Raw genomic sequence first — 125,840 nt, 5'->3', positions numbered from 1 at the left:
CCCCTCCTCTCCCTGACTGATTCCTTTGTACAATAAGATGAGAAGATTCATAAGCTCTCTGCAATTTATGACTTTAGCTAAAGAATTCAGAATGCTAACATTAGCAAAATCAGAGCAGAACTTCGGGATAGATGTATAAATTGAATAAAAAAAATTGCTTCAACTAATTATTAGTTTACAAACAGTACAGTGGTCTATCTCTTGGCTTTTTCAGTTGATTTTGAAAACAAACTATTTGAAATTGTTCTTGGGGAAAAAAATAAAAAAATTGAAGCACCCTGGCTCTGGGCCCAAAATAGGACACACGAATAGAAACTATGTTGGTAATGTAGCCTGGATAAAGACTTTGCAAATAAAAACTGTTTTCATATAAATAAATGTAGCTGGCGTCGTAGCAATGACTAGCACTATTGTTTCACAGCAAGATAGAATCCAAATCCCAATTCCAATCTAAAGTCTTCATGTTCTGTGTGTGTGGGTTTTCATTGGTTTCTCTGGTTTCCTCCTCAAAATGGCTTGGAGTGTTTTTGTGCATCTAACACAAAAAAAAATAGACGGACGGCTTCAAACACTTCCAAACCGCTCAGGTGTTTGGTGGTTAAATGGCTGCTGGTGGGTTATCCGGTGGAAATTTTTCTGGAAACACAAAAACAAGTTAGAATTCTGAACTGGGAAAGTTGGAAAGCAGCATCCAATATGGCTGCCGTGTGTATGAAATGACGGAAAAGTTGCAGGTGTACACCATTAGCATGTCTGACAGGGTCTTATTAAACTAAAGGGACACGTATCAGGGAAATTCACGATATGTAATATAAAGATTAATTATACACTGAGGTGAATATATTTTTAATTTGTTTATTCTGTTCATTTAGATGATAATCGCATACATACAGTTAAAAATAATATTCATTTTCAGAGAAAATGAAGATCTTTTCTTCCCGTTTTCCTTAAAAAATAATTAATACTGAATTTAATGTTGCCATATCATGGCCTACATAATTAAGACAAAGACAGCTGACCTCACTCAAGTATGCTGGATGCAAATCTGACCTGAATTAGAGAAATAAACTTTATTTCATTTGGGTGAAACTACACAGCCTCTGTTTGTGAACATGTTCCTTTAATATTTGAACTGAACAATTGAGAGAAATCCATTGTTATCGTCTTATATTGCTAAAAGTAGCAAATCCCGCAGCTTTCCCAGATTGCAACCAGAAAATCCTAATATGAAAAATGTTCTTGGATTTTCTTTGAAAGTTGTGATCAAGTTTCAATCAAATCACATTTAATCCAGATAGAAAATATAAAAGTACTAAGAAATACACAGACTAAAGCAGAAGGCGTTCTTAAAATGATTTAAATACATCAAACATTGAAAGGTTCTCATTGTTTTAATATGCAATCTTAGTTTTCCATTCATCTAAAATACTCAAGATAGACAATGATTTACAATTTTTAAGAACAACCATCAACAACGTTAGCATCACAGCTCTGACCTTTTCAGCCAAATAGCAGACATGACCGTCCAACAACAATCACTAAACAACGATGAGAAAAATGCTTGCAGCTTTTAAACTTTAGTCGACTTTTCTCTTGTTCGACTCAAGCGTTTGTTCAGCTGTCACGAGTCCTTTAAGCAGCAGCAAACAAACACGGAGTCTTCCATCAACGCTAACACATTGTCAGCAAGCAAAAGACATGCCGAGCTCCGGTCAGTCTCTGGGTCTGTTCGTAGAGGGACGAACGGTTTGCGTTTGAACCCAGAGTCCGTGTATCTCGAAGGTGACAAACTGAACTCGTCCCTCCCTGGTAGAGCCTCGGTGACGCAGCGACCAACCAGAATGCCTCCACTTCACTTCACGACACATTATTTTGAATGCCACAATTATTTTGACTGTACACTTCTTTTTTCTACTGCCTGCAATGTTGAAGCTGTAAATAGTATGCGTACGATCAACCTTTTTATACTTGAAAGAAGAAAAAAAGATTTTCAATAAAGGAACTTTTGTCTATAAAAACCCCATGAGTAACTTGTCATTTTTTGCTTTGATTTGTTTCATTCTTAGACCTGTCTGAAATTGAAAATTTTTAAGGGGGATGGATTGTGAAAAATTCACATTCTGCTCTTTTTTTATACTTCCATTTCGGTTCCTACTGCTTCCAAAACAGTCTATGTACCCAGTTGGTTTTTGGCAGTCAGTAAATGTTTTTTGGTGTCTGGAAAATTAGCCATTTAAAAAAAAACTCCCGATTGTTGAGTCACAATGCAGCGTTACCTAACAACACAGCCCATCACCTAGCAACTCAACGGAAGCTCCAGCATTGGTCGGCTGGTTTTACCGCTGCACAATGGCTGCTGGAAAATGTTGAGTTCTTCATTTACCATCTAGAAACTACTTGCTGCATTCTTTTTGGTTGTGCAGGAGGCTCTACTAATACTTTTCAAAGCTGTACAATGTATGACTTGGGAAGTGTGGCCAGAAGAAGCTTATTTTGACTTAAAGAAGATGTTACTGGACAATAACTTCACCTCACTTCTAAAAATGTAAGCTTTCAGTGTACACTTCTAAAGGAGTGGTCCACCTCTTTGCTCTCCATTATCTAAATATTTTAGGTATTTATTTGCTTTGATTGTCTCTTTTCACACCAGCACAGAATTTAGATCACGTAAACCAGTGGTGCCCAAAGTGGGTCCTGGAGCGCCGGCAACCTGCGTGTTTTAGTTCTCTCCCTGGTTTAATGCACATGGATCAAATGATGGTTCATTAGAGGCCTAAAAAGAACACTGACTTGCTGAAAAGGTTGTTACTGTTGGAGAAGTAAAACATGCAGGATGCCGGCCCTCGAGGGCCCACTTTGGGCACCACTGACATAAACAGAAACTAATAGAGAAGAAAATGCTGGATTCAGGCTTCATTCTGTGCTGGGGAGGTAAACTAACTTCATTTAGTGGATTTGGGTTAGTCAGGCTTATTCACACTTCCTGAGGGGTTGTACGGTGTCCAGTAAGGTGTGAAAGCACTCGACTGAGATTCTCCTCAGAGGTGGTCCAGGAAAGTTGAGTCTCCATTAGCTTACCAGTCTGAACAGAATCTGTCCTGGGACAGGGGAGACCTGACCTGTCTTCTTCTTACCAAGTTAGCCAGACAGACTTAAAAAAAAAATTGTAAATATCTGTAGTAAGGGTGTTTTCACACCTCATAGTGTACTTGAGGTACATTAACATTACCCCATACTATGGTATGATGATGATGCAACTTTACCATACCGCGGTATGGTAACGTTTACCATGGTATGGAAAGTCACATCATTTTTTAGGTTTTCAGCTTGTGGTTCCAAACCATTTTAAAAACCTGTTTTCCTCCTCACCTGTGGTGGCGCTGCACTAAGAATTTCAGAAGAAGACAACATGAAAACCTCTGAGGAAGACACTGAGGCAATTTCCTTCTTCACCAAATGGTCTGGATTGGACCTCCATAGTAGTGTGGTTCATAACCTGACTAAACTGTGTTATTGACTGTCGTATATCATAATAATGAGTTCTTATAATGATGACTCTCATTAAATCCTATTTAGAAAACAAATCTGCTCACATCTGGATTTTATTCTACGAGATACTTTTAGTAATAAATTACATTATTGGGGATTGAAGTATAAAATTGGTGGCCAAACTGAAACTGTATTTTTGAGGGAATGTCATTAACAGTAGGATAAATACTGAGCAGAGAGTGAAAGATCATCCACCTCAACGTGTTTTCATGTGATACAGCTACATATTCTGGGAGTTTTTCCTTCATAATCATATACATTCAGTGGACTGTCTTCTGACCTTTACTGAGACAGTACTTTAGCTCTCTGTTCTTGCTTTACCCCTGGGTGTAGAAAAACAGAGTGTGACATGGCCCATGTCTGTGTCTAATTTCATTAATTTCCCAGCTTATCACCACTAATTACAAAAGCCGGTCAGATAATGAAAATAGTCCATCTGGCAGTTTGGGAGGTGAAGAAGCAGTCATGAGCGGATGAGAGGACAACAACACAAGCTGACACTTTTTGGGTTTTTTTCTCCTTCCTCACTCTCTCCTCTGGCTTCATCTCTCCACAAATAAAATATTCATGGGAGCCCTGGATTGTATCTGCTGCTTATCATCTCACCAGCTTCCTGCTCTGCTGCTGCTGCTGCTGCTGCTGTCGCTATGACAGCAGCCAAAGAGACAAGCCTGCATCCAGCCCAACCTGCAGGATCACACTGTTTATTTAAAGAGCTGTGGTGTGTGTGTTTCGGGGCAATCTGCAGTCGCCTCTCTGCTTCTGCGCCTGTCAGGAGACGAGAAGGGAGGGAAGGGCGAGTCTGTGAAATAAAAATAGTCTCAGGTGTGTCAGGATCCTCTCCTCCCTGCAGATGTTGCACCGATTACCGGGATGGAGATGAGGAGCAGATGAAGAGCGGGTGAATCCTTACAGCACAACTCCTTGTGTTTTTTTCTCTCTCTCTCTCTTCACACTGAAGGAACCTGGAGAAATGCTCATCAGCCTCCAGGGTGAATTTTATAAATATTTTTTTCGTTGTCATTCCTGCTCAGGAAGTTGGGGCTGAGTCAAAAAGTGCAGTTGCGCCACCTAGTGGAGCTCCTCTGTACAACCGTTTTATGGAGAAATTTAATTACTCCACCGCTGGAGTTGTGCAACACTTAAAAAAATAATGATCAAATCTGGTGTGGAGCGGATACTGCCAGTTTATTATTGTTATTATTGTTATTATTATTATTATTAATCTTTTTTTTCTTGAGACTCAGGTCCCTGTTACAAACATCAACAACAATAGCATAAAAACAACAATGAACATCCACTTAACACTGAATCAATGCCATACTCTGTCAACAGGTTCAAGTGCTAAAAAGAATTGGGGGTTTTTTCTGGCATTGTTTGAGAGACAATGCTTGTTTTATTCTTGTCTGTTTTGTTTTCTGTGTGTTTGTTCTTTGAGTTCAAAACTGCCATTTCTGACAGTTTTTACTTAAGATTTTCAACAAGGTGCTTAAAAGTTCAATTTTCATCTGTGGTGAAGCCAGATGTCCCAAAATCCACAGACACAGCAAGTGTGTGTTAAAAGTGAGAGCTATGGCAGCATGTTAGGGCCTTTATCAAGTACATTTCTGGCAGAAATGCTCAAGAAATTATCTAGAAAAAAGAATAAAGTTTGAAAAGTCAAAAATTTGCTTGGAAAAAACTCTAAAATTTTGGGATTAATCTCAGAAATAAAATAAAAAACAAAAACAAACATTACTGAGTTTGAAAAGTTGGGAAATTTTGTACGTTTTTAAAAGTTGTAAACTCTGAGGGTTCCACGTTTTTCTAGAATTTCCTTTGAGATGCGAATCAATCAGGAGATTCACATCATCGATATGCAGCCGACAAATCTGCAGAAAATGTCTGACAGTCTCCAACCTGAACAAACCAGAGAGTCATTTCTACGCTCAGTCCAGCTAAACAAAACCAGCTTAGAACTACAAATGTTATATTACCTTCAAAAAAGAAAACAACTTATTTTTTTGATAAATACATAGAAAAACAATTTTTTTAAGAACTCTCACTAAGTTAAACACATAGAGGACATGATGATTTTCCACTTACAGCTCAAGAAAACCTAATTAAAATTAATCTATTACATCAGAACTACATATATATATATATATATATATATATATATATATATATATATATATATATATATAGATATAGATATATATATATATATATATATATATATATATACACATATATATATATGTGTATATATATATATATATATATATATATACACACATATATATATATGTGTATATATATATATATATATATCTATATATATATATATATAGATATATATATATATATACACTGCTCAAAAAAATAAAGGGAACACTTAAACAACACAATATAACTCCAAGTAAATCAAACTTCTGTGAAATCAAACTGTCCACTTAGGAAGCAACACTGATTGACAATCAATTTCACCTGCTGTTGTGCAAATGGAATAGACAACAGGTGGAAATTATTGGCAATTAGCAAGACACACTCAATAAAGGAGTGGTTCTGCAGTTGGGACCACAGACCACTTCTCAGTACCTATGCTGTCTGGCTGATGTTTTGGTCAGTTTTGAATGTTGGTGGTGCTTTCACACTCGTGGTAGCATGAGACGGACTCCACAACCCACACAAGTGGCTCAGGTAGTGCAGCTCATCCAGGATGGCACATCAATGCGAGCTGTGGCAAGAAGGTTTGCTGTGTCTGTCAGGTAGTGTCCAGAGGCTGGAGGCGCTACCAGGAGACAGGCCAGTACACCAGGAGACGTGGAGGAGGCCGTAGGAGGGCAACAACCCAGCAGCAGGACCGCTACCTCCGCCTTTGTGCAAGAAGGAACAGGAGAAGCACTGCCAGAGCCCTGCAAAATGACCTCCAGCAGGCCACAAATGTGCATGTGTCTGCACAAACGGTTAGAAACCGACTCCATGAGGATGGTATGAGGGCCCGACGTCCACAGATGGGGGTTGTGCTCACAGCCCAACACCGTGCAGGATGCTTGGCATTTGCCAGAGAACACCAGGACTGGCAAATTCGCCACTGGCGCCTTGTGCTCTTCACAGATGAAAGCAGGTTCACACTGAGCACATGTGACAGACGTGACAGAGTCTGGAGACGCCGTGGAGAGCGGTCTGCTGCCTGCAACATCCTTCAGCATGACCGGTTTGGCAGTGGGTCAGTAATGGTGTGGAGTGGCATTTCTTTGGAGGGCCGCACAGCCCTCCATGTGCTCACCAGAGGTAGCCTGACTGCCATTAGGTACCGAGATGAGATCCTCAGACCCCTTGTGAGACCATATGCTGGTGCGGTTGGCCCTGGGTTCCTCCTAATGCAGGACAATGCTAGACCTCATGTGGCTGGAGTGTGTCAGCAGTTCCTGCAAGATGAAGGCATTGAAGCTATGGACTGGCCAGCCCGTTCCCCAGACCTGAATCCAATTGAGCACATCTGGGACATCATGTCTCGCTCCATCCACCAACGTCACGTTGCACCACAGACTGTCCAGGAGTTGGCGGATGCTTTAGTCCAGGTCTGGGAGGAGATCCCTCAGGAGACCATCCGCCACCTCATCAGGAGCATGCCCAGGCGTTGTAGGGAGGTCATACAGGCACGTGGAGGCCACACACAATACTGAACCTCATTTTGACTTGTTTTAAGGACATTACATTAAAGTTGGATCAGCGTGTAGTGTTATTTCACTTTAATTTTGTGTGTGGCTCCAAATCCAGGCCTCCATTGGTTAATAAATTTGATTTCCATTGATGATTTTTGTGTGATTTTGTTGTCAGCACATTCAACTTTGTACAGAACAAAGTATTCAATGAGAATATTTCTTTCATTCAGATCTAGGATGTGTTATTTGAGTGTTCCCTTTATTTTTTTGAGCAGTGTATATATATATATATATATATAGGGCTAGTCACCTTTCTGTTTAGGTTATTGGGCTAGGTTGTTATTTTCAAAACAGTACAAATTTTCAAACAAGACTTATTGAAACATATATTCTAATTTATTGAACACGACTGTATTAGTATTAGAAACCAGTTGTAATAATTAGGTAAATAATTATTTCTAATCTTAGAAATACTTACTTTTTTCCATGGGATAGTAGTGGAAAATTATGGGGGGGGGGGCGGACACCCACATAGTTTTAAATCTGTTTTAAAAAATATCTAAAAAAAAAAAACTAGTGCCATTCAGGTTGTAGAAATTAAATGCCGTTAATCCATGAAAACAGAAAAAAGGATCAAACTTGGATTTTTTTATTATATCTATATAATTATGTTATAATAAAATATTTATGCTCCTTATCATTATCAAATGTACAGTATTAAATGTACATTACAGCACATTTAATACTGTACAGAATTATTAGGTTGCTGCCCCCTGATCAGATAAGAGATAGAATCATTCTGAAATCTAACAATAACTAACTGCAGCATGGCCACTAGATGGCAGTACATACTTTGTTACCCATGCATGCCTTAGATTCAGGTTCTTTTGATAAATGTTTCTTTCTGTTTATGTTTTTGTTACTTTTCGTTCTACTTCCTTTCCTCCCTCTCTGCTTGCGTTCCTCCTGCCCTCAGCCTGTCTCTCATCACAGCTGTTTTCTGTTTCAGGTTTCCTCCCATTCACTCCCTCGACCCCCCCCCCCCCCCCCCCCACACACACACACACACACACACACACACACTTCTCTGCTCCCCGTTACCTTTGTTGGACTCTCGCTCATGTTACCTCTGGGTTCCACTTCACCTCACTTTCTCCCTAGAAACGTTTTGCTCTTAGTATTTTGTTGAACTCTTTATTAAATTGGACATCATGGGATTTTCACTTTCCTGTCTGCTGTTTGGTCCAATCCTAAATCCCAATCAAAATGATCAAAATAATAATAATCATAATAAACTAATAAATAATAAAAATAGGGATTTTAATCTTTATTTCACACTCTTGTTGAAATGTTTGAGTTTTATTTGAATTTTAACTGCAGTAAGCATCAACATCACAAGAAGGTCCATTCATGTGTTTTACAACTCAAAGAGAATTCATATGATATACCTCACAAATAGAACAGAATTGTTGATCCCAAAGGGAAATTAAATATGAAAGTTTAGGGTAAAAAATCATGGAATGTTTTTTTCTTTTTAATGTCCAAGTGTCACATTTGAAGTGTCACATAACACATTTGAAGAATAGATAAATCAGTCTGGATAAATCAGAGAAAAAACTTTCATATTGTTGATATTCTCCCTAACATTCACATTCAGTCATGTGTATCGGGAAACCGTCTCATTGGTTGCTTAGTGATTATTGTTTTCAAAACGTGATTGGTTGGGAGCAGAGCTTCATTTTAGGAGGGGAAACACACTCCAGCGTTACCTGGGGAGTTCCACAGGGCTCTGTGACGTTTTGGTTCTTATGGGGGTTGCTGAGTTTTGAACCATCTGAAGCTCATGGAGGGATGAGTGAGGAAGAACTGAGAGGAGAGAATCACAGTGATCAATGAGAGGTGATGAGGATGTGAACGAGGAGTTCTGACTTTGGACGATTTTCTCCACGATGTCGTCGGCATCGTTGCGGGTGTCGTTGACCCAGGTGGGGTGGCTCTCCACCGAGTCCTGCTTCCTCCTCAGGGGTCGGTTCGGGGGCAGAACGTGCCGTGGGGGTCGAGGCAATGATGTTTGGCTGGATGAGTGGCGGGTTGAAAACAGAGGGCAGAAATGGACCAAACGTTTAAGTTTTGTTTAGCGTTGGTCCCAATGAGGAGAATTTCTGCTTCATTAGACATAAATCAAGACAGCATGTCAGATGAACAAGTGAGGAATGAAGATTAAACAAAAAAAAGATGCACTTAGCAGGAGAGGTTGTTCATGATTAAGAACACGAAACGCTAAGAGAGGAGGAAACTTTTAAAAGCAAAAGTGAAAACGTTGATGAAAGACCCAGCAGGGTTACCCAGCATCCTCTCTGAGAGCAGCCTGAGGACACGCATCAACACACACACACATCAACAGGCTCTCTGTTCCCCCGAAATGATAAATCTGCCTTCGTCTCTCACAGCTTCAACCCCGAGGCTGACAGCTTATTACTTGCTGCAGCCTCAGTAAACAACTAATTCTACATTTTCTGTTCATGTAAACTTGCTGTGGGCTGAACAGTGATGCAGTTGGTTGCACTGTTGCCTTGCAGCAAGAAGGTCCTGGGTTCGATTCCTGGCCCGGGGTCTTTCTGAATGTTTGCATGTTCTCCTTGTGCATGAGTGGGCTCTCTCCAGGTACTCCGGCTTCCTCCCACAGTCCAAAAACAGGACTGTCATGTCAATTGGTCTCTCTAATTTCTCCGTAGGTGTGTGTGTGTGTGGGGGGTGGGGGTGCGTGTGGGTGTGTGTGTGTGTGTGTGCGTGTGCATGGCTGTGTGTCCTGTCTGTCTCTGTGTTGCCCTGCGTTGGACTGGCGACCTGTACAGGGTGCACCCCGAAATGTCTCGCTGGAGATAGGTACCAGCACCCCTCCTGACCCCACCAGGGACAAGGTTTTGCAGAAGATGGATGGATGAATAAACTTGTCAACTTAGAGATGCTTAAACTTCTGTTTCCACTCACTGATTGATGATGGATTGAGAAACCCCTCACCTACAAGTAAACCACCCTAACCCCAATAATAACCTGGTGTGTTGGGGGCCATTGCCTAGTTTAGGCCAAACTTGAACTTTAAGACAGACAACGTTACATCTGACTATAATACTTTGGCACCTTGGAGTTGTTGAATTGACCTTGACTTCCTTTGTATACCAAAATATGTTAAGTGCTCAACAAGCCATAAAAGTTGGGTTGAGATCATTGTGATGATATTAAACGCTTAATCCCCAGGAATCTTTTCCGTATGATGCATGAATTTCTTAGAATCTTCCTGGTTGGAAGCAAGGTGCAGACTTGCTGTTTTTATTGTCAGGATTGCACTGGGTGGTTGTAGAGCCTCTTCCAGTGGTCAGTGAACAAAAGGTAGTCCACATATGAAAATGTGTTTACCCCTGTGAGTGTAGTCATTACTTTAAACCTGCTTATTCCTGGTCAGAGTCATGGGAGCATCTGGTGCTCTATCTCCACCCATCAAATGGAAGAGAGGCAGGACCTTGGAATGTCTGCAGACACGGGGTCAGGATAGTCTTTATTTATTAGATCTTGCAATGAAAATAAACTAGATTCAGTTCAGATAAAGAGTTCTCTCTGTGGTGAATTCTTGTGACGCTTTAGAAAAACCTGAGATGAGCGATGTTTTAAACAACAGCTTAGATCAACTGGAACAACTGTGTATAAAGAAAAGACGAAGGTATAGATTAGAAAAGAAAACAATAGAAGTTAGAAAAAGAAAATGATATGCAATCATTAAGAGTAGATATTCCATACAATGTGCTGAGATTGAATCATTCTGGTGTGTTTGGTTGTTAGGTTTCTTTAGATAACATCGTTACCATTTACTCTCTGAAACCTTTCATGCTCCAGACCGTAATATGGAGAATCTCCCCACTGGACTAGAACCGAACCGAATCACACATTAACCTGATATAAAGAGCAACTTGCCACTGGAAAGTGTCTGTCCTTGCGGAGCTCGGGTAACTGTTGCTGTTCGTGGCTGTACTTTAATAATCAGACCAAGTTTAATTTGTGGCAGCAACAGGTGTGTCTTGTACATGCTCCCAAAACAAAAGCGGTTTGTTTTCATCGCCTACCGACAGATAAGGAAACAAAAAGAATTTGGCTAAAAATTCTAAACTTGAACAGAGAACCCAAAGTGCTTTATGTGCTCATTTCATTGTGTGGATAAAAAGCCAACGGAAGAAAACCTGCATCTGCATCCGAAGCAACCGAGTCAGTGAAGTAGCTAAATATGCTAGTGTGGGTTATTTGCGGCCATTTCTTCAAGTCGCCATCCCTCCCCGCATTAGCTGTAGGTAGCGATAAAACAATATTGCCACATATAAGCTGTGATAGCTGGAGTTCCTACATATTTTATAGCCTAACACCTCTGCGGAAAGCCGGTTAGCGAGTTGCTAACATGTAAACAAATGGCGGTTCTGGTTAGCGGCGGAAGTCGAGTCCATAAATCACGCGGAGCCTCATGGGGGCTTGGAATAAGGTGGATCAGAAGAGCTACTTCCTATGATAAAATAGCTTGACATGAACAAGTAGAAACCATGGCTGCACTGGAAGAAACTACTTGAGAAAACAATCAAGAGCTGTGATGATTCTGCATTGAACCAGGTCTTTAAATAAGCTTAAAGTCAATCTCCCTCGATGACAGATCAAAGCTCCTCTGTTCCAAAGAGACGTTTTCACAGACAGTGAAGCCGGAGCGCGTGATGTTTCATTTAGTTTTTGATTAGCTGGTGATGAAGACATCTTGAACAGGTCATCAACAGGACAGACAGACTCCCTCTCAAAGGTAAATCATTGCAGCAAAGGTTTATTAAGCCAAAGGCTCCGAGGTTATTGGATGTTAGTTGAATCACCTGAACAAATCTTACGACATGAAAAGTATTTTCCGGTTTAAACTGTATTTTGTTTTTCTGTTTTCATGGAAAGGAGGATTTTCATGACATGTAAACAGGAAGTTTTCTGCTGATGACTCTGAGGATAACCAAACAAATCATATTGAATTTTCAGTCACTGCACAAATTGATGTACACAAGACAGACGGTGCATTAATTACTGTCTATGCAAACAGCTTGAACCAAGTGTTTATGTCACATAGATGGAAAACAAATGTCTTACCCAGAGCAGCAATACATCATGTTACTAGTTATATTATAAAATGGCTGCTAGCCACAATTGTTAGATTCTATGAAAGGATAAAAACCATAAAGTTTGAGCTTTGATTATATCACAGGTGGGAGAATTTGTGTTGTTTTAAATTGTGTTTCTTGGTATTCCAAAGTATTAAATGTGAATCAATCGCCGCGGTAACGGTTAGATAAAAATCAAATGTCTAATACATCTTTTTGTCAGAGCTTCAAAATGAAAAAAAAAAAAAAAAAAGACTTCAGATGACCTTTGACCCCAAAACAAGGTTCCTCCCATCTGCAGCAAACTCACCGGGCACGCCCTAACACAAACTGTTACACACCTGGGATTTAGTGACATTGGAAAGCACAAGTTTGAATTTTAAAAAAGTGGTTTGCGATAAACATAGTCAGGAAGTGCAAGAGTAAGAATAACGGATTCACAGTAATGTGATATTTACTGCTTTACTATTAAAACTGAAAAATGAAAGTTCTCTCTAGCATAGTTTTAAATCTGTAGGTCTAATAAAGTTTCCCCTAAAGACACAAAGACCCAATCCATACGGCATTCATGAAGCCGAGATGGCTTTCCTTATGACCAACTAAATCAACACACATAAACACAGAGGAGGTTTAATGAGACACGTCACAGGACAATTATTATTGACAGAGTATTTGAATGCAGTTGGAAAGAGACGAAAACACAGAAGACAACAGAATCCAGAACATGTCCAGTAAGACAGCACTGCAGCAAAGCAACATTAGTAAGGCTAGTTTATATATATATGTATAAAAAATTTAAATACAAGTGATAGAAGATTGTGAAAATTACAAAGAAATTACGTTACGGTACAAAACTACAATACATCCTTCTGCTGCCATTGTGCAAAACTTTGCTCCATTTAAAGTGGTGTTTGTTCTCGATTTGGAAAGACTCAACAGCTGCTGGATCCGAAATGGCTCAGAGAATTAGCGTTCTGTTAGAAACGAGACGGAAATTTAAGCTTTACTTAAAGAGTCGTGATCCAGTTGAGCAGCATCTGAATGTCAAAAATGATCAACTTCAGTCTCTCTCTTTAAATCAATGAAAGCATATTATGAAAAAAGGAAAAATAAGAAGCTGTATTAACATACAGTAGATTAAACAGAACTAGAACTACATAGTCAGTAGGTGTGAGTGGCTCCAAAGTGGATTTTGTTCAGGCTGGATTGCTACGCAGTAGACCTGCCCTTATGTGTAAGTGTTGGCAAGATAAGTTGCAATTTATGCATATTTTGTAAAACTGCTGTGAACAGGATGGAAATATTTCAATTTAAACAACCTCTATAAGCTTATGCAGAAACACAAAACAGGACAGAGCAGATTATACAACATTAATACTCATTGTGACTGATGTAGAAATTGATATTAATTGTCTACCAATTGTCTAATTAGGAAGTTTACTTTGTAAAAGTTTAAAGGATCATCTTGATAGTTTGATTGTTGTGTTACCATGGCTACAATATGATGTAATCTTTGTGTTTGAATTGGGTTTGTTCACAAATACATCACAGCAAATAACCAATAATCAGTGATTGATTTTAAACTCAGCCAATAAACCTGGTCTCCCTCTCACAGACTCACCTTATCTATATTTAAACATGTTAGTGATGCTGAGGTTCTTAGTAGGACGGGTTCTGTCTAAGGCCCCATATTACCTTGGGCCGGCCCTGGAGGAACAGCCGCTGCGATGCGCATCTCTGGAATCTACCTGGAATCTACCTGGAATCCCCTGGTGGCCCCTGCCAGTTCCCCGATGCTTTGGAGACATTTTGATTCATTTAATTGTTGCATGTTTGGCTTTATGCTGCGGTTTTAATTATTGCTACAATATTTTCTCTGATGTTTATTTTGTGAACTCTAAATGGGTCGAATCTTCCTTTAACACTTGAGGTTCTGCAATAAATTCTATTTACAGCCCAGAACCTCCAGCCCAGATCCCGTCAGCAGCAGCTTTAACCCACGTGGTAGAAACGTTAAGGAGAAGCAGAGCGAACAGAGAGCAGGTGGTACCAGGTGGTACCGGGTGGTACCGGGTGGTACCAGGTGGTACCGGGTGGTACCGGGGCTTTGAGCTGCGTTGCGACTCGCGGTAACAGTCGGTACCGTGTCTTATATCAGGATGTCTGATATAAAGACAGATATTCTTTCTATCTGTCGGTGGACCGACTCAAGCTGCCTGTAGTGAACCGGGCTTTTAGCAGAATGATGAAGTTAAAGTCAGAAGTTTCTCTGCAGCTGAAGCATTTCTGTGTTTAGTGGTGAGGCGGGTTTTGTCCCGCTATTGCGAGGACGATTATAAAAATATAAATAGAAACAGTTTTTCTAACGTCAACATCAGACCTACGTTTTTATTCACAAACCAGTGTATGAAAAAATATTCTTGCCCATAATTTGATAGTTAGAGACACAGATCCTCCTCCTCCTCACCATGGACCCGGAGTCTGAACAACATGGAGGCTCTGAGAGTCAATATTAGACTGAGGGCAGCCAGACTAGTTTATTTTTACTAAATTATTATATTTAGCTAAATATTATTGCTGAGGGGCACAAACAGGCCTTCTGACATACAGATTAAAAAATATTTTTGAAAAAAAAAAACACTTAAAAAGGGCACTAGGGGCATCAAGGATAAAAGGGACAGAGGCTCAAGCCCCCATCGGCCCCCCTCCCCTCCATAGTGGACTAGAACAAATAGAAAATGGAAGGAAAAATCAAAGCCAGGATGTGTCTAAAGTGCTTCTAAAGTTGACTGGTTTTTTAAACACCTGTTGTGTTTGATGCTGGCTCATCACTGAGGTTGATGCTCAATCTATGTGTCGTGTATTAGCTTACTCTGTTATATGCTAGCCTTCCTGTAGCTCACCGTTTCACCTTAGCTTTCATTTACGTTCTCCTCAGCTTCCTGTCATTTTACTCCTTCCCTCAGTCTGCCTGCCTGGTCTCCGCTCACAGCCGTCACTCTTAGTAATCGAGCTCCTCGCCTTGTTTCTCTCTGCCGGCTTCTCCTGTTTACCCTTTTAGCTTACGTTGTTTGTTATCGAGTGTCACGTTTGCTTCATGGTCCTCTGTCTGTTGAATTCCTGTCTGTTCTGTTTAACTCCAGATGTGTGCTAGTTAATTTTCTTAGTTGTGTTCTCTGAAGCTACATCTCTGCCTCCAAATCTGCCTGAATTTTGGACTCAACCTTAACCAGCAGCTCTGAAAGGAGCCTCCACAAAGTGATCACAAGTTAAGCTGGAAATGTTTTGGATGCAGCAGCAACAGTGGCTGAGGCAGGAGTTCATTCTGTACATGGTGGGTTGCTAGTTCGAGCCCCACTTAAATGGTGACACATTTTTTAGTAAAAACCATCAGTGGGTTTAGCAGCAAAACTGTCAATGTTGGTCACTTTGCGTCACGTTGCCTCCACCAGAAGATGTTTGACATCACCAGAAACAGAGATCCGTTAACCATCTTGGACTAGAGTCCAAGATGGCAGCCGTTGTCCTCACAGAGTGGCGTTTGTTGCTAAATTTTATTCAAGTTGAACCAATAAATGCCACATGAGGAAAGGACGCCATCCCACAGCAGTGTGTGATCAAACCGGTGAGCGGAAAAGAGTTTCAGGAAGTACATCATTCACCATCCAGTCTAATAACAGACACAAAGAGTCAACAGCAGAACAAACTGTTTGGTTTTGGCAAAAATCCAAACATAACCAACATTGCTGCTCAACGCACAAATGTTCTTACATTACGAAGGTGAAACTATTTCAGAGGAAAAACAGGCTTTCCAACAGTTTAAGATTCATTACCAAAAAGGCAAAGTTACAACAAAGACCAACCCAAACGCATAACTTACTGTTTGTGCCAACACAGAAATGAACACATTGCTAAAGAAAGGAAAGGAACAACTTTTATTTCCAGTGGTAACCAAAACAAACAAAGAGAGAAGATATAGCAAAAATAAATATATTTTACTCATCCCTGAATTTACTGTAACTCTATTTCTAGAAATGTAGGTACTTGTAGAAATTAATGTATTTTTCTTTAAATTAATTGAACCCAATTTTGCAACAATCAACCAGATGTAAAACTGTTACAACATCTGGCGTCAGTGCATTCTGAATGGCTTGGAAAGTAAAGTGCACTCATCCTGTGTGTGTTTCCTTGGAAACCTATACCTCACAGAGTTAAAAGTCGTCTCTCTCTCTCTGCTGTTAACCAGGTGAGATAATCTGATCCAGTGCTTTATCCAGATTCTTACAAATTGTTTTTCATATACAACACAAGTGTAAAAGTACAAACACCAACAATCTGTACAAACAGCAGAAAACATCAACATGAATCTGTTTTGTTTTTTTTTTGCTTTGTTATTTTAAGTTGTAATTTCTAGTTCAGCTAAAAATGTCAAACAAACCAAATTTAGATAATTGTAACCATATTTTACACAAAAACATTATAGCTTAAGATCCGTCTTGACTTGGAAACCTCGCCGGTTCCCCAACCTGAGTCAATTAGTTTACTTTTTTTTTTTGAGAACTCTTGAATAATGGAGATGGAAAAATCAACACAACATTTTATCTGTACTTAGAAACCAGTGTACACTACAGAGATAGAATCATGTGCAGGTAGGAAGCTACCAGAAAGGTGGATATCCAGTGTAGGCAGGGAGCTGCAGCACGCAGGGAGCTGCAGCACGCAGGAATCGGCAACGAAGGTGAGCAGGTGATGACCTCATGGCAGGCTGGCAGCGTGTGATTGGTTAGCTGCTGGGCACACAGAGGGCATGGCGAAGGCGAAATGTCCGCGGTAGAAGAGACGAAAGGTCAGCAGTCTCAACAGTTTGCTTTACATCTCGATGTGAACGTCTTTGGCTGGTCCGCTGTTCTTTATTGAGCCGGAGATTGTGTAGAACCTGAAGGAACGTGGTGAAAAATGGAACAAGCAAAAATATTATTATTGTTTAGATGCAGGTGTTTGTCAGACACTTTCTCAGTTGGGCTGTGGTTGCCACTAAATACATCTTGTGTTACCTTGTACAGTGTATTTTTTTATATTGATGTTTTATTTGTTGTTATTATTATACATCCATATGTTGTGTGTTGCTATGGTTTCTCTTTCTCTCTTTCTTCAGGTTTAGGAGCAGACTTCTGCCATGTTGCCTTGTCTTCTCTCTATGCTTCTTTCTCTTTAAATCTTTCCTCCACCTTCTTCTATTTCTATTCTCTTTCCTCATCTTTCCATCAGTTACATTGGAAATAAACTCAAAACCATTTCTAATAAAGTTCATATTTACAGCTCTGGAAAAAAATGAAGAGACCACTTAAAATGAGCAGTTTCGCTGATTTTACTTTGTCTAGATATTTGTTTTAGTAAAATGAACATTGTTCTGTTATTCTATGAATTACTGACATGTCTCTGAAATTCCAAACAAAAAGTTTGTATTTAGTAAAGATGCAGTGCTTTCAGACCTCAAATAATGAAAAGAAAACAAGTTGATATTCATTTAGAAACAACAACACTAATGTTTGAACTCAGGAAGATTTCAGAAATCAATATTTGGTGGAGGAACCAGGAGGTTTTCAGTGCAGCGGGCTCTTCATTTTTTACAGAGCTGTATATAAAAAATATATATTTTATGGGGATTCCATGGGAACTTTGCAATGTGTATTCAGGGCAAAACTAACAACCAGCTTACACTAATATACAGTTTGGAAATTAAATCAATGTAAACAGGCAATTAAAGCTGCATCTGCTTGATATTGCAGGATAGTGCCTGCATAAAGACTTTACTGTCAAATACATGTGGGGATTGTATTCATTTCTACCAAATGAACACAAAAATACTTTTTGGTAGTTTTACTTTTACATTATTTTTAAAAGCATTATTAACTTAATAAAATTAAATACAACCAAGAAGAAACTGGTAGAAAGACGATCACCAGGATGAAAATTACATTTTCGTCAACAAAGAACAGCATTAAATATTGGGAAGAGATGAAATCCAATCAGCTCTAATTTTAGTCGTGCGAAAAAGTGGAGGAACACCGAGAGCTGACGTTGTTGTGCAACAGGAAGTGAAGGCGTCCAGCGTGAGGTCAAGGTCACCAGTTTCCGATGGACATTCTGCCAACAGCCTGCAGACAGACGTGAAGATCTGCATTTCCTATTTCCTTCTACATTATCAATATTTTCAGCATCATCTTGGTTATTTTTTTAAGCTGACAAAAATTGTTAAGGTTTTCTTAATGAAGGAATTCCTGGGAGTTTTAGGAACGACTTGCAACCTTTGAAATTGTGAAAGGAACACTGAAAGATAAAACTTGAAAATCGTTCTCTTAGAAGAAAAATTAGTGCAGATAGCAGAGCTGACTGTCTATTTATTACGATAATGGGAATAAAACCCATCTTGTATAAGAAAAAAACTGTTTCAAAGTAAGGAAGAAAATAATAATACAACCCTAAATGTTTTTTTAAGAGGGTCTACGGTATCAAGGAAGTGAAAACCAACAGATCCAGATCAGCACCACACAGTAAGAAACTTGTTTTACCTCGACTTCCTAAAATGATTCCGTTTCTTCGCGACCTTGGTGCAGCAGTTGGCGCAGGAGTTTTTCAGATCCACCAGCTGGTAGATGATTGGATTGTACATCGCTGACGACTTGGCGAGCAACGTGGGAATGACGGACACGGGGATGGGGACGGAGTCCGGATCGCCGAACGCCGACACCACAGAGACCACGGCGTACGGAATCCAGGCGATCAAGAAGCCCGCGCAGATCAGCATCGCCACCTAGGAGAGAGAAGAAAACAACATTCCGAGGTTTTTAAGTTTTGTTTTTTTTAGCAAGAGCAATTCTGAAAGTTTTTTTATCCTGCTTTGTTCTTGTAAGTCCCAGTTTTCTTGGTAATATTCACACGTTTCCTTTTGATGTAACCAGGGCTGGAATAGTTTAGGGTTTCTCTTTATGGTTTAGTTTTATTTCGATGTGACTTTTTGTTTGTCTAATTCACTCAGTTTTAATTTGTTTTAGAAGGCTTTTGGTAATTTCTATTAGTTTACCTTTGCTAAATCTTCAGGTGCAGAATTCAAAATGGTCAAAGTATTGTGCTGATATATACATTGATTGTGTAAGGAGTATTCAACAAAAGATTCCTTTTTCAAAAAATTTATTTAATTATTGTTGAACAGCAGCTGATCCTGATGTTTTCTCCCAAATTCTGCTGTCACCATTTTGTGCCTTAGCATACGAGCTACCAGAAGGATATGGACTGCTGTGATTTACCAACAGCTGACAAAAACTGCTTATGTGGGGGAAAAAATCAATTTAACATCAGTTCAAAAGGCTAATAATACATATATATATATATATATATATATATATATATATATATATATATATATATATATATGTATTTATATATAACTAAGACTTGTCACTCTTAGGTATATATATATGTTTTACAAACTTTTTATTTCTTACCGAAGATGGAGTAGCTTTCAACAAATTAGCAATTTCCCCTTGGGAATCAATAAAGTATATTCTATTCTATTCTATTATGTTCTATTCTATTAACACAAAAATCGAGTGATATTACATTTACCATTTCAGTGTTTTAGTTCGTTTTATAAATGAACAATGTAATTCCACGTAGCAATACTTTTCCCCCCATTGATTGTTTTTATTCATTTCAGTTAACAAAAATGTTTTTTGTAACTTCAATGTGTATTTTGCTTTTTTTTTTTAGTTAACTATAATAACCTCAGACCTAACTGACCTTTGTGAGCTTCATCTCCAGGTTGTGGTTGTTTCGTATGCGGGCATCGTAGTGTGAGATTTCCTTCGACGACGACTTCACTTTAAAAATGATCATGACGTAGGAGAAGACGATGATGCCTGCTGGGAGGACGAAGCAGAAGAAGAGTATGGCCAACACGAAGCTTTGGCCTGACACAGAGGCTTGAGCGAGCCACCAGTCCAGGGTGCACGAGGTTCCAAACGGCTCCGGGGCGTAGTGGCCCCAGCCAACCAGCGGCATGGTGGCCCAGAAGGCCGCATACACCCAGAGAAAGGCCAAGCAGATGAAGGTGTGGTGGCGTTTTAACCACGTGCCTAAGATAAATAAGAAACATATAATCTACGTTAGAAAAAACGTTTGACACAAACAAACCTGCAATTCCCTCCAAACCCGTCTATAAGAGTCATAAAAATTACAAACATATTTCTTGTAATTCTAAAAAAGAGACAAGCTTTGACACTGCTGGAGTGAGCAGCACAGTTCATGTTTCACTTTCATTCAGTCACCATTTGGCAAAATATATATTTAGACCTGCATTCGCTTTAAACTCAGAAACTTTAAAACAAAGAGATAAACCTTAACAGGATGCAGACTCGCCCATTTATATCTCGCCACTCCCCCAACATCTGCTAGTAAAGATCAGCCACTTATTGGACACTAAAGTCATTTTCTGTCATTAATGCCAGACTAACCCCCAATACACTGTTTGCATCTCCACTTCGCCAAGATGTGGCCTCCACAGTAAATACTCCACCCATTTCAGTCAATGAGGATGTTTACACTACCTCCACACCGCCGCATCAACAGCCGTCAAAATTAGAACCGGTCCTATTTTTGCAGGGCGCCAAAATCTTCAAAGATCACGGCGCTCTGGCAGGAAAATGCACGAACACCAAAATAATTCACCAAGACATACTAATACTGGCTATATTAAAGAAAATATGGGTGTATTCAGCAAATATCATTTGTGCATACACACAAAATACGTGGATTTAATTCTGAAACCTGTTAAGTTGAATTATCCTGTAGGTCCTTGAAGACAAAGTGAGGAGAGTATTGGTGGGTAAAATATCAACTTTGTAAGTTGAGAACTGCAGTACTTTCTAAGACACCAGTCAACTTTTTTTTTATCACTGACTTGATCGTGAGATCTCTCATTTCACACACATTCTTCTTGGATTACTTCTAGTGCAGTGCAGTGGGGCCGCATGTAGTGTAAATCCAGGAGGGTGAATCTGCTTTCAGACGATTTCCTATCTTTCTTTGTATGCTGTCACATTGACAAACACATGTTGCATTGAGTAAATGCAAGAACTTCAAGGGGATTTTGCAGGACATCAAGGCCCTGTCATGTCTTTGGAGTGCATGTCACTTGTAATATGCTGAAAACCGCATGTGTTCTGGGATCACGGTGTGAAACTTTAATTACGTTCGGACGGTGTATGCTACTTCTGCTATAAAATCAACGTCTCCTATTGACGTTGATTTTACATCCTGCCATTTAACCTGATTAATTTGACTGTAATGACCACTTGAGGGCGCTACAGTCCTCAAGGGCTGGTTTCCTGCTAGATGCTCCAACACACCTGAGCTAAATTATCAGCTCACTAGCAAGACTGGAGAAGCTAGTGCCGTTGATTCAGTGAGTTGAACCAGGAAAACATCTCAAATGTGGAACATCGACACTCGAGGACTGGAAATGAAGACTTTGTCATCTGCTGCTAAGCAAAATACCAGACGGATAATTACTCCTCCCATGGCTTTTTTTTTTCTGTGCTGCCAGAAAGTGCCAGCTGCTGCCAGCGGACTCACCGTATCGGAGGTGGCAGATCTTCAGGTAGCGGTCCAGGCTCACCACTGTCATGGTGATGAGGCTCCCGCAGCCAAAGAAGAAGCCTGCCCAGCCGTAGAACTGACAGCCCTCCCAGCCGAACAGCCAGCGGTGGGAGAAACTGGACACCACAAAAAACGGCTTTCCTGTCACTGGGGGAGGGGGATAAAAAAGAAAGTAGAAGAAAAGGAAAGAAAGGTGAAATAAAAGTAAGAGAACAATGACGGGTGGGACGGGAAGAGGAAGGGTCCAGGAAAAAAAAAAGTGAAAAAACTAGACTTTTAATTTAGTGGTAATAACAGGAAGGGGCATTCTGAGGGTCACAAAATTACAGTGAACAGTTTTATACATCTTTATTTGTGTTTTTTAATCATTGGGTAAAAAAGTTGAAAGTATGAAGCACCTTAACAATACATAAAAAAATAAACACACACACACACACACATATATATATGTATTTATATATATCAGAATGTTCGTACTAAAACTAGTAGCAGACATCCTACTTGTTTTAAGTAGGATGTTTTACTATTATATCCCAAAGATGCAGTGAAATCTCTGGAAAATATGGGAGAAAGCTGGTTTTGTTTTCCACACCAAAAATGTTATTCCTCTGGATGAGTGGTGCAACTCAGCCAAAATGATTTATTTGGCAAAATCTCTCAGTGGAATTAAGGACTTGAAGCCTTTTCACGTGACTTTCATGTGTGCGTGTGTGATTTTTTTTTTCTGGCACTCTAACTTTCTATCCACTGTCCAGAAACATGGAACAACAGGCCACTTAAAAAAAACCAAAAGTGTGAGTTTGTGTTTGCCTGTCCTGGTTCCCCATCCTGTAATTTGAACCATTTTTGTTTGTTTTGCCAACTTTAACTCTGTAAGTTGTTGGTTTCTTTAGTATGCTGTTTGGTAAAACTTGTCTAGAACTTAGCAACCAAGGCAAGATGGGAAGAGGACAATAAAGTGTACTTTAAAGTTTAATTCTGGGCATTCTTCAGAACCAAGAAAGTTATAGTTTTGTTAGTTTAGCCTTTATTTCACCAGGCAAAACATTAAGAGCAATGACCTACTTACAATATTAGCCTGGAAATGTTAAAACATTGAAAAGAGGAGAGAGAGGAAAAGGTCAACAACATTTTACATACATCTACTCTGGATTTACAAACCCCATTTTGTATTTCCAAACGAAACACTGGACTTTCTTACTTTATTTCTGATTTAATAGTTCCTAGACTGGATTTTTAAGCTTGGGTCGATATAAACCCTTTAGCTTTTGAATTTTCACCTCTAGTGGAGAAAATCATTTGAGGTTGCCATCTTAAAAATCCATATTGAGTTTCTCCCCTGTTACTGGACATCCTTCAACTGCATATTTCCCAGCTTTCATCGTGAATCAGCTCCTGTTAGAATCAGCCCGGACTTCTCTTTTCATGCTAGGCATTTGATAAATTGTTTCTCCAATTCATCACCAACAATTATATGTCGCCTGTTCAAGGACAACTGGATGTCGAGGGAGAAACCAACAATGATAGAAGATTTTCTTTAGGCAAAAAGCAACACTGTAGGAATTACATAAACATTCAAAACATTTCTTTGTTGCAGTAAATTTTGTCAAGAACGATGTACCACTCTTCATAGTGAACAACAACAGTAAGCCGCTGGATGTACTGAACATGCATGATGTTATTTTGTGACATTACAAATCTGAGATTCTCAGCCAATTTGCATACGTGGCCCATTCTGTTGGCTCGGAGTCGTTACCCCGCAGAGAATTTCATCAGGAAAGGAATCAGTGAAGCCATGAAGATCTGGGCAGCCTATTCAGATCAGAGCTCGTTACTTGTCCAGCATCAGATCGTATTATGACCAGAACAGAAGCACCGACGCCAGCAAGTCAGATTAGACATAGAAAAAGTTTTCAGGCTCTTGAAATGAAATTCACACCAGCAGTGTAAACATATTACGCAATCAAAACAAAAAAGTCCATAAATTATGGTCATTAATGTAGATAATAGATAATGTAGGGATACATAATAAAAATGAGATTTCAATATCATTCCTGTCTGAATCCAGCGGAGTTTCCCTCAGATGTTTGGTGTCTAAAAAAGTTCAACATCATTTCAGCTCCAGGTTCTTATCAGAAATGTTTCCGATTTTTTTTTTCTAACCATCCATCCTTCAACTATATTTGCCTTCCAGCTGCAAATCCTTAAAAACAAAAGCTTCGATATTACAACCACCAAGCCTTCCTCACGTCCAGAGGGTTGGGGTCAGGGGTTATTCCAGTGTGAGTTCTCCCTCCAACATGGTCTGTGTGGTAAGAGTTTCATTTTGGTCTTTCATTCTCACGTCGTGTTCAGTTCCCACTTTTTGCTGAAATCTTTTTTTTTTTTTCCTGTGTGTGGTCGTTCATTCAACTAATATATCCAGTCAATCAGACTTATGTGTAACTGGTATACAAATTTTTAGGACAGTAATAATGGACAGAGCCGTCAATGGATCAGTTTTAAAGTTATTCAGTAACGAGAGCCGACTTTGTCATCACAAATCATAACAGCATGAAGGAAGCTGAAAGCGATGGCCTTTGATGGAGCGCTGACTGCAACTCCTGTAGAGAAGTCTGTCTGGATGTGGTGGGTTTGTGATGTGCTTCACTGACAGACTTTTCATAAGTTCAAAATTAGAATTTTCAGCCATCTTCTACGTCTGGATTTTCTGCATCTGACTTCTTCTGGTGCAGAATTATGACCCATGTCTCACATCCGTGACGTAAACATCAGACTGCAGATGCCTTGAAAACTATCAAATATGTATCTGATTTGGTACCACATATAGAAGTGGCTCAAGTCGGTTTTTTGGGAGGTGAAATGATCGGAATTGGGCCGATCAGACTGGCGTAAAAGTCGCGTAAAGGATGAATAAGAGAAAACAAACAGAAAAAAGCCGATTTGAGTCGCATTTGACTGCTGTGTCAGTGTAGCCTTACTCTTCCAGTATTTCATTGGCTTCCCCAAAACTTCTGCAGAAAACAGAATCTCTCAACAATAAGTTGTTGACTTTTGTACAAGTCTAACTCCTCCATCGTAAATCTTCTGAGGATTTCCTGATTGGGCCCAAAAGTTCTCACTGGGACATCAGAACTGCATTTACTGAGAAACTTATGGACATGTTCAACACTTAAACAAGCACTTCAGTGTTGAGTTAAAATAATCGCAACCAGTGAAGTTTATTCTTCTTAAACTAAAAGTAAGAACAGAAGCAGAAACTAAAAAACATCCTAGAGTAAGTGAAACAGGACGCATGAACAAATGGCAAACTTTATGGCCTAGTTGTTGTTTTTCAGCACCATTGTTGCTTTTGACTAAGTCAAAGGCACAAAATTTCTTCTCCATGCCTTTTAGAACACTAACAGAAAGCCATTTACTTGTTTCCCAGAACTTCGATTCGCAGAACTGAAAAGCGGAAATGCATGTGACAACTCCTGTGGCAACTAATCAGAGTTCTTCTAGGAAGCAGCTAGAAGCACAGCACAAAAGGTATGTTGTAAAAAAAGAAAGGAAGACACAGACACGCCCACCCCCCCGTACACACACACAAAAAGAGAGTTGCCCTCAAGCTCTATGAAAGAATGACGTAAAAATAGATGATGGGAAAATCAAGCGACTAATGTGACTTGGCAATCTACGGTAGCATGGCGAAGTTGATTAGTTGCACGTAACCAGATGTTCATGCTGCAAGCAAATCGTCTAAAACGGTCAAAAAAACACAAAAAAAACCTGTTTTATCTGTATCTATTGCGAACTGTAATCCTGGAGAGCACAGGTGAGTGACACTACCGACGACTTTATTGTTGGGAAGTTTACTGGTATTACTGGTGTTTTTTTCTCACTCCATTTACAGGGAGGAAGCCTTCTTCCATGGAACCAGAGTTAATAAAATCAGCACAAAGCCCGAGTTGATTCCCCACCCTAAAAGTTCCTGAAGAGTGGGACTGAGCAGCAGCCATGTGGTCCACTGAACTTCAAGCAAAATAAAGCAAAAAAAAATATCCAATTGTCCACAGGGCAAAACTGCAGACATGATGAGCCAAATGTTTTCTTGGAATTACTGAAAACTGAGGCGGTCAGTATTCAGACACACAAATACAAGACTGCACCATAAAATATTTTGAAGACATTGCAGGCTTTGTGTGCCCCCTAACACTACCCCGACTTTGACGTTGCCCCATACAAGAGCTTTAGACATGATGTGCTGCTCTGGCCCCCATAAGGATAATAGTCCAAACAAAAGCATTAATTATGTTTTGAAAGGTCATCTTCTTTTAACAACACACACTCAGACACACCCATGCACACGCCCGCTCATGTACAGAGGCTTAACAACATTTACTGTACAAATACTAGATTACAGAGAAACCTCTGGCTCTACCAGCCGGGCAGGGATTGGTTTACCTGCCGTCTTATGGAGTCTGCTGTCACTGCTTTGTCTGAACAGCTCTTAAAGGGATTGCTCATTTTTTTGAGGGTCAATCTGCTGAAAGGTTATGGGCAGGTAAAAATTTAGCTAAGGTGGGTGATTTAGTGACGGTCTTCACTTTGTATAAATGCATAGTCATTTCTTGCAGAGGATGAAGATCAGGGCTGCGTTGAGAATGGAAATGGAAAGGAGTTTATGCAACTACTGCATTACAAACAGGTGGAAATTAATAATCGATTCTTGCTCAACAGTAAAAGAGGCCTATTGTTTTGTACTCAGACCTGTATTTTCACTTGAGCCTGCTGGCTAATGTATAATATTCATTTACGCTGTAAACTACATTTGTTACTGAATAAAAATGTAGATTTTTAGAGTTTTGTGTTCCCCCATTGTGGAAGGAGAGAGCATATTTCTCCAGTTTTAGCTTCTCTTGTTTGGCTCCCTGTTAAATCCAGAACACTATTTAAAATTCCTTACATACAAAGCCATTAATTTTCAAGCCCCATCATATAGTAGAGATCTTATTCTTAAATAAATTCCCCAACTCAGTTCTTTACTCTCAGGCTCCAGGTTTACCAGCAGAGTTTCTAAAAGTAGAATTGGAGGCAGATACTTTAGTTATTAGCTCCCAGCAGACACCCTGTCTACTTAAGAATAGGCTTAAAATATTCCTTTTTAGTAAAGTTTGTAGTTAAAGTAAGCTGCTACAGGCTTAGGCTACTGGAGGACAAACTCATTATCATTATCCAGTTTCCTACTTTCTCCCCCTACTCTACCTTCATGTATTATCTGTAGTTATTGCTGACATTAACGTTTTTTTCCTGCCATGTTTTCCTGTTAAAATGGAGGCTTACCCTTCCACCATTGACCTGTGAGGCATGGCTGCAAATGCAACGACTTAAGTAAATCCACCGTCCTCTGTCGCCACATGCTTACTCAGGAGGAGAGATTCAATGCAATCGACTGGGCTTGGCTAGAAAACTTTTCACCACCTGGAATAATTTACTGACTTTAACTACAATTCACACACTTGTCCAAGTATTTTTTAAAGAAAGAAATCAACACTTCCTTTAAAAAACTCAAACTAGCTGCTAGCTTAGAAGAGCTACTAAAAAAAACCTGTTGTCACAGAATGGAGTAAACAGGTAACTATTGGAAATTACAGTTAAAATTGCTCAGGTTAAAATTTTTAACAAAATTGTTACTTGTTGATAAAAACTTGTTGCACAATCAGTGTCGCTCTAGTGAGCTTACAGCCACCAGAATTTCCAGTAAGAACCGTTTCTCTCTTCTTTTTTCATTGCAGCTAACGTTTCCACATATTACTTCAAGTATCCGAAGAGCAAAGCTTAATTCCAATAATGGAGCGTATTCAGAATGGTAGTGATCCAGCCTGCATGTTATCCGGATAATCCTGTACATTCAGAGCATAAGCCTACGTCAACTACAAAATGTGCATTTATTTTCTTAGATTTGCTTTAAGCATTGCTTTATTTTGAGTTAACATGCAATAAAACAACAATGTTTAATGTTAATGTAGTTTATGCATTCTGCATTATCTTTACGATAACCAGGAAGAGCTCTGTGTTTTCAGTCGGCCTATCCAAAGACCTGTCTGAAAGACAAAGTCAACTGAAGAGGATTTATGAGGATCATATAGGTTATGAATAAGGAACTAACATATTTTTCATTTTAATTTATTGTGCTTACATAATTCTGATTAAGCAACATGGGTTATTTTTTAAATTAAATGTTTGGTTTTTTTGCATAACCTTGAGCTGACTGACTGATACTGATGATGTCTGACAGCTAATGTTTCAAAAAGTTCTGTAAGAATTGAAAACCGGGCCCATTAACTGTACAACTGTGTTGCTCAACACCGTCCACATTATTCTGAGGCTCCCAAACTTATTTTACAAACCAAGAGAGAATAATGCAGCCTATCTTCTCTCATAATTACATGTGTTACCAGTTCTACATTAAAATAGTTAATAGCCTGTACCTGTGTAGCACTTTATCAAGTACAGAGGAGCCCAAAGTGCTTCTCACTCTCATTAGTTGCATTTCTACCAATCATAAAATTACACAGGCTGGAATTATGTAAACCAATTTGCTAAATGGAAACATTGCTATTTAAAAAAAAAAAGAAGTTTTTTGATCAAATGTTTCGGTGCTGGGATGAGGTGGTTTTTCAGCCGTATTGAAATTCCTTTGTTTCACAAAATGAGAGCAAACAGACCCGTCAGAGTGTCAGCTCTAACCTGCAGAGTTCAAAACGCCTTTTTTACCCGACGACACAAGAATTTCAAAAATATTTATAAGACAGACTGCGGGAACTGATTTCGATTTACCTATCAATTCTGTTGCATAAAATATCATCCTGCCGTATTATTTCTCCCTTCGGACATTTGTGTGTAATTCTATCAGTTAAGGAATTCCTGAGTCGGTGGAAACTTCTCCTGTGTGGTCACTGAATAGATTGTAATCAGTTTATTTCAGTGCTGCAGTGAACATGTCTGGGGCAAAAAGGACAGCAGTTCCCTCCAGCTGAACTGCCTTTACAAAACTGAGGTGAAAAAGACAAACAGAAACACTTTCTGCCCCCGGTGGTCGCTGTCAGTTGCCGAGCTGCCTAATGACATCAATCTATCTCCCTGCGACAGTCATTCTTTCTGCTGCAGACTCCATTCATCTCCATTTTTGTCCTATAAACAGCAGCAGATTAGACCAGCTGTTCTCACTGATTACATCCACAGTCCACTGCTGCACCATTACGCAAATGTTTAAGTTTGGCCTTCGGGGACGAAATGTTTCATTCATGAGCATAAAGAAATGATTGAGATAAAGCAATTCAATTTGAGCTCAGTTCCAACTGAAGCGACACAGACAGTGATGACGCATGAAGCAGGTTTGCACAAGCAGCATCGTTACTTCATATTGAAAAAGAGACATGAATAATGTCTGTGTTTTTCTATGTTATTTTTGAATCATTTTGGCTTAATAGACACAAATTGCATACAATTTGGTCAGGCTGTGCATGGTGTTTTCTTTCTTCATGTCTTTGCAAGCCGTTCAAATAAAGCAATCTGTATCTGCAATTATGAATGTTTCCCCATTTGCTAGTATTGAGGTCCTTCTGTAATTTTAAGTTGCATTCTATATTAAGCAACACACATAATGGGTGAAAAAGAAAATCAACTTTTTGATGATTGAACAACTATAATAAAAACGGGAAGGAAAACATTCGGTCTGTTACAGTATTACGTTTTCAGGCTTGATGTTTATTTTGCAATTATTAATAAATGATCGCTTGATCACAGCAGTTCAGTTAGCTAATTTAAATCATCAATCAAAAAAGTTGTCGTGAAGAGGAAAATGTACAAAGTTGCATTTTTCCAGCCGCATGTTCTTCAAGCACCCAGCTGAGGACTCGTTCCTCCCGCTCCGGCCGTCTCTCACTTCTGCTCTGCGTTTATCTTTCCTCACTGCTGCAGACAGTAATGATTACTCCTTGATTCATGTCCGTCGGTAGGAATTAAAAGTTAATGTGTCGGTCAAAAAGTGCATCGTGAAGAGGAAAATAGTATATGCAAGTCACACCTGACTATAAGCCAGTCAATACGGTTTTTGATAAGTGAACGGAGACGGCTCATTGTGTTCTCTTACTTTGCACGGGTTTTAATTAAAGCAAACAACATGACAGCTGGCCATCTGCTGGAGAAATCAACAGAAAATCAAAGCTAAGGCCTTGTGGTATCCCAGTGCACCCTGCTCTCTGCTCCCTAAACGTCTGTCAGTGGAAGCTGGATCAGAACTTCTTTCAGATCCAGAACTTTTCAGCGGGGCTTGTGACAGGAAGTGAACCAGTACTGGATGATGTTGTGAACTTCACAGAGCAGCCCGGGCCGGGTCAGGGCTCTCCAGAGGCTCTCTGGCTCATGGGAGGATTTGAAACGCATGAAGTCAGTAGGACTTTGTAAAGTAACAAAGTGTTTAATCCCTTTTATCTACAACAAAGACGTCAAACTTAATTACAGATGTAAGAGACAGTCGTAAAAAATTATCATAGCCCATTAAACATTCTGTTCTTTCAAAGGCAGTGTTCTTAAATTGATGTCTTATAGTTATTAATTCATCATTCAGAGAGTGATCCAGTCACCCCACTGCATCTCATAAAGATAAAAATCTGAACTCGTTTCTTCTTCTTCTTTGCTGCTTGTTTTGATGTCATTTTAACTGAGTATAAATTTGCATCTATCCTTTCTATTAAACTTTTTATTGTAAGTTCTTTTTTTTTTACTTGAATATTTCAGTTTTTATAAGATTCATTTTAAACCCACAGTCTATTGTTGGGTGAACAGACTGATTTTCCTTGTTGCTTTACGCCGTAAGCTTGGCTTTTCTACCCATGACTGAAATTTCCATTTTTCTAGAGCTCCTATGTCTCCACTCTGTTTCCTGTGTGCAGCAAATGATTGTGCAAAGCTGATAGCTGTCTCCACTCAGCTCATCAGCTGCACAGTATGAAAGCCGGGAGATGCAATATGTGTCATTGGATGTTTTGGCAACACAAGCATGTTGGTTTTTCTCCAAGAAATGCTTTCTGGAATTGGCAAAAATATCTTCCTCCCTTACAGATTTCTTCTTTTGTGCTAAACCAACTTGGCCCATTTCAACAGGTTATCACCCCCTAAACCTAATAACAGATTCTGCCACCATGAGGGGCAATGGCTGCCATCAGTTGTTTACAGCAACCAACACTTTTACTTTGCCACTGGGAAAATTTGGCGCACTCTCCTTTAAAAAAAATTGAGGGCTTGAAAGCATGAAGGTCAGTTGAAGGTCAGACCAAAGGATGGAAGCCCCGACTTTGATAAGGCAGTTTAAAAAAGCTGTGTAGACATTTTAAATCACCTGTATAAGTTTTAGTGAATGTCTAAACATGCAATAACTTTTCAAAACCATCCATTCATCAACTCTCAGTGTTAGCATGGACCAGACACATGTATCAGATGTTTCTCCTTACCTGATATGCCAAAATCAAAAATGGCAAGGTTAACGATCATGAGTTCAGGAGGCTTCAGCTTGGTCTTGCGTTTGATGGTCATATACATGACGTAGCCATTTCCTGTTGCAGACAGGATTCCTGTCAAAGAGAAAAATAAAGCTTTACTGTTAGGTGATCTTTTTTCTTCAAGCTCAAGCCTTCTATCATAGCCTGGCAATTGCCTTCCGCTCAATTCCACTCTATTTTCGTCTCCCTTCAGTGCTCTGTCTGAAAATGTTTCCCTTTGCTTTCATTCTGACCAATCAGTGAACAGAAGGAGTTGCGAGTGATGCATAGATTTTTTTTTTCTGCGCTGTTTTAGAAATGTAGTTTGCCTGTGGTTGTAGTTTGGCAACAACAGTGGAGGAAGAGAACAAAGCCGTTTAGACCATGTTGGCCACGCCTCCAAAACACTCTATTGAAAGGAAAGATGTAGCGCGATAAGCTTCATAGCCCAGCTTCCTTCAGCTTGCAGGACCAGAATAATCCTAATTGGAGCTAGAATGTAAAAAAAATAAAACTGTCACCGCCATGGATAACTTAGTTACCTAAATGCAGGCCATCAAACCTTTTGTCAGTTTTTCATCTAAGATTCCATCGGCAAAGTGATTGTAGATTAAACCAATTTAGAAGGACGGTGGAGTTTTGAAGAAGGAGAAGGAGATGAGCCACAGCTATGTACAAACCTCACCTGGAAGGTGGCTGATAGTCATGCTGAGGTTTCACATATTAAATACAAAAAATGATGAGAAAACACAACACACACAATATAACTCTGCCCCTTATGTTTATCTTGCAGTGTGTGTATATATACTGTATATACATATATAAAGTTTCCTTTTAAGTGTAAGTAATTTTATACAAAGGACATGAGTAGGTAATGTACTCATGTATGCATCTCAAAGACATTAATTAGTCTAATGCTAATTGGTTATGGAGGCTTTTTGTGCTTCGATGGTTGGCAGGTGATGAACAAAGGGTTATCAAAGTCTTCCTTCTAGCTGCTGTTGCCTGAAAACACCAGGATGTTAATGAGTCCAGTGGGACCTGACAGCAAACCAGAGAGAAATAAAACCAAACGAAGGAGCTGCAAAGCCGCACTGAGCCGATGTCTGGGGGATAACGTGGCTCTGATCTGGACATTTTATGTTACATGAAAGGAATATATTCTAAAAATATAATTAAGCACCAACTGAAAACTGAATTGTGGTCTTTAGTATTATGAGGTTTTTATTGTGTCTTTTAGTGTTTTTGTAGCTGAAAACCTGAAAGAAGAGAGTAAGAACAGCATAATTAGCCCTAAAGGCCCTTGATATATTTTGTGTTTTTTATATTTAATATTTTTATATTTAATTGTATTAGTGCAATTTGAATAGGAGATTCCATCTGGACATGTTGTATGTTGTGACAGAAATGTTTTATTTTACATAATTTTGTTTTCTTTAAAGGGGCAGCGTTATGTGTTTTCCAGGCAGCCTGATAAATTCGATTGAGAGTCAATTGGAACGACGAGCACGTCAAATTACATTCCAATAAGTTATTTTAACGTACATTTTGGAACACAGATCAGATTCCATTAAAAAATAAAAAAAATAAAAAAAAATATGTAAAAACTTTATGGATTCTATTTTTAAATTTTTGCATTTCCTTCTCATTTTCCTCTCATCTGTGAACTTTTGTGGCCCCCACTTTGTAGAACACTGCTTTACACCATAACATCATCTCCGAAACTTGTGGCAATCTGCCTTGCCCAGAGGCAAATCAACCTCTGGCAGGATGAAGCCGGAATCGACCCACAACTTTTACGCCGCCAGGCGACTCCTCTGCCAACCCGGCCTCAGTCACCTCCATGTGATTGGAAAACTTTAACGCATTGACCATCACCAGCAGACACACGCAGATTAAGTGGACGTGTGGCTTTAATGCAGTCCAAAAATAAACAATGAAACCTTTAGCATCTCCCCCACAGATTGAGCAGTTTATCCTCCAACTCCAACCTGTTTCCCATCAGATGCTTCCCATTCAGTCAGTTTGATCCGCACAAACATTCCTTTAACTGAATAAACCACATATATAGGGGCTCTCGCGGTGAAATTAATTTAATAACTGCCACAATGAGCAGACTGTGCACCTCCCCCATTTCCATGTACTCATATGATACACCAGGAAGGAACATAATAATGAATGGAGGCTCTCTGCCAAAGCTGGGCTGGGGGTCGATGTGAAAGTTATTCGTAAAAAAACCAGACAAACACTCTGAGACGGCATGAACTGTCTAACCCCTCCGCTTCTCCTGGCCTGGTCCTCCTAGTTGGCCGATTTGGATGAATGATAAGGATAAACAAAATGTATTCCATGTCTTGCTCAATGTCCTGCTTCATTAGGTAATAAGGTCTGTGCCCTTTAAGACGTTTTCCTGTTACGTTGCTTGGCAACTAGTCACCATAACAACTTTTACGGGACGATAAAATGTCCCAGTGGTTATTGCAATAAACGATGATGTTGTTTTGAGACCATTTTTAAATAATATAATGTTAATAATGCAAGATCACCCTCTCCAATGTCAAATCATTTAATTTTTTAAGGAACACTTTACACTGGAACTGGGAGTTATTTTAAAAAGGGCTCAAAACAATACTTAAAGGGGAATAAAAACACACACAAACGTAACATAAATAAAATGGACTAGATCACGAAGTCATAACGCTTCCAAAAATATGACTCATCAGAATCATCAGAATGGTTACTGGAACATGCTTACTTACCCCCAACCACCAACTTCAGTGTGTTTTATTGGGTTTCTTATGTGGCAAACAGGACAAAATGACGCATGAGTGAGTTTTTAAAATGTTTTCACAAACAAAAATCTGAAATGATTTTGGCTTGTATATTTAAACCTCACAATTATGTAAATGTAACTTTTCAAAATTCATGTCTCAACACAGCCCAGAACATGCCACTCTGATGGTGAAACACGGTGGTGGAAGTGTCATGCAGTGGGGATGAGTTTCTGCATCAGGGCCAAAGAAAGCTGGTCAGGACAAAGAGGAGAGGAGAGCTAGAAAGATAATTATCTTTCACAATTATGATTGTGTTTAGATCAAAAGTCTATTCAAGTGTCAGAATGGCCTAGTCAAAGTACAAACCTAAGTTCTAATAAGTCTTTACCAAGAATTGAAAACTGATGTTCACAGATGCGCTCTGCTCAATCTGTCGGATGTTGAGTTATTTTACAAAGATTAATTAGCAAAGATAAGAAAAAAACAGAAGAAGTAAATCTTTTACTCTACAAAGTAATAAAAATGCATCCACACACACACACACACACACACACCAACACACCCCCACACACACACACGCACACACCCCCCCACACACACACACACACACACACACCCACACACACACGCACACCCCCCCACACCCACACACACACACACACACACACAGAGTTGCAATCTTCCAGCCCTTTATTCCATTGAGACAGCCATAACCTTATCTTCCCTTTCTTTTATATTGCAGCACTGGAAATCTATTTAGCTTTTTTTTTTCAACTGCAGCCTTGAAGAGTAATTTTCACAAATGACGTTGCTTCAGTTTATCTTTGCTCTGACTCATGAACCTTTGGTTCTTTGTGTGTGTCAGAACCTTAGAGGACAGAAATTGCACAAGAAATCTGAAAACTTTACTTTACTAAGGTTCACATCTGACACAACTAAGCAGATGTCATTTGAACTTTTGCTGTAAGACTTATTTTGCTTTTAGAGCTTGACTCATGATTAAGAAGTATCTTGGGAAGTGCAAGTTAATAAAAGATCTTTGTGAGGCAGGATGACTGTAGACCTTTAGAACGTCAACTCCTCACAGTGACAAGCAAATTGTCTAATGGTTCTGTCTAACTGAACTTACTATGAAATCAGTTTTGCCTTTTGTTTGACTGCTTTTGTTGGATGTACACCAGCTGAACCTGCTTCATTTGGGCGCCTTCACACCAGCCCTGTTTGGTTTGCTTCAGTCAAACTCTAGTTCCTTCGGCTAGAAAGTCTGGTTCGTTTGGTATAAGCGAACTCCGATGTGGACCTAAATAGCGAACTCTGTCCCACCTACAAACCTTGGCCTTGGTTTGGTTGAAGTGAACTCTACTTCTGTTTGAATGCATATGTGACCACCAAGCAGACTGGAGAATATAACTTTCTGGGTAAACGTAACCAAAACAAGCAATGACTCATGGCCTTCTGCCAAAGACAAAAGTCAAATCCTGCTTCCGCTAAAATCCGACACCACTCATTCCATGAAGAAGGAAGTTGCGCTCAGCGTCGTCTCCAGAGGTTTTTGTGTCATTTTCTTTCAGAGGTTCCTGGTGCAGCGCCACCATGTGTGACGGGAGGGAATGGGTTTTTCAAAAGATTTGGATAGTTTGACACAGTAGAGCGTAAAGGGAACTACAACAGCTGAAAATGGAACAAATGTTGCAATTTTGACCCCCAATCAAAGAGAGCCAACAACATTATCAGATGTAGAAAATCCCTTATTTAAGGGCTAGATCCAAACATGATTTTTGTTCTGCAGTACAAATAATTCAAATTTGTACAAATAATAATGTTCTTATTAGTACTCTGGAATAATAAGAGGACTAATAAGAGGACCTGGACTTTGTCTACCTTGTCTCTGGCAAACTTCAATATGATATTTGTGTTTTTCTTAGCTATAGTACACACTCCATCGAAGATACTATACAGTTTTTTTGACATCAACAGTAAGAAAAGTGTGACGTTGTTCCAGTCGTGATATTCTAATGTTTTTGGAGACTTTTTTCAGAAACTTGCCTGCGTTTTTGGGGGTCAACTTTAACAGGTTAGTGAGTAAACTTTGCATGTTGTCAGACAGCAACAGAACGTCTGAGGTTTAAATCTCATTCAAAATGCTACGTAATAGTGTTTTAATTATAAGCACATGTTGTCAACAAAAATTGCATTTTATCATAATTTTATTATCAAAATGTTTACAAGGTATTTTCACATGTATGAATTTATTTTAGAGTTATTATTCAATACCAATTCATCCTCAAATGTTACTTCTTAGGGTGTTTTTCTCACGACTAGGTGTGTTTCTGTGTTTTCCATCATTACAAATTGTAATAAAAAAAGACTAAATCTTCATTTAAAAAAAACAAACATGATAACATAATAAATTATTTGGGTTCCAGAGTCATCTTACCTGCTGTGAAAAATAAGAAATTAAAACTAAAGTGAATAAAAATATTTCACCCGCAATATTCGCAAAAGAATTTCTTCCAGAAGTGCGTTTAGATGATCGGACTCATAAACATTCACTAATAGTCACATTAAATAAAAAGAAGTACGATACAACATTAAAACTTTGGTAATTTCTTAATATTTTTCAATATTGGAGGTCTTCCTCCTGCGGCTGGCGCTCTCTGCTCTGGGTGAATCATCATGTGATCCTCCTGATGGCCTTCAAGCAAAAGTGAGACACTACGTTACACTCTTTTAATTTGGAGATAGTCTAACCAGCAAAAGATACAAAAGCTTATTTTGTTATCAGCAACTGGTGAATAAATTATTATCGCTACAGCACTAACCCTGTTGGGTGACTTTATTTAGTGGTTCTATTGTGGCCATGGGAAACATAAAATGTTAAAAAGCCTGTCATAAAAATATTTTTAATAGACTTTAAAAAGAAAAAACCTTTACAAAGCTCCTTGGGTCATTTTGATTTTGATGTATAAAATTTTGAATCCCATGAAATACAACTTTTATTATGTTTTTTTCCCCCAAAGCAACACAAATATTTGGTTTCTTCAATCAAATAAACACAAATTAGATTTTCCCAGCCTGAGAGTATCATGGCTGTGATTGTCATTTCTGTCACAGCCTTTCCGGGAGAAGAAGATCACAGTCTGTACTGTGGATTAACTCGCTATAGAAGTCTCCTTTAACTGTGACAACATTGTTCCTGGTTTCTAGGGTTTAGAACAGGGGTCTCAAACTCCAGTCCTCGAGGGCCGCAGACCTGCAGTTTTTAGATGTGCCACAGGTACAAAACGCTGGAATGAAATGGCTTAATTACCTCCTCCTTGTGTAGATCAGTTCTCCGAGCCTTGCTAATGACTTAATTATTCTATTCAGGTGTGGTGCAGCAGAGGCACATCTAAAAGTTGCAGGACTGCGGCCCTCGAGGACTGGAGTTTGAGACCCCTGGTTAGAGTCTGTGTGGTCCTGCGGGTGAAACAATCCCCGCTTAAAAGACAACCTGTCTAACCACCTTTACTTTGTTGCTAATTTTCTAAGGACCCAAGTGTGTTGAGGTTTGATTCTCACAGGAGAGCCTGGGTAACTCTTTACTTCCCGTTTGTGCAACATTCATAGTAGGACGTCATAGCAACTCATCGGCTTTTCTATCCTGAAAAGTTTGACCAGAGAGAGAGAGAGCAAATTTCCATTACTGTTATCAATCAGTATTCTTTTACTGATCCTTAGATGTTTTGTGAGTTTGACGTTATAATTATTGTTTTATGACTTCTTCAATTCTTTAGGTTTGTATTGGGACAGCGATACACAAATGTAGCGATACATGTGAGACTCTATCTCTATTGTCTTTTAAACCTTTTCTAGTTGCAGTATGCAACTTTTATAAAAATAAAAAAAAATTCCATATTGATTAAAACTGTCACTATGTGGTGACAGCATGGTGTGAGAAGGATAATCTGTGAAAACCTCCTCCCAGTGCAGTCTGCAGAAATGTACTAATTCCAGTGAAAAGCAACCAATCAGAGCTGGAAGGAGGGTCTTAGTCCTGCCAGCCTCATGTACGCTGCTAAATGTACAAATGAAACAACTTGCTGTGACAGGACAATCGTTTATCCGCTGTCACTGAAGGCCATGCTAACTAGCCCTAGCATTTGTCGCAAGCTATGTTGTGGTGAACCACCTGTAGCTTAGCAGAAAGCAAGGAGGGGGTGAGCACAAAAGTGATTGACAGCGCTAAGACCCTCCTCCTGGCTCTGATTGGTTGTTTCTGAGTGGTGTATTTCTGCAGTTAGTACTGGGAGCAATGAGAGAAGACAGTAAAGTTGGATTTTGTCACAAATTATCTGTCTTACATTGTCATGACGTAATGATAATTTTAACAAATATGTAAAGAACATATATTTTTTTAATGAAATTTACATAAGGCAGCTGTAACAGAGAAAAAACGTAATTTTGTTTTCTTGTATCGTCCACCTCAACCAAACTGTGATACTTGCAAAGCCCACAGATTATCAAGATGTCCAATGAATGGATGTTTTTTGGTGAACTTGCTCACCTGGTGTCAGCTTCAACCTTCTCCAGTGTTTAAGGTTTAATGTTTCTATTAGACTGAACAGTGTATTAATAGCGGGGTTTTCTCTAACTGCTAAACATGTGCTGTGATGCTGTTAACGCCCTCTGGGTCCTGTGAGACGTCTAGCAGATGTTATCGGAACATAGTCCATTTGTCCTAGTTTTCTTCCTCTACAATCAGTGGAGCCTGTTGGTAGTTTTGTAGTGTAGTTATTTGCACGGCCGACGTCTTCATCCCACTGAAACAAAGCCATCTTCTTCAAAAGCCATTCCCTTTCACAACTCGCTAATTAAGATTTAGTAATGTGCTTTTTGTGGTTTCACAACAGAGCAGCACCAAGCTGAATCTCCTCTCTATCAGCCATCCTGCAGACCTCAATCCTATACTGAGATAATAAGCAATGGAATGCAGACAGGATATGAGGAGAGAGAGAGGAACTTCCAAATCCTCAAACCTTCAGATCTGCAAACAGGAAGTACTGTATATATTGATGTTGTTTTTGTATTTTTAATTTGGACACTCTCCCAAACACCAACTTTAGGTATTTTACAAAATCTCTGTTTGTGAAGTCAAAGTAATCCTAAATGCATTTTTACCCTCAAGCTCAACTCTTGTGTGGTCTCAACAATTTTTTTTTTCCTCTCACATGAGCCATGGATCTCTGCAGCTCCTCCAGAGTTGACACGGAGCCCTACACTGCTTATTTATTGCACATTTGTCTCAAAAGAGCATCAAAAGTGCATCAAGTTCATCTGCTTCTATGAAGGACTTTGTTTTTACGCCGATCTGAGGAATGTTAATGTCTAAAAAGTTAACTAACATGGTTGATTCAGCTGATTTAAATGAAAACACACCTGATAAATCAAAGCCAACACACTCACATTCCAGGGCAGATGAAGGCAAATCAGCAGACTGTCTTTCACTCCATTAGCTAAAAGACTTCAGCGTGTGCAGCAGCTGAGTTATTCTTGTTCTGTCACTGATTCAGAGAGAGCTGTTAGATTAGATAGAACACCTTGATGTGTGGTGTGAAAAACCTGACTTTTATGAAATACCCTTGTACAAAAGACTGTTAATTATTTGTTTTCAGCCCTCTAGTTTAGGTTTTCTTCATCAAAGTATTTTAGATGCAGTATTTTATTTCAGCCAGTAGGTGGCTTCATGTTCATATTTGTTACATCTTGCTTATGGATCTGAGTATTGAGTGGTGCGGCTCTCAAGGCCAACTTCGTTTAGTACCTCTTTCTATTGTGTGCGTCCATTGAATGTAAGTAATACTGTTGTTGATTTAGTTCGATTTCGTAAATGTCTAAGAGCTGTATTTGTACTTTGTCCCGTTGAATATTATGGTCGTTTGGTGTATTTTACTTGTATTGTTGAGAGCTAGAAGTTAGCCGTTTAGCATTAAGCTATTAAGCTCGGTTAATTAGTTGCAGCTGTTATTTGTGTTACCATTTCCAATTGAAATGCCTTATTTCTCTTGTATGTTTTATCGTGTGACACTATTATTTGCAGGGTTTATTATTTCTATTTATGTATAATTATTATTTACATTCTCATAGTCAGACATTAACACATTCATTCATTTGTGGAAATTTGGTTTATTTGTGAAAGGGTTTACAGACAAATTCTCATGATTTGCATTTGTTTATCTTTATAGGAAACCACACACACACACACACCACACACACACACACGCCTTTATATGTATGGCTGAACCTCCAGAGCTAATTAAAACAAGTAAATCTCAATTCTGGACTCGGACATTCTCTTCTTTCACTAACTCACCTGAACATATATATCAGCTGTTCTAACCCTGGAGTGATTGTTTATCCATAACCAAACCAGCTTCAGTCTTCATTACAACCCTCAAGACTAAAGCTTTAACATCTTTCTTTAGTCAATACTCTAAGTATTGTTTATACTGAGAATAAATTAGTCACATGTAGACTCTTTGCATTAATTAGTATTTATGGGGGTAGTTTGTCATTTAGTCAGGCTAATATACAACTACACACGGTGCTGTGGTGGCGCAGGAGTCAAGCACAACCCGCAACATTATGTGGCCCTGGCTCTGGTGTGGCATGTTTTAATTTCAATAAATATGATTTTGATCTGAAATATCCTCTTTAACTCTTTCAACACTTTGTTCCAGAAGTCTACTTCTTCACCTGTAGAGTTTTTTCAAGGCACTGTATTGCAGCACCTTTGGGTGAAACTGACTAATATTCCCTTTGTTGGATCAGACTAATAGACAGCACATTGTATATTTTTCTTGGTGACTGATAATAGAATCCAACATTATATTTCTCCCAAAAGAGACAGGACATGATTGCTACTCTCAGAACATTACATCTGATCCTTGAGACAATATATCCAGTATTACAGCAAAGTACCAAATACGCTTAATAACAGAAACTCATGGTTGCTGGAGGGGATGAAGATAAACAAACCCAAGACATAAGCACACCTTGAATGAAAGGTTAAAAAAAACAACTAGAAAAATAGAAAGGAACACTAATCTAAGGAAGACCGACGTACAAGAATACACAAGAAACTAAAGTCCAACCACCATGAAAGTCCCCCACATCCACTCATTCCCCAAAGAGTCTAGGCAGGAGGAACAAAACAAAACCCAAACCAGGTGGGCACAGGGGGCCTCAAAAGGAGGGCCAAAAGGAAAACAAAAAAATAACAGGCCTGGCATGTGGAGGAGGCCTTGTATGGAGGGCAAGAAACCACAAAACCAAACCAGAGTTCAGATGGACAAGCTGATTCAATGACCATGATGTTCCTGTTTTTATAGGCCTGGAAACTCTGCTGACCTTTAACCTATAGGAAATCTTTTGTCAAGAGGAATATGAGCGACACTGGACTCAACAATGAAGATGAGCTTAAAGCAGCCTGGGCTTCCATTACACCTAACCAGCTACAGGCTGAGCTCCTCCATGTCACAGCACATTGATGCAGTAACTCAAATGCAACCAGGTCATAGTGCAGAGAAATGAACAGACCTTACAGAAACCTGATGTTTGTGCTCAAGACATCCATCTTTACCTACTGTATATGCCATAGTCATTAAAATTCCAAAAAATAAAAGCTTAGAATATCTTACTCTGCGTCATGAATCTCTATAATATGGCCGTTTCGCTTTCTGAAATGACTGGCCAGAAATACTGCATTTTAGGCAATATTCACATTTTTTTTATATGCACATGTGCGCGTGCACTTATATCCTTAAATTTCACTAAACAACAAACTAATCCAACTGGAGTTTAACTACAACTGTTCTTTGAATTATATGACATTATGTACCGTTTTACTTAGTTTTATACTCTAACTGTATTATTCTATCTTGCAGTGAGGGTGTGACATATTGTACCGAGTTTGGGTGGAATTTTCCAGGAACTGAAGGACTCACATTCACCAAAATAAACCCCAAACATTAAATAGTTTTGCTAAGAGGTGTGCGCAATGTGTGGAATGACAAGAAATGTGAAAGCAGTGCTGAGGTGGATGTTGGCTGAAATGGAAACTCACCTATGATGCAGATGTAAAAAGCCGCAATAAAGTCCGCCTCTCTGGAGAGCCTCGAAGCAAAGGGGTCGCGACGCAGGAGATAATGGGGGACGTATGCGGGGTACGGCCATGTTGTGTTCTCCATCACTGCTATCAGTGGGGAATGCCCTGTGAAGTGAAAGGAAGACGGCTGAAACAATAGAAGAGCTTCCTTAAATAGAAAACGTATTTTTGTAATTCCAGTTTGTGCAATTATATTGTCAATGGAAACGCAGCTCTTGTCTACTCCTGGATTCAAACCTTGTTGCTGCAAGACAACAGGGCTCTGCACTGCCCCAAATAAAGACTCCTCCATGCCTAACCAGAACCCAACAGCACTTTAATCACCACAAATGCATAAAGGAAGAAATTAAAATTAGTCCATTTTTAACCAATTTATAGACAAGCAGTTTGTTTACTTGCAAAGGAAACACTAAGCGTCTATGGAGAGGTAAAGTACTGATCAGACCCCAGGGCAGGATTAGAATCTGCTCTATTAAACTGTGTGTACCCAAGACTAAAACGAGAGATCACAAGATGAATCAAACGTTCTTCTTTCAGTTCATTTATTTCCACGCGTCTAATGTGATCACAGCACAGTGAAGTGCTGCTCATCGTGAGCGGTTCGGCCAAATTCCTCCAGCCCTCTGACATCTCACCATCAGACCAGTCAATGCTGTGAACGTTCCCACACAGCTGATGTTTCCCAAGAGGTTTAGAGTTTCTTATTTATATCGAAGTGTTGGTGAAAGGAAATTCTATTTACAGTTTTCCTCAGTAGATAAGCCTGTCGCAATAAATCAATTAATCGCATGATGGATTAAAATGAGCTGATGATATTATATAATACATTTTTTTTAGTGTTTTGCCTGCAAGTGGTTTTCATTTCAGTTTTATTCATTCTTTATTTTGGATATTTGAAAAATCTTTGAGTTACAGTCTTAAGCATTCAGTATGAAATGAAAGTTTACTGGTCTTTGAGAGGGTGAACCTGCATCATTATACCACTATATCAATATATCACTTGGAAATGGTCTCAAGATAGCAATGTTATCATTTATCACAATGATTTCAGGAATATTTTTTATTGTCCAGCAAAATTAATCGTCCTGACAGACCTATGAGTTGCTTTGGCGCATTTTTCACATCAATATTAATATTTGCACAACAGCCAGTGCATTCCTGAAAACAACAAACACAGGCTGCAAAATCAAGTTGATAACCTGCAACAGTGTCACTCTCTGAAAACGGATAGTTCATCAATAAGTGTCAGCATCATCAACATGAAAGGACCGGACACCGTTATTTATTAACATGTTATTTAAATGGCTTTATCGTTATGACTCGTCACTCCGTGATTTCCAATATGAAAAAAAAAAAAAAAACAGGTCTCAGTTCCAATACCTGAAAATGCTCAAGAGAGCAATACACAGTATTTACACAGCCTTCTGAATTATGGTTAAAGTTGGACATTTTCAGGAAAGAACAAGAAAGAAACAAAATAAAACTGACAGATTTGTATTGAAGAAACTGGCACAGGTCCAAACGGATTTGCAATTCGGGAGGCATGAGACTTATACAGTGGTGAGCAGAAATGACCGAATGTTGTGGAGGTTCAACTAACAGCAGGAAAACAATTGAGAAAAACAATAAACATGTAAATAACCTGGTCATCTTTATATTCCACTCCATATTAACATTGAAAGTCAAACACGTATAGACCTCCGAATGAAGAAGACTAGCAGAAACTTTACCTGAACATATTAAGCTCTGGGGACAATGTTAACAAAAACAAGGGTGTTTTCACACCTCGTAGTCCAATAGACTCAGTTCCATTGGAGACTACAATTTTATAAACTATTCTGCCCCTGGCCTGTGGTGGCGCTGCACAAAGAACTACTGAAGAAAATGACACAAAAACATCTGAAGAAGACACTGATCACAACTTCCTCCTTCATGAATGCAAACAAGAATGGAGAGAAGCCACATTTTGGAGGCTTGAAGACACAATCCATTTCTCCCGCTTTCCTTTGTTTTGGTTGGATTTACCAGAATGCTTTACGCTAGGTAACGTAATCCTAAGCAACCAAGAGACAAAAGCTGATGCCTTAAAACCCGACCCTCTTCATTCACAAGATGAAGCAAAAATCATTAAAGGCACAGTAAAAATAGGAAACAGGAAAATGTAAAAAGAACACATAATAATAAAAGAAATTGTGAGGAAAAACAAAAATTAGGAGACAAAAATGCGTCAATAAATAAATGGGAAAACATAACAGTAACATTTACTGTATATGACATGCTTAAATATATAATTTGTTGGAACAAAACTAAATATGAATGTCAATTAAATTTTAAGATCACGTAAGATTCACAGTTCTTAAAATAAATTGTTGCATTTGAAATGTTTTGATTTATTTATTGGACCATTTAAATATTTCTGTCAGTTTCTGTCCTCCGTAGACAGGCACTAACAGATGTAGAGATAAATTCAGTTTCATCCTGACGATTAAAGCCCAAACCCTCGGGGTGAATGACTCACACAGTTTAGTCTGAAGTGTCAAAGTGACACCAGGAGAAAACAGCGTGCAATTTCTCACTTTTTAAAATGACAGAAGAAAAGTTTACACTGGGACAACAGCTTTTTTTTTTTTTTAAATCATACGTATGAAAGCGAGCAGAGCTGGCCAACCACATAACTCTTGTGCAACTCTGGGAAAGGGCACTTAAAGTTCAGGGTGACTAAAAACTAAAACGCAGACACCTCTGAAATGGGTGAGGCATATGATAAGGCTTTTGCCAAAGAGAAAAGGCTAAAAGGTCATTGCAGTGTTAATTAGGTTCATTATATTTACATTAATTAATCTGTGTTTGTGACACACAATAAGTGTGAACAGGCTGGTATTGGCAGTGGATGTCAATCAAGAGATCCACGTATAAGGACGTAGAATTTGATCATGATATTTTATGGTGTTAATTTTACATAATTTAATATAAGACTTTAGGATGCCCAGGCACCCTGTATTTTTATAACTACTTATTTCTAAAACCACCTGTTCTAGCTGTTTGTTTGTGCAGCCAGGTACATGTCTTTGTTTACACAATTAACGTTCCAATTGATTTGGCAGTCACATTTGCAACATAAAAACATTAACCGCTTTTGCAATTGCGCCATTGATTCAAAAAAACTATTAGTCCCAGGAGTAATTACCTGCACAATCGTCAACAACGGCCAACCTTAATAACTAATCTCTGCCTTCCTAATTATTGCCTCTTAAGTTTTAAAGGTCATGCAACAGAAGAGATATTAATTTGGAAGCCATGCCAAGTTGACAACAGTCGTGGACACAGAGAGCCTTCCCTCAGTGGAATCAATTAGTCTGTGTCAGTATGAGTTAATGCCTGGCCACACACGTGAGCTTTAACCGAGGGAATCAACTGGACAGAGGGGTGGCCTAACAGCTTGGTGCAGAAATGCAGCAGAAGACGCTGATCAAACATCTATAAGGACGATGCAGTAACAACCACTGTTACCGGTAACAAATAGAAACAAATATTTAAAACAATATCACTAAAGACAGAGGGGAGGGAATGAAAATCCAAAGTGGTGATTCTGGAATTCACTCTTTGCTGGTGTGATGGTTGAGTTAAAGAAGCAAAGAGAGGAGAGTGAGAACGCAGCGGCTGGAAGTCTTTACAGAAGTCAGGGAGCTGAGATAACCAGTCTGATTTATCTATTAAATCATTTTTATTGGCTGGATTTTATTGTCTATCATTCTCTATTTTTGCGTCATCTAACAGCCTTAATAAATCTTAAGTCAAGGCCACAGTAGTTTTGGGGGACATTTTTATGTTTTCCAAAGTAGGACTCCCGCTAATAAATCCCACTAATAAATCCACTATATTCATGAATTTATTTCTTGTTTAATTTATAAAATGAAATATTTACATTCGAAGCAATGGCAATGTTTGATAGCTTACGTGAACATAAGTACTGCAAAGCTCAACATGAGACTCAGTTTGTATATATAAGATTACTTGTTGAGCGTTAAATGAACAGTCTTCTCTTTTCCTCAATAATTAATCGAATTGTTATTAAAGTGTTTTTGAGCTCATAAACTGACAAGTTATTCATCCAGGGTTTCTGCAGGTTTCACCAACTCAAATTTAAGACTTTTTAAGATCGCAAGGAATTAAATGCAATACCTGTATCACAACTAAAACATACAACAAGAAAACGGGGAGACATTTTGAGCAATAACAACACAAGACTGAACTAAATATGGCAGCAAACACTGAAGAAAACCAAAAACCCAAACGCTCCAGGATTGTGCCCACTTTACGGCAAACTATTAATGTGTTATATTATTTTAGCAACTGACAATTGCTGTTTTCTACAAAAACAAATATGTCACATTATATGCAGTTTATATTCAGCTCTTACTTCACACAACTGGACAACACTGGGTTCTGCTAAAGAGCCCCTATGGAACTTACACATGAACATCCGCTCACGTTTTCAGCCTCTCTGAAGGTCTTTCAATGCAAACTGTAACAAGGTCTTAGTCTTTCAAACACCTAAGTTACACACAGGAAATCGTTCTCAGCGGGGAAGAGACAGGATTGGGTCAGACCCGGGTCTGGTTCACACAGCAGGCGGTAGCAGCATTTACCCAGGAGGGAAACTTTTGTGGCTTCTGTACTTCTGTGTGTCTCTCACTGCACTACAAACAGCCTCAGAAAAAGAAAAAATAGGGTTAATCTTAGCTTTCCTTACCCCACACACAGAGCTGTGAAGAAGGGCAGATCTATTAAGTCTAATTCTACGCTTTGTGCTCTGAGTGATGTCATGTATTATTATTATTTTTTTTACATTATATTTAGAGTTCCTAATAGCACTTTCTGAATCATTTGAAAGAAGGTTTCTTGCAGTTTATTTTTTACATGTTTGACCAAAGGTAGTCAACCTGTTGTTTCTGTTTCTTTATTATTTATTTTCCATTGGCTGTTATTCTCCCACTTGCACTGACTGAATAAATGAAAGTTGTTTTTACATGTTTGACCAAACTGGTGAAGCTGTTGGTGTATTTAAGTGAGCTGTGCTGGTGCAGAGTTATCAGATTCAGTACATTTATGTCTGTGTTTAAAAAAAAAAAAAAATGTCAGCGCTGTTCTTCTGTACCCGATCGGTGCTAAACCTCAGATTTCATTTCGGTACCGGATCTCTATAGTCTCATCACATGAAGATTAATTTAGAAATGCCAACTAATTAATCCAAGCTCTAAGCACATCTCAAAATAATCCACGAGGTCTCAGGCATAATTTTAAATTTATTCAATTAATCCTTGCATTGTTCCCCTCATATGAGGTAGTTCTGCATACACTCTTTCCTAAGTGATGATGATTTAAGAAAGATTTCAAAGGCGGCTCACTGCCTCTGTATACATCAGGCTAAACACGTTGCTGACAGCTGAATTCTATGAAATCAGTTTCCATAGGGAGGCTCCTGCCTGTCTGCTTACCTAATCCCGGTTGATGATTATTTTGACCAGGCAGTCGTGTTTTTTGGGGTTTTTCTTAAAAAAAGGACAAACACGGTTGTGTTTATCTGACGATCAAAATATTTGCTCTGTGAATCCAATCACATGCATTGTTTGGTGATCAGTTAGAATATTTAATGTATAAAATCAGAAAGAGTTTTCAGTTTTAACAAAATCCTTTGCTTCATGTATCTTTGAAACTTCATCACTTTTGATTCCAGCAGAAGAATTCAGATAAGAGAAAACCATTCTCTTATCCAACTAAAGTGTCTGTCTTAATCACACAGACACCTCTAAGACCAGACTAATCAAACTCAGAGCTCTAACAGATTGGATCACTTCATCTTGGAAGGTTCACCGCTATCAGCAGACCTCTGGATGAAGGACCTGGACTTGAAATTTGTGTGTTAATACCTTGAGAATCTGCTGTTTTAAATCACACTGGAAGAATCTCACACCTTCCTGTCCCCACAGCCGTCTGCCATCCAACAGTTCTGTGTCGCTGAATGCTTCAATGTGATCGCTGCTATCCAAGAGTCTTAAAGGGTTATTCCGTCTTATGGATCTCATGTGAAAGGTTTAGTCGGCAGACTCTGCTCTTCCAAAAGTCGCTTTTTGAAAAGAGCCTCTGTCTGCTCTAAGAGAGGTTCCATTTATGGGGCAAGTAACGCATTTTCTGCTCTGCGAGGACCAGACGGCGTCTCTTCCAAGTTTCTAACAGTAGCCTTTGTGGAGTTGTGGAGCACGACAAGTACAACATGTACAAGTTGACCCTCAGCACATATTTTCACCTTTTAAGACTTACTGCTCCTAACATAAACTGACATTGTTTGTTTTATTAGTAATTCGTCTTTCTGCTCTGATAGCCTTCACAGACATGCCACTTGTAGCTTGTTTTAGCATTATAGTTTAACCTCTCATTGCATGCTCTTGGCTATAGTTTAACTAATTACTGTACATAGATTTAATGGGTCACAATTAAATTTTTTTGTGTGAAATTAATCACTTTTTTGGTACGTCTGTAAATGTGTTACTTATTCCATGTTCTGGTGTATACTTTTATTTATTTACTTGTCTGTGTATTCATTCTCTTTCTCTCTCGCTCTTTTCCAATTCTAATCAAATATCTTTGATTAATCAAGGAACATTAGAGAATATGAAAAATAATAATGCAAATCAAAAATAACTAGCAAGATTAAAGAAAATATATATATATGCTAACCTACATATGTTAAACAATTTCATTGTTTTTAATCATGTCATGTCTTTGTTCTGATTGTACCCATCTTAATGTAGACCTTCTTTTTTTTTTTCTTGTTTGTTTATTTTATTTTTGTTGCTGTTATTAATTCTCTTATCCAGTTATTTTGCACTAATTTGTTGGTCTGGAATGTTTCTTCTGTGTGCACTAATTGGTGAATTTAGAGAAAATTTTGCTTTTTGCTTCGGAAAACCAATTTGACGGGACGCTGCAAAAGACTGTTGTTGTGCTAAAAGCAGTTAGCCTATCAGTGAAGCTATTGAAACCTAAAACAGCATCTCAATGCTAAGCATGTTTCGCCAGCGCAGACGTCATCTACAGTCCACATTTCTAAATAGGTTTCAGGAACGATCAAGGCTTTCTGAAACACTGGAAAACTGAATGGATATAAAAGCACGTCGGACTTATATTTATTTAATTATTACCAGCGAAAAAGGTTTATCAACATATTTTTGATAAAAATTGGATTAATTAACTTGGAGATAAAAAAAAACAACTAATATATTTTTTTATTTTTTATTACTGTTCAGTAATTTAGAAGAAAAAAGGTTTCTTTGAATTATACATTTTTATTTTCTCAATATATGGGAGATTTTGAATTAAAAATATTTTTTTTGTCTATGTATGGTTTTTAATTAAAATGCGATTCTTTTGATTCATTAATTTCAGACCCTACAGCTGGGTAGGGTGACTCAATTGACTCAATTAAAAATTAAGTAGAGATCAGTAACATGTCTATAGCACACACAACAACATGCAAACAAGCATTTACTGGCCGAATTAGGCATAATTGGTAATAACTATTACCATTAGATGCGCTTCGAATTTGATCATTTGCATGTGTGGAATACGGATCTGTCAGAATTAAAGCTTGAAGTAGTTTAAGGGGAATTTTTAAAACAATCTAAAACAAGTTCATGTGATTGTTTCATCCTGAATAACTAAGTCTTTCCTCCTGGAAGCAACAGAAACGTGTAGAAACCATTTTTCAGGGCAGCAGTGCATAATACATCGTTACTTTATTCTCTTGGTATTCTATGCAAAATTAACTTTTTCCATAGAATCAGCGTTGACATATAGTTTTTTGCACTTTGAAGCCAAATTGTGTTGGAATTTTAGTAAACGTATTCATACAATATTTTATATTTTTGTTGTCATTATGGTCAGCTGCATAACATAGCAGGAAGTAAATGCACCGTGTTCCAAATTATTATGCAAATTGGATTTAAGTGTCATACAGATTACATTTTTTGTTGTGCCATTACATTTATGACGTCAGCAAGGAGGTGGTGGAGTCATTCTTTGGGCCGAAATCATGGGGAGAGAATCATTGGTCGGCCCCTTCAGAGTCCATGAAGGTGTGAAAATGACCTCAGCAAAGTATATGGACTTTCTGACTGATCACTTTCTTTCATGGTTCAAAAAGAAGAGCCGAACCTTCAGTAGCAAAATCATCTTCATACATGACAATGCACCATCTCATGCTACAAGGAATACCACTGTGTCATTGGCTGCTATGAGAAACTCATGGTGTGGTCACCATCCTCCTCTGACCTCTGACCTCAACCCTATTGAGAACCTTTGGAGTTTCCTCAAGCAGAAGATCTGAGGGTGGAATGCAGTTCATATCAAACCAGCAGCTCTAGGAAGGTTTTCTGACATCCTGCAAAGAAATTCAAGCAGAAACTTTCCACAAACTCACAAGTTCAATGGATCAAGAATTGTGCTGTGATATCAAAGAAGGTCCTATGTTAACATGTAACTCGGTCTGTTAAGATGTTTTTGATTGAAATAGCTTTTGATTTTAGTACATGTGACCATTTAATGCTGCACATTCAAAGAATGACCGTTTGCAGTTCTTTATAATCCATAAAATGTTAAGAAAATCTGCTGTGCATAATAATTTGGAACAGTGAATTTTGAGTTTTTTATTTTTGAAAGAAAATACTGTTCTCATCTTCAGTAAAATTTGATTTATACTGTAATAGTTCATGACTTGAAAATTATACTGACCATCATTTGCATTGACCATGTCAGAAAATCTGAGAAAATATCACTTGAATAATAATTTGGAACACGGCGTATACACAGAGACCTTAAGTCAACATCACAATATGTCAGGCAGTAAATCTCAAAGATGACATCTGTTATGTATGAATCTTTTCTACTTTAACACAATTCAAGCTCCCATAAGGTCTCGGTTTAAATCAAAATAGAGCTTTTAAAGATCATCTTTAAAAAAAAAAAAAAAAGCCAAAACATATCTCCAGACTCCAAACTTTTTCGTCATTATGGTCAGCTGCATAACATAGCAGGAAGTAACCATAATACATAAGAGAAAATTAATATAGAGATGGTTTTAATATAGAGAAAATTTATCTTTTTCATCCTTTCTGACTGAATTACAAAAGGAAAATCCTTCATAGCCATTGCTTTACAATAGCACATTACTAAGCTAAACAAACACACTTCAGTCTTCTCAATCTTCTTCTTGGTTTTCAACAAAAGATGGAATAATTAGTGGAAAGTACAGAGTTAAACGGTCCTGAAGAGAAATTTTGCCTTTATAACTCACCCTCTGTTCATGGCTCAGATGTCATCCCACTTTAAGTTTCGTGTCCCCCCGTGAGCTGCCTGTCTTCCTGCTCCACAGAGCTGGAAACTGCGTGGATGACGCTCTGACTCTGACCCGTTAACTGCTGAGCAGCAACGGCGGCGCATCAGTCAGACTGGCGCGAGACCGTCATTCTGTGCTTTTAAGTGTCAGAGCCGCGCTGGCTTCCGGTAATGCCTTTCAAAATAAAAGCCATTTATTTATTTATTTATTTTCCTTCACCATTCGCTTGCTGATACACAACCTACTCTTACTCCATGTGCTAGTGCCCATTGAATTTTTTTCATAATATGTGTAAATCACTTGACATTGTGGGTATAAAGTAATTATTTTAATAATTACAGACAAACTGGATATCACCTATAGTGTTTCCCATAAGGTTAATCAAATTGGGGGGGAAAATAGAGCAATAAGAATGATCAATAAGATTGGCTGTCTGGATCACACAAATCAATTAATTATACATTTTATATTATTACAACTTGCTGACTTAGTTAATTTATAAATAGTGTGTAAAGCTCAAACATTGGGACCAAAGTATCAGAATACCAACAGGATGCTGAAGCCTCAACTCCCACAGCATCCCAAAAAAAAAAACAGACTGTAAAGCTGATGCCTGCCTTGGATTGAGAGTCCAGTTTGATTATTGAAACACTTTGTTCCTCTCATTACCTCCTGAGCATCCATTAGGTCCTGCAGTCATCATGAGTATTGATGCTGACCGTGTCCATCCCCTTATGACCACAGTTCTCAATTTCTCAAGATGAAAACCAGCAGGAAAAAAGGCACCATGCAACAAAGGTCAAATCATTTCAAAGTGGTTTACTGAGCATTGCGATGTGTTTACTGTACTGCAGTGACCTTCCATAATCACCAGATCTCAGTCCAGCACAACACTTCAGGGACGTGCTGGAAAGGGAAATTCTTGTCGTAAATGCCAGAAGTGTTTCCAACAGTAGCTGTGTTTCCATTGCAAATGTGCAGAAATATTTGTTGAAAAAATTTATTTTGTAATTGCGGCGTTTCCATTAAGTAAGAAATTAAATTAAAATCACATGTGAACAAGTTTGTTCATGGGATAAGACCTTAAATATCATAGCAGCCACAGTAAACAGTTCCATGAGGTATATTCAGAATTCAGCCAATCAGAGGAGACGTCGGCGTATTCAATAGGGGTTGGAGCAACAAGCCCCGCCTACTTGGGAGCGACTACATGTGCCGTGTTTTGGGAAAATTGTAGTCAGCATTTTTTCAGAAGAGTTATGAATTAAACATATATAATTCCACACAACTTTTTTATGAACTGTGTGATGTTGTGAGAGCTTTTATGGAGCCAGCTGCACAATGTCTGAAAACAGCATAAATAAAACATCATCCCCCTAACACTTCCTGTTGTTTTCTTCGTCATTTTCAACAGTAGTAACACTTGGCTGTTGATCACATTTGATGTGGAAAAAACTGTTTCCGTTGCTGTTTTGCAAAGTACTTCTATTTCCACACCTGAAAAAAACACTTCATGTTAGCACTAAAACTATTGAACAACTTCATTTTTGTCATTTCAAGTTGTGGAATTTTATGTTTAATGGAAAATGCAGCTGTGCCACAGAATTGAATCAGATTTAAAGGCAGAAGAGAATCTAACCCGTTGTGAGGAAGTGAAAGTGTTATTGAATAAAATTCAGTCCTGTTACACTCAAACCCACCAATGACCCTCTATTCATTGTTCATACATTCCTTCTTTCCAGTGGTCATGTGCTCCTCAAACCCAGTTCATGACGACGATCAAATCATGTGGAGTATGTCGTTCTTCCAAATACAGCCAATACGTTAGAGAGCTACATCTGGGGCGAGGCAGCATGGTGTATATTAAATAAGTATTTAACCTTTGTCCAAATACATGGACAAAGGTTAAATATGCAGTGCTTCAGAAACTGGACTCAGATACTTGCTTCATTCAGATGCTGTTTGGGAAAAGACAGAAGAATGTGGGAGGATGAGACTCACAAGTTGTCAAGTGATGCTGCAACTCCTGGTCCTGGGAGAAATCACAGCTGACTTTTACAAAGTTAAACTGCAACAGTCCTAATGGATTCATTTGAAAGGATTTTAAGATTTTTAGGTGTGCAGAGATTCAGTCCCTCTTCTTCTCTCCAATCTGCATGACCCAGTGCTACCCGATGTTTGATGGACCAAAGGCCAAGGGAGCAGGGAACAGCTACTACAGCCAAACATTTTTCCAATCTTTCCTCCAATTGTTTATCGGCATTTTTGTCAGCGTTATAAAATTTGTCCCTTTTTTATTTGGAAATGCTCACGGTTGTATTAAAATGCTACTTTTAAACACTGGTCTGTTTCCTAACCTAATTTTGAGTTGTAAGAAGTTAATCTACAGCGCCTCTGACTTTTGGATGGGTTAGCTTACTGCTATCACTTCAGATACAACACATAGAGAAAGCTTTGAAAACATTACAAATTATTATTAAAAAAAACAAATGCTGTCTTTAATATGGAAAACATTTGTGAATGCATGCTAACTGACAAGGTATGATATTAATCTTTAAAGAGAAAGTGACCAACTTTGAAATGAAGCTGTACTGTTTCCTGTCTGGTTCATGCCACTTTGAGTCTCACTTCACCAGCAGGCAGAAGGCGTGTGTGTGCGTGTGTGTGTGTGCTGAAGTTGGAAAAGCATGACGGATGCTGAACTCTGGGTGGCTGAATGAAAACAAAAACACTGAGGCAGTCAAACATCAGGAAGGAAATTTCCTACAGTCCTGAAGGCAACAAGATTAATACACTGCCTCATTTGACCTTTTTCCAGGCTGGTTTTGTGCTTATCTATGGAAACTACATAGAAAATATGTCATTGCATTTAATTGTAAAGTAATTTTCCCAACAAACCAGGAGCCATCTAATTTAAGATTACTGATTTATGTTTGTGGACAACAAATTGATTTACATTTGTGAATAAGCACACTGCAGGAAAGAAGAAAAACAAAACCAGACCGGACTAAAAGTTGAACATTCTGTCTCAAACCATCACTGCTAGATTAAGATCATTACTTCCAGAAAACCTTTATTTTATTACAGAGCAGAATATAGTGGTTCTTGGGGAGTAGCATTGCTGTTATGATAGAGGAATCAACATTATTAGTACACTGTTAGACCTTTTATTGTAATTTTACAGTAACTTACTGGCAACAGTGTTGCCAGCAAGTTACTGTAATTACCATTCTACAGTACTCTTACTGGCAACAGTGTTGCCAGTAAGTTACTGTAATTACCATTCTACAGTACTCTTACTGGCAACAGTGTTGCCAGTAAGTTACTGTAATTACCATTCTACAGTACCTTTACTGTTATGATATTTCACAGTTAATTTTTACTGTGAGTGTGCTTTACAGTTATAACTGCATTACTGTAAATGTAGTTTATAGTATAATACAGTAATTGTATTTTATAGTAAAGCTGGTCTACTGTAAACTTGTTTCACAACATAATGTCAGAGTTTTACTGCAAATTAAAGTTTACATTTCTTTAAGATAAGAATATTTTACCATAAACCGAAAAATTTCATAAAAGAAATTTTAGTCCAAGTACTGTGAATAACAGGTATTTATTTTCAGCAGATTTGTAGAAATAAAATCCATTTACATATTCGCAATGTCATAAAAAACAATGTCACAATACAATATAATGTGCTGTAAAACAACAAAACCATAGAACACATTTCCTACATCAGAAGAACTTTTATTCCATTCGTCAAACAAAATCAGTGGGATCCATCTTGTGGAAGCTGAACTGTAAAGAATAAGACAGACAATGTGGGAGGTCATGAGATGGTCAGGAAGTTATCTACATTTTCAAATCGACAGGAAGTTGACAAATTAAGCTGAAGTGACAATGTTCACATGCATAAAATCTTTGTCATAAAGCAGCATTAAGTTGATAATTTGTTTAAAAAAAAATCAATTGGACTGAAGTGATAATAGAAGCTGCATAAAGAATGAGCAGGACTGGCTTCACTTCAGGTTTTTGGATTGTTTATGGCAAAAGCAGTCAGTCAGTCTTCAGTAATCCAAAAGATTGCGTACTACAAATGTCCCCAAGGGGACGATGAAGTACAACAATCGTTTTAGTCATTTTGTTGGTGCTGACGGATTACTGCAAAGGTGTGCCTAATAAACTGAAAACTGCATAGTATAAAAATACACCACACTTAAACGACTACACACTTATACATTTCTGTGATTTATTAAGAGATGCAGCGACATCCACTTTTTACCACGGACACAGAAAAGATGTAGGCTACTCTAAAGGGCTATTGTGTAGGAATCACATGGCATTTATAAATAATCATTAAAATCATATTAAAAAGGCTAAAGTAAAGTCAGAGCATGCAAGATAGGAGGAAAAGACAACAAAATAATAAACATTTACATTTGGTAAAATACTTACCTAGTTGGAAGTCCTCCATTCAAATTCAGCAAGTCGTTGGAAGAAGGTGGTGATCTGGGAGTTGACACTGACTACTTTCCTCTTGACAAGACTTCCCGTCTTGCAGCTTGTACCGACTTTGGCTGTGCATTTGGTACCAACATCTGGATTGATCCTCACAAAGAATCTTTTAACAGAAATAAAATATATTAATTGTATTTTTTAATGAAGACGTACAATACAGCAATCAGCTATGGTTCTTCATCATCAGTCAAACTGTCATTAAATTTAATTCATAAATGGCTTGGTGTAGAGTACTTGCCATTGTATCATCTCCAGCGTGGTGGATGCTGACTCCTGATACTCCAGATTGAAGACATAATATGACCCAAAAAAGACAGCAAGGACGCTGGCAAAGTCATGTAGTTGCTCAGGCTCGAAAAATACCTTCTCCTCCATACTGACCATCCACCGGGTTGCAGACATCAAGCTATTTCCTAAAATAGACAAACCCTTGTCAGGCTAACGCTAGTGAGTAAAAGTACAGACTACCATAACAATTACATACATTGCTACGAAAAAATTATAGTGATAGAAAATATTCCTCTTACCAAGCATGATTACCCTTGGTGTAGTGGGTAAGGTCATTTCCATTTCAACAGACATCTTGGTGGAAGATACCTTTAAAACATAAAAGGAAAACTCTCTTAAATATGAATTACTGGTTGTAATTTATATTTAAAGGGCCAGTTCACCCAGATTACAACAGGTTTTTGAGAACCTCATCCCGGAGACTAGACTAGATTTTACCCCTACATCCTGCTACCACTCTGAAACAGCGGATGTGAATGACAGTTTGTGGGGCTAAATGCATTTTTTAAAGCATTACATTCCACAAGTGTTCAGTCTGACTTCTGCAATGGCGGTGACTCCTGTGCATGTGGGACCTGAATGCAGAAAATGTTCTGAAGGAAGCAGGACATTGCTCTATTCCACATGCAAACCGATAATTAGCTGTGTGTTGATGTTTCTTCACATGACTACAAAATTCTGTAAATTCTGAAGTACAAATGCTGCAGAATTTACACCTGTACATAGTTGCACCTGTTAGTACTGACTTAACTTTAAATTTACAGGAGCATGGTTTAAACATGTGAACAGTCCTTATATGTAACCAGGGTTGGAAATTAACTTTTTTGTCCACCTGCCACTGTGGCTGAACCAACTCAAATAATAACAGAAACTACTTTAATGTTTTTCACCTTTGTCCTCATTTACAGACTCTTATACACTGTGTTGGAGATGTAATGGTACTTTAGCAGGCTAACCAGCTGTAGCAAGCTCAAAGTTATAGATTAGGTTAGCTGCTCCTCTACATTTCCAGACTATTTTGTGGCTTCAAATATGTTTGAAGAGCTGTCTTTTTACCTGTTGTCTTGTCTTTTGAAGAGATGAAGCTATGTTAGCAGTCAGCAGGACAGAACTGCACAGCCACTTGGAGGGAAAAAGCTTGGGAGTTAAAACAAAGGTCATCTGAAGAAAAGAAAAAAAGAACAAAGTTAGAAATTCATCCTTGCTGACCTACGTAGCTAATCTGCACTTTTAACATTTGCAAGATCATGGTTTAAACAAATGAACAGTCATTAGATGTAAAAAAAAAAAAAGAGAAGGGGGGGGGATCAATTATCAGTTAAGGTTATATTGTTCGACAAAGGATGTAACAACAATGCTAACAGACACTCAGCACTGAGCTCATCTCAACCCAAAGCCGCCCGAGGAAGATTAAGCGGTAAAAGTCAAGCTAAAACCTTCGACGGTAAAATTAGCACCTTAGCTAATGTTAATTCCGAACCAGCTCAAAAAATAACACCATCATATTTTCCTATCTTTCACCTCATTTACAGACACGTAACTTATAAGGTTGCAATATGCCAGTTATATAAAACACCAGAGTTAGTAACGTAAAGGTAACGTTATTTTACCAGGCTAACCAGCACAAACCAGCTCATGCTATAATGCTAAGTTATGCTAAGCATGATGCTATAAGCTACGTTAACTCCATCTAAAATGTACATTTCCAGACTAGGTTTTGGCTTCAAACAGTTTTCTAAGAAGTGTTTTTTTACCTGTCTTGAAGAGCTGAAGCAGTGTGAGCCCACAGCACGGAGACAGAGCTGCACTTGCACTTGGAGAGAAAAAGCTTCGGAGTTTAAAACAAACGTCATCAGAAAACAGTTGGAAGCGAAGCCACGCTTGATGACGTAGCTAGATAAACTGCATATTAATGTTAGCTAGGATGTGAAAAAAACAAAAGTACATGCTCTCTTTCTGCCTTAAAAATATGTTAACCACTAAAGGAGTAAAAATACAGAAACAGGGAACCACGATGAAGCAGCTATGATGACCGTTGGAAATCAAATATAATTCTTACTGTATATTATAAGTACAGTACCACTACTGTAATGTGTAAACAGTAAATTACTGCAAATTCAAAACATACAGTAAGTTACTGTAATACTATGTACTATACCCATAATGCAATGCAAATTACAGTAACTACTTGTAAAGATGTCTTACGGTAGTTTTACTGGGCATTTTGTGGTATTTAACTGTAGAAAATACAGCAAAGGATAACAGTGTATGTTGATTATTTTAGAAAGTTAATCAGTTTGCCATTTTCTGACTCAAATCAGCTGGCAGTAACTTTTTAGATCAATCTGAATTTAAAAATAATTTCTGGGAAAACAAGCTTCTGTGGGCCAATATGGCTACATATTCATAGCTCTTGACCTTTTTAGCATGGTTTTCCTTGTTCCAACAAAAAATATATATATTTAGTTGGATCCTGCAGGGTGAACAAACACAGGTTAGTACATAAATGCAAAGTGGAAGGAAAATGATCAGTCAACATTACTTACAAATGAAAAATCAGAAAAGCGAGGAGTGCCTTTGTTATCTGCTCTCCTAAATCAATCAATCTATTGCTGCTTTTCAAGCTGCTGATAGCTTGACGTCTCCACTGGTTTTACAGACCCAGAGTGAATTTCTTCTGTGTATCCACCTTAAACATAGTGGAATTATGTGAAAATCATCTTTGAGCATCAAATTTAAAGTCTTGCCATCGAATGCTGATAGCTCTGGTCTTTGTCTCAGTAGCTGTGTTTCCACTGACTATATAATTAACCCCATTTGATACTTTAAAAATAAATTTGCAATTTGGCGCTAGAATGAGGTGTTTCTTTTTTTTTTTTGGGCCATATCAAAATTGTTTTCTTTTGCAAAACTGCAGTGGAAATACCTTTTTCACATCACACAAGTCAGATGATCAACAAACGGATGTTGCTGCAGCCGTAAACCATGAAGAAGAAGACAACAGGAAGTAGTTTTATAATGACGTCTAGCATCCAAAACCAAACATAAAATTTCATACTCTGAACAGGAAATGCTTTGCTATCTTGACATAATACCGTAATTGCATCAGTTTATGTAAAAAAAACATACTTCGTTACTTAGTTGTTCCAAGTCAATGAGATTAGAAACTTCTCTGAGAATAAGAAAAACAGATTTTCTAAGTATGGTGTTTTTTTTAAATAAGGGGCAGAAAAAGTTAACAATTGTAGCTGTAAAACATTAAATAACATTTTAAAAAATCCTTTGAGTAATTAATTAATCTGATCTTTTTACAACTTATTTATGGCAGTGGCTTCCTTTTCCATCAATTCAAGTGGGATAACAAGTCAGTCACAATAAAAAAAAAGTCATTTCATCAAAGATTTGACCCATTCGGGTTCGGAGTTGTTCCTCCATTTTTCTTATATCACTTAAAATTCTTTAAAAATGTGTTTTAAAGTTATTTTCAAATGTACAAAGTGCAACAGCTTTACAAAGAGCTGGTTCAGTGTTGCACGACATTACTCTGAAATGCATCATTACGCTAATTAAACAACCAACCACGTAAAATGTTCTTTATTTATTTCCATCAGCTCAATTGTGCACAGAGTGTAAGAGTTCAGCTAAGAGCATTCACAGCAAGCTGTAACATTTCGCTCCACAATTCACAAAGTATTATTATAACAAGAGATGGGAATGGAGGAATACAGTTCAGTGCCCAAGTCGCTTTTAGTTGAATTTGGTTCCTCGGTCTGAAGATGCAAGCTGTAACACAGTAGGTCAGAGTGTTTTCCACTGAACAGCAGGTTATTGGAAAGATTGATCTTCCTTAGAATGCTAAGGAAATCCTATTTGTTGGGGGCTTTTGACCAGAGTTTTCTAGTTGACGGTCTACTTGAAGTTTCTGCTGATGTGGTTAAGAAAAGCTGATTACCTCTCCGCCTTGTCTATATCTATATTAGCTGCTCTTCATGCTTACAAATGAAATGAAGAAGGTGTTCTTTTGGCTTTTTAATGTTTAATGATCAGTTAATCTGCAGACTTCATCTCTTAGCAGTCTAATCGCTGCTACGGAAAACACAGACCACCGTTGTGTCACGTGTAGATTTTGTGGCTGTATTTGTGGGGTGTGTAGGTGGTTAGCTGTTGTATGTATTGTGGAGAATAAGCCGTTCTCCATGCTAAGTTCTTGATGTATGAGGTTGAAGAAGGGTCAGTGAGTTGAATTCATTAATTCCATTTATTAATACCAAAATACAGCTGGTCCATTTTTTATGCTACCTTTAGGAGCCAGTAGGACATAATGGCATCAAGCAACAGTGTAATTCTCTTTGTTAGCCTCTATCTAAGCTACGCCCTAAAGAGGACGTTCTCTTTCCTTTAACCTTAGCTTTGAGGGTGTTTCTTAACATGTCATTTCCTTTAGCTTTAGCTTTGCGACTAGCTAAAAGAGATAGAGGAAAACACAGATTTTTTCTCAACAGGATATTGCAATTATTACAGTTAGAAGCTAAGTGATCGGGCCCGAAATTTGGGTGTCGTGATAAACTCTGACCTGAACCTTCAGAGTCACATAAAGACAGTTACAAAGTTGGCCGTCTATCTCCTTGAAGGATAAAAAGGACTAATGTCTCAGCAAGATCTAGAGAAACTCTTCATTGCGTTTATCTATAGTCACATGGACTACAGCAACAAGTTTGCCTGAAAAAAAAAAAAAAAAAAATCAAATCAGATCAGATTGCTGCAGCTGATCCGGAATGCTGCTGAACCACAAATCTGGACAAATGTCCAGAAAACTGCAGAACAGCTGAAACACAGACTTCCTTTAAACTGAGGCTAAAATCCCGAGCTGTTTAGAGCTGCCTCTGATTTATAGTGAAACAAGTGAAACATTGATCAACACATTTGACGTGTATTGATGATTGTGATGATGGCATTTGACAAAATGTAATGTTTATTGCCTATTTCACAACTGGTGACTGGATGATGTTTATATGATGTAAAGCACTTTGATCTGCCTGGTTGCTGAAAGGTAAAGTAAGGTCATTTTATTTATATAGCACATTTTCAGCAACAAGGCATTTGAAGTGCTTTACATGAATTAGAGGAAAAACAAAAGCAAAAACAAAAGAACTTCATAATTGTAGGAGTTTCTCTAAGGAATAAGTATATGAACCAGACTGTCTCGTCCCTTGTTTTTAATTCCTTATCCTTGGTATAAAACTTATGTGTTGTCTCTGCCTGGCAGAGCTTTTCACCCCGACCTGCTTCATTATTGATTGTCCTACAAGCCCTCTGTATTGTGCACAATATATGAATAAACCTGATTTCACCTGACAAGAGCTTGGTAAATTTTTTATTTTTATTTTTTCCACAACAGCATTCACAGCTTTCAGTACTTGGCCATGCAGAAATACTTGTAGGAGAGGTTTGGAGTACCCCTAAATTCAGAGAGTCAGCATATTGAATTCACTCCCTCTGCAACCCAGTCCAGGAACTAAAAGCAGTCTATAAGCCAAGAGGATGTTTGTCAAGGTAGAGCTGCCTGAAGTCATTGTCTTATTTATTACCACAAACTCACAAACAAGGAGGACATTGTCCGTTGTTCTAAAATCAACTGCTCCACTTGTATCCTGTGATCTCAGCTTGGGTCATGGTCTTTTAACCAAACAGTAACGTATCTTGTTTAGACATCCAGTGTAATCGGGGTCAAAGATTTTTCTCAGAATGTTGGTATCAAAAAATTCCCAGAATGGGATCTCGGAGTATTTACAACTTGTTAGTTCCCAGCTAGAAATCTGAATGAACCTTTTCTCCTCTTGTGTTTTTCTAAAATGAGGGGAGGAAAAAAAAAAAAATACCTCGTCATCAGGAAACATTTCACATGATACGTTTATTGAACAAAACTGTTAATCAATGGTTCTCTGTATTTATTTTTTTTCTATTCAAAAGCAAAGCTGTATTTCCTATTTTGCAGTTGCTGAATTTAATAAAAACCGCAAAAGGACAGTTTTGGTGAACAAGTTATACATCATTTATAGAAAGTAATCATTTTTATTTCGGTTACAAATCAACATGATACAACAAAATTTGGACATTTTTTACAATAAGCATTTAATGTCAAAATGAGAGGTGATCTTCACAAAATAATCAAAAATAAATATAGCTTGATCAGTAGTACTTAAAATGGGTGCTTTACCGTATAAAAGAATCACTGGGCATAGATAGCTCAGTAGGCAGAGAATGAGAATCTAAAGCTAAAGGTCGAGATTACGAGCCTCACATTGAGAAGTTCTAATTTGACTATGGTTACCTTCTGGATGGGTGAATGTGGCCCACTACATTTTGAAATGTGGTTGTAAATCTATCAACTTTGTTGAAATACTTATTGTTATGTTTAAATTTTATTGATAGAGGTCTACATTGTTGCCGTTTGGCAAAAAATATAAGTAGTGTTTTGTCGTAGTACTATAGTACAAGCTAGGGGAACCAATTTGCTTGCATTGGCGTGTGCAAATGAAAAGCTTGTCATCAAGCCTGGCTAGCTCAGTCAAGTTACCGACCTACACTGGTGGTGGTTATTGAGCAACAGAATTAACTTTGTCTACATTGGCACTGCTGAGTGAAAGGATTGCAACCAAAGCCTGGTGTTTTAGCCCCACATTGGGCATTTCTATTTGACTTAATTTATGTTTTTGATGAAAAAACCCTCTAGATTAGGCCCATTTACCCCTTACTTCCTGGAGAGGTTTCTGGTCTCCTGATGGAGGCGTGGGTTCGAATCCCACTCCTGACAATACTTATGTGATTGATCTCGAGAGCAAATTTCATTTTGTGAAAATTCCTTCTTTGTAAATGTGGTACATAATTTGATTATGCCTTCCATATGCACATGACAGATTCTGCACAAGATTCTTTTATGGTCTGACAGTATTTTATATGTCACGTAAGACCAGTTTTATGGAAAATTGCTGCAGACTCCCGATCTACCCGGCCGATTCTAATGTAGCTGCTGAATATACTTTTTTGCACCGTCGATGGTGAATGAATTGGTTGCCACCAAAGCCCGGCTAGCTCAGTCGGTAGAGCATGAGACTCTTAATCTCAGGGTCGTGGGTTCGAGCCCCACGTTGGGCGTTTCTGATTTCACCTACTTTATCTTCTTAATGGGTTTATGTGGCCCAGTACTTCATGACACGTACTCTCTGCCATCGGAGCGGTCTTGTTTAAACACTTATGTTTAAATTCAGTTGAGAGAGGTCTACATTTGCTGATAGCATTTTTGCCTAAACATTAGCAGTGTTTTGTTGTAGTACTTTAGTACAAGCTAGGAAATCAACTTTGTTTGCATTGTCACGAGCAAATATAAATCTTGTCATCAAGCCCGGCTAGCTCAGTAGGTAGAGCATGAGACTTTTAATCTCAGGGTCGTGGGTTCAAGCCCCACGTTGGGCGTTTCAAAATTGATTTACTTTACATTGTTGAAGGGTGAATGTGGACTAGTGCTTGTTGAAATTTGGTTGTATGTCCATGAACCTTGCAGAACCACTGTCTTCTATGTTTGAATGCTATTGATAGAGGTCTACATTTACTCATAGCCCTTTGGCCAAACATGTCACAATTTTTTTGTTTTAGTACTGCGAGTACATTGAAAAAGCCGTCAAGATTAGGCCCAGTGCCTTTGTACCTTCCAAGAGTGGAGCAACGCAGGTCAGGATGGCCGAGCGGTCGAAGGCGCCAGACTCAAGGCTTTACCCCTTACTTCCTGGAGAGGTTTCTGGTCTCCTGATGGAGGCGTGGGTTCGAATCCCACTCCTGACAATACTTATGTGATTGATCTCGAGAGCAAATTTCATTTTGTGAAAATTCCTTCTTTGTAAATGTGGTACATAATTTGATTCTGCCTTCCATATGCACATGACAGACTCTGCACAAGATTCTTTTATGGTCTGACAGTATTTTATATGTCACGTAAGACCAGTTTTATGGAAAATTGCTGCAGACTCCCGATCTACCCGGCCGATTCTAATGTAGCTGCTGAATATACTTTTTTGCACCGTCGATGGTGAATGAATTGGTTGCCACCAAAGCCCGGCTAGCTCAGTCGGTAGAGCATGAGACTCTTAATCTCAGGGTCGTGGGTTCGAGCCCCACGTTGGGCGTTTCTGATTTCACCTACTTCATGTTCTTAATGGGTTTATGTGGCCCAGTACTTCATGACACGTACTCTCTGCCATCGGAGCGGTCTTGTTTAAACACTTATGTTTAAATTCAGTTGAGAGAGGTCTACATTTGCTGATAGCATTTTTGCCTAAACATTAGCAGTGTTTTGTTGTAGTACTTTAGTACAAGCTAGGAAATCAACTTTGTTTGCATTGTCACGAGCAAATATAAATCTTGTCATCAAGCCCGGCTAGCTCAGTAGGTAGAGCATGAGACTTTTAATCTCAGGGTCGTGGGTTCAAGCCCCACGTTGGGCGTTTCAAAATTGATTTACTTTACATTGTTGAAGGGTGAATGTGGACTAGTGCTCGTTGAAATGTGGTTGTATGTCCATGAACCTTGCAGAACCACTGTCTTCTATGTTTGAATGCTATTGATAGAGGTCTACATTTACTCATAGCCCTTTGGCCAAACATGTCACAATTTTTTTGTTTTAGTACTGCGAGTACATTGAAAAAGCCGTCAAGATTAGGCCCAGTGCCTTTGTACCTTCTAAGCGTGGAGCAACGCAGGTCAGGATGGCCGAGCGGTCGAAGGCGCCAGACTCAAGGCTTTACCCCTTACTTCCTGGAGAGGTTTCTGGTCTCCTGATGGAGGCGTGGGTTCGAATCCCACTCCTGACAATACTTATGTGATTGATCTCGAGAGCAAATTTCATTTTGTGAAAATTCCTTCTTTGTAAATGTGGTACATAATTTGATTCTGCCTTCCATATGCACATGACAGACTCTGCACAAGATTCTTTTATGGTCTGACAGTATTTTATATGTCACGTAAGACCAGTTTTATGGAAAATTGCTGCAGACTCCCGATCTACCCGGCCGATTCTAATGTAGCTGCTGAATATACTTTTTTGCACCGTCGATGGTGAATGAATTGGTTGCCACCAAAGCCCGGCTAGCTCAGCCGGTAGAGCATGAGACTCTTAATCTCAGGGTCGGGGGTTCGAGCCCCACGTTGGGCGTTTCTGATTTCACCTACTTTATGTTCTTCATGGGTTTATGTGGCCCAGTACTTCATGACACGTACTCTCTGCCATCGGAGCAGCAAATTCAGTTGGGAGCGTTCTACATTTGCTGATAAACCTTTTGTCAAAAAAATATGCAGTGTTTTTTATTTAGTACAAGGAAATCAAGTTTGTTTGCATTGTCACGTGGAAATATAAATCTTATCACGCATGGCTAGCTCAGTCGGTAGAGCATGAGACCTTTAATCTCGTGGGTTATGGGTTCGAGCCCAACGTTGGGAGTTAATTTGATTTTACTTTATGTTATTAATGGGTTTAGTTGGCCCAGTACTTCTTGAAATCTGCGCTCTACCATCGGTGGTTGTAATTCAGGCCATCTTGTTTAAACATATGATGTCTAAATGGTGTTGATAGAGGTCAATGGTGCATTAGCTTATCAGTCCATCTACATAAAGATGTTTTTTCTTTTAAAATCAAACCCATGTCCAGATCTACTTTCATCATATTGATGCATCAAAGATGAATACACGTCCTGGAAATCACCAGGATTTTTAGACTGCTAAAATAACCTCCAGCCCTGACAGCAGGTGAAATGCTATAAATGCTGAAACACATGACTTAATGTATTTTCTCAGAAACTCCCTGCTAGTGTTTAAAGTCCATACTTTTCAATCAATATTTCAAATGAGATTTTGTGCATGAAAATACCTGGAGGACACAAGTCCGTGAAAACGTGACATGGAACCTTACAAAATCAAGAGGAGTCTGGACAGGAAATAGAGATGATATTTATTCATTTCTGCAAAGAATTTCAGCTCATGCAAAGATACAACTTCTGTAAACAGAATTTGCTGGGACATGACAATAGAAGGTGCAGATTGCTTATTTTCCTTGTGTCAAACAGTGGAATGTATAACAAGTGGAAGTTAGTTTCTGTTCCAGCAATAAATTAGAGCTGCAGAATAATTCACCCCAATAATCACAGCTTCTCTTTTCCAAGTCATACTGTTACTCTTTTTCCAGTTGTGTTGCACACACATACACACAAAAGAAAATGCTTACTGGCAGGGATTTTTGCATTGCAAGGCTGAACTATGTGGGGTCAGATTTCACTTGGTCAAAGCACTCTGGAGACCAGAATTTTGAATTCAAAACTAAGTAGCACTTTAAGACAGCTGTGAAATTTTACAAGAAGAAACATTTTACTTGAAAATGATAAAGATTAAAAATCACACCGTAAGTATTTGGAGCAAAATAACTCAATATCTGATCACATGGATCTGGATTTTCTATTCCTGGCTTTGGACTCGCAAATTTTACTAAAAGAAAACGTTTTTGCAAACGTTTGCCATCATGTCAATCTGACATTTGAACAGCAGTGGAGGAGGATTATAAAGTAATTCACAGGCAACTAGAATTTTTTTTTTTTAATTAGACGTCTTCATTAGGCATGGCCCAGTTCATTGTAAAGACAGTAAACTTTTCACCACTGCTGGCTGGCCGGCTGAAAAAAAGTTCCTACCTCTGGCAACATTTCTGGTCACAAAAATAGTAAAATTCTGTTGGTTACATTAAAACTGTACTGATAAGCTGTGTTAATTTAGTGGTAGTGGGTAATCTTGCTCCTTGAACTGAAAGCCACAAGATATTTTTCTTGATTTGTGTGTGGGAATATTTTGGTATATTTTCAGTCACAGTTGTGAGAATCTTATCCAGGGAATCAGGCTGTGATTTAAATTTTCATGTTAGGTTAATTTTGTGAAATGATTCCTATTCACCAGTACCTCAATGAAAACAATGGAAATGCTTAAATTGTATTTTTGACAGAAATCATCAGAATTTGGCAATTTCAACTCAGATTGGTGGGTCCAAAACAACAACAAAAAAAATTATTTTGTTTCTCTGTTTATTAAAAATGCTCCAAGAATTAAGATTTTCCCCTCAATCATAGACATTTGCTTTGACACACAAAACTAGCATCCCACTAGACAGCCAACAATTTGTTTCCATCCCATGTTTTATATTTCTTAGAACATTGGGGGTAAAAAAAAAAAAAAAAAAAAGTGTGAAAATTAAAAATCGGAAGGTCAGACCTTGAAGAAAAACTAGAAATCTGCATCAGCCGTGGGGGAAAAAGCCTAATTCGCTAATTTCACAGTTTGTTTTCCAAGAAAACTGCCAAAAAAAAAAGTTTGATCACTCCTCCTGATTTCTAAAAAGGAAGAGAAACAAAGTGGGAGTATCATTCCAAGAATCAATGTGTCTTCAGGCCGAGATGAGTGTCCACACACCAAAGAAGAATGTGGGAGGAGCCACCAGCAGCTGAAATCACCCAGCAGGAAGACAAGAGTCCATTCAGATCAGATGATTCCCTTCGAATCAAAGAGATGAGCGGTGTAGTGGCCATGTTGAAAAGACATTCTCACACCTTCTTTATTCTTTCCAGCTTTGCATGAGATTGTTTTTTGCACGTCTGTGTCATATATATTTATATATTATAGCTATTAGAACAATCCCAGTGAAAGAGTGACAAAAATAGAAGAGACCAGCACAGAAAAAGGCCCAATATATAGAATTTGACAAGTCCATCGATTTAAAAATATACATATACAATAATCATGCTGCAAATCTTCCATAGCCCATTTTAAACGTTTAATATACTTTTTTGTTATTTTGTTGTTTGAACAGGCACAGTAGTGTTACCCTGGATAGAAATGTTAGAAAACATATAAAAGACAGAAGAAAAAAAAAAAATCATAAAGCTCCACAGCCACAAAGAGGCAGCTGCCGTTGGAAGGAAGAAATCATTCGAATCCCAAGATGTTAACTCAAATCAAACATCTCATGCAATCTTGCTTAAGAACAATGGAATTATGTGTGGAGCATAAAACAATGAGGGAAAGGAGGTTAGATGAGGAGAGGCAGCCCCTGCTTTGTACAGAGTCAGTAGTACTGAGAGCGAACCTCGTCGCCGCGGAGACGAGTGGAGAGCAGGAGAGGCGGAACCGTCCAGCACAGTAGTTTGAAGTAAGGCCTCGTTTTTTTTTTTTTTGTTAGTTTTCTTTTCTATTTTTGTGTTGGCAAATTAACAAAAATCCAAAAGAGAGAAAAACATACAACTGTCATTCAATTACACCTTGCTTGAAAAAAAAAAAAAAAAAAAGATATGTGCAAAAAGTTGTACAAATATAGGAAGAGTTTGTTTTTGAAGATTGCTGAGGAAGGTGGTTTGTGGTGTTGTCCACCTTCTCTTCATTCGTCCAGCCGCCAGTCCATCGCCGTCTTCTCTTCCTCTTCCTCTTCCTCCTCCTCCTCCTCGGCGGACTGGCAGCTGAGCTTGAGGCTGGCTGTTGATGGGACACAACGCTTCACGTTGACTGGATGGCCTTCTTTAGGTTCTCTACCTCGATCTGACAGGAAGACAAGAAAACAAACTCAGGATTTTGTCTCTTTGGGAATTGTACGGCTATTGAAGCCCACATAGACTCCAACTGTAGAATGAACCCTGCTGAAAGAACTCAACAGTTGTTCTAAATGTGCAGAATTACCAGTATCAGGTTTCATTCTGAATGATTCTTCTTAATGTATTGTGTTCTACTGTATTGCTTGACATATTGAAGTGAATGTCATTTTCTATAATGTTTTTCATTACAATATAACTCATTTGTTTTGATCTATGACCACTATTTTGGATTTGTCTATTTTTGGAGTTACTTTTATTTTGAATTTGTTTTGCACTCTATTTATGCTATGTGTTATTAGTTACGTTGAATGTGTGGACCCCAAGAAGAGTAGCAACTAATAGGGATCCAATTAAAAGAAAGGAAAGAATCACACAGCTTCCCTGCTTTAAAATCTTTTCAATTCGAAGCTACACTGTTCTGTGTGGACGCCGTTACAGAGAACAAGACTAAAAATGGGCTATTTTTTATTTTAGATGGTTAAAATGAAGTCACAGGAAGGCATTCAAAAGGAGACTAATTTCTGTAACATGGCTAGAACATGTCTGCTTAATTCAGGGATTTAGGACTTTTCAGAGTAAAAATTATTTGTCGTCCTTTTCTGCTTTCAGCTTCTCTGCTGTGAAACATTGTGAACTCTGAACTGTTTACAGCTGTTTGTGAATCTTAGAATTAAGGTACTTCTCTACTTCTTTGGGGAACAAACTTAATAGACCCCTCTGTTTGTAATTCTAGAAACTACATCCAAGCCTTACATTAGAACAGCATTTCAAGTCCAGTGAGTTCTCTGGACTGATGCATCAACCAGAGAACTGTGACTGTGGCTCATTGGATAGAGCAGGTGTCTTACAAGCAGCAGGATGTAGGTTCAGTTCCAGTGCTCAGCCACAAGATAGCTACTGATCTGAAGGTTGGTGGATAATGTGTTTGAAAAGGGAGAGGGTGTGACTGACAGCATGAAGCCCCTCCCCCTGACTCTGATTTGTTGTTTTGACCAGGCGCAGTGTATTAGGAGGAGCTTAGTTTTTCCCCACACTTTATCAGTCTCGTATTATACTGCCAGGACATAGTGACAGTTTAACAAAAAAAAAGCAGCATGAAGAGAACATTTATGGATATTTTATTTAGTTGTCGAAATATTACATTTTTACACTGCCAAAAAATGGATTTCTACTTTCTTATTGGCTTCTACTTATTTTCTGTGTTGTAGGCCAACCAGTTAACATCCACAAGTAGAAAAGAAGAATTTGACCTACTCCATGCAACGTATCTACATATATCATATACATATACATACTGTATATCTACGTATCTACATTTTTTTATTTCGGATTTCCCACAGATAATAACGACCAAAATCCCTGTTAAAATTAGCTGCTGTGACAAACATTCAGCAACCGCTGTTTCCTTCAAACGATCTAAAATTTTGGCAAGCTGTGAGGAAACCTCTTCTTTTTGCAGAGGTCTCTATTTGCGGTGAGAAAAAGCCGAACATCTCTGACATGGCGCAGTGTGCTGTGCCTGTGATCCACAGACTGTTATCCCTGCTGTGAAGCACGGCGGCTGATGCATCCTGCTGGCTTCAGTGGAAGACATTAGACATGAGCGTAGGCAGTACCTGAGCTGAATTACAAAAACTGGAACAAACCAACGCATTATTGCTTAGCGGAACTAAAGAATTATTTTCTCAATATATGTTCTAATAGGGTTTTTGGAGGAAATGAAGAGAAACTGTCGATCAGAAATTACACTTCAAAGTCCTTCAAAGTCCTGATATAAGCATGTCGCATCATTCGATAGATAATTATGGATTAGTTTTTTTGTTTAACATATCTGAAATATTGCCAAACTGGTGGCGTAATCTTTCCTCTTTTATCCACAGTTTTCATTCATATACATTGTTTTATTTTTAAGCATTTATGAGGCACAGTGGGGGAAACCTTAAAAGTAGGGAAGTAGCATTAAATAAGCCTTTATTTCTTCCTACTCCCTTTTGGACATGTTATGTTGACATTGCTCTCTTTGTTGATTGTTGTTTTACTTTGGCTTGGTTTATTTAGTACATTTTTTTTTCTTTCTGTTTTTCCCATGCCCAAAATCTCAAAAAATGCAAAATGCAAATCCTTTCCTCCATTTACATCCCCCAGAATGCTTTGGGGTTCTGGCGCAGAGTTCAATAATGACCATTTGCCTATCGTGGTATATTGTGTCCAGCCCTAGACCAGGCTTTAAACAAATCTACTAGAGATGATTGTTAAAGTGGAGACTGAATTATTTAACTGAGCTCAGATTCATAAAGTTATCCAAACTGTAGAAATGTGTGTTTTGGAAGCTATGAACAGCTATGTTGTTTATAAATTAAGACCAAATTTTGTTGAATGGTTGCCATGGAGATTAAGGGATTTCTCAAACATGCATAAAAAAAAAAAAAAATCAAGGCAACACTCCAGGTATGTTTTATGGTGAGGGAATAACATTATAAACACGATGTAAAACTCAAAAAGGTTGATTTTACATGACACTGCCCCTTAGAGCCCAGCAACATATTCTTACCGCTTGAACTTTGTCTCAGTATTAATTCAAACTTATATGTGTTGTATTGGGATTTTAAAGCATCAATATTTGTTGAAAGTGGCGGCCTAATGAACACAGACAGCTCAGCGTGTGTCTGGGCGGAAGCGGTGCTACCTGCAGGGCCACGCGTTTCACTCGCTCCTCATCCAGGTCTCGCCGCAGCTCTGTGATTTCTTTCCTGGAAACAGACACACACCGGCATGGGTCAGCAAACTTTCTGCTACCGACGGCGTTTCAAACAGCTTAGACTGCTGAGTATGAAGAATATCAATAGAATGACTCTGAAACCTGCTTCATGTTCTTATTGACACTTTGCTGTCTTACATTTGCTGGGCTTTGAGGAGCTCCACAGAGAGCAGCAGGTCTTTTATTTGGCTTTTCAGCTCGTCCTGCTGGGCGCTCTGCTCCACCAGCTCCGGGTGGGCTCTGCTGTTCTGGGAGATGCTGACGTCCAAGCTGGCAGTGGCGGCAGGGCCCGGCTTGGGTTCAGCGAAACCGGGCCGGTAGAGTGGCGGAGACTGGTTGGAAGGCTGTGGATGGAAAAACAACATGAGCAGAAGACTTTACTGTAGATACTTGTATCAAGCTCACAATGCCAAGTTTGTGCTGCATGGAGAGTAATTTCTGGTTTCACTTGTGTAAAATATATTTCTAGCAGGCCTGGTCCGCTTAATATTTTCCCACCAAAACACTTGGGTGCATCTAGGCCTGTCACAATTAGGAATGCACCCATCTATTTCTTTCACTTCCCACACGGACACAGATATCTGAGGTGTAGTATGAGACTATACCGATTCAAAACATCACTGAATTGACTTAAAACATTTATTTTAAAGAAAAATATACAAACATAAATGTACTGAATTACACATCTATTTGATAACTCTGCACCAGTACAACACAATAACATAAACCAATATCTTCACAAGCTTAGTCAAACAAGTAACAACAACACAACTTTAATTTGTTCAGTCAGTGCAATTAGTAGTAAAACAGTCTTGATTGATTAATTGTTTACCGGAACAGGCTTTGCTAAATCTATATGGTTAGTAAAGATGCAACAAAATGAGCATTTTATGCCATCATTGGACATAAAAGGTAATTTTCACAGAGGGGCTGTAACTAATGATTATTCTATGAATTGGTTATTCTGCTGATTACTTATCTGCCTCCACATATCTGGTGACGTTGTGTTCAATAGAAGAGTTTTTTCTTATCTTAAATTCAAAATGTACATATGTTTGTTCTATCATCAAATGGCCCCTTTTTAAGTCTGTACACTCCAGTTAGGGATTAATTGATAGTTAACGATTATTCCAATTATTGACTTATCATGATTGATTAAACTTAACAAGTTACCTTTTTGTGTTCTGTTGGCTTGGGTTTGGCACTTTCCTCCTCATCGACCTTGAAGACTTTCTCAGCACTCACTTCCTTCGTAGGCTGCAAGTAGACATTTATTCAAATATTAAGTAACAATGTGGGGTTTTTTTTTTCTTTCTTGAAAAGGGAAACTGAAATAAACAAAATTTATGCCGGGAGATTTCCTAAAGCCATCCGAGACTGAATTTGGATCACTTTTAAAAGGCTGATAATCGGCTCCAACCACAGACTAAATGTCTAACCTTACTTTATAAAAAAAGAAGAAATACTGAGATCCTCTTTGAGGCTACATTAGTATTAATGTGATATTAATGTAAAGATAGAAATAAACAGTAGACTCTGTGTTCTTTGAGGTAGTTTACTCCTACACTCAAACCCAGATCAGACTCAAATGTTAAGTCTCATCTATAACTAGTCGGGTTCTTCTGCTTACTGTTGATTTCAGGTCAGAAACTTACTGCCATTATTAAGGATGTTTCTACTTTATTATTTCTGGGCTTCACTCTCTGTCCATTCCACTAAAAATATTGAGCCAACTTTGAGACAGATTGATTGCAGAGGGGTATCCAACCTGTGGTGATGGAAAGTGACTGTGGCAGAATTTAAAGTTGATTTCAGCGGGAGATAATGATGAGAAATGACACATTAAAACTTCCTATAATGGTAAATTGTGCAGCCTTTTCTGTGATAGACCAACACAAATTGGGCAGAATGGTGAAGTGGAAGGAAGACAAAATAGTTTTCATCATTTAGAAAGAAAAATATGGAAAGAAAGTAAAACTGACTTGGCAAAGTTTACACATCTAGAAAGTGAAATGTTTGCAGAGTGTGACATTAGGCTAAATGTAGAGCATCTAAGTTTGATCACACATTCTCAATTGGATTTAGTTTTAAACTTTCAGGTTGGTCCGTCACACAGAATTCCGACATAAAGACATTAAAGTTGATGCTTCCAATGTAAAACATCTTTACGAGCATTACAGTTTGTGTGTTCTTGTGCAAATGTTATAAAATTACTTTCTACCACAACTTGTGTAAAAAGTCACTACTTCACTTTCTGTTTGAGCTGTTTGATCAAAGTGTCTGAAGGGTTACGTCGGAGTTTCTCACCGACTGTCCTCCAGCAAACTGTCCAGGGAGCCTCCTGCCAGTTACCTTTGGTCTGGAAGTGGTTAGGTGGGAGAGCTTCTCCGACGCAGACGACAATTCATCAAAACTCATCAGATCTTCTGAAATTTATTTTTTTAAAAGACGTAGAAGAGGAGATGAGGAAAAGAACAACATACCACAGGGAATCAGTTTTATGTGGAATGTTTCTTGCATGATCAAAGTGACATCTAATGGTGACCCTATGGGTTTCCATTTCATTTGAGCGCTTTCTGGCCTGAAGGTAGATTGTTTTACTGTCTGCAAATTAAATTGGGAAACATGGAAACAGAAAAACAAATCTAGAATCTGCATATCCTTTTAGGTCGATGAGGTGAATCACGAAAACATTGTTGATAAAAATGTACAGAAAAACAATAATCCTTGAATGCAAATAAAATGTGACACAAACGACCACATGAAAGGGAGATGACAGTCCAACCGCAACTTCCATTTAGTTAGTGGTGCTGAAGAATAAATGAGATTCAGACCAACATTCTCTTTGCCTTTTTTCACACCTCGGTGTTATCTTAACTATTTGAAACCAGTCATTCAGGGCTTTTAGAAACATTAAGCCATTTTCCACTGAGTTGAAGTCAAGTTTACTGCTGCTTGCTTTCATGCTAACACTTTGAACAGAGAACAACGATTTCTAACAACATGAATGAATACCATGCACACACTGTTTGTACCTAAGAACAGCTGCACAGGTATTTATTTAGGCATGCATTTCCTCTACTTTCCTGGATAATGAAAATCTTCCCCTCAGAGGTAGAGGCTGCAACTTCAACATGTCATTGCTCGTTCCATTGTAAATTTATGATTTGGATAAAATATTTAATGCTGCAAAAATACAAGCCTTCAAGAAAATACTAGAACGAAAGCGTAATATAAGGCCTGTGTTTGATTTTGTACATATAAAACAACCATCAGGATGTATTTGGACTGTAGTGGTTCATATTGTGAAATTATTATGGAGCTTTAATTTTCCTTTTGAAGCACCTCAGAATTGCTTTCATCCATCACTGATTAATTTGTTTCCTCCAGCATTTTTTTCATTACTACAAAGTAAAAGTCAACAACCCTTAAACACTCTATGCAAATCTTTCATATTAAAAAGCCTTGCTGCAAATTAAAAATGAATAGCCAAATGCATTTAAATGTGTTTGGAAAGCTATCAGAGACTTAGTAAGGGAAATGTTTTATTTTCTTGTGCAATAAATGGATAGAAAATCCATTTAAATAAGACATTTAGTACTCTTTTCTTCACATGTTCATCAGCAGGACAAGAACTCTGTTTACGGTCATTCAATGTGACGAACGACGTGCGTCCCCGACTTTTCCAATAAAACAATGAAAAGCATTTTGATGTGTAGCAGCACTTTGCACCTACTCTGCAGTAATCGGCTGCAGAAGGAGAGCTCTGGCTGTTATTGCAGGAATGATGGAGTTTTCATGTTTAGTTTCACAGTGTGACTGGTTTGTTCGGAGCTGCGCCGACTTTTAGCACCTTCACAGGCGGCTGGTCAGGAGATCTCTGAGGGCCGGCAGGCCTTCAGGTCAGTTTTATTCAGTCATCTGTGATGTTTTCCAGCTGCGACCTTTCAGTCTTACGTTCTGTTCCGACACGTCCCTGTTTGTCACTACACGTAGAACCTGCTTCTAAAACATCGCTCTGAAATCTATTTATTCTTCAGTGAAGTCTGCTCCCACTCCCACAGCTGCTGTCTGTGTCATTTACTCTGGCTTTCCTTGGTATCTTTTGTCCTTAAATAACTTTAATTCCTTTAATTTTATTGCTCCTAGGGGTCTGAATTTTAACTTTAGTGTCATTCGACTTTTTGTGTACGACATACTAGATTTTTGTGTTTCAAGAAGAGATGTCAAACTCTGATGTCAAGCCACGCTTTAAAACTCAGTTTTGATAACTTTTAATCTCAAACTGACCTTGTTTGAAACAGACTGATCGAAATAGCTAGGAGGAGTTTGATCAAATGCACTGGCTATCAACGGGGAGAACGGGGTCAAAATTAGAACTTCAATTCAAGATGGCTGAATTCCAATTTAGTGCATGTCATGAGTATCAGAGGGTTTTCTGTAGGTCTTAGGCCACAGCTGTGCAATAAAGTAAGGTCAATGTGGGAAGATATATTGAAAGTTGCCCGGGGGGCGCTGTTGAGATGTTTGTTGACATTTTTCCAACTCTATTAAAATATGTAATTTTCACTCAAGTCTGATGCACCCACCAAGTTCTGTGAGTTTTTGTAGGCCTCCAAAAAGCCAATTATTTGCTGGAAGAATAATAAGAAACACTATGATTACAATAGACCTCCACAATGCTTTCACTGCAAACTATATTTTTTGATTAAATTCTTTTATAGGCCTATTTTCTACATTTTTGCTTTTTTCTACCACAATTATCATACTTTAATCATGGGAGCAGCAACATCTTATGATTATAGGATGTTGGGACTGTTTATGTCACCATCTTCTCAGCTAATGAGTAACAATAGTACATTTACCTACTGTACATCCACAGTGTTCACCTGTTTCCCGCTGATAAACTGTTGTTACTTATTCTTACACTCTTGACAGTAAAATTGTGTAGAAGGAACAGCAGCAATAGAAGTGAAAGAAAATGGCATTTTCAAGCTCCTTTTGAAAAAGGAGAATGAAAAATTAAACTCGCTGGGAAAAGAAGGATTTATTTCTTTTATCTAAAGGTTTACTAGAAAGCATGCAGCTTACCATGTGCTTCAGAACAATAAATCCCTGAGGCCCTGAGGATTTGGATTGTTGGGATGATGTTTTGCATACATACCTGCATCAGCAGGCTTGTCACCCCTTTCTCCAGGCTGCGTTTTGGGTTTAGTTGTCAATACTGGCTCTAAATCCAACTTTGGTCGTGGAGAAGGCGCCTCAAATTCTGACTTTGGTCGTATAGAAGGTGACTCTAAATCCAACTTTGGTCGTGGAGAAGGCACCTCTCCGTTGTGCCTGCAGGCAAAAAGAAAAAACGGGAGGCAACAGTAAGTTAAATAAAAATACACAAAAATGTAATTCTGCTGAACTGTCCAAAATACTGGTATTTTTTATAATAGACATTTTCAGTCTTGGTACTGTGTGTTGTCACTTGTAAAGATATTACACTTTAGTCTACAGTAATACACAGTTCATTACAAAAAATATAAACAAGGTTCTACAGTTCTTTCCAGACAACCACAAAAACTAGAAGCAAGCAGATACCAAAAACAGATAAAGCATTGATAGAAGGCGAAATGTCAAAACTCAGGAAAACTTACTAAAATCTGATTACGTGTCAAGTCCATGTTTATCTTACAGCCAAATGGAACAGTTTTCACTACATTCCCACAGGGGGGATAATATGCAGATCTTTTAGATAGTTTTTCTTTATCTTACCTGCACATAAATCAACATAAAATTACATAAACAAAAAATGAAGAGTGGTGGACACATTTCACATCACATCACAAATTACAACATAACTAGTACAGAGTCACTCAAATGCTGGACATTTTTAAAAAAAATGTTTTTTCCAATTTAACCTTTTCAAATTTGGTGAGGTGCAAAATACATGAAAATGTTATTTTTTCCATCCTTAGTAACCAATATTATGATCTGGTTTCAGGGATCCAGAATTTATGCTTTAGCCATTACTTTGTGATAGCTTTTTGGGCCGCTAAGCTTAAAATACCAAGGAATTTAGATGTCCGAGATTACTTCCATCTCTATATGAATAAATGTCCAAACAAATTTTTAATCAGTGGACATGATCAAAACGAGTGAAAAATATTTTACTCCTCAGATTCTCCAGCAACTGGAGGAAAAATAATAATGTTCACTTTGTGCAGGTCTGAAGAAGAATCTCCACCTCTTAGAACAAGTGATTTTCCACTGGACTGCACATTGTTGACATCAAATATGATTAGTGATTACATAATTTACTTCTCACTTCTATTTTTGTTTAATACACATTGTGTTTAGTAGGACTGGACTATGAATCAATAATGTATTGTGATAGATACAGTATGTGTTCAATTTCAATAGAAAATACATTTGATAAAACATAGAATATTCACTGAAGTTTGATCCAGAACCGCACAGCATTCTGGAGACGTAGGCACTGTGGAAAGGCTTTAGCTCAGGGGTGTCAAACTCAAATACACAGTGGGCCAAAATTTTAAATTGAACAAAGCCGCGGGCCAAGGTTGAACAAATGAATCTTTTAATATGGACCCAAACAAGTTTTGATTTAACAATAAATATTGAACAAGCAACGCTTATATAACTTAAAAGTGCAGGCGTGCAAAATTGAGTTGCTAATAATAATAATAATAAAACATATAAATGGAATATTAAATAAAATTTAAATAAAAATTGAAAGCCTCCTTTCTGAGGTAAATGTCAAAATTAGCTTCGTACACAGGCTAGTAAATTTGAAAATAAAACAACAACAACTATGAATAAATCATTAAATAAACTATGAATAAACCATTCAGGCCTTGGAGTAACAAGAAAAGGTGCGTAGAAAACTTATTTATTGCTCATTTTGCGACACACTGATCTACTCTGATGCGGCCAAGTCAGATACCTGGCATCTTTTCTTGGATGCCAGTTCATCAATGTCGGGGCTCAGAGTTTGAGCTGAGGAAACCTTCATTATCGAACAAAGATGTTCATAAGATAAGATAAGATAAGATAAGATTTATTGTCATTGTCATCAAAGATGTTCGTCAATCAGACGTCTCCTGTGAGACGTTTTCGTCATCTTCACTGAGGAGAAAAGTTGCTCACATACATATGTAAACAGATATTCTGTCTCCCACCTGTCCAGAAAAGTTCTATTTTCTGCCTTTCTTTTTGCCATTTTTTGGTAGGGTAACACAGTGACAGCTGTAGTTTGAGGTCGCAGTGTGGTTTGGGGGAGAGATGCAGGGATGCGGGGTGCGCCGGGGCTTTCAACCGAAGGAGTGCGCAAGAAGACGGATCACCACCTTCCTAATACATCCATGTCCGCTACCATAAGTGCTACTGACACAGAGGAGGAGGCGTGTCTGCCTCTGTCCTGATTGACGGTGAGAAACAGCAGAGCATTATGGGATTTGTAGTATAAGTGGTGAATGCGGCGTCACAGCATTGCCACTGTATAATACCGACGGGCCGGCTCTAATATTAATTTGAAATTGCCTCGCGGGCCAAGTATAATTACACTGCGGGCCAAATTTGGCCCGTGGGCCAGAGTTTGACACCTATGCTTTAGCTGTTCAACCTCTCATTGCTAGCTAAGCAAGGTTGGTGGCATCAACTTACTCGCTCTTTGGTAACCTAGCAACAACATGTTGAGTATATTCTCACCATCGTGAGAAACAAAAAAACGGCATGGAGTGAAAATTATTTCAGATATTTAAAACAAAAAACTAATCAATAATTATAAGAAACACTTACATTGTGATATATTTTTCAGCCATGTTGTCCAGCCCTTGTGTTTAGACCTTTATCCTTCAGGACAACTGTACACAATCTTGAAATTAGTTTAAATCCTAAATCTAATTGGTGATAACATGATTATTTCTTAACAAAGGGACATACTTTTTTGGCTTGTTGTCAAAACTCATCCAGGATTTCTTCACAAAAGTTATTCTTCAAAAAACGCACCTACTGTACATTGCTACTTAGTGTGATCATTAATGGGCCTGTAGGTTACTTCATCTCCCTTGTGTTTTTGGTGCTGCACCATGGAAAAGAAAACGTGTTTCTGTTGCTGTTAACATGTACAGTTCTTGCAGGAGGCCTACAAGGTCGCTGGTGTATCCCTACTGTGTGTCCAGGTTAGGTTTCAGAGAAGAACTTGACATGTTTCGTTTGATTTTGCTGTCTTTTTTTTTTTTTTTTTACATCAATCTACTTTCGATGCCACTCAAGCAGCGAAAATAACACTTTGATTGAGGTAATCCTAGCAGAGCTTTGAATGGATGTTGCACTGATGTGAAGGCTTGTCTGGAATTAGAAGAAGGAAAATGAAAATAAAGTAAAGCCTTGAGGCAGATCCAGAAGCACAATGTTTGACATGACCTGACTTGTTATGAGGCTCATCTCTGTGGGGTTCAGGGCTAAAGTGACTGGGCTGCATGTTTGCACAGACATAAAAGCCCTTTTGATCTCCAGGTTAAAAACCAACAACTGTTTTTGAGAGGAGAGTCTGTAAAGTAATATGGAAAGCAACTTAATATTGCTGGAAACCTAATGAAAAATACATAAAACACTGAAAATATGTAGTTTTTCTAACTGTCTCAGTTTCTTTAATTCCCACTTTTCTTTGGTTGAAGCAGACCTTGGCTAAGTTCAAATGCATATGTGAACACCAAGAGGACCAGAGACCGCTACAAAAGTAGGAAATGGACAACAGCGCAGGCCATTGTGGGTAAACTAGAGTTTTTTGCTTTTTAAATAGCCATGTTTCCACTAAGCAAATGTAGTTTCGAAATATCAAATTGCACAATTATATGGCTGGTTATGTTTCCAACATAACTACTGTCTATGTATTTAGACATTCCCATCTTTAATATTCCTAAAACATTCTTCCCTTTGCCATTGTGTCCAATAAGCTGACGCAAATGGAGAACCAGCAACCATCAAATTCCACCGTTAGTGGCTCTCTTAAAAAACCTGAAAGGGTTAGATTAGTCGAAGCTTTACCTTCCATTTCCTAGAGTGGCTTTAGGAAGATTATAACACAGGAGCCTGTTGTCATATTGCAGCTCAACCTCACAGAGGTCAGTCGGAGATTTTCAGATCAAACAGATAAACAGGAGCAACACAGATACTGTACATACTTGATACTTAATGAGGGACCGACGGGCTTTTCTGGCTTCTTGGGTGGAATGGGGACCGGCTTCTTGGGTGGGGTTGGTGCAGGAGGTTTATAGAGTTTCGGCTCTGGAGTGTGCTTGTCACCTGAAACACAGTCACAATGGAGGGAAAAAAACTTGGTAAATGAACTGTGTTTCACCTTTCTGCCTCTAATGCCTAGTAATTTAAGAGAAGCGATGGAAAGCCATATAGAACAGCCTTATTTATGAAGAGCTAAATGGATCGATAACCAGGGGATCTGCTGATGTTTATCGGACACTCAACTTTCAGTGAACCTTTTATATAAAAAAAGAACTAATCTTTTGCTTGAATTGTTTCTTCAATTGTCAGATCGTTGCTTATAAACTACTCTGTGCAAAAACAGCAAAAGAAAACCTGTAGAAGCTTAACTTGGCAACTCTGGGAAACAATTCCAACATAAGCAGAATGTCAGGAACCACCAGTGACTCTCAGGTGAAAACTGAAACAGTGGGACAGAGAGGAGAAGCCATCGTTGCTTTTTTTCCAATGACACAGCTGCTAATCTGTTGCTCTCCCATTTTAAACAAGCCTTGTGGGATAATTCAAGATGATCTCAGAGAAGTGCGGTGCAGACGCATGGAAGGACTGAGTGTTCAGTCAGAGATGTAGAGTGAGACAGAAAAAGATAGAGACAAAGATAGAGATATAGAAAAAAGAGAGAAATGGAGACAGAAATAAATTAAGATAAAGAGATGGAGAGAAAAAGAAAGCAATAGAGCAATAAAGATAGAAAGAAAGAGATGGTGAAATCGAGATAGATGGAGATACCGACAGAAATAGATAAATAGAGCTAAAGAGATTGAGAAAGAGATAGAGACAGAGATAGAAATAGAGACACTTTTTTCAAATTTGGTATTTTGACATGTGTTATGATGACAAAGATTTAAATTAATCTTTTTGTCAGACAAATGGCCTTTAGTGCACTGTTCGGCTCAAACTGGACGGAAATGTTTTTCAATCTTCAAGTGACTTTACATGTAAAACAAAAAAAATTCCCATCTGCTACTGTAGTGTCTCTTCAACACCTTTCTTATTCTGGGAAATTCAAAAGCTATTTTACATTTGCTGTTGTACCAAACCAAAACTAATCTTGGCCCAAAATAGAGGTAGTTTTACATGTGTTTGTTGATGTGGAACATCTAAGTGTGACAAAGATGCAGGAACAGAAAAAATGCAATAAGGTCAGGGGACATGATGTATGATGCCATTTTTCGTATGCGCTGAGCTGTGACTTATGTACACTATTACACCCACGGACAAGCATAATGATAAACTGCATTTGTGTCATTATTAAAGAACTGAATCTAACACGAGTAAACAGAGTAAAAAAAAAAATGAGTAAAGAGCCAATAGTGTGTCCTTGGGGGACTCTGCATGTGATGAGGTCTGATAGTCATAAAAACTAACTGAGCTTGACAGCAGATTTCCTGTATTTTAACTAAAATCTAACCTGTTTTTAGATGTAGTGCTTCACCACCACAACGCTGCAGTTAAGGAAAGAGAATTACAATAAATGTAACTAGAGGACTTAAATGAACAAGTTAAAAGTGAGCACTGAAAGAAATGTGAGCAGGAAGGTTGCATGTGGTATTAATAGAAACCCAATGTTTGATCACTACAGATGATTAACAAACATATTTTTGATTCATCTTGGTAGATGAAGTTCAAAAAGTGGAGAAGGAGGCTTTTATAATTTCAGATATATTAATTAAATGATTTACTTTCCTTAGAAATGGACAATAACCAAGATTACTTTAAATGGCTGTTAATATTGATGTTTGTCTTCCATCAGAGAAATTCAGTCCTGAACACTGCACCAAAAGTGTGACACGTGTCTAGCAGATAAAAAGTGATGCTTGATTTATAAATGATGACAAGGTGAAACTGTGACAAAAGAGAAAGCTGACCTAATTTAAAATGTCCTCCAAGGCATACAATGTTACAGAATCATCAATTCTGCTTTCCAAATTTCTGGAAGATCAGAAGTAAAAATGCTGACTCTGTCAGCATGGAGGAAACGTTCTACCAGTCTGAAGGTTTTTTTAAAATTTTTTTTTAGATGAACTGGCAGTGAAAGTGCTGGGTTTGATCATCGTTTTCTGGATGTAACAGGGCAGCTGGAAATGGCTTCAAGAATTTTTCCTACCCTACAATAAAAGAAACCTGGTTGTTGGGTAACAAAAAAAGTAAAGTTTCACCATCAATCATCATTACTATAAGTACAGCTAGCAAGCTATTAGCCACATGTCTGTAACACAATAGATATTAACAAACAGCTAAAATCTCTGTACGAGTATCAAGAGTAGAACTACAAACAGGAATGATATTTATGCAACAAGCATTAAACAGTATTTCTAAATTTAATGGGACTATATTGTATTTTCATAAGTTTATGTGTCAAGCTTAGGGCTGGGCAAGAAAACGTTAGCAATATGTAATGCGAATTAAGTTTTTCTCAATAGACGTGTGAGAAATGGTTGATATAGTAATATGTAGAAAAGATGATTATCCAATGATAAGAGTTCCTCTGCCCTGAACCAATCATGAGGCTGGAATTTAGTCACGCAAAGTTAAGTTGACACATATAGCACAGTAGCAGGTAGACATGCTAACGGCTAATGTTTGCGCAGCTGTAGCTTCTTACTTCAGGAAACAAGTAGGACATGAAAGGTAAAAAAAGAGGGAAAAAAAATGAGTGACCCGAAGGAAGAAAAGACGGACTATACAGCAAATGACATGGAGGTGTTTTTGCCATTTTAAGTCAGACAAACAAAACAAAGTAGCACCCACAGCAAATTATCTACAGTAGATTATCCTTGAAACCTCTATTTTGAACTGAGGATATAAACACTTGTCTTTATTCTTTAAATGTTTTCTTTTATTGCTTATTCTTTAAAAAAAGCAATATTTAAAATAGACAATACGAAAGGAGAGATTTTGAGAATTTACATTTTAATGCCTATTCTATTTGACATTAGCAAAAGAATGTTCCATTTCGTTCTCCTGTAACGTTTGAAGAAATTAGATCAAATTATGCTTATTTACCCAAAGCAGCTGTATGATGTTCAATGACATGTTTAGCATATAAAAATGCATTTTTTTAAATCAAAAATAACCTTTTGAAATTTTTATATCTCACTCAGAGGTACCAGGTATTATTATAGTTTGACAAATATAGTTCTATTTTATACTATTGTGAAATTTTTTTGTGTGTCATTACAACTGTGACAGGTATTGGTTTTCTGTTTCATTTTAAAGAATTAGATCAAGATACACATTTGTCTCAACTTTGTGTATAACTACCATAAAACCATAGTATTTTCACTTTAGCAAATTTTAGTAATTTTAAAACCTTTCTAAATTAGAGAATTTTAAATATGTACGACTAACAAAAATGACAAAGGAAACAGAAAAGTTAAACCTAACTATACATTTAACTTACAATATTTAAGCAACAGTTATCTATTGAATCAACTGTAAACCTTATTTTAAAATTAATGCTAGCAAATAAAGGGCCAAGGTTTGCAGGTGGCAGCAAAGAGAAAAATCACCTCCATGTTTTCAAAAAGATTGTTAAAGTTTGGAAAGATATAGACGCATCACTAAAGCACCAGCTTCAAGTGAAAGCACATGAAAGTGAAGTTTGCTGACAGCCTGCAGAGATGAATTCAGACAAAAATGTCAGCTGCTGTAAAGAGATGGAAGGATGAGAGGAGACAGGGAGGACCGGGAGCCCAGTTGTACCTCGCTCATCTGGCCTGAAGTTGATAGACTTCCTCTCCACGGCCGGGGGTTCTGGCTTGGAGGCTGAAAAATGAAACATGATACAGAGAGTAACCTGGACGTCCGACAAGACTCAAACACTTGACAGACAGTGAGGGGGAACACACACAACCACAGGTGATTTACATTAGAAACTGGTCTCACCCAATGAGACCAGTGTTCATTTGAATCTGCTCAGCGGTTTTGTCAGAAAGACATTGAATAAACAGGAAGTTTGCACGCAGAAATCGTTCTCTCTGGTGCCCACAGCAAACTGGAACACAGTGCATGTGTAGCTAGGCTGTGAATGAAATGATGCGACGCTTATGAGCCAAACAGGAAAACCTCAACACGTGCGAGCGTGCTGCTAACTGCAAGAGGTGGTAAGGCTGTTTTACAGTAAGGGACAACCATCTAAAATTTGCCCCTTGGCATACAAAACTATTATAGTTGCCCTTTTGAGTCAAATTCCCACTCTGGAAGATTAGATCTTGTTCAATAGTGATGTTAAAATGTTAAAGGTTAAGTTTTTAGGCTTGAAATAAAATTTCGTGAAGGTTTATTAAATGTATTTTCCTAAAGGTGGATCCACATCAGGCCTCCTTCACATCATACTAACGGCTCCCACATGTCAATCGGCATTTATTGTAGACTCATTGTAGTTGCTTTCATCATAGGTGATGAAAACTGCATAATTTTGTTCTCCTCCCCTGTTTGCGGAAACATGTCGGACATTACCAACGTAAAGTGATATTGTCCAACAAAAATCCTAAAATCATACATGTTTACCAGCCTTTTTTTGTCTTATAAAAATATCTTGAAAAAAGCTTCAACGTTTTAGCAAAAATTGCCTGTTTGACTCCAGGCTTGAGTCTAATTATTTTGGCAGAGCTCTGTCTGATGTGTTCTGTGATTGGTCAGACGTTTGTGGCTGTGTTTTACACAGAAATGTGCTCGGACATAAATGTTGACATTTTGCTTCAACTACTGCGCTTCCACTATCCGCTTTTGTATCTGCAGGGGACATAAATACTTCTGAGGAACATTTATCAAACCATCGTTTTGTAATTATGTGAGTAATTATGCACATTCATGGAATTTATTAATTGATTGACTGTTTTTATTTAAATGGGACAGTGCATATTAATGAATGTACAATGTTGCTGTAAATCTACTGGGTTTAGCAAAATGCTAATTTCCATCTGTACTACCAGAAAACAAACACTATATACAAACACTCATACAATTTTATAAAAATAAGAAATATAGTAAAAAAAAAAAAAACTATACACCCTTTACTGCATGACCTCACCTATCTCCCTGCTGGAGGGCAAAAAGGCAGCTTGCCAACGATGACTACCAGTGTTTTTATCTATTATCAACATAATGTGCTAAATCTTAAATCCACACGTGATTTATAAAAGAAAAACACAGTGCTTTGCTACTAAGTGTCAACACTAAGACTACTAAATAAGGTCAGGAAAACGTTTTGATTAAAAAAAAGATAGTGAGCGAAGTAGTTCAGTTATGTTAGCTTGACTTTAATAGCATTAACTTGTAGATGTGCTGTGGAATTCAATGTGTTTTGGTTCAGTTTAAAACAGAATAAATGGCATGGAAAAGTTTGAGAAGCCCTCATGTACTGCGAGATTACATCATAGTGAGGATGCGATGCCTGTGACAGTAAAATTATGAGACCATCGCTGGAGAAATAACTATCTAGTTAATACCGGGAGCACAGAGTTGTCACAGCTGCCTTCATGCTGGAAGCAAGGTTTCACATACATACTAACAATCCGACGGCATTTGAGTGGAGGTCCTGGAGGACGGTCCTAACTCGATGCGACAGCAGGCTTACAGACCTGGTTAAGATCTCCAGTCCTGGAGAGAAAGCCTGCAGTTCAGCATCTGCTTATCCATGCTAGACAAGCCGGTTCGTGCTCTTTGACAAACGGTTTTCTGATGCCTCCCAGTAACTTTTTTTGGAAGTTGTCAGAGTACGGCTGGCTTAAAACTGGAGCCAAGACACCCCGGTGGAATTACGGATGTCAAAACCGGGAACATCTAAAGAATCCTCAGAAGGAACGAGAAGCCTGAAGCACCCCGTGTAAATGTTGTTAGCTTTGTGACCTGACTTTGACTTGTTAGAAACGACATTTGGCCTTCCCAACCAGATACACAAGGAAGAACTTTTAATAAAATAGAGAGTTTAAAATGTTCTTTACCCAGTGGAGGCGGTTTCCTCGGCAGTTTCTGACAAAGAAAAAAAGGCAGAAAATGTGTCAGCATAACAAACCAAAAACTGACTTAAAGGTAATAGCAACTGAAGACAAACTGCTCAACTTAAGACAAAATGATGCAGTTTTGAAACTTTTCTTGACAAAAAGTATTAAGTCGTTTATTGTATTACTTTTCTTATTAAAACTATCCCAACCATTACATCTGCTTTTATGATAGCTTGTTTTTCCTCAATAGTAATTTAAAATCAGCTTTCCTGTTCAATTCTAATTTATCATTTCTTAAAAAGGGGCAATACTATGCATTTCCAGCCACAATAGTGCCATTTTATAACACAATTAAGTAACTAAGTTACTTTCAGTTGTTATAAATGCACTATAAATATCAAATATGACTGAAAGAAAACTTGACTTTGTTACTGAATGCCTGGAAATTGGGCCTCTGTCTCTTTAAGAAACTCCTGTTCTTTCTGAAACTTAATCTTCAGGAAGTCATCACAACATGGCTCCTCTATTAACCCTTTAACAATGTTTTTACCAGCGTTGAGAAGTAGCTCCTATAATGAGCTCAACACATATTTCACTAGTTGCTAATTGATGCTGGCTAGTTTGAAGGAGTTGAACGGTCTGTGGGGCAGAAGATTGGAAGCTTGGAAACTCTGAGAAAGAATTTCGTCTTGTAGAACGGTATAGGTCCAACCTGGTGTTTTGCATGGTTGAATGGTTGCCATGGAGATTAAAGGATTCCTCAAACATGCATGAAAGAATCAAGGCAACACTCCATGTATGATTTTGATGAGTGGATAACATTATAACAAGATACAAAGCTAAAAAAAAGTACATTTAAATCTCAATTTAACCTTAGCTGCAGTAAGTGACTTTAATAAAAAAAACCAATTAACATATTTATTAAAATTCTCATTATATTGTGACAGCATATCATAAAACAAATATGTGAAGTGGAAAAACAACTACATTCTCATATAAAAATACGAAGGAAAATTTTTCTGGGCCGAATACTTTGGCATAAGCGAGTAATTGTAGCTCCAAGAAATAGTCGAAGCCTACATAACCTTTGGGTTTACTCTTCTGTGAAGATGAATAAAATGCATTGCTGTGATCATCATCAATGACAAAATAACTGCTCAAATTTTAAACATTATTTTACTACATCATAAAACTCCAGCATAAAATAAAATGCATCAGAAATGACTCTGTGGTGTTGCTGACTAAAACATCTTGATTTTCCTGAAGTCAGCCAGAGTCTGTCAGAAAGAAAGTGTGTTCTCAGCATCTTCCTCTTACCTCCTCCACCTCTGGCTTAGCCAGTGATTTCAGAGATCCCCTTGGTGGTGGTGCCTGGAACAGAAACAAGAACATCAAATAAAGTTCCTGTGATATGGAAACCAGCAGGAGGGTGTCAGATATAGCTCAGATATTTCACAGGAACACAAAGAGACAGTGAAGAGCGCTTAGTCTTGCACTGGACTCTAATATTAGCTCTTCCATTGATTTTTCTCCCATCCAATCAGTGCTTCATGCCAATCTGCCACCTGATCAACGTCCTATTCTTATTAAACAATAATGCTATTAAGGATATCAAATAGGAACATCTATATTTGGGCAATCTCTCTGTGATGAGGAATATTCTAGCTATGGACATGTTGCAGCAAGGCATCATGAGTGTTAGGCCCTGACCCAGCTCCCTGCTGGAGGGCAAAACGCTGCTGGCTGACTGACAATGACTGCCATTAGTTTTAACTGTCAAGTTGTCAATATAATGCGCAAAATCTTAAATGTGATTTATAAAACAAAAAAGGATGCAGTGCTTTGATACCAATTGTCAACATTAAGACTACTAGATAAGGTCAGGAAAAAGTTTTTGGTTCAGTTACAAAATAAAAAATGCGACCTACACACCAACTCTGACAAATCATCAATAGATCAGATGTTTAAATTAGCTAACATTAGATTAGCTAATAGCAGTGGTAACTAATGTGCCACAGTGGTCATTCAATAATCGCAAAATAAACATCTAACTTAAAATCATAAAACTGTAACAGACCGCATGTTCTGTTCTTTGTGTGGGAAATGTTTGTGTGTGTTTTTGATGTTGAATCCTGACACATATAGTGGTGTTGTTGTCAGTTGCTATGGCAATGAGTCTGTGGCTAGCATAGCCCACACAAAGGGCGATAAAAAAAAATACAAATGGTTTTGAGTTGTTCTTAAATGTTTTTTCTGCATTAATTTTCCCTTTCCTGTGGCGCAGAGAACCAAATTAATACCTACATCTGCAGGTTTTATTTAGTACAAGGGATTGCTCTACCGTGACAGTGCAGCTATGGATGGCATGCAAAAGAATAGTGTTTTTGCCCTCCAGCGATGTGCTCATGTGCAAAATTTCCAGATGTAAACAACAACATGTGATGGATCTAAATGTGAGCCTGGTGACTGACAGGGAAAAGTTATTCATTATTTAAGCAGCAGATTCTAAACCTGAACTTGCTAATTTTCATCTTCATCTCATGAGTTTGTTGAAACTCCATGTGAAGGCAGAAGAATGGAAGGCGCTGATGGGCTCCAACGTCTCACCTCCTTCTCTGCTTCAGGAACGATTGTAACAAAGTTGTTAGGGAAGACCCCATCTCTGCCTCCGACCTCCCCCCTCCACCACCCAGGTTCACCCGTGTCCTGTCAGAGAAGGCATCACTGGAGTCAGTTTTTAAAACGGCGTGCTTTTTATTTCCTAGGGAAAAAATTAAAAGTGGAATTGATTGCCAATTTCTCCTGGGATCCACAAGATGGCAGCAGGTTACCAACCACACACAGTGCTCTTTCAGGCTGTTTCCATCAGTCAGTACAATGAGTCAGTAGTAGCAAAACATGACACTAGAGCTGCAGCTAATCACTATTCTACTAATAAATTATCCAAACAAAAAACTGGGGATTTATTACTTATCCACTTTTATTTTATGCAATATTGGACACATATCAACATGTTTTTTAGTAAATTTTCTATCACTTATGGTTATATTGTACTAACTACTATTTAACACTTTGGATGGAGTAGCTTGTAAACAAATAAGCAATTTCCTCTTGGGCATCAATAAAGTATATTCTGTTCTATTCTAAAAGATGCCTAATAAAAACAACATAGCATTTCTTTAGTAAACACTTGATCATTTGTAGTTAAGAATGCATCTGCGACAATAAAAATCCCTGAAGCAACTTCTCTCTGGGTTCTCTCCGGGTACTCCGGCTTCCACCCACAGTCCAAAAAGGCGTGAGTGTGTGTGTGCATGGTTGTGTGTCCTGTCTGTCTCTGTGTTGCCCTGCGACAGACTGGCGACCTGTCCAGGGTGACCCCGCCTCTCGCCCGGAACGTTAACTGGAGATAGACACCAGCACCCATCTCGACCCCTCTAACGGACAAGGGTGTGAGAAAATGGATGGATGGATGGTTTAATAGAATTTCAACTAGGTGAAGCTAAAACTGCCACTTGACGAGTTTGGTTAAAACATATTCACGGACAAAGAAGATTCTTTTCTTATCATTTTTAATGCAAAAGGTATATATTTTTTTGCTTAGTTTTGATTTAATTGTTGCTCTGAGTGTGGGCTTCTTTTAGAAAATGGTATTTCCTGAGACTGTATCCTTCGGTTAATTATTAATCAATTACTAATTATTTCAATAATCAATTCATCACTATTAATTGTTCAGCCTTACATGACATTGCCATGTTGTATTATCAAATATTGTGATGAAAATGTGTAATTTATGCAGCCAGTGACTCACTTTCACACTTTTGAAGGACTGAAACTCTTAATCATAATCAATAGATTTTTTAAATACTAATCAGTTAATTTAGTAATTCATTAATCGTTAAGTGGAGTATACAGACATACAGACTTTACTCTAATTTCTTATATATTGCAGAGAAGCCATCTCATATATTGTAGGCTACTCGGTATGCAAGGGAATAACAATTTGCCGCTCAGACTGACAACAGCTGCAACAGCAAGGAGCTCACTCATTCACACTTTGACAGAAGGATGCAGAAGTCATGATTAAAGGTGTCCAAGGTGATGACAGCTTTCCTGCCTTTATAACTGACGAGTTGGCAGGAATAATCTTAGGAATATTTCCATAAAAATAAATCAAACCATTCACCAAGTCAAATATTTGGAAAACAAGACTGTGGGCCTGGATGCTCACCTTGCTCAGGATGTGGACCATCTCTCCTTCCTTGAGGCTCAGCTCGTCCTCGTTCTTGCCCTCGTAAGCATACTTGACTTTACAGAACTCCTTCGCCGAGGGAGCTGCACATAACAAGACGATGTACAATAACTAACACAAACACGACAAAACACAGCCGGAAATACGCATAAGAACATGACGGAGTTCAGCTTATGCAGCTTTAAAGTTCTGATCTCTTTCTGCACATTCTTGGCAAAACAGTTTCAGAGAAGACTGGTTGTGCATCATAGTTTAAGCCTCACCACAGATTCTCAACTAGATTCAAGTTTGGTCTTTACTGTTTGCTTTGGATTGATTTTGTGCTGCCAGGTGAACCTTTGCACCTGGTCTCTGACGAGCATCCCCTCAGCATGATACTGACACCACCATGTTTGAATGTCATTGGCATTAGAAAAAAAGTTTAATTTTAGTCTAAAATGTTTCCTATGTCATTTACATGGTCTGCTGCATTTCTAATCCTTCTCTATTTGAGCTTCTCAAATAAGGTCCAAATTAATGGAATGCAGGAATAATACCTGTAGACTTTTTGTGTGTGTTTGACACACACCTCCCCCAAATTTCACTGATGAAAACACTTTTCAAAGTATTGTGTTTCACTCTATAGAAAAGATACAATGTAGTTACAAATTTACACCACTAGGTGACATAGTTGCACAATTTAATCTGAGATCAAAGACTCCTTGTTAGTAATTACTAAGAAAAAAATCTACAACCATTCTCATGCAGAGAGTATCCACGTGTTATTTTAAAATATATTTAAATTTGGTATTTGAAGTAATATAGAATCATGCAGCGTACAGGAAGGTCATTTCCAACCACCTCAAGTCACAGAAAGCAATGAAGATGTCAGCGTGCGACTCACATCTTCCCCGACCAGAAAAAAAACAAACTACATACAAAATTTAATAGCCCAAATTTAAAAACTTTGATTAGCGTATTTAAGGCTAACTTAAATGTTTAAAGTGCAATTCAAACATTTTAAGGCCTCTATTTTGAATTACTTCAATCAAAATTAAATTAATTTTGATGTGAGGATACCATGAAAAGACTATGAACAAGAGAACAAAACAGAGCAAACTTAAGAGCTGCTCCCACCTTGAGCAGCACAACTCTGCAACAATGTATTGAATGTTTTCAATGCATTAACAAGGCAGGTTTGCCAGTTGTACCATTCATGTTACAGTTTCAGGCTGTAAACGGGTTTTACCTTTGTGCTTGCCGTCTACTTCCACCCTCTGGGAGTCAGTCATGTTGGGATGGGCAGGCTTTGCGGCTGATGGTAATGATGGGACTGGCTAAAATGAAGCAGACCATACAGATGGGAGTGATTTATCGGACATGAGTGAAAATGTGGCTTTGCGCGGAGGAGTCTTATCTGGAAGACAATAGATACATGGAATACGAATGTCTTCCGCTTGTAGAAGCTGAATGTATGGCGACTAGAGATTAGAACTAATGGAAGTGGTGGGAAAAATCTGAGCCACAACTACGGTGCTAGCTTAAACCTGCCGCTGGTTCAGCACACAGGTAGGAGACAGGTGGATCAATGTCATATGAGAAAGTCTAATGCTAAAAAGAGAAGAGAGCATGCCACATGTGGTGAGGAGCAGAGGAAAGTGAGGAGAGTTAGTGGTGAAACAGTGTGACGGCTGATGTGAAGAGAGACAGACAGACAGAGAGAGGAGGGGAGAGTTTCAACACAAGGTTAAACTCTACACTATTTAAGGAGGAGTGTTAATAGTGTCAGACAGCAGAAACACTGCATCAGTTTCTATTTGATATGTCAAGGTCAAAAATAAAAACAGAACGAGGATAAAATAAACCTGGGTTTCTGTTTATTATATAAAATTAGTATCTAGTCTGATGAGTCAGCATAAACTCATCAGACTAACAAAGACCCATGTATTGGGTCTTTATTAGACGTTTTAGGTAAACATAGAGAACTAAGGATCTGAACATATTTTGTACAAACTAATAGGAAACTGTTTCCAGTATCACCACAAATGTGCAAAATCAGCAGAAAGACTGATAGCATGGTATGGGACATATTCAGAAGTCAGCTATTGTAGTAGAATTTAGGGTTGCTTGTGGTGTAGCTAGATGACTAAATACAGAGACCATTAGACCTCATGGAAGTCATCCTAAATGGGCATGATCTCAACACTGGGACCTCTGCTGCACACCTTTTCTTCAGATAGTTTCCAGATTGATTAGAAAGATTAAATGTTTCTTATGACACAGTCTTAAAAAATGTATACGATATCTTCCACATCTTTGTGGTTGGGTCGCGGAGGCAGCAGCCTAATCAGAGGCCAAGACTTCTCTCTCCCCAGTCACTTGGTCCAGCTCCTCTCTGGTGAGGTATCCCATAGCCACCTACACTGGCTCATCTTGATAAAAAGAAGCAGCAGCTCTGGATGGCCAAGCTACTCACCCAATCTCTAAGGGAGAGAGCTCACACCCTCCAGAGGAAACTAATTTTAGCTGCTATTATCACTAATCTTGTTGAGATAGATGAGGGTAGGAATTGACATCCAATAGCAAACCAAGAGTTTTCCCTTACTGGTCTGTCTTTACCATGAGAGACTAGTACAGTGCTCACCAATCCACCTCATTCATGAACAACACCTCCTAGATCTTTACACTCCTCTGCTTAGGCAGGACATGGAGAGAGCCCTCTACCTTTTCCAGCTCTAGATCATTGTCTCAGATCACAAGGTGCCAATTCTCTGTCTTAAAAACCACCAAGACGCTACTTCTCCCCTCCCCAAGTGGCTCACAGTAATAAAATCTAGTGTGGCTGTCATGTCATAGCTACTATTGTTTCTGGAGAAACTGGAGTATATCTTGGCCAAATTTAGAACCAAGAAGCACTCCCTCTCCCCCACCCGCTGTGAGCGGTCAGTCAGCTGAAGGATGGGAACTTTCCGGTACTTTTCCTTTGCTAAAACAAACAGAAAGTTGGCTGTTTGTAAAGATTCTGGATGCCTCCTTTTTAAAGGGAATAATGTTTTGGAATATTGGTTGCATGCCCTGAGAGTTAGCATATTTGCTAATAACAAACAGCTCATTTGAGGCAATGTTTTGGATAAATAGGCAAATAGAAGGGCAACACCTTGCACAAGAATTGGTATTTCTTTAAAACTACTAGAGAGATTCTTGCTACAATAGCTTAAAAACTGTAGCACCCCAAGTTTTTTGCACTTAGGGTTAGTTACACCCTAAGTTTGTTCAAAAAAAAAACTTGGGGTGCATTCACACAAGCTCTGTTTAGTCCACTTTAATAAAACTCCAGTTCGTTTGCGTAGAAAGCCCGGTTCGTTTGGGGAGGTGTGATTGCACATTCAAATTCTGATGTGGATCAAAAAGCATGAACTCTTGTCTGCCTACATACCTAAGTCTAGGTTCGGTTGAAGTGAACTCTGCTTCGGTTCAAATGCATATGTGAATGCCAAGTGGACCAGAGACCTCTCCTGAAGCAAAAAGTGGACTGTAGTGCAGGGCATTCTGGGTAAATACAGCCAAACAAACACGTATCTAACACTAGCTAGATACGAGAAATACGAGAAATGCTACAACCACTAAAATCTGAAGCCACTCCATTTTTGTTTCTAATTTTGTGAAGAAGGAAGTTGCGCTCAGTGTCATGTTCAGAGGTATTGTTCAGTGGTTCATCAGAAGGTGAGCGAGTTACTCAAATGGTTTGGTTTGTTTGACAGTGCAGTGAGAAAGAGAACTGCAATAGCTGAAAATCAAAAAAATTTTGTAAACTTTGGTCCTCAATCAAACAATGATCTCTTGATGGTCCATCTACTGGACTATCAGGTCAAAACACCCTCAAAGGCCCATTTAAGTAAACTAGAAAACCAGCTAAAACCTGAAGAAGGTCAATTCTTTTCTACCAGAGGGACTGAGCTATACTTTCTGCTTGCTTTGGGAATCAGACCAGGCTACAGTTTCTGAGAAGAAGACAAATATTTCCCCTTCACAAGTTTACACTTTAGCAAAGTGAAACTTGCGTGTTGGGCAAGACAATATCTGGTCAATCAAGTATCCCATCACACCCTCTCTTTCTGCTTTATCTGACCAGACATACTTTGCTTGTGGACAACAATAGTTTTATCTTAATTTCTGCATATAGTAGCAAAACTCTATCCGGAGTCTTCGTGAAGGTCTACTGTCATTGCTTCTCTGTTATACTAGAACTTGAACCGCTTGATGGTCAGACCACAGGTCGGGTAGAGCAGGAATGCCTAAACCTCAATCGAATTTCTCAGGGAAATCTGTTAAAATACGTGGTTCACAAAGAGTTGCAGGGCCAAACAAGTTTGTCATCATTACCTCTGCAGATGACACAACCATCATGGGCAGGTGGCCATGCTTTCTTCTTAAAGAAATGGATAACTCTCTCGTCATACTGCTGGATGGGAATTCGTGAGGGTTAAAGTTTGCACCCTTCTAGTTTCTGCAGTTCATACATATGATCACAATGATCACACACTTCTGCTAGAGCACCAGACAGCATAAGAAGTGCAGCAGTGCTTTTTGTCCAGAGCACTCCAGAACGGGAGATGAGATGGAAGCAATGCAATACCTGCCTGCAAATCCACAGGAAGAAACAGAAGATAATCTGCACTTGTGCTGATGAGAGCAGAAATAAGTGTGTTCACAACAAACACAAACCAGACATGAATTTTAATGGAGGCATCAGGAGTGTGAGTGTTCAGCTCTAAGAGGGTTTTCCTAACCTGTGTGCTCAGATTAGTGAGAACCAGAGATGGTTCTGGCCACTCCGATCCAGTGTTTCTACATGTGATACCAGCCGTACCTGAGCCGGACCAGCTTTGTCTTTCTCTTGGTCTTTGACTTTCCTGTCCTCTGTGATGGAGTTGGACTGCATTCTTAGTTTCACCGGACCGTCTCTGAAAATGTTTCCGAAGCCAACGCCTATGATCCGTCTGGGCTGATGGGTGGCTCCGTTTCCCGAGTCCGGCTGAGGAGATGTGGGAGTGGCAGGTGGTTCTGTTCCACTTCCGTCTGCAAGGAGACCCAACAAAGTCAGATGAACACGTTGATGCGATCTCCTCCAGTCCTGCATTGTCCAACATTGACCGTCTAAAAGAAGGAACGGAACAGACTGTACTATTCTTGGGGAAGTTCAGATCCTTCGGTGTTTTACTTTGGATTAATCCTGCAAGTTACAAAGAACTTGTAATTTATTGCACATGTCAAGTTCTAAATTAGGATTAACTTGACATTGAAAGCTTCAAAATTAGATTTAAGTGCTGTAATTCCAATAAAAAATACTGAATAATGACTTGGTTCTATGAGCGTCGGACCACACTACAACCAATAAGAAGACTCTAGAAGCAGACTTTGAAGACTTGGGGTAAAAAAAGTATCAAAGATAATTGTATGATATTACATAAATATGACTTTTTGAGTTGTGAAAACATGATAATTTATTCAGATGTCATACTTGTATATAAACTACTTCAAGGTTTGGCTCCCCCATCGCTAATAAAAGACCTTGCCCAATTACATTTACAATCAAACATAAATACAACAGCAGTTAGGAGGGAAGACTGTAAAATACTATTTAGGGAAAACTCTTTCAATCAGTTTTATTTTGTTTGGGCTTCAAATCCTTGAAACTCTGCAGTTAGAACTAAGAAATGATACATCACTGAACTGTTTCAGTCATGTACAGTGATGTAAGTCACTTTAGCATTGGCGACTAGACAATGAAAAATGCTCTCAGGTCTTGAACAACTTTGAAATCATCTTTTTTTTCCCTCTGGATGCGACTTGCGTTTTCTTTACTCCAGGTTCTGACTCAATACTTTAAGCACAACATTGGAGTGAAAGAGTGACAATGAATTCACCTGTCAGGTTGTCAAAGAAAATCTCAAGTATTTATGTATATTTAGAGATCAGACATTGTCCAAGATCTGAGGCTCATTCAGCAAACTGACTGTACCAATGCTTCTTCCACTTTTACTTCTGTCTCTGTTCAGTTGTGTACAGAGACAGAGCAACGTGCTCAGCTATTAAGGCAGCCCAACTCCAGGCCTCAACATGATCAGCTTGCAGCAATCAGTGAATTTGTATGCATGACTTCTCCCTGTTGTGCTGAGACCAAGGTGGCAACGTTTTAATTGGGACGCTGCATGCAGCCTGGCACATTTTGCTCAGCCCCACTGCCGTCTGGCAGCACAGAAGAATAGGTGTGACCGCTTCATTCTTTCTGACTTTACATAACAGTGACGTATTAAAATATGTATTGTAAAAGCTGGGTTCTGAATTACTGGTATGGGATTATCTTTTTTGGAGTTTTAATAAACAGGGAAAAAAAAAGTGAAACTCAAACAGTGAAATAAACCAAGTGACCGAGTTTCAACCTGCCCACTTCTAACATAAACAGACGATTTCTCTGTTTTGGTTCCAATCTATCTTATTTTATGTTTTTTATAAACAAAAGCGCCTCTGCAGCATGATGCTTCCACCACCATACATCACAGTGGAGAATTTTGTACAAAGTGTAATGTATGGAGTTGTTTGAGAGGTTCAAACTTTCTCCCTGTACCTTCTGCTAGTTAGGTAGAGAGATAGAGAGAAAGGGACAGAGAGAAAGATAGATATAAAAATTGAAAAAAAAAAAAACATTTTCTAAGAAAGAAAAAGATAGAAAGACAGAGAAAGACATACAAAATAAAAAGTAGAGAGAGAGAGACAGATAAAGACAAAGAGGAAAAAATTTAAAAGAGTAAGAAAGAGAGAAGGAGAAAGAAATGTAGGTGACATGGCTTTAAAATAAAATCTCAGCTTTTCTTCATACCAGATCTAATTTTAGTTGATAAATTTTTCCATTTCTTTTCTTAAAAAGCAATTGCAAATGACAGAAAATATTTTCAAAAACTTGTCTCCCCCTCCCCCAATCATTCCTTCTGGGAGTTGCCCTGACTTCAAGGTCTAACTAAATACTAGCTGTAAAACAAAATGGTTCGTTCCGGGCAGACTGACATCACTCTAACATTTCCCACAAAATAAATCTTCAGAGACAGTAAATTTGATTAATCAGTAAAATTGATTTATCACCCATTCACAGCTGGTCAGACACATTAAATGTCTTTTAGATACACTAAAGATTGTCTTTCCTCATAACTGAAATCACATCGGAAAATTTTTGGCTCCATGTTTGACGCCCTTGGTGACAAAAATCTTGCTGGCAGCAAATCATTAAGTGTTTATTTGGGATGTTAGACAAAGTAATTACCTTTTAGTCTCTTTGATATTTACACGGAATGAACTACAATCTGTAAATTTCCACCAACTCCCACTGGAGTTTCCTTCCAGTGTCTTTCTTCTGTAGGCAGCACACACCTTGACATCTGTTCATACGCTGCAAAGACCCATTGTTTTTTTTTGGTAACATTTCTTCCAAATGTCAAACCCAGAGTAACATTCCAGTTCCCCCACAATGATTTAGTTTTCCTTTTGTTGCCTCCTCTGAGCCTGCAGTGTATCTAGAAATGCTGCTGAGCCCGTCAGCTTTACCAGGTTTGTCAGCCGCCGTGTCGTTGGCTTCTGCCTCCTCTCCTGCAGCCTCCAGCTCTTTGACGAAGTTGGATGGAAACAATCCGGATTTGCCGTTGAGACTGCCGCTCCACCAGCCCTCCTCAACCTGCCACCGGAAGAAAATAAATCGGAATCATCATCGATCCTCTAACGTTCTGACTTTCAGGTCGGTTGGATGAAGAAACAAAACGTTTGCTCGTTTTGTCTGCGTGCTCTGACTTGCAGAGAACAAAACCAGTCAGGAGATGCTCAGCACTTTAAAAACAAGCCAACAATGTGGGATTCTTGCTTCAGCAGACCCACATTTAAAAGGAGCTGGTAAGATTCCAACCATGAGCAGAGTACATGACTGAAACGTTTAAATTACCTCTTCTAGGATGTCGACGACGTCTCCGACTTTCAGCTCCAGTTCATCTTCGTTTACCGGCTGATAATCAAACAGTACCTTGCACTGCCTCCTCTTCGGCTCTGTTGGGACGAGGAAGAAAAAAACAAAAAAAACAAAAAACAAAAATAAGTATGTTTATATCAAAAAGCGTCCATGAGTGTCTGTGGATCTGTGCTCACTTTCAAATGTCAGGGTCTCGCAACTAACAGGTAAGTAAGCAAAGAAAGGTGCAAAACCTGCTGGGGGACCCACTCAGACTGCGCTGTGGGAGACACACCCAGCCTGAAGGCCGAGTGTTTAAGAAACATCAGATGTAATTCACAGACGGAAAACCAGAAAAACATCTACGTTTAACAAAAAAACAACAAAAAAAAACAACTCTGTAGGGTGAACTGTGGAAAATTTGTAACTCGGTAGATTTGCAGTGGAAAATGTCGCCGTGAATCACGTCAAACTTACAGCATAAAAACAGAATACGCTGAGGGTAGCAGCCGAGAACACATTTTTATCCAAATTTTACAATGATTCACCATGACTGGTATTAAATTAATATTGATTTACAATAAATAAGCGTGAGCAAAGTTTAATTTTCAAAACCAGCAAAAACGTTTTTCTGATATTGTTCAAAGCCCGTTGAATAAGAAACCGACCAGAGCTCACTCTGGCTGTATGAAGCATAATTATAGCATATAAGCTATCATTACCTTTTTGGCTAATTTGGACTTAAAAACTCAAGTTGATTTACTAAATGGATTAAGTTATTGTTACTCATTATTTTAGTGGGAAGCCAACATGATATGACATTTAACTTCAAAAGTATTTTTGAATTTGAAATGAAAGCATTTAAGCTAACATTAGCTTTGCAGCTAATTTAGACTGTGAGCTGCCGACCATCTGAATTTAACAAAATGTTTTTATAAAACTAATACCTATTGGAAAATACTTCTACTTCTAAACAAGATAAAAAAAATAGTTATGGGTAGTTAAGATGCAGAAACAACAAAACAAAGTAATATTTTGTGTTAATATCATGATTAATGACTGTGTTTCTATGGATTTATCTATTTGCTGCGTTTTCATAGACATCTAGCTTCAAATTATTCAGAGAAAAGTCACCAGGACTTTTCAAGGACTTTGTATTCAAGGACGTTTTGGTTGTACCTCTAAGAGTGACGATAATGATGACTGTAAATGCAAGCTTCTGCAGTAGCACTAAGATGGGTTCCTACAGTACTCTCTGGTTCCGATTGTGTAACAATGAGGAGAGTCAAAGTTAGCAACTTAGATGGTAATGCGTCTCAAATGAAGTCAGAAGAAGCACAAAGATTATTTAAAATGGAAACTGTATTTCATGTTATGTTGAGACATGTTTGAAAGGAGTCAAAGCTTTCCTCTCCGTCCGTTATGAAACATGCTGGACTTAAAAATGTCTCCAGCATTTGGGATGTCTCAGAGTTCAGATAAGGATCTATATTCTCTAGGAACACACACAAACAGACTCCTGGTTCAGTCATGTTAGTCAGGCTGAGCAATATATATATTAGATGTTAGAATATATCCTTGTTTTAAAGATGTGATATGTATTTTAGACGCACACAGTACCATTTTGTAACACAATCAAGTAACAATGTTACCTTCAGTTGTTATAAAAATGCTGTATATAACAAACATAACTTAAAAAAAAATCTACTTTGCAATTTGACACCTTGAAAATGGCCTTCTATCTCTTTAAGAAGCTCCAGCTCTCTTTGACATTCCGCCTTCAGCACTTATGCAGCTTATTAACTGCATAAGTTTATGCAGTTAATAAGCTGTATAAACTTATGCAGTTTATTATGCAAACTGCATAATAAAAAGCATAATACTTTTTATTATGCAGTTTTCAACCGAGTCAGAACTTTACAAAACCCAGAGATCCAAAACCTGGTCAGTAAATTCTGACCGATGTATCTCTAACAGCAAAGGTTTTCAGGCAGATCAGATATTTGCCTGTGATAAAACTCTTATCTTACAGGGAAAACAACATAATTGCCATTTTAGGCACATACTTAATAAACAGAGAATCCAGCTGAAATTCCTGTCAGTCTAAACAGGAGACAGATCAGATCTTTCTTCCTTTCACACTTCCAACAACAGGAACATTCTGCTCTATGAGGCTTGCTTTAAGACACTCATCACTTTGTGACAGTAAATAGACGGTAAATAACAGATTTAGCATTTAGCTCGAGAAGTTCAGGTTTCACTTCATGTTTTCAGCTTTGATAAGCCGAGCGCTCTCTGAGAACAGAAACTCTTAGACAGCAGTAAGAGCACCAGACGCAAACTGTATCCGTTATGGTATTACTGAGCAAGACTTGACACATGGCAGTATGCAGCTCACACACACAGCTGTAAGCATGACTGAACATGCAAGCTCATACACATAGCAACAGAACATCATGAGGTCAAATTTAATTAATGAGATAACAAGAAATGTTCTCAGGTTCAAACTTACATAATTTGACTGGAATTAATCAACTTAGCCATGCTACCTTTTGAATACCCTTTAAAAAAAAGGGGGAAAAAATCACTGTCCATTTTTCATATGACTGGTCTTTGAATAAACGTCATTTGCAATTTCCCTGACACGCAGCATATGCAGCCGCTCCCAAGTAGGCGGGGTTTGTTGCTCTAACGCCTCAATAAGACGCCGATGTGATGCAGCAAATTTGAAATTGTAGGGGTTTTTTTTGTATTTTAGCAATTTACTGAAAAAGTTTTGCACATATTTGACATGTAAACGCAGCTCCTATACCACATTGCAGTAGCTTCCTTAACAGAACAAACTAGCACAAGCAAACTTTTTGACAAAATAAAGACTGGAAACACAAAAAGACCCAGCAGTTAGGTGAGCTGGCCGGTAATATCCAACAATGATAATACTAAAGTGAAGTTTATTATATTAGTAGTGATCATGACAATTAATATTTAAAAGCAAAGCAAATGCACATGGATGAGAAAAAAATGAGAGCACAGGGTTTGTTGGGTCCAGCTGAAACAAAAGGAGCAACAACATGACTAGGGTTGTTTATTAATCACAACCTGGCTGTACTGTTAACCACTGAGGTGATTCCACACCTGATAGTCTGGTAGACTTGGTTGGATTGGGGACCAAAATTGCAACATTTGTTACATTTTCAGCCTCTGTGGTTGGCAGTCTCACTGCACTGTGTCAAACGATCCAAACTCACTGAAAAACCTGTTCCCCCCGTCGCCTGTGGTGGCGCTGCACCATGAACTCCTGAAGGAATCGACATAAAACCTCTGAAGAAGACAACTTCCTTCTTCACAAAATGTAGACAAAAACGAAGTGGTGTCAAATTTTAGCGGTTGTACGATTTCTCATCGCCTATTAGCCGCTAACGCTAGCAACGCTCCTGTATGCGCCATTACTACGCAGTGAGTCATGTCCACAAAACCAGACTGTTCCAATGAGGGATGAGCAAGAATCCGTCACAAAAATGATGGTAGCACCTTTATTTCTTACCCGATTTCTATAAATATGGCTTAATTTAAAGCTGAGGAAATTGCTTATGTTTTAATATGTAAAATATGTATTCACTCTTGATATAAATCTATAAACAGCTTAGTCTCTGTTAAGATACAAGAGAAGACTAAGAAAATTGCTATTTTATATAGGTCAATAATTTAATATTACATAATCACCGCTGTTAAAATTAGTTTGACCAGAACTGAATGGGGATGTTGTGGAAGGAGAAATCCCGTCTCTTACTCTTTGATGCTGCGGGGGGCATGGGCTGGAATCCCCCGGTGGGGATGCCGATGACGCTTATCCTCTTGACCAGGTTGGCCACGCTGCTCTCTCTGCCCTGAGGCTGGCCGGGCTCCTCCTTTGGCTCATTTCTGGTTTCCTTGACCTCTTTGGGATCCTTTTTCAGCTCCTAAGGAAAAACAACATGAAAAATAAGTGTTTAACACTTTAACTTCGAGCAACATTTCCCATATATTGGGGGGGGGGAGGGGGGGGGGGGAATCAGCAGTTTTCTCTACAATGCAAATGAATGCATCAAAAAACAGGCTGTGGTCATCCAGAGCACTGCTGAATGTGGTCAGGGGGAACGTTCCATACAGGAACTGTGCACAAACACATCAACTGGCTTCAATAGAAAGAGGACGTGTAAACCAGGCCTGGTGAGGAGAAGCGAAATGCGACCTGTGGCAGCTGCTGCAGCCACTCCGCAGGCGCGACGTCGTAAAACTTTCAAGACGCTCGTGTCTAAATGGAGCGCCTGGCCTGCTGCTGATTCCAGTCAAGTCAGGGAGTCTGGCTGTAAAGAAGCTGCCAAAGAGGCTGATTCTGGGAAACTCCCGAACAAAACGTCCAAATCGTACAGAGAATCAGGAATGGAATCAGGGCTTCCCCACCGAGCTCAGAGACATGTGGTCAAACCAGGGAAACAGGTGCTGCCATCACATCTCTGTTTAATGACCGAAAGTCTGTAAATAAACTTAAATCTCCACCCAATATAAAACTGCAGTGTGCATCACAGATGATCTCTGCGGTTGCAAGAGCAACAAAGTCAGATGTTACATTATTCAGCCTGAAGTCAGACTAATGTTTGGGTGGAGCGATACAGTGGAGGAGATCTGCGTAAGCAGTAAGATTGGAAATTATTAGATGCTGCTGACAAGCTACTAAGTTGCCAATGTGGAATCTGTGTGGAACAATCTTTGAATTGCAGATTTATACTCCAGCTCAGACGCTTCACTTTAGCTTCCCTCCATTTCCTGCAGCTTCACATATTAACTTAGGAGGGAAGAAATGGCGGCCGCTACACTGAACAGAATTCTAGTTGTAATGTTTTAGTAGGCTTAGTCTTACAGTCTGAAAATAAAACTACCAATACAGCAATTTTCAGTTCCCTCACAATTTAAAATAAAAAATTAGCAGCTCGGACATAGTAAACATCATACACCATCAGGTGTTAAATGCAGTTCTGCTTTGCATCTTATGAATATGCGAGAATAAGCAGCAACTACCATAATTTCTATTACGACTATTGAGCTACAACCATTAACTTTGAAAAGAAAATAAATTTTACACATAGAGCACTTGTCTATAGGCCGTAGATGTCCATGTTGAACGTACTTTCGAGGGTTTCCTTTTTAGTTTTTGAGAAAATGTTTTATTATAATTGACTTTTTATTTCCCCCCACAATTTATTATTAACAAACTTATGGAGAAAAAGAATTACTCACACCCTAAGCAAAAAATTTTATTGGTTAGTTTACTGTTTATTTGGCAGCTGATGCTTTTTGCATAATCTAGATGAAACTGTGCAGTGAAGCTAACTAAAAATGAGAAAATGAACTTTTAAATCTCATCAAACTTTTGCTAAAATAAGTGAAAAATTATGATTTTTCTGCATGACATCCAAAAGTATTCTTCATCATCACGCTGCCTTTGGAAACACAATTGGTGAAAAGCCGTTCAGCAGCCAAATCATAGTGTTCAAAGTGCGTGAATAAAGTAGTGGCTTAAAGTCTGGAGATTACGGTAGCTATGTAGCAGGTGATGCTAATAAAACAGCAGGTTTTACAGAAATCAGAGATCAAAAATCAGTCACAGGACTAAAGTGTGCATTTCTTATGTTCACCCAGAAAGTTATTAAATAGATAAATGTTTTGGTTCATGTCAGTTCATAGACAGGAAGCTGCATCAACCAATGAATCTTATTCTGAACTTTTAAGATTGTTGGGCAAACTGCAAACCTCAAAAACCTGAGCCGTAAAATACGACATAATAGGTTTAAAGCATCTTTTCTTTATTTATTTACAACCCAAAAAAATAAAGGAAAGAAAAAAATGTGCTGATCCATAAAGGTTGTGTACTCTGAAAATGTGTGTATATAGGTGTGTTTGTGGCCTCGTTCGTGGCCTACTTCCTGGTTTACAAATGCTGACATGAAAGTTCCAGTGGAGAGGAAATCCAGCTGAGTGTGAAACCACAGGAAACATTAAGATGAGTCCAGCATTAGCAGGTTTCTCTCCTGACAGACAGCGGAGGACCTGGGCGAGTTGCAGGCCTGTTGCTCCTGGAGGCTCTGAGCTCCAGTCACAAAGCTACAAACCACCAGCTCTGCACTTTGAGCTGGGAGCAACAATCTGCTCACAAGAACAAGCTTGTGCTGGCACCACACCCTAAACACACGCAGGGTGTTAATTATTTAAATACGATGAGAAAAAAAAAGATTTTATTTCATTAAATGTTATTAAGGCAGACAAGAATTTCTTTCTTTTCTATGAACAGTTGAGATGTGGAAAAATTGACATTCTAAAAAAAGCTGTTTAGGCTTCATGTAAGCAATTCTGTTACATCCATCCATCCCAAAATCTGAGAAAAGTTGGAATTTTCCCAACAAATTCCAATGTAGTTGGGAAAATTAAGCCTAAAAGCCTCGAAATGAAACAACAGGAATGGCAAACAAAGTGTGTTGGCATTATTTTGTCTCATTCTACTTTACCATCATGAACTACTTTGTGCTGGTCTCACTAAAACCTAATCAGCAAACGGTGAAGAAAAACTTCATTAAGGTGCTTGTAAATGTTTAAATAGTCATTTCATCATGGCTACAGGGGCTGAGGAATGAACAGGCATACAACACAGCTCTCCATGGGTGTGTATGTGTCAGCTGATGAGCAATAAAGTGAAATATTAAAAGGTAGCTATGCTAAAGAAACTCAAAAGTCATTACCGTAACTTTGTTTACACATAGCAGGTTCTCAAAGTCATTTATATATTTACTAAGTTTAGATTAAGTAGAAACATCCGGTGTGAACAGCCGAAAGGATTTCAGTCAAATTATACCTACTAAATATACATCAGCCTGACTATGAAGAGGCAAAAATACTAAGTGAACAGAAACCATCAGATTTACTCAACGACGATGCCTTGCTCCTCTGAGATAAACTAAACTCTGTCAGGAAAGCGGATGGTCGTAAATCCAGAGACACCTGAAAGCGACGTGAGCAAGTAAATAAAATCTCAACCCTCCCAGCTCTCTGTGTCTTCACACACAAACATCAGATTCCACATTTCCATCCTTCCAATCCTGATATTAGCATTTAGCCGTCAGCCGGCAGCCTTACCGTGTCCCATTCCATCATGTTTCCTGCCTCTTATCGCTCACTGCGACGACACAGCATGCTAACCTGCTGTCATGTTGTTGGGGGCAAAGTTCAACTGCTCGCTCCTTACAGGATTATGCATCCAGGCCCGCCGGCTGCGGCAGGCCGCTTAGCGGATTACCTATCTCGCCGTGAGGATTAAAGGATCGAAGGAGCAGGAAGGAGAGACGAGGAAAGATGAGAGGAGAGGCCTACGGCGAAATGCTGACTCATAACATAAACTGTTAATAATACCAAATGGCTGAAAGGCACAAAGCAGCTGAAGAACTAAAGCTGATTTCCTGCAGCTTGTTTTAACTGTAAAATAATTAAAGGTTAGTTAATCATGTCAGAGTTTATTATATTTAGTATGAGACATGGCTGTGCAGAGTGTAAATTCCTGCCTTTGGGGCAGGGGCTGCAGGAAAATGAAAGCCAAAAACCAAAATAGTCATTATCATCATTATCTTGCGTGGAGATGTCTGTGACAGATGGAAGAAATAAAAATTAACAAAGTTCCTGATCATTAGGAAGTGAGCACAAGCTTTCACTTTATGCAGCTTCTCTTTTTAATGCGACATATTTTGGTGTCAAGCATTTTTTTAAAGAAAGATTTTCTTTTGTCTTAAAAACATGATTCTTTGTTTTACACATAAAGTTTGAATTCATAAAAATCACACGAGGGAAAAACATCTTGTAAAATTAAACCTGCTTCATTTGTGTATACAAGTATTTTATTTACACTTGATAATTCATTTTTTCCTTTGATGCACTAAAAGTTTTGTGTGATTTTGTTTGTATTTATAAAGAAATAGATTTTTTCATTCTGGTGACTGATTATAAGAAAAGTAGGGGGCAGGGAGAAGCTTGCTGTTACATATTTGTTTTAAAAAGCAGAAAATGTGGAATATTGTCTGTGATATTAGTGATATTTACAAACATTGGAGTATTTTTTGGCATTATTGCCCACCCCTGCATGATGTTTGTGTTTTTGTTTGTTTTGTAGCCTCACAACAACAACCTGAGTGATCTACCTAACCAGTAAGTAGGCCACACCTGGAGCTACTCTGATAAAATTCAAGAAATCAACACAAGACCCATCGATGGTCTCCCACCTTAACAAAGTTGTCTGGGAAGACCCCTCTCCTCCCGTTGAGCTCCCCCTCCATCCAGCCCTCCTCCTCGATGTAGCGCACATTCTTGATGATGTCACCCGGCCGCAGGGTCAGCTCGTCGTCGTGGAGCGCGTCGTATTCGTACTCCGCTAAGACCTCTGCTCCAGACGGGGGTGGGGAGAGAGAGAAAGGGAACAAAAATAAGCAAAGCAAAACAACAAGAAATGTGAATCAAGATCCGTAGAACCTTAAATCATCATAATGTGATGCTAATAAATACAAACTGAGTCAGAAAATTAATTCTTCAATGTGGTTGGAAACGTGCAGCATAGTTCCTGTACTGATTAAAAAAATAAATAAAAAATCAATTGCATTCATCTGAAACATTTTAAATCAAGTGTGCTTATTGTAGGACGCCCCTAGCAAGAATACACTTCAATTCTTTAAAGTATGTCGGCTTGATTTGGGACAAAATAGCAATAATAATCTTGAATATTTTAGTTACTGAAGCTGAATTTATTTAATATCTGAGCGTCAAAGCACAAAACCTTTATTGTTCCTAGGGAAGAAAGCAGAAAGCCGGCTGATTGATTTTCTTCAAAAAAATTTTCTGAAAAATTATTTGCTGAGTTCCATGTTTTAAAATACAAGTGTGCAATAGTTTGGGGGATACACAAGAGGGTTAGGGTTAACCCTCATCGTCTTTAATCGTAAAAATATCAGAGACAGTGTTTCAGTACAGCAGAGAATTGAAGGCAGAATAACACAAGTACATCTGAACTTTAATTTCATTTAACACTGGGACTGGAAGAAGACATTTCAAATATCCAAAAATAAATAAAACAACCAAAACAATACATAAAATGGATTATAATGTCTCAACAAAACAAATTTGCCCTTTAAAAACCATCAATCACTGGGCTCAGAGAAAAAAAACAGGCAAAAATACCAAGTTTTTCAAAATGGCAGCTTTTTAAGATTCTCTATCAAGATTAAGCAATGCAAATGAAATTTATGGAGCTCATTTTTATTTACCACGCGATTATCTGGTTTATTGCTTATTGTTGTGGGTTTAATCGGTGCATCCCTATGCAACACAAAACCTCTGCTGGATCAATCCTCTCATCTGCTGTGGAATCAAGTAGAGAAGAAACATGCTGGATTATTCCTTTACAGTCCCTCTCTGACCACCTTCCACATGACAACAATCTCCATGCACCATTAACATCACGTAGCATGACATACTGCACAGCCTTGATGAAGTTCCTACAGCAGGCCGTGTGATTGGCTGTTTACTGAGCACCCTGCAGAGAGCTGGCTGCTGGCCTCATACCAAACACAGATAAAGGTAACACACTCCCATTAGCCCCGCAAGGCACACACACACACACACTCATCTGGAATAGTCATTTACTAACACAACATTACCTGCTGTTAAACTTGGCTCAGCTTCAGTAGAGTATAGTGTGTGTGTGTGTGTGTGTGGGAGGGGGGGGAGGTGTGCGGGCGTGTGTGTGGGGCCTCCCTCTGACATCACTAACCCTGGCACCGACACCACGGCAGCCTGGGCCTAAGTCCAAGGAGAAACTGGCCCCTAAGCGCTGAACTCAGAGCAGCTTTCAGCGGTGGCTGGAGGCAGCAGATCTCTGCTCTGTTACAGCCGACCAGGAACAACCAGTCACACCAGACCAGCTTGGACAGTTGTTGTTTTTCTGAGGAGACACTTAAAAAGAATTTGGCTGATGACTGGAACTGGCTGATATTCAGAGGCTAAAACCTGAAAACATTTTTCTCGTTAAGTCAACACATCACAACCAAGAACCACCAGGTGGCACTGGTAACACTCTTCGGTGTGAATGTTGCTACTGAATGGAGGAGACTTGGTGCTTCATGCGATCTTATTACTCTTTTTTTTTTTTTAGGCAACTATATGGCTGTGACTGCATAACAAAGCAGCACCACAAACACTGCTCTTGAGAAATATACTCAACTCTACTTCATAGCAATGAATGTTTGTGACCAACTCTCAATGTGGCAGATGTCAGTGAATGTCAGCAAAACATCTGACATTCACTGTAGGCCATAACATTGACTGTTATGGCCTACATAACAGTGAATGTATGTAGGCCATACATTCACTGTGATACAGTGATACTTCATAGGTCATGTTATGGCCTATGAAGTATCTTCATAACATGAACGGAAGAGTATTTATGTACTAAAAATCGTTTGTACACAAATTTGGGGAAAAAAATATTTCTTCACTACCTATAAGCCATAATCAAAGGTAAAAGAAATAGTTGACATTAATCTCTATTTTTATATGACATTTTAACTGGAGCACATTTTCATTAACACCTTTAATTTATAGAGAGCCAGCTGTATAAGAATAGGTCACAGGTAGGACTGACAAACATCGGCGTTACCAAAACAGACATGAGAAACCAACAAAACAAAAGTGTTGCAGTAACATTTATTTAAATAAGCTCTCACATGTAGACATAAGTTCCTGTCTCAATAAAATGTCTTAGAAGATTTTAAGTAACAGAGGTGAACTTGTCTCATTTCTCTTTCCTGTGGCATGCGTCTTTTGAGAACTCATCCGCACATATTACAGGAAAAAGTAGGTCTACACCAACCTGACCTGAGTGAAAAAGTAATTTCACCAAATTGAAAACCTCTAATCACCAAAAAAAAAAAAAAAGAACACTTCACATTTGGCAGAATCATCTTGAGAATATCTAAGACTTTTGGAAAACATTGTGTGGACTGATGGAAACCAAGTTGGACCAAGTGTTAGAAGATAGACATAGACAATGAAGAATGATGTTGTGACGTTGGAAACAATTATTTTCTTCCACAGAGGTGAGTTTTAAAATCGAGCCTCTCGCTGCAACCTCCAAACCCTCAGGTAAACATCTGGAGATACACACGCCTCACACCCCTGTGAGACAGTCTAAACACATGAAGCGGCTCCACCCGGGCTTTATATAAATAAACTGCTTAGCCACTGCTGTGAGCTGTAATTTAACAGAATCTGTTAATGTGAGTACAGGAAGACAAAAGAGATCCGAACGAGCTTGAAACTGAGCTTTTGAAGAACAGTTTCAAGCCAGTTAATATATTTGAGACCTGCCGGATGCAGGTCTCAAATATATTAACTGTAGAACACACTCTAGTCACACACCATCGGTTAGCTGACAGATTAACTCTTTAAGAAACACCAATTTTCAGAATAACTTGGGAAGAGGGGAGTAAAAGGGATGTGACATGGTTATCCTTACAGTTCTGTCCAGAATTATAAGTGATTGTTTCAGATTAGTAGCTGATGTTTTAACGCCCCCTGGTTCTTTGCAGATTTTGTCCAAATCCATATTGTTTTATTGAATAAAACAATAAGCCTGCAGGATGTTTCTGCATTATTGATACGGATTCCAATATCTGAGGTTTGGTATCGGCCGATACAGATCAGACACAGGAAAACAGTGCTGAATTGACTTTTTTTCAACACAGAGATAAATGTACTGAATTACAATTTTATTTGAGAACTTTGCGCCAGTACAGACACTTAAATGCACCAGTAGCTCAAAAAACAACAACACAACTTTAATTTGTTCATTCAGTGTGATTAAGACTATAACAGCCAATTCAAAATAAAAAAGAGAAACTGACAAAAACAGCAGGTTGACTATTGTGGTCAAACATGTAAAACTAAACTGCAATGAACCTTCCTTCAAATGGTTCAGAAAGTGCTATTAGGAACTCTAAATATAATGTAAAATTAATATTAAAGCATGACGTCTCTCAGAGTACAGAATTAGACTGAGCAGATCTTTTATGGATCTGGAGCATTGTCACCGATCTAGAGAATCCTTCTCAATATCGGGACAGATACGGACCGGTGCATCTGTAGTTCAAACAGAGTTTGTGGGAGATCCGTAACCTGGACCGAAAGGTTTTCAGCCTCAGATCATGACGGGGGCCTTCAAGCTACATCTAGCTTCACGAATGCTGGAGAATGACTTCATTCATCCAGGGCTGGCCGCTGTCCGAGGAACAGCCATACAGGCTCCAATGGGACGTTTATCCTGAACACAAAAGACTACAAGGGCCGCTTACTCTGGCCGTATGGTTGGGAATCAGATGAATGAGGGCTAGCAGAGAAATATTTAGCTTGTTGTAACCCGAGACAAAACTGTCATTCATCACACATTTCTAAATATATTGATTCCTTTTATGATAATGTCTCTGAAAAATGCCTTCAGTACAGCAAGAGGCATGTCCTGACACATGTCATATGAAAACTGTTATGAAGTATCTTCTTCTGAACCCATCCAGCTTGGAAGAGACAGGAAATGACTGAGGGATGAACGACACAGAGGGAGCCATATGCATCTGATTTCGCCCCGTCAGTGAGGAATTTCTACACAAATAAAGATGCAGAGCTGCTTCCTGTCCAGTCTGGAGTTTTCGAAGCCAACAGCAGAGTTGCTTCACACCTCGGCTTTAGGAGTGGCCTTGTGAGGATTCCTGACATATCTGCGACATCTGAGTCCTGAGAGCAGAAGGGAGGTGGCTCAAGGCGAAGGAGTCGCTCCTTTGTGGGAACGGTGACCCGAGATCAGCCTGTCACTGAACGTACCGTCTCAAAACACATGAGCAGCACTGGTGAATGTGGTGAGAACAGGAAAAACAGCTTTTGACTGCTTTTTCAGTCACCGAATATGAGGTTGTACCAGGCTATGCAGTACAGTTAGAAAGAGAGAAAGACACACTAGATAAAGATTGAAGGATGGGGAAAGATGGATGAAAAAGGATTTATATAACTGAATATATATATACTGTATATATAAATAAACAAAAACAGGACATTCAAGATCAATGAAGATTACTTAACCCTCCTGTTATGTTCCGGGTCAAATTGACCCGTTTTAAAATTTACAAATTAAAAAAAAATAAATAGAAGCATTTTTTTTGCATGGAACGTTTTCTATTTGTCTTAATAGGTGCACTCTAGACATAAGTTGAAAATTTATTCATTTTACACATTTGTACCAAACCCTAGGTCTACTTTTTACATCGATACTGTTCGGGTCAATTTGACCCGGCAGTCAGGTTAAAGTGCAAAAAAAGATTTTATAATGTCCAATTCTATATGTTTCCTTGCAGTTATGAACCATATTTCACCACACACACACTCACACACAAACACACACACACAAGCCCACTTTCTCACTATTCTCTTTACTTCACTAGGAAACTGCGAGAAAGCAGGTGTTCACACAACCTTTGACGGGAATCTTTTCTGTTCCTGTGGACAAACTCCACCCACTCTGAGTGGACACTCAGCAGAAGTGGAGAAAAACATAAATACTCTCTGCATGACTCATTTATCTTGATTTTAATCAGCGGGTCAATTTGACCCAGAACAGTATGTGTGTCTCAAGTTCAATTATAAAGATCACCCTTTGGTAAAAAAAAAAAAGTATAATATAAAATAATTTACCAAAGGTCAACTTCAAGGAAATTATTGTTTTTTTGTGTCTAGGTTTTTTTCATTGGACATTAAAAATCTAAATTCCATTTTTTATGTCCAAATGAGTAAATGAGCAGGTTGTCGTCATTGATCCTTAATTTCTGAGAAATAATAAAACATCATTGCACAAATATTGATTGAAATGGTTAGTATTGGAGTTAATAATCAGATACAAAAATGTTTTGGAGGAATTTTTTGGTTTCTGACACTATTGCATGATTAAACACTCCCTGGGTCAAATTGACCCACGAACATTTTTGCTGTACCCTAGAAACGAACATAACAGGAGGGTTAAGGTTTTTTTTTCCTATGTTTATTTCTGTATATTTTATATATTTCTATCAAATATGCAGACATGTTTGACAGACATCGGTGCACCGAATGCAGCGTTCTGGCCGATCACCGATCTTTAGAAAAACCTGACCTGCTGAGTGTTTTGAGTTTGTAACCAAAGGAAATGTTACACACAAAACTTTAAAAAAAAACAACTAATATTTAATAAACAGGTGAAATGCTTGTGTGGCGGACAAGTGGTGTAGAAAATGTATCGCTCTGGTAAATGTGAACGGCTCACAAAATACACACACAGTACACCAGAGAATGTGTGAGCACTGAGTCTGATTGTGTAAATGAGTTTTGTGAAATTATTTTCATTCACAACACTGATCCAGGATTTTCCCCATCAGGCTTACTCTCTGTGCATCATAAGCCTGGGAGGGCGCCAGGCTTTAATTGCACATCCCTGCAGCAGCCCGTTGGCCCCACACACTATTCTTTCCAAAATATGAGGCCTCTGAATTTTTGTAAGTTCTAATATTTTTCAATGATTTTATTTATTAATAAGGGTTCATAAATATTGAATGAGTTTATGGGGTAGGAGTTCATACGTTTCTTACTTCTTCCTACTCCTTTTCGAGCATGTCAAGATTACTGTGGTACAAAAATATGTCTTTTGCATTGCATTGCATGATTTTATACTACTATCATGTTTGAAATAAATAAATAAATACATACATAAAATAAACTAAAAATAAAAACCATGGTATAACACCAGGCTCAGAAGGTTTTCTGGGAGAAACCTTGCTGTTACGGCCCCTGGCCTCTTGAGGCTGTGCAGGCTCTTTGTTTTTTTTCTATAATGCAGGATCAGCTGTGTGGGCACAGCTTTCTGATTGGCTGCCTAGAGGCTGCAGGAGAGCAGCAACCCCATTGGAGCAGCAAAGCCAATCAGATGTTGATGAGACCCACCTGCACCACATAAAAGACATCTGAGTTCATTCCTCCAGTGGGGCAGCTAGCAGGAAGAGGTTGTGTGAAGCTGACCCCCACCTTCCGTGTTTGGTGACTGTTTTTGGACAGTTTGAACAATTTTGTTCTTGCTTCTTTTGCTAAGTGGTGAATCTGCTTTAGATAAACCTTGAACAAGCTAGAGGCTTGTGTTTGGGAGGTTTTGGTGCTCCCTTTTGTCCTTTCTTTTGGGTTGTTTTGAGTTACTTTAGACTGATGTGTTTGAACATCATTTTTTCATTCCACTTTTTCTCTGGACACATCTTTATGTTACCGTCCCTGAACCCCTAGACCTTGGGGGGCGTAACACTTGCCCAGTGTATTATAAGCCTGGTGGGTTAACAGGCATTATATAACTCCTTACCAGGTTAAGCATTCTTTATTTTCAAGTTTAAAGTTTTTTTTTTATACACTAGAAATAGTGATAGCAAAGATGGGTTAAGATGAGTTTATTGTTGGCATTGAACTCAGCTCAGGTTCTGTCATCTTATGATAGAACACACATTATAAGTAGGGATGTCCTGGTCTGTCTTACATACACAAGGTTTTGAGTGTATGTAACACAACAGACTACATAATTCTTCTTCTCTTCAATAAAGGCCAGATTTGTGGCATATGGACATAGTAGTTGTCTGTCCAAAGAGCAGAAAACTACTGCTTGTCCTTTTGTTGGGCGTACTGGTTGGGATGATGATGCATTTCCTGTCCCCAGCCTTCTGCTTCCAGGTCACCCTGGAGGACAGCGAGGGCCTTATGTAAGTGGACGACAGAAAGGAGGAAGTTGCAGGGGACGGAGTCAGGAAGAAGGATAAGAGAGAGGGGTTTACACAAGGCCATGCAGGCGAGCAGCCTGCCCGGCAGCCAGTCTGAAACACTGGGATCAGTCAGTAAAGAGGAAACTCAGCACTGCATTCCTTCCTACTGATCTATGAAGTAGCTGATAGGGACAGAGGAATGCTCCAGTTCTCCATGTTCAACAGGAAAAGATAAGGATGCACACAGGTGAAAATTAGGGTCAGTATCGATAACCGATATTTAAATTTTTTTCTGGGCAATAACAAAATTGTACAAAGACTTATTTAACCTTTTGGCATCTTGAAATAAATCAACCACATTGCTGTTTCCACCACTGCTTCTCTGCTTCAGTTAAACTCGCCACAATCCTTTGCTGCATCGCTATCACGGTCGCATGACCAAACAAATATCTCATGACCAACCTCCTCCAGAAACAAACGGCAACAATATGGAAATAAATATCAGTTGCCAGTATTGTGCCAGTTTATTTATTGGGTTGATACAAGTATGTTAAAAAATGTCTAATATCAGCCAATACCAATGTTAGTGTTGGTATATTGCATTATACACTAAAAACAGATATTGCGTTATCATAAAGTCTGTACCACATTCTTTTATGTTACAGCCTTTATAAAAATGAACTACAATCAGTCAAAATCGAAATTTGGTGGGTCAGACTTCAAGAATACCCAAAGTCATTATCGGCCCGGTAAAAGCCCAATCAGTGCATTTCAACTCAGCTGATCTTAAGCATCTCAATCACTTATTTCTACATCCTCCGTGGACATCAATTGCACTCCGTGTCCAACTGGATATAATAGGGGCAAAATATAGCTAAAATTCAAACATACTTTAATGAGCTCAATGGGAAATTAAATGTGCATATAATGCATATCACTACAAGTATCAACCTACCAAAATATAGTCAAAGCATAGATTTTATTTGCGATTTTGCATAGCACAGAAATGTATTCTGTAGCTCTAGAAAAGATAATTAAGTATTTAATATCTGGAGATTAAAGTCTGAAGACAGTCCAGTAAATGTTTTCCTTCACTGGAGGTTGAAGGAAGCAGTTTCCCAACAAACTGCTTGCTGTTTCATATCAATTTCGATTTGACAACATGCAGTGACGAGAGATGCCTGAAGAAACGAGCAGAAAAATAGACTTACGAGGCTAAAATATAGAGAAATGAATGATGAGTTTTACAGGTGTAGTTAAGAGAGAACGTCTAATTGAATATAAAAGAGGTTCAAATTCAGTAAACTTTATTCAAAAGGGCAATTCAATTACAGTTGGACACATTTGTTACAATAGCAATGTGCAGTATATGCAGATGGGAACAGGTTCCAGGTTTCACGATTAACTAAATGAAAAACCATAACAGGAAATGCATGGTAATCTCGTCACATTCATAATAAGACAAAAATCCCAAATAAGGAAGATTTGGAAAAGGCTTCAGGTGACATATTACACATTTTCACAGCTAGTGTAGATGATTTACGGGTGCTGTACACTGTATAGCAAGGCTTTATTTATAGGCTTGAGTTTAATAAGAAGAATTCACTTCCTATTACTTTTCTAACTGAAAATAGAGAAGTTTTATTGCTGTTACTCTTAATATATTGTATCGTCTAAGTTGTGAAGTCTGATTAACGTGGTTCCTTGTTACAATAAGGAGGTGGAGTTATTTGATGACGAACTTTTCCCACACTCCAAGAATGAGGAAAAAAAAAATAGCAGGTCAAGGAAAAATCTAACTACTAGATTGGTAACACACTTCACTCAAACTCCTCCTTTTCACACATCTAGGCCCCTTTAATCAAGCAGGTTCCAGTGTATTTAAACAGTATCATTTACACTGGGAGGGTGTGAAACTCCCTCCATGGGCTGCCACCTTATCGTGGTGGAGGGGTTTGAGTGTCCCAATGATCCTAGGAGCTATGCTGTCTGGGGCTTCATGCCCCTGGTAGGGTCACCCAAGGCAGACAGGTCCTAGGTGAGGGACCAGACAAAGAGCAGCCCAAAGACCCCAATGATGAAGGAAAACTTTGGACTTGGTGTTCCCTCGCCCGGACGCGGGTCACCGGGGCCCCACTCTGGAGCCAGGCCTGGAGGGGGGGCACGATGGCGAGCGTCTGGTGGCCGGGCTTTTACCCATGGAGCCCGGCCGGGCTCAGCCCGAAGAGGAAACATGGGCCCCCCCTCCCATGGGCCCACCACCCGTGAGAGGGGCCAAAGGGGTCGGGTGCAGTGTGGGATGGGTGGCAGCAGAGGGAGGGGACCCTGGCGGTCCGATCCTCGGTTGCAGAAACTGGCTCTTGGGACGTGGAATGTCACCTCTCTGGTGGGGAAGGAGCCGGAGCTAGTGCGTGAGGTCGAGAGGTTCCGGCTAGAAATAGTCGGTCTCACCTCGACGCACGGCTCTGGTTCTGGAACCAGTCTCCTTGAGAGGGGCTGGACATACTTCCACTCTGGAGTTGCCCAAGGTGAGAGGCGTCGGGCAGGAGTGGGCATACTTGTTGCTCCCCATCTCGGCGCCTGTACGTTGGGGTTTACCCCGGTGAACGAGAGGGTAGCATCCCTCCGCCTACGGGTGGGGGGACGGGTTCTGACTGTCGTTTGTGCTTACGGGCCGAACGACAGTTCAGATTACCCACCCTTTTTGGAGTCCTTAGAGGGGGTACTGGAGAGTGCTCCTCCTGGGGACTCCCTTGTTCTGCTGGGGGACTTCAACGCTCACGTGGGCAATGACAGTGAGACCTGGAGGGGCGTGGTTGGGAGGAACGGCCCGCCCGACCTGAACTCGAGCGGTGTTCTGTTGCTGGACTTCTGTGCTCGCCATGGATTGTCCATAACGAACACCATGTTCAAGCATAAGGGTGTCCATATGTGCACTTGGCACCAGGACACCCTAGGCCGCAGTTCGATGATCGACTTTGTCATCGTTTCATCTGATCTGCGGCCGTATGTCTTGGACACTCGGGTGAAGAGAGGTGCGGAGCTGTCCACTGACCACTACCTGGTGGTGAGTTGGCTCCGGTGGTGGGGGCAAAAGCCGGTCAGACCTGGCAGGCCCAAACGTGTTGTGAGGGTCTGCTGGGAACGTCTGGCGGAATCCCCTGTGAGACGGAGCTTTAACTCCCATCTCCGGCAAAACTTCGAACACGTCCCGGGGGAGGTGGGGGACATGGAGTCTGAGTGGACCGTGTTCCGTGCCTCCATTGTCGAGGCGGCCGATCGGAGCTGTGGCCGCAAGGTTGTCGGTGCCTGTCGCGGCGGCAACCCTCGAACCCGCTGGTGGACACCTTCGGTGAGGGATGCCGTCAGGCTGAAGAAGGAGTCCTATCGGGCCTTTTTGGCCTGTGGGACTCCGGAAGCAGCTGATGGGTACCGGCGGGCGAAGCGGCATGCGGCTCGGGCGGTTGCTGAGGCAAAAACCCGGGCGTGGGAGGAGTTTGGAGAGGCCATGGAGAAAGACTTCCGTACGGCTTCGAGGCGATTCTGGTCCACCATCCGGCGTCTCAGGGGGGGGAAGCGGTGCAGCACCAACACTGTTTATAGTGGGGATGGTGTGCTGCTGACCTCTACTCGGGACGTTGTGGGCCGGTGGGCAGAGTACTTCGAAGACCTCCTCAATCCCACCAACATGCCTTCCACTGAGGAAGCGGAGCCTGGGGACTCTGGGTTGGGCTCTCCAATCTCTGGGGACGAGGTCGCCGAGGTGGTTAAAAAGCTCCTCGGTGGCAGGGCCCCGGGGGTGGATGAGATCCGCCCGGAGTTCCTTAAGGCTCTGGATGTTGTAGGGTTGTGTTGGTTGACGCGACTCTGCAATGTCGCATGGACATCGGGGGCAGTTCCCCTGGATTGGCAGACTGGGGTGGTGGTCCCCCTGTTCAAAAAGGGGGACCGGAGGGTGTGCTCCAATTATAGAGGGGTCACACTCTTAAGCCTCCCTGGCAAGGTCTATTCAGGGGTCCTGGAGAGGAGGGTCCGTCAGATAGTCGAACCTCGGATTCAGGAAGAGCAGTGTGGTTTTCGTCCTGGTCGTGGAACGCTGGACCAGCTCTACACCCTCGGCAGGGTCCTGGAGGGTGCATGGGAGTTCGCCCAACCAGTCTACATGTGTTTTGTGGACCTGGAGAAGGCGTTCGACCGTGTCCCTCGGGGAGCCCTGTGGGGGGTTCTCCGGAAGTATGGGGTACCGGGCCCTTTGATACGGGCTGTCAGGTCCCTGTATGACCGGTGTCAGAGTCTGGTCCGCATTGCCGGCAGTAAGTCGGGCTCGTTTCCGGTGAGAGTTGGACTCCGCCAGGGCTGCCCTTTGTCACCGATTCTGTTCATCACTTTCATGGACAGAATTTCTAGGCGCAGCCAAGGTGTTGAGGGGATCCGATTTGGTGGCCTTAGGATCTCATCTCTGCTTTTTGCAGACGATGTGGTCCTTTTGGCTTCATCAGATCGTGATCTGCAGCTCTCGCTGGAGCGGTTCGCAGCCGAGTGTGACGCGGCCGGGATGAGGATCAGTGCCTCCAAATCCGAGGCCATGGTCTTGAGCCGGAAAAGGGTAGAGTGCCTTCTCCGGGTCAGGGGGGGTGTCCTGCCCCAAGTGGAGGAGTTTAAGTATCTCGGGATCTTGTTCACGAATGGGGGAAGAAGGGAGCGGGAGATCGACAGGCGGATTGGCGCAGCGTCTGCTGTCAAGCGGGCGCTGTACCGGTCCGTCGTGGTGAAGAGAGAGCTGAGCCAAAAAGCGAAGCTCTCGATTTACCGGTCGATCTACGTTCCCACCCTCATCTATGGTCATGAGCTTTGGGTCATGACCGAAAGAACGAGATCGCGGATACAAGCGGCCGAAATGGGTTTTCTCCGTAGGGTGGCTGGGCTCTCCCTTAGAGATAGGGTGAGAAGCTCAGTCATCCGGGAGGGACTCAGAGTAGAGCCGCTGCTCCTTCACATCGAGAGGAGCCAGTTGAGGTGGCTCGGGCATCTGGTCAGGATGCCTCCTAGACGCCTCCCTGGTGAGGTGTTCCGGGCACGTCCCACCGGGAGGAGGCCCCGGGGAAGACCCAGGACACGCTGGAGGGACTATGTCTCTCGGCTGGCCTGGGAACGCCTCGGGATTCCCCCGGAGGAGCTAGAAGAAGTGGCTGGGGAGAGGGAAGTCTGGGCCTCCCTTCTGAAGCTGCTACCCCCGCGACCCGACCCCGGATAAGCGGAAGAAGATGGATGGATGGATGGATGGAGGGTGTGAAACTGCTGCTTCATACAGTGGCCATTTACTCTGGGAGGGTGTGAAACTGCTGCTTCATACAGTGGCCATTTACTCTGGGAGGGTGTGAAACTGCTGCTTCATACAGTGGCCATTTACTCTGGGAGGGTGTGAAACTGCTGCTTCATAGAGTGGCGCTCAGGCATGAACATGAAACTGCAAAAAAAAGAGAAAAAAAATAGACCAATTTCTCTGCACACACACACTTAGTAATGCAAGTTTGAGGGAATGTATTTTATCATGATGAGTACGATTCTTAGACATCTTCAACATGCCAGCATGAAATTTAAAAAAAACGTGCATAAAGAAATAGTTCCACAAGCGAATGAGTAGGAAGAAAGAAAGAAAGAAAGAAAGAAAGAAAGAAAGAAAGAAAGAAAGAAAGAAAGAGACAAAAACAAATCAATAAAGGAAAGTAAGAAGTAGAGAAAAAAGATTCTGCACTACTGTTGTTGTAGAGACAAAGCTACCTCCTAATTACTCATCGTTCTTTATCCGTATCTTTATTATTAAATCATGTTGAGTATGATTTGATGGAGCATTTCTTGCGAGGATCCTGCAGGTTGTAAAACATATGCTATAAATACGGTGAGTAAATGGGCCATCATGTACTGCAGTGTCTGTAGAGCAGTGGTGAGTAAATATCGGTAGATAAATCGATAAAGCCATTTTATCAGTGGCTCTCCGGTGAGCAGCAGCTGGCAGAAACATGCCAGCTGCTAGAGACTCAGAAGTCTGCTAGAAAACACCCAAAACAAAGGGAACGCTCCAGAGAACACGTCAAAAGTCTAAAAACACTCATGTCACTGGCAAAAAGTAAATTAATGCAGAACAAAGTGAAAAGTACTAATAATAGTAATTTGTGCCTAAAAGTTAAAAAAAATACACCCTGTATCCCTTTGAAAATATGCAGCTACAGTCCTATGGTTTGATTCTGAAGTACAGAACCAACGCACAATTTACTATAATAGCTTAAAACATAATGAAATTAATTGGGGCAACTTTTTCTAAATTTCTATTAACTAGAAATGTTTAGTATATAATTGCTAAAGAAAGTTAAGACAACTTAGTTAGGGTTGTAGCAATAGATTTTTCAAATGTCAAGGTTTGGACTTGACAGTTAAAGTTGATGCAACTTATATGAAACAAAGCAACAAGGAAACAAGACTGTGTCAAGTTGAGTCAGCAAATTGTCGAATTGGTGCAAAAAACAGTGAAAGGGAGACATTTTGGAGATTTCTTAGGTGATAAATGTTCTAGATCTTCCAAATGAGAACTTTTGGCACAATTTATTTCATAGGTTCCATTTTCAACCCAATGATATCCCACTATAGATGGATATTTAGCCAGTAGGACTGAGCCTGAGGCAGCAAAAACTCAAAATAGTTATAAACAATGTTGCTAAAAATGCTAACGCTCAGAGTTTTTGAAGGACATTTTAAAAGTAGCGCAGCAACTATTATTTTAGTAATAGCTTATTCTGACAATTGGCACATTGACAAATTTCCCATTTAACCACTTAAACTTTTTTAATACAATATTAGAAATTTATTTTTAAAAAACGCAAATGAACAAATAATTCAATTCCTTTTTAAAATAAAATTTTTGTTGCCTAAAAATGTAACAAAAGCATTCCTTTAGTGACGCTTGACCATTTGTAGCAAAGGATGCCACAAATAATAAATCTATCATCAACATGCGAAAAGCTCAACATTTTCTGCTCAACATCGATACAGTGTAGCGCTGTACCGTTGATTATTTTTTGTTTTTACCAGAATAATAATTAAACATCAAGGTGCTTAATGGGAGATTTTTTTTTTTTTTTTACATAATTTGGACCAGGTAAAACTAAACTATGCCACTTGAGTTCTGGGTAGATTAACAGACAAAGACGGGATTTTCTTTCTATCTTAAATGCAAAATGTATATATTTTTGTAGAGTTTTGGTTTAATTACTGTTCTGAGGGTGTTCTTTGAACAAACAGCGTGTTTTTGAGTCTCTATACGGCAGGAAAGGCTTAGAAAATTAGTAAATGATTATTCAATAATCGATTCATCATCATTAATCTGATTAATCGTTTCAGCCCAAATTATAAGGAGCGGAAATAAGAAAACAGGAATCTGGCGCAACTGACATCACAAGATTTTCTTATATCATGCAGCATTAATCCCAGCCTGGGGAATAATATCCTAATATTTATCCTTAGGTTAGGTGAGTGTGGAAACGTGTCCAAAAATGTAAAGAGAACCATAAACTTAAAAAACAAATGCAAACTTTCATATGGGGAAGAAAAGATTCTGTTTGTGGAATGTAGCCAGGCAAGCTGTGTTGGAGGAAAGAGAGGGAGAACACACCGACACCTCCAACATGTTCAAACCCAACACGCTTACCTGAGACAGGCTAGACCAAAACAAAAACCAGCACATTCTCAGAAGCATAACCACTAGAAACCAACACTTATTGAAGCTGCCCGAATTTTTCTTTTAAGTTGTTTTTATCCTTAAGTCTTGCTTTGACTCAGAGCATACCAGCAGCTGAAAACTTGACGCAGCCAAAGCAGGAACCTGTTCCACCACATAGCAGACACCTTAGGCAAGCCTCTGAGAGCCCGGCCACAGTAACCACCGCCTGCACACCCAGGTGTACGCAACAGGTGGGGGTGGGGGTCATGATGCAAAATATGGAGACAAATCAAAATATTTCCTCTGTATTATGCTGCGGTCGGCATTGTAAAACACCAATATCCACCATAAACAGCATTTATGCGTTTAAAACATGAGTTTATCCTTCTCACATTGAACTCCTGATCCCCACTTCCAGACGTGCTCACGGATCACATTTACGTTTCTGTCTCGTGGCTCTAAATGTCGAGCCTGTGGATTTACCTATTCATGCCGACAGCCTTGAGGCAAACGCAAAAAGAGGAAGTTAACATTTGCAATCCAGATAAGACGCCTCAGTTGCCCCTCCGCCCCCAAGTTATCCACAAAACTTCGGACTTGCCTAAGAAACGTCAGTTGGGAATTAAAACAGGTTTTTTTTTCTGAGCGGTTTTAGTAGCTTAAAGGTTTCCCTTGAGGATACAGTAAAACAAAACGACAGCAGTTTAAAGAAAATTCGCTTTAAAAAAACGCTAAAAGCACCTCGACGTCCAGGGATGAAGCTGGTGTTATCCTGTGAACCACACAACTAGCTGGCTAGGCTAACCAGTTAGCTTCGGGCTTTGCTAACTGTAACTCTCGTCTTCCAGAAGCGGATAAAAAAAATATTACAAGACGCTGACACTCGCTTTACTGGTGTGTCTGCAGGCTCGACTGGCCTTTTATAAACTGCCAAGGGAAAATAATAATAGTAATAAAATTTAAAAAACCAGACAGCGTCAAAACACAAGCGCCACATCACTGGTGAACTCACCCATTCCTGTTTCTCGGAACGCCCCGCAGAATCAAATGTTGGGAATCTTCCTCACAGCTCACGCGCTACTGTCCAGGTGGGTAGGAGCGACCAGCCACAGAGGAGAGGAGGTGCGTCGAATTACCGCCGAAAAACAAGCTAAACGAGCCTTAAATCCATCCGTCCTACTCCCAGCAAGCGGTCCAGTCCTCCTGAGTACTCTGTCTTGAATATTACAGTGCAGGAAGTTAGCCAGGAGACGGAGTCTCCACCTTTCTTGGACTCGCCTCTACACGGCTCTCTCTGCCTGCTTCCTCCGCTCAGCGCCTGTTTTCCTGCCTGCCAGCCTGCCTGCCCACCAAAATTCAGCGCAGTCGGAAACTTCGCGAGGTTTCAGGGGGGCTAGATCAGCGAGAGGAATAGTCAGTGGAATTTGTCAACTCTCCATCCAGCTCAGCGTGTACAGTAGTACCTACTGTACGTGCCTGGGCTCGTGTGCGTGTGATAGACGCTGCTTTAGTTGCCAGGGCCGGTCCAAAATCGCCCGGGGGGCACGTGGGTGAGGTTTTGATGATTTGGGGGAGGGAGACGTGGATGGGGAGAAAACACGGAGGGGAGGGGGGGTCATCTTGGAAATTACTGAAATTGAAATCCCCAAAATATAATAATATAATTAAAACTTACCTTTTAAAGTGAGTGCATCTCAAGTATTAAATTATGATTTAAAAAAACTTTTGCTGTTTTTGTTGTTTTGCAACAAAAAAAATTGTTTCTAGGTGTATTTTTCCAAATCTACTCCAAAAAACAGCCACAATTGAATTTTGTTCAAAATGGGCTGTTTTTTATTTTATTCCATCGTACAAGGAAAATTTGGGCTTTTTTTTCCTTTCCGTATTGTCTACTTTTAATCTCTTAGACGATGCTGAAGAAAGTATTTCATATTTATTGGGGGTTTTTACAGCTACTAATTTATAAATATTAAAACCTGTATTTTTTTTTAAATTTTGCATAGGGTTTCTGAATTTAATTATATTCTCATCACTGCAGTATATAAGTTTAATAATGTGAGAAAAATACAATTTTTGGTTTATTCAATCAGTATTTAGTACAGCTAACTTTTTATTTAAAACAATATAATGATGTGGTTCTTTTTTAAACTCAGCATATAAAAAAATTCAGCCCATTATGTCATGGAAAGGTGGTCAACCCTCTTGATACAAAAGAAAAGTCAAGTTTTTAAGAAAATGGCCACTTATAAATTAAGCTTTAGTCATTTGACAAGATCAGTCAACTTTAGATTAACTCATTAACTGATAAGTCCCCTCTCTCTAAATAGATTAGTAGAGACTCATAAGTACCCTGCATGTTGATGCTGATGTTTCCAGTAAAGGGAGCTTCACAACGGTCACCACATATGTAGGAACCGATGTTCGTTTTCTCTAACCCCTTTGGCCGTCCGTCTTCTAAAGATTTAATCGGGATTAAGATCTCGGAAGACGATCCCAAACAATGTTGATATTCCCTTTGAAGAAACTTTTTTTTTTTCTCCAGTTGGAAGGCTAAACCACTACTGAAAATATGTCGGTTCACAGTTAAAACGCTGCATTTGTAGATATCAAGCAAATGTTTGATGCATCCACTCACTGCTCCATCGTTCTATTGAAGGAAAAACCTCACAGATCATGGAGGTTCTG

The 125,840-nt window shown here is 39.1% G+C and overlaps 2 protein-coding genes and 7 non-coding genes across 11 annotated transcripts; 7 read left to right on the top strand and 2 right to left on the bottom strand.

Annotated features, from left to right (window-relative positions):
- Nucleotides 1–16,282: 16,282 nt before the first annotated feature.
- On the bottom strand, nucleotides 16,283–51,984 carry opn5 (opsin 5). The gene is made up of 7 exons (XM_032585788.1): nucleotides 51,824–51,984; nucleotides 42,430–42,576; nucleotides 31,525–31,644; nucleotides 22,004–22,174; nucleotides 20,171–20,505; nucleotides 18,943–19,184; nucleotides 16,283–17,306 (listed from the first exon to the last, which is right to left on the bottom strand). The coding sequence occupies exons 2-7, from the start codon at nucleotides 42,551–42,553 to the stop codon at nucleotides 17,240–17,242; spliced, it is 1,059 nt and encodes a 352-aa protein (XP_032441679.1). The 5' UTR covers nucleotides 42,554–42,576; nucleotides 51,824–51,984; the 3' UTR covers nucleotides 16,283–17,239.
- An 11,769-nt stretch (nucleotides 51,985–63,753) lies between these two features.
- Nucleotides 63,754–63,826, top strand: trnak-cuu (transfer RNA lysine (anticodon CUU)). Its single transcript has one exon. It is a non-coding gene; the product is annotated as a tRNA-Lys (tRNA).
- A 245-nt stretch (nucleotides 63,827–64,071) lies between these two features.
- Nucleotides 64,072–64,144, top strand: trnak-uuu (transfer RNA lysine (anticodon UUU)). The gene has a single exon. It is a non-coding gene; the product is annotated as a tRNA-Lys (tRNA).
- Nucleotides 64,145–64,399: 255 nt separating this feature from the next.
- On the top strand, nucleotides 64,400–64,510 carry trnal-caa (transfer RNA leucine (anticodon CAA)). The gene is made up of 2 exons: nucleotides 64,400–64,437; nucleotides 64,465–64,510. It is a non-coding gene; the product is annotated as a tRNA-Leu (tRNA).
- A 268-nt stretch (nucleotides 64,511–64,778) lies between these two features.
- Nucleotides 64,779–64,851, top strand: trnak-cuu (transfer RNA lysine (anticodon CUU)). The gene has a single exon. It is a non-coding gene; the product is annotated as a tRNA-Lys (tRNA).
- Nucleotides 64,852–65,096: 245 nt separating this feature from the next.
- On the top strand, nucleotides 65,097–65,169 carry trnak-uuu (transfer RNA lysine (anticodon UUU)). The gene has a single exon. It is a non-coding gene; the product is annotated as a tRNA-Lys (tRNA).
- Nucleotides 65,170–65,424: 255 nt separating this feature from the next.
- trnal-caa (transfer RNA leucine (anticodon CAA)) lies at nucleotides 65,425–65,535 on the top strand. Its single transcript has 2 exons — nucleotides 65,425–65,462; nucleotides 65,490–65,535. It is a non-coding gene; the product is annotated as a tRNA-Leu (tRNA).
- A 268-nt stretch (nucleotides 65,536–65,803) lies between these two features.
- trnak-cuu (transfer RNA lysine (anticodon CUU)) lies at nucleotides 65,804–65,876 on the top strand. The gene has a single exon. It is a non-coding gene; the product is annotated as a tRNA-Lys (tRNA).
- A 3,351-nt stretch (nucleotides 65,877–69,227) lies between these two features.
- Nucleotides 69,228–124,553, bottom strand: cd2ap (CD2-associated protein). Of its 3 annotated transcripts, XM_032585177.1 has the most exons (19): nucleotides 124,168–124,553; nucleotides 107,864–108,021; nucleotides 103,354–103,522; nucleotides 99,561–99,661; nucleotides 99,173–99,299; nucleotides 96,444–96,652; nucleotides 92,823–92,910; nucleotides 91,574–91,677; nucleotides 89,950–90,048; nucleotides 88,660–88,713; nucleotides 87,343–87,370; nucleotides 85,100–85,162; nucleotides 81,298–81,418; nucleotides 77,265–77,440; nucleotides 74,408–74,526; nucleotides 73,274–73,357; nucleotides 72,239–72,444; nucleotides 72,029–72,092; nucleotides 69,228–69,289 (listed from the first exon to the last, which is right to left on the bottom strand). In XM_032585177.1, exons 1-19 carry the CDS (start codon nucleotides 124,169–124,171, stop codon nucleotides 69,248–69,250), a joined length of 2,016 nt encoding a protein of 671 aa, XP_032441068.1. In that variant the 5' UTR covers nucleotides 124,172–124,553; the 3' UTR covers nucleotides 69,228–69,247. The 3 variants fall into 3 exon arrangements, with proteins under 3 accessions (XP_032441068.1, XP_032441069.1, XP_032441070.1); XM_032585178.1 differs by lacking the exon at nucleotides 89,950–90,048 and having other exon boundaries at nucleotides 124,168–124,551; XM_032585179.1 differs by lacking the exons at nucleotides 107,864–108,021; nucleotides 124,168–124,553 and adding an exon at nucleotides 106,731–106,801.
- Between the last annotated feature and the right edge of the window lie 1,287 nt (nucleotides 124,554–125,840).

The sequence above is a fragment of the Xiphophorus hellerii genome, chromosome 15 (genome assembly GCF_003331165.1).
Source record: "Xiphophorus hellerii strain 12219 chromosome 15, Xiphophorus_hellerii-4.1, whole genome shotgun sequence".
NCBI lineage: Eukaryota > Metazoa > Chordata > Actinopteri > Cyprinodontiformes > Poeciliidae > Xiphophorus > Xiphophorus hellerii.
Note: the sequence above shows the minus strand (reverse complement) of the source record. Positions and strands in the feature narration are given on the sequence as shown.

Coding starts and splice junctions, on each gene's coding strand:
- opn5 (XM_032585788.1), bottom strand. CDS start 42,553: ATGGAGAACACAACATGGCCGTACCCCGCATACGTCCCCCATTATCTC. Junction 22,175..31,524: donor TTTTGATTTTGGCATATCAG/GTAAGGAGAAAC, acceptor CCCCTCCCCCAG/TGACAGGAAAGCCGTTTTTT. Junction 19,185..20,170: donor TGGAGATGAAGCTCACAAAG/GTCAGTTAGGTC, acceptor TCTCTCTCCTAG/GTGGCGATGCTGATCTGCGC.
- cd2ap (XM_032585177.1), bottom strand. Junction 99,300..99,560: donor TCGTCGACATCCTAGAAGAG/GTAATTTAAACG, acceptor TTCCGGTGGCAG/GTTGAGGAGGGCTGGTGGAG. Junction 92,911..96,443: donor ACAAAGCTGGTCCGGCTCAG/GTACGGCTGGTA, acceptor GCTTCATTTTAG/CCAGTCCCATCATTACCATC.